Genomic DNA, 144,179 nt, shown 5'->3' with positions numbered 1-144,179 from the left:
TACCTGAGTAATATATACACACCCTGCTGTACTGTATACCCATATAATGTACAGTATATATATATATATATATATATATACACACCCCTGCTATATACCTGAGTAATATATGCACACCCTGCTGTATACCCATATAATGTACAGTATATATGAACACCCCTGCTATATACCTGAGTAATATATATACACCCTGTTGTATACCCCTATATTGTGTGTATGTATATATATATATATATATATATATATATATATATGTATGCCCCATGCTTTACTCCTGCGCAATATATACATACTCTGCTATATTATATATAAGCGATGAGTGTCGGCGACCCAGTAAGAGCCGCTTGCAGTCTCATGGGAAATAAAATGGCTATTGTTGGCAGCTGATGAAACTGCCAGAAATCCACACTGCCCATCACTAGTTGTCCAATATTTCACAGATCCCTGTCATGAGAACCACCTGCCCCAGGGAAGCTCCTGTGGACTTACCTTGTTTCCTCTCATCCCTCTTGTTCTGTCTTCCTCCACGTAGGATGCTGTGTGGATTCCAACATACGGCTAAACCTTCATCCACATCCCAGTAAACAGACTGTGTTGATGCTTAAGTCTTATTTATTAGGGTGATGATAACCAAAACTATAACGTTGAACAACAATGGTGGACAGTATTCATAGTAGATGATCGAATAGTGAATGATGTTGATGTACAAGGTGGATGTTCAGTGAATAATCATAGTGGATGACTGATCATAGTGGATGACTGGTGAAAAACTGTAAAGAATAACAGCATTTCAGTATAAGCACATACAGGGTGCAATCACATAAATAACTGGGACATTACAGCAGAAATTATACAGAGTGCATTACACAGTAATTCTGCAGCACTGCCCTATTCTATACAAAGATGCATCTATCTAAATGCAGAGTACACATTAACCTAACTGCAAGCTGCAAAGCACAATCTGCCTAACTATATTTGACTATAGGAGCTGCATAAGGCTTAAATACTAACACAAACATAAGATGCATTAAACCTTTATAAACGTACCGAGATCCGTTAGGACAGGGGTAAGAAAGTAAGCGAGACAGGAGCACGTGTGCCTCTCTTCAGACCAGAGGAAAATGGCTACTGAAGCTTGTCTTCCACAAAAAGAATGAAGGCGGAACTTACCCAGAAGACATTGCTGTTCTGAGTGAAAGGTTGGTAAACAACATGAAAAGTAGGCAACTGATGACCTCCAGTGGCCACAACTTGAATTACAAGATAATTAACTTTCTGCACAATAAGATGGGCAGAACACTCCCAGCTTGGCGTCAATAGATGCCACAATTAGGTTCTTTTGGGAAAAATAATAATACAAGCTCGGTAATGGGCCTGAGGAACAGTTTGTTCTCCCCAAGCTTGCACACTCTGACCTCTACTTTCCGTACTTTCCCATCTTTACTGGGAAGGGTCTTAATGACTAGGCCGAGTGGCCACTCGTTCCGATGTGACTGACTGTCTTTGATGAGTACAACATCGCCAGATTGAATGTTTGGGCGTTCTTTCTGCCACTTTGTCGTGGTTTGCAGAGTGGAGAGATACTGTTTCCTCCATCTATCCCAGAAGACGTTGGACACGCTTTGTACTTGCCTCCATTGTCGTCTGTAGAGGTCTTTGTCATTGAATTCTCCGAGTGGAGCTTTCGGGACACAGGTTTTCTGTGTGAGTAACATTGCAGGAGTAAGGATGGATGGATCTCCAGAATCTCTAGAAAGTGCTGTCTTGTAGGACTGGGTTACATGAAATAGACAAGCTATAGCTCGAACAAGTGACTTCCAGGTGGAGAACCTGCTGAACCGGTGAGATTCGAGGTGGCAGCTTGAAATCTCTGTATGTAGAGCAGACACTTGAGGTCGGATCTCTTCGTCTGCGTCTGGACCCACTAGTTCGAAAGTTTCAGGCCTGCTGATGTGGGACATCGAACGGTACAAAGAGGTAGGACCTGTGAACCATGAAGTGTCCTTCAGATGACTGGGTGCAACGGATCTAGTCGCGTGGTCCGCAGGATTGTGGTAAGTAGGTACGTAGTGCCACTGATTAGGGTCGGTGGATCTTCTTACCCGAAGTACCCGGTTGCTGACGTAGGCGTAGAAACGTCGTGTCTCATTATAGATGTACCCCAGTACCACCTTGCTATCGGTGTAGAACTCTGCATCCTTGAACTTCAGGCTCATGGCATCCGAGATCAGTTCGGCAGCACAGAGTTCCAGTCTGGGTATCGTGTGTTCACGAAGTGGCGCCAATTTCGTCCGGCTCATAGCGAACCCGATATGGCATTGTCCGCTTACGTCTGTGGATTTGAGGTACGCTACTGCTGCAATCGCTTTGACTGATGCATCACATAAAATACAAAGTGTTTGCGTTTTGACCTCTGTGGATGGCACAGGAGCATACGGTCGTTTCACACGAAGGTTGGTCAGGGCTTCAAGAGACTTCCTCCACTCTGCCCACAGGCCAGCCTTTTCTGCTGGAAGTGGATCGTCCCAATCAGTAGTGTCTTGGGTGAAGTCCCTGAGCATCAGCTTCCCTTGGATGGTTACTGGAGCTACGAACCCCAAGGGGTCGTATAAACTATTCACGAAGGAAAGAACTCCTCTGCGCGTGAAGGGTTTCTCATCCTTGCTGATCTGAAAGGTGAAGGTATCTGTCTTCAGGTCCCACAGCAATCCAAGGCTCCGCTGCATGGGAAGGGGGTCGATGCTGAGGTCTAAATCCTTTAGACCGCTGGAATAGTCTTCAGAGGGAAAGGCTTCCATCAACTCTCGGCTGCTGGAAGAAATCTTGTGTAACCTTAGGTTAGACTGAGCGAGCATGTCACGAGTCCTCTTTAGTAGACTGATTGCGGCCTCACTTTTCGGTGTGGACTTCAAACAGTCATCCACGTAAAAACCCTTTTCCACAAAGGACCTGACGTCCGAGCCATACTCTTCTTCACCCTTTTTGGCAGAATGTCGGAGGCCGTAGATTGCGACCGCTGGGGAAGGACTGTTCCCAAAGATGTGTACCCGCATCCGGTACTCTGCGATGTCTTTGTCCGGGTCGTTGTCACGGTACCAGAAGAACCTCAGGTAGTTTCTGTGTTCCTCTTTGACGAGAAAACAGTGGAACATCTGTTGTATGTCAGCCATAAATGCCACTGAATCTCTACGGAAACAGAGTAATACTTCCAGAAGTCTGTTGTTGAGGTCTGGGCCCGACAGTAAGACATCATTCAATGACACGTCTTCGCATTTGGCACTTGAGTCGAATACCACTCTAATTTGACCTGGCTTCTTAGGATGGTACACTCCGAAGATGGGCAGGTACCAACACTCCTCTCCGTGTCGAAGTGCAGGTGCAATCTCTGCGTGGTTGTTCTGGAATATCTTTCCCATGAAGGTAAAGAAATGTTCCTTCGTCTCAGGTGACTTCTGAAGCTTGTGTCTTAGGGAGATGAATCTGCTGTAGACCAATTCCTTGTTGTTGGGTAGACGTCTCCTCTGAGGTCGAAATGGTAGAGGTGCGACCCAACTATTCGACGTATCCTTGACTATTTGTTCGTCCATGATGTCCAGGAATATCTTGTCTTCTATAGACATCGCTACCTTGTTGTCTTCCTTCATCCTGTGGAAGACTGTACATCCTATGTGGTCTTGTTCACCTTCACAGGCGTGGTCTTCGTTGATAGGAACTGAGAAAGGGCAAGGTAGGGGAGTGCTGCTCGGTAGTTCCTTTACCAGCAGACTATTGTGACACGGCTGGAAGAGAGATGGACGTCCATTTTCTAGTGTGCTGGTAAGCATACTGTTGACTGAGACCGGCTTGTGTGCTCCTCCTAGACAGACATCTCCTACAATGACCCATCCAAGGTCTTGCCTCTGCGCGTATGGAGCATTCTGTGAGCTGTTGATATATTCTCTAGTCTTGTGGACTCGTAGTATATCTCTTCCCAGAAGTAAAGCTATTGGCGCTTCTGGTTCCAACTCAGGTATCAGGTGGGCTATACGCTTCAGGTGGGGGTGATACGTTGCCACCTCTGGTGAAGGTATCTCAGACCTGTTGTCAGGAATCTGGTTGCACTCCAGGATGGTCGGTAGTGACAGACAGGTCTGGCCATCCATGGACTCCACTTTTTTATCCGGTTGCTTTCCTCCCCGCCGTCTCGACGGTACCTGAACATGTCCTAAGGGAGTAGGTAGAACCGGGGCCTACAATATTGAAGTTGTCAAAGAAGATGGACCTGGCTAAAGACCTATTACTTTGGTCATCTAGGATTGCATATATCTTGAGCGCTTTGTCTCTGTGGCCTGTTGGATAGACACGGACAAGGCAGGATTTTGAGCAGGATCTTCCTCCCTTGAGTCCCTTACAGATCTCCGTACATTGAGTGGTGACCGCAGGGGTGTCTTCGTCGGTGTTCTTCTGTTTCTCATCGTGCTCCTCTGCTTGTGACAACACTCCTGGAGGTGGTCCAGGATGCAAGGCTGTATTGTGATCCGTGCTGCTGCATTCTGCACATTTCACGCTAGCTTCACAGTTCCTGGCGAAGTGAGAGGTTGTAGCACAGCATTTGAAGCAGATGTTGTTTTCCTTGAGGAAACCTTTGCGATCCTCTAAAGTCTTCTCCCTGAAGGCTCTGCACTTTAGTAGAGGATGTGGTTTCCTGTGTAGAGGGCACAGCTTACTGACATCCTGAGGTTTGCTCTCTTCTGTAGGGGGCTTAGTTATCTTGTGTGGAGGACCTGTGGAATCAATATCAGTTTTATGGACTGCCACGGGTGTCTTACTGGGTTTGACACCAGGGGTAGTGGAACTTGACAGAGTGAAATCAAAACTAGGGTCATTTCTGATCTTGGCTTGCTGGGTGACAAACTCAACAAATACAGTAAAAGGAGGGAATGGTACGTTATGAATTTGTTTATACCGTGAACCATGTATAATCCACTTTTCTTGAAGATTGTAAGGAAGTTTCTGTACTATTGGATTGACACCCCTAGCAGTGTCTAAGAATGCCAATCCAGCCAAGTGACCTTCCTTCTGGGCGACCTGTAACTCTATCAATAAATCACTCAATTCTCTAAGTCTTTGATAACCCTTGGGCCCTATCTTAGGGAAATCATCAATTCTTTTGAATAAAGCATTCTCTATTACTTCTACGGACCCATAGCATTCGTCAAGTCTTTCCCACACTTTACGTAAACCTATGTGTGGGTATTCTATGTTAATGTCTCTTAGTCTTTTAGGATGCTCGACCGATTCAGTTCCAAGCCACTTTACCAGGAGATCTAACTCCTCACTACTAGAAAGGTCCAGTCCCTAAATGGCGTTCTGGAACGAAGCTCGCCACGACCTGTAGTTTTCGGCTTTGTCAGTGAACTTTACAAGTCCTTTTGTTACCAGTTCTCGGCGGGCAAAGAACTTTGCCAAGTCTATGGTGGCTTGATCAGTGTTGGTACGAGCCGGTATGTTATAGCCATGTCTAGTGTGTGGTGCATCACCATACCTGAGACGCTCTTGGCTTCGGACAGTCTGCATAGTACCTTTCTGGTGAAGAAGATGTGTCTTTAAGGTGAGGTGGGAGCTGTACCTTCTTCTCAGTGGAATGGTAGCCGTGGTCGACTCCTCTGTGTTGGACGTCTTCTTGTTTGTAGTAGTGAAGTTCGGGGTTGGATCGATGATAATCGGCGTAGGCTGATCGTTGTAGTCTATCTAGGGTGTTGTCCATGCTGGAGTGTCGATGAACGTACTCTGCGACGCGCTGAGCTGGATCTTGCTGCTCTAGATCTGTTCCAAGAACGTTGCTGCGTCTCTCATAATCAGGATCCTTCATGGCTTCCAAGTACTCTGCCTTAGCTATTGCAGCTGCTGCCTCTTTGTCTACCATAAGTCTTTCTAGAGACACTTGCAGGTGCGCACCTTCTGCTTCTTGCTCTGTTTGTCTCAGCTTTAGATGCATTTCTTTCTCGGCGAAGGAAGACCTCACTTTGGCTGCTTCAGCTTCAGCACGAGCGACAGCAGCCAGCTCTGCTAATGATGACCTGCTAGAGCTTGCTCGTGACCTCGTCTTGAGTGAGGATGTGCTGTTTCGAGACATTGTGCGCTTAGCTGCGTACTGCTGAGTGTTTTGGCAGGAAACTGAGTCTGTGTGCGGTGAGCTTCCGCGTGGCGGGAATAATGTAGCTCTTCTTGGCAGACTGCAGTATAGTTCTGCGGCTGTATGGCGGCTGCTGTGATACCCGAATGCGGAGCAGTGTGGGTGTTAGCGGTTCCGTACAGTCTGATCAACTACAGCCTGCGACCGGCTATCAGTTTCACTGAAGGCAGCTAATCTGTTCTTACTTTACAATCACCGCCTGCGACTGGCGGTCTCGTTTTTCACTGTTCTGTCTTCTTCCACGTAGGATGCTGTGTGGATTCCAACATACGGCTAAACCTTCATCCACATCCCAGTAAACAGACTGTGTTGATGCTTAAGTCTTATTTATTAGGGTGATGATAACCAAAACTATAACGTTGAACAACAATGGTGGACAGTATTCATAGTAGATGATCGAATAGTGAATGATGTTGATGTACAAGGTGGATGTTCAGTGAATAATCATAGTGGATGACTGATCATAGTAGATGACTGATCATAGTGGATGACTGGTGAAAAACTGTAAAGAATAACAGCATTTCAGTATAAGCTGTGATGTAGCGATGTCCTTGCTGTGCAGTGAATAGGCAGTGACCCATATAAAGTTCAAACAAAGTTCTGTTTATTTCACAGCATACTCACAAACCGGAAAAGAAAACAAACAAGTCCTTCGGTATGCAGCCGGGAAAAATAACAACAGTCCACAGTCCGCTGCCGTGAGCGTATTACACCCCCATGTACGCTGGGGTGTCTGGCTTTTCAGGCTCTGCCTGGACCGTGTTTCTCCACACGGAAGGAGCTCTGCACAAGCCTCCTGCAAGGTCTGACTCCCAGACCAGACTGACACACCCAAACTCTCTTGCTGGGGTTTTTTTTTTCTATCCTCCAGATTCTATGGCCATGAGCCACTATAAGATCTGGGCTGGAGGAAACGGACCGGCCCCACTACCATCCTGCAGTCCGTTTCAAAATAAAAGCCCATACCGGGTTTTCCTGAATAAATTCTGGGACAAATAACTTGACCCAGTTCACACTTACTTTTATTCTTCCCTGTGTCTCACAGGCAACCTGCTGTGAGCACAGGGCACTCCAGCGGATCTAATATGCTTCTAAGCACATCCTGGGGGACACATAGCGACCCTCACATATGACACCGGTCACTGCCTCACATACCCCCCCTCTGTTCAGACTTGTGGGGTTGAACATTTGTCAGCATACATGGTGCCCGTGACAGGGCATCTGCATTTCCCTGTGATTTCCCAGCCCGATGTTCCACAGAGAAGCTGAAATTTTGTAGGGACAAGAACCATCTGGTGACTCGGGCATTCCTTTCCTTTGCATTTCTCATCCAGACAAGGGGTGAATGGTCTGTTACCAACCGAAATTGACGCCCGAGCAAATAGTAGCGTAGGGACTCCAAGGCCCATTTAATCGCCAAGCACTCCTTCTCCACTACGCTATAATTTTCTCTGCCGGGGTCAGTTTCCTGCTTAAATAGGTGACTGGATGCTCATCCCCGTTCACCTCTTGCGACAGCACCGCTCCTAAGCCTACCTCTGAGGCATCGGTTTGCACAATAAAGGTTTTCTTGAAGTCGGGGCTGATGAGGACCGGCTGTCCACACAACGCCGACTTCAGAGACTGGAACGTTTCTTCCGCTTGAGGATTCCACTTGACCATCACCGTTTTCTTCCCTTTTAACAGGTCCGTTAGGGAAGCCGATTTACCAGCAAAATTGGGTATAAACCGACGGTAATACCCAATGATGCCAAGGAATGCCCTCACTTGTTTGGAACTTAAGGGCTTGGGCCAGTTTTGAATGGCCTCAATTTTGTTCACTTGAGGTTTGATAAACCCCCGGCCGATCACATATCCCAAGTACCGGGCTTCCGTGAGACCTATCGCACATTTCTTTGGGTTTGCTGTTAACCCTGCGGCTCTAAGAGACTCTAGCACTGCTTGTACCTGGGACAGATGGGTATCCCAGTCGGTACTAAAGATGACTATGTCATCCAAATTGGCCGATGCGTAATCTCTATGTGGTGCTAACACAATGTCCATCAGCCTCTGGAATGTGGCTGGAGCCCCATGTAACCCAAAAGGTAAGACAATATATTGAAAGAGACCCTCTGGGGTTATAAAAGCAGTCTTTTCCTTCGCTGACTCTGTTAAGGGAACCTGCCAGTAACCTTTCGTGAGATCCAGCGTGGTGAAGTACTGGGCCTTCCCCAGTCTCTCAATTAGCTCGTCCACCCGTGGCATGGGATACAGGTCAAATTTTGACACTTCATTTAACTTCCTAAAGTCATTACAGAAGCGTAATGACCCATCAGGTTTTGGTATAAGTACAATGGGGCTAGCCCACTCACTTCGGGACTCCTCAATGACTCCCAACTGAAGCATTTGCTTTACCTCGGCAGCGATGGCTTGCCTTCGGGCTTCTGGCACTCGGTACGGTTTCATCCGCACCTTTACCCGGGGCTCAGTGACAATGTCATGCTGAATCACTGAGGTTCGCCCCGGCAGCTCTGAGAATACATCCATATTCTGCTGTACCAAAGCTCGAGCCTCCCGCCGCTGCTGTCTTGTGAGGGCATCATTGACTTTTACCTCACACCTGGCTGTGTCCTTGGCCAGGGCCAGAGGGACCTCCGATTGTATGACCGTAGTTGCATCTGTGACCAAACATTCTCGGTCCTTCCAGGCCTTTAGCAGGTTTACATGGTACAACTGCTCGGGTTTTCTTTTCCCGGGTTGGTACACTTTGTAATTCACTTCCCCCACCTTTCCCCGTATCTCATACGGCCCTTGCCACTTGGCCATGAGTTTACTCTCTGGGGTGGGCACTAGTACCAACACCCGGTCTCCTTCTTTAAAGGACCTGACCGTGGCCCTTTTATTATAGGTACGGCTCTGAGCGGCCTGGGCATCCAACAGATGCTCCTTTACGATGGGTTGCACGACTGCAATCCGATCCTGCATACTTGCCACATACTCGATAACACTCTTATGTGGAGTGGGCTCCTGTTCCCACGTCTCTTTGGCTACATCCAGCAGCCCCCTCGGGTGCCTGCCATACAATAGCTCAAATGGGGAGAACCCCGTGGACGCCTGCGGTACCTCGCGTATGGCGAACATTAAATATGGCAATAACATATCCCAATCCTTCCCATCCTTGGCGACCACCTTTTTGAGCATGGCCTTGAGGGTCTTATTAAACCTCTCGACCAACCCATCGGTTTGTGGATGGTACACTGACGTACGCAACTGTTTAATTTGGAGCAATTTACATAGCTCCCTAGTCACTTTAGACATAAAAGGGGTTCCCTGATCTGTAAGGATCTCCTTGGGGAGCCCAAGACGACAAAACATGGCAAACAGTTCACGGGCTATTAGTTTAGCCGAAGTGTGCCGGAGCGGTATCGCCTCTGGATACCGGGTGGCGTAATCTACGACTACTAATATGTGCTGATGGCCCCGGGCGGATTTTACTATTGGTCCCACCAGATCCATCGCTATCCGCTCAAAGGGTACTTCTATGATGGGCAGAGGTACTAACGGACTCTGGTAGTTTGTGGTGGGTGAGGTTAGTTGACACTCAGGACAAGTGTCACAGTACTTTGTAACCTCAGCGTAGACACCAGGCCAAAAGAACCTCTGTAATATGCGCTCTAACGTCTTTTTGGCCCCCAAGTGCCCCCCCAACATGTGAGTGTGAGCCATGTCGAGCACCGCCCGACGATAGGGTTGGGGCACTACCAGTTGTTCCACCACCTCATCCCGGATTTTGTCAACCCTGTACAGTAACTCCTGGATGACCGCCATCCGGGGAAACTCCTTTTCTGCACCAGGTTGTTGTGCCACCCCATTTACCTCGATTACTCTTTCCCTTGCCCGGGTCAGAGTGGGATCCTGGAGCTGGGCAGTCCCAAACTTACCAGGTGACACCTCCAGCTCATGAATTGGTGGATTCTCTTCCACTTCCCCTGCCAATACCTCTAGGGGAAACCTATCGGGATTACACACTGTCCCTATTGTGGCGACCCCTACGGCAGGTATCCCTGACTCGGGATCTTCGGGTTCTGCACCCGGAATGCTTTTTACCCTGAGAGGGTTAACTCTGGTCTCCCAGAGGGACCAGAACAACGGTAAGTCTCTACCCAACAGTCCCATACGGAAGAGTTTTTACCACTCCCACCACATGTTTTATCTCTCCACATGGGGTGGAGAACGTGACCTCCGCAGTCGGGTACTCTCGGAGGTCCCCATGTATGCACACTACCCCCACCTTTCGTCCAATAGGACTGTCCCCAGCAACCAAGGACCCGTGTACCAGGGTCACCAAGCTCCCCGAGTCCAAGAGAGCATCCGTTTGGTACCCGTTAACGAGCACTCTGCACAGCTGAGGTTCGGTACCGGCAGGGTCTGTAGTGGCAATGCAGACTGGCTGGGCATACATAGACACGCGGCGGGTATACCCGCAGTCCATGGGTTCTGTTGTTAGGGGACAATTAGCAACCACATGTCCAGGTTCTTGGCACCGCCAACACGTAACGACTGTGGCACGAGGTAACCTTGGAGCCAGTTTAGGGGACACAGGTCTGTGGTCACTCTCTTTCCGAGACAATCCCTCAGCACGGACTCGGTCCGGTCTTGTCCCAGTGGAGGGCCGTGGACTTTTCTCAGACTCCTGAGCTGGCGGAGCCTTACGTGACAGCCGAAGCGGAGCAGTGTCCCGTATAAAGTCCTGGGTGGCCTTATATCGCTCTACCAGGCCTACAACCTGGTCTAGGGTACCCGGGTCCCCTTAACCCACCCAACGCTGAATGGCCGCTGGCAGAGCCCTCACCAGTCGGTCGACCACCACCCTCTCCACTATCTGACTATCTGGATAAAGTCTCAGGTTGGAGCCACCGTTTCACAAGCTGCAATAAGTCAAAAATCTGAGACCGGGCAGGCTGGGCTTCCACAAAAGTCCAAGAAAACACCCGTTGAGCTCTCACAAAAGTATTAACCCCCAGTCGGGCAAGGATCTCACCTTTTAACTTGGAATAGTCCTGGGCATCCTCCCGACTGAGGTCAAAGTAGGCCTTTAGCGCATCACCCCTCAAGAACGGAGCCACAACTTCAGCCCACTGTGCTGCTGGCAGATTCTCCCGTTCTGCCATGCGCTCATAGACGGTGAGGAAAGCTTCCACGTCATCTTCCGGACTCAATTTCCTCAAAGCGGAGCGGACCTTGTCACGGGCATCGCTACGTTCCGGGGTCGGTGCTGGAGGTGCCTCTCGCAGGGCTGTAATTTGCTGCAGCAACAGATTATTAGTTTGTTGCTGTTGTTGCTGTGTGAGGACTAGCTGCCTCAGGATCTCCTCCATTTTGTCTGTAGGCCTGAATTGCAATGTAGCAGGCTTAATAACAGACATGCAAATGGCGTTGGGGTATGCCTTAATTCACACTGCCCGCATTCTCCACCAATTGTGATGTAGCGATGTCCTTGCTGTGCAGTGAATAGGCAGTGACCCATATAAAGTTCAAACAAAGTTCTGTTTATTTCACAGCATACTCACAAACCGGAAAAGAAAACAAACAAGTCCTTCGGTATGCAGCCGGGAAAAATAACAATAGTCCACAGTCCGCTGCCGTGAGCGTATTACACCCCCATGTACGCTGGGGTGTCTGGCTTTTCAGGCTCTGCCTGGCCCGTGTTTCTCCACACGGAAGGAGCTCTGCACAAGCCTCCTGCAAGGTCTGACTCCCAGACCAGACTGACACACCCAAACTCTCTTGCTGGGGTTTTTTTTTTCTATCCTCCAGATTCTATGGCCATGAGCCACTATAAGATCTGGGCTGGAGGAAACGGACCGGCCCCACTACCATCCTGCAGTCCGTTTCACAATAAAAGCCCATACCGGCTTTTCCTGAATAAATTCTGGGACAAATAACTTGACCCAGTTCACACTTACTTTTATTCTTCCCTGTGTCTCACAGGCAACCTGCTGTGAGCACAGGGCACTCCAGCGGATCTAATATGCTTCTAAGCACATCCTGGGGGACACATAGCGACCCTCGCATATGACACCGGTCACTGCCTCACAAAGCACATACAGGGTGCAATCACATAAATAACTGGGACATTACAGCAGAAATTATACAGAGTGCATTACACAGTAATTCTGCAGCACTGCCCTATTCTATACAAAGATGCATCTATCTAAATGCAGAGTAGGCATTAACCTAACTGCAAGCTGCAAAGCACAATCTGCCTAACTATATTTGACTATAGGAGCTGCATAAGGCTTAAATACTAACACAAACATAAGATGCATTTAACCTTTATAAACGTACCGAGATCCGTTAGGACAGGGGTAAGAAAGTAAGCGAGACAGGAGCACGTGTGCCTCTCTTCAGACCAGAGGAAAATGGCTACTGAAGCTTGTCTTCCACAAAAAGAATGAGGGCGGAACTTACCCAGAAGACATTGCTGTTCTGAGTGAAAGGGTGGTAAACAACATGAAAAGTAGGCAACTGATGAACTCCAGTGGCCACAACTTGAATTACAAGATAATTAACTTTCTGCACAATAAGATGGGCAGAACACCTCTGTTACCTGAGCTGCTGTCCTGGTCACTTTGTCTCTGTGTTCTGACTTCCTGTGATGTCACGTCTCCTTATCTCTGAGTTCCGGTCTCTGGAGTCTATTGTGACATCACAGTGACGTGACATCATACCGTGTTGTGTGTGGGGTTCCATATTCCAGCTCCTGTGCAGTATGTACACCACTGCTGTATACCTACAGTATGTAATATATACACACCCTGCTGTACAACCATATAATGTACAGTATATATATGTACAACCCTGCGATATGCCTGAGTAATATATACACACCCTCCTGTGGGATCGCTTTCTGGTTGGCTGGGTGGAGGAGGAAGGATGGAAGGACTATTTCCTGTGTCCTATGGAAACCCCTGCTATGTACCTGAGTAATATATACACACCCTGCTGTATACCCATGTAATGTACAATATATATATGTACACCCCTGCTATGTACCTCATTAATATATACCCACCCATATAATGTACAGTGTATATATATGTACACCTCTACAGTATTCCTGAGTAATATATACACACCCTGCTGTATACCACTATAATGTGCAGCATATATATACATAATCTACTATATAATTGTCTAAGGGGTACTTCCATCTTTCTGTCTGTCCCGGATATTCATTGGTCGCGGCCAGCCAGTGGGCGTAGACAAAAGGGCTGGAGAGGCCAGGAAGTATGCAGAGTGAGTCACTGCCCACTCCGTACAGGCCCGGACAGAAGCGCTGTAAAGGGGGCGGAGTCGCCATGAGGACGGCGGAGCCGGCCGGGTTCATGGGCACTGTTGGGCCTAACCCGGCAAAAAGCAGAGGACTAAATTAGCGGCCGTGGGTCGCAGCGAGCCAGTACAGGCCCAGCCAGAAGCGCTGCAAAGGGGGCGGAGTCATCGTGAGGAAGGCGGAGCTGGCCGGGACCATGGACGCTGTTGGGCCTACCGCCGCCAGAATCCGGGGGACTAAATTTGCAGCCGCGGTCAGTGATGACGGCCGCGGTTATTCATAACGGCTGCAACAGAAGGAAACAGTGCAGCACATGCGGCGGTGACAGCTGCGGACGGAGGGTGAGTATATACTACTTGGGATGTGCTATTTACTCTGTGGCTGTGCTATATACTACATTGCTGTGCAATATACTACGTGGCTGTGCAATATACTACGTGGGCTGTGCAATATACTACGTGGGCTGTGCAATATACTATGTGGCTGGGCAATATCCTACGTGGCTGGCAAATATCCTACGTGGCTGGCCAACATACTACGTGGCTGGGCAATATACTACGTGGACATGCATATTCTAGAATACCCGATGCGTTAGAATCGGGCCACAATCTAGTGTGTATATGTATATATATATATACAGTATATATATATATATATATATATATATATATATATACAGTATATATATATACAGTGGGGCAAAAAACTATTTAGTCAGTCAGCAATAGTGCAAGTTCCACCACTTAAAAAGATGAGAGGCGTCTGTAATTTACATCATAGGTAGACCTCAACTATGGGAGACAAACTGAGAAAAAATAAATCCAGAAAATCACATTGTCTGTTTTTTTAACATTTTATTTGCATATTATGGTGAAAAATAAGTATTTGGTCAGAAACAAAATTTCATCTCAATACTTTGTAATATATCCTTTGTTGGCAATGACAGAGGTCAAACGTTTTCTGTAAGTCTTCACAAGGTTGCCACACACTGTTGTTGGTATGTTGGCCCATTCCTCCATGCAGATCTCCTCTAGAGCAGTGATGTTTTTGGCTTTTCGCTTGGCAACATGGACTTTCAACTCCCTCCAAAGGTTTTCTATAGGGTTGAGATCTGGAGACTGGCTAGGCCACTCCAGGACCTTGAAATGCTTCTTACGAAGCCACTCCTTCGTTGCCCTGGCGGTGTGCTTTGGATCATTGTCATGTTGAAAGACACAGCCACGTTTCATCTTCAATGCCCTTGCTGATGGAAGGAGGTTTGCACTCAAAATCTCACGATACATGGCCCCATTCATTCTTTCATGTACCCGGATCAGTCGTCCTGGCCCCTTTGCAGAGAAACAGCCCCAAAGCATGATGTTTCCACCACCATGCTTTACAGTAGGTATGGTGTTTGATGGATGCAACTCAGTATTCTTTTTCCTCCAAACACGACAAGTTGTGTTTCTACCAAACAGTTCCAGTTTGGTTTCATCAGACCATAGGACATTCTCCCAAAACTCCTCTGGATCATCCAAATGCTCTCTAGCAAACTTCAGACGGGCCCGGACATGTACTGGCTTAAGCAGTGGGACACGTCTGGCACTGCAGGATCTGAGTCCATGGTGGCGTAGTGTGTTACTTATGGTAGGCCTTGTTACATTGGTCCCAGCTCTCTGCAGTTCATTCACTAGGTCCCTCCGCGTGGTTCTGGGATTTTTGCTCACCGTTCTTGTGATCATTCTGACCCCACGGGGTGGGATTTTGCGTGGAGCCCCAGATCGAGGGAGATTATCAGTGGTCTTGTATGTCTTCCATTTTCTAGTTATTGCTCCCACTGTTGATTTCTTCACTCCAAGCTGGTTGGCTATTGCAGATTCAGTCTTCCCAGCCTGCTGCAGGGCTACAATTTTGTTTCTGGTGTCCTTTGACAGCTCTTTGGTCTTCACCATAGTGGAGTTTGGAGTCAGACTGTTTGAGGGTGTGCACAGGTGTCTTTTTATACTGATAACAAGTTTAAACAGGTGCCATTACTACAGGTAATGAGTGGAGGAAAGAGGAGACTCTTAAAGAAGAAGTTACAGTTCTGTGAGAGCCAGAAATCTTGATTGTTTGTTTCTGACCAAATACTTATTTTCCACCATAATATGTAAATAAAATGTTAAAAAAACAGACAATGTGATTTTCTGGATTTTTTTTTCTCAGTTTGTCTCCCATAGTTGAGGTCTACCTATGATGTAAATTACAGACGCCTCTCATCTTTTTAAGTGGTGGAACTTGCACTATTGCTGACTGACTAAATACTTTTTTGCCCCACTGTGTATATATATATATATATATTATATATATGTACACGCCTGCTATATACCTGAGTAATATATACACACCCTGCTGTATAACCATATAATGTACAGTATATATATGTACAACCCTGCGATATGCCTGAGTAATATATACACCCTGCTGTGGGATCGCTTTCTGGTTGGCTGGGTGGGGGAGGAAGGATGGAAGGACTATTTCCTGTGTCCTATGGAAACTGGAAGCTACTTTAGTTAATTATGCAGGATCAGGCCTACGAATTACCCTATCATCCTGGAACTGTGTATACAGAGGGAGTCTAGATAGTGCTTGAACATCACTCACCCTCCGAGCTGACGTCAGTGCTACCAAGAAAGCTACTTTGAGAGAAAGCATTTTCACCGAGGCTGATGAAATGGGCTCAAACGGGGCTTCAGTCATGGCCGTGAGAACTAGGTTTAAATCCGACGGCATTATCCTATCCCTAACTTTTGGCCTGGACCTACCTGTCGCTTTAATAAATCTACTAACCCAGTAGTTACCAGCGATATCATAGTAAAAAAAGGGGCCCCAGGGCTGATACCTGAACCTTCAGGGTACTGGTGGAAAGGCCCATATCTAAACCCCTCTGAAGGAACTCTAGGATCTGGGCTATTGGGACCTCTTTTCTAGCTTCCGCTCCTGAGTTATGTAAAAAAAAAATCAAGGTCCTGGCATAGATCCTGGTTGTAATTTATTTTCTGCTTTTAAGAAGGGTATTTATCAGGCCTGGAGAAACCCCCCCCCCCCTTTTTTTTTTTTTTCTTTTTAAGTAACGCCTGTTCAAACTCCATGCTGTCAAATGAAGGCCAGCCACCTGAGGATGGTAGACTGGGCCCTGGGATAGGAGATCTGGAACCTCTGGCAGTACCCAAGGGTCGGACACAGACATGGTCCTGAGGCAAAACATCCACAAAAAGAAATGGTGCAAAAAGTCCGAAAAATAAATGCTAAAAAAATCAATTTAATAAATATAAATACATAAATAAGACAACAGCGGGTTACAATTGCCGACAGAATACATGGAGCGCACAGAGTTCAGCTAACATCCCTAAAGCAGTCGCCAAAATACAAAACACCAGGTAAAGGTAATAATCATGTCCACATCCCTGCATGTTCAGTATTAATAATGATGTCACGTATGTTGCACCAAGAACACAAGTAAACCATTGCGCATGAGCGGAACTCAGGTCGCGGCCATTTTGGAAAAGGGTAAATCAACCTTTAGCCCACAGATCGTCACCGCATCCACAGAACGGATACAGAGAGGGGGTATATTTTACAACAGAATGCATATTTACAGCAGGAAAGGACATAAAGGGCAGGTAATATACAGTATAAAAAAAGTAGCCATATCAAATTAAATCACCTTGAATTAACCCCACAATCAGACCATACCGATCACTATATAATGCATATATACCATTGTAAAAATACTCCTCCATAACAGTATGCATCAGAAAAGATATATCAATATGTGCATATCCGTATTTATGGATATAAATATGTACCACAACATATGGCTACCAAATAGACAAGCAAAATAAATACATGCATATGAAAGATAGAAAAATAAAAACGAGACATACAGAAATAACAAAACAGACATCCAAATGCATAATGCAAACATCAACTAAAGGACTATAGACAAATATCCCACAAAAATCCATATATAAATATAAACAAGAGTTATAACGAGAGATGTATGTTCTTGAGTCCCTCTGATGGCGAGATGGTGTAATTGCAGTCTGTATATGGCTGTCATGACCGAAAAACAGCGAAGTACTAAAAAAGAGTAATAAAGTAAAAGGTAAAAAACCACACCAAGAAATAAAATAAAATAAACAAATCCATGCAGCAGACGGCAAAATATGGATACCCAGCAGCAAAATACAGGAAGGGAGCAAAAGAAAGGCATTAATTTAAGCCATGAGGATGGACCGTATTCAACTGCCAAATCCATCTCGCCTCCAGTCTACCCAGTCTATTATGATTGGACGTTTTTATTATTTTTGCCTGGTGTGTTTTCCTTGTATTCATCATGGCATGAGAACCGTGCCCTCCTGGGCCAAAATTGAGCGATTACTATTACCCTTGCTTTGTCCTTCCTGATTTTCCTCACCACTAGAAGTAGTAGAGATAAGGGAGGGAAGGCATAGGCTAGACTGAAGTCCCATTTTATGAGGAAGGCATTCACTACTAGCGGGTTTTCTTTGGGATCCAGTAAACAGAACTATTTCACTTTCCTGTTCTTTTTGGTGGCGAAGAGGTCAACATCCACCTGACCCCACTTCTGCACAATTAGATTGAAAATGGCAGTTTTTAGAGATCATTCGCCTTGTCTCAGAAGGTTGCGGCTTAAAAAGTCTGCTGCGGTATTGTCTCTCCCTCTTATATGCAGAACTGTTAAAGATAGAAAATGTTGTTCTGCAAGTTGGAACATGCGTTCTGTTACTTCCATCAGATGTTTGGAACGCGTTCCGCCCTGGTGGTTGATATAAGCCACTGTGACCTAATTGTCAGAGAGAACTCGCACGTGAAGACCCTGCAGATATACAAGAAGTTTTTTGACTGCCCGCTCTACTGCTGTTAATTCCCTCAGGTTAGAAGACGCCTCTACCTCATCATGTTCCCATAAGTCCTGGACCACAACCTCACTCATATGAGCCCCCGAAACCTGTAGGGCTTGCATCCGTAGTGACTATTCGGGTGATATTATACTCCCAGGGAACCCCTCTAGAAAGGTTTTTCTGGTCAAACCACCACTCAAGGGATTTTACAGAGGTCCAGGATAAAGTCATCAGACCTTCTAAATGACCCCCGAGAATTCTGTCATTCAAGAAAACATCCCTTTGTAGTGATCTCTTATAAAACTGCGACAAATGGACCGCGAGGATGAAGGATGAGAGAGCCCAACAGGGACATAGCTTTTCTCAGGGACATGGTGGGGTTATTAGAGGCGTTCTGGATCTGATAATGCAGGCAAATTAACTTGTCGGGCGGTAAACTGCACTCCTGACTCTATGAGTCTAAAACTAGGCCCAAAACTGTTGTACTCTTAGGGGCTGTAGGTATGATTTCTTGATATTTAGTACCCACCCTAAATGTTCCAGGATGGACATTGAAGTTTGTAGCTGCCCCAAACAATGGTCCGCTGATTTTCCTACAATAAGAAAGTCGTCAAGGTAAGGGACAATAAGGATATTGGATTCACGAATGTGGGCCATGGCCTCGGCTACAACCTTAGTGAACACACGAGGGGCAACTGCAAGGCCAAAGGGAAGGGCCCTATATTGGAAGTGCCGAACTGGTCCTTCTAAGAGAACTGCCACGCTAAGGAAACCCTGATGGGTTACGTGAATGGGTACAGGATAATAATCATCTTTTAGATCTAACACTACCATGAAGCAGTTTTCAAACAATAACTTTATTGTTGAACTGATGGTTTCCATTTTAAATGGACGTATTACCAGATATTTATTGAGGGCTCTTTGATTAATTATGGTTCTGAAGGAACCGTCTGGTTTTCGGACCAAAAATAGGGAAGAGTAGAAACCACATCTCTCCGTTTCCGGTACCTCCACCAGAACCCTTTTAAGACATAGATTTATGATTCCAGGGCAGCTTGTTCTAAAGAAGAGGATCTGAGGGGAGTAACCTTGAACCTATTCTGAGGCACAGAGGAGAATTCTAACTGGAGTCCTGATAATATTAGGCTTAGAATTCAGTTGCTGTTAGAGATCAGGGACCAGGCCAGGTAAAAGGCCGCCAGCCTACCTCCCAGAGGTACCACTAGTCATTGGGAAGATTTCTTATGGTCTCTGGAGGGGCCTCCAAACAGAAATCCTGTACCTTTTCTCTTCCTATCAACCCATTTAGCATGCTCCCTGGAAGGCCTCCTACGACTGAACCTTCTCCTACTGAAAGGGCGTCGGTAGGAAGTGGTTGGTAGTCTAGGGAACTTCTTTTTGTCATCCCCTGCTTTCTCTAAAAGTTTGTCCAGGACTGGACCAAAAAGGTACTCTCCTTCACATGGGATGGAGCAGAGTCGGGATCTGGCCTGGATGTCACCAGGCCAACATTTCAGCCATAGTGCCCTTCGAGCCGCATTGGACAGTCCTGCTGATCTAGCCACCATCCTTACAGAGTCCACTGAGGCGTCGGCTGGGAAAGCTGCAGCCCACTGAATTATAGGCAAGGCCTTTAAGATGGACTCTCGTGGGGCCCTGTCCTTTAACTGAGATTCTAGTTGATCCAGCCAGACCATCATGGATCTGGCTGTACAGGTAAAGGCTACTGCTGGTCTCAGGGAGCCAGCTGACATCTCCCAGGTCCCTTTTAGGAAGGATTCTTCCTTTTTATCTAAAGGGTCTTTCAAGGAGCCCATGTCCTCAAAGGACAGGGAAGATTTTTTAGAGACCACAGCATCTAGTTTCGGGGCTTTATCCCATCTAGTTACCACAGGAACCTCAAAGGGATATCCATGTTTAAATGCTGGAGGAAGGGACCCCTTTTGTTCCAGCCTCTTCTGTTCCCTGCCTTCTAAGCTCTGAATTTTACTATTAAGTTGAAAAGACCTGCGTTTTCTAGGATCTAATTCGCCGAACATTACGTCTTGTACAGAAGGTTCTGACCTAGAATCTGCCACACCCTGACCACTTTAATCAATTTTTCCATGCGGTCCAAAGGAAAACAGAAATGGCTAGAGGAGTCCTCTGAAGATGATGAAGAAGACGACCCCTCAGAATCCTCATCCCTTCTAAGGTCTACCGAGGAATCCAAATCTGTAAATTTCATATTACCACCACTCCCTTTCTTCTTAGAACTCTCCAGAGATAGGAATTTTAGGGACTCATTCACCTCCTTCCTAATAATCTCCCTTAGGCTTGTGGTGAAGTCGAGTGTTTCCTCCGCTACCTGTAGAAGGAGGAAGTATAAGGCACTGCGTTCCAGCTAAAAACTAATCTTCCCCCTCCTTGCACCCTACCATCTGCCGTACACAAGGCTAACAATCTTTTTGGGTAGGCGTCTGGCAGGGGACAGCTGCAAAGGACACATTCCCTGTGCCTCGATTTTCCAGAACACTTCTTCCCCTAGCAGGATAAAGAAAAATAAGGGGAAGACTGCATCACCGAGTGTACTTTCACGAATTCCTCTTACCTGTGTTGCAGATTAGTAGGTACCGGATCACGAGGTGGATATTTCTCTGTGGATGCTGCTGAATCCTCCACCCTGGCAGAGCTTCTGCGGCTGGACAGAACACTCGCCTGACCACTACCCGTTTCCCTGGACTTCTGTCAGGATTTTATATGGGGTCTCACGCAAGCATGCTGCTCTGCAATCGGATGCTGCAGGTTCTCGTGCTACTCCAAGGAAGCTTCTGCCACGTCCATCCTGGTAATGGCTCAGAGGCACTGTCTGCAGACGTCCAGGACCTTGTGTGGCTCCTCCCCCCTCGATATCCAGGTCAGCAGGTCTCTGGCCAGGGGTATCGCCCTCCCCTCTGGACCCGACACGCCTCCCAACTCCACGCCCCCCCCGCCTTGGCCCAGGCACCCCCGGTCTCTGGCCACCATCCCCCGGCGAGTCGTGACCCCGCGGTACACTGGGCAAAATCCGTACGGCACCCAACTTCCAGGATGGCCTTCCAGGCCTCGCCCCCCAACACCTTACTATCGCGACCACCTATGAGGTCGCAGGAGCACACGAGGGGGCAGTCCAACCACGTCACCAGCCGAGCCTCCGCACTGCCCCCAGCCGCATCACCCAGCCCGCCCCCAATGTCAGAACTGGAAGTGCCACAGCACGCCAGGGAGCACAGGACAGGAACGGCTGAATGCATCGGGGATAGTACTTACCTTCCGGTGCTGGCCCTCCGGAGACAGAATCCTCCGGACACCGTTCCACATGCTCTACTCACAGATGTGCAATCCTACCCGGACCCCCCGTGGTGCTTCCAGGGACCCCGCACCAGCCGAGGTAGGGGACCACCGGCTACCTAAAAACCTAAAACCCACCAGTCGGGCTTGGGATCCTCCAAGTATCTTGTAGGAATCCAGTCCTCTTCAGGAACAGGAAATGTGTGGAAGAGGTGCTGCCCTTTTGTATCTGTAGGTTTCCTGTTCCTGAAGGGCAGATCTCCTCTCTCGGTGTTGCTGTCATGGGCGATCAAATAAATAAAATATATTTCCCACGAAAATGTTGTTGTAGCCTTAATCTCTATTCTTGAGGCACAGTGCATAGCTCAGAAGGGAAGAAGCGCCATATGGAGTTAAGATTTTGCCGGAATGGCTTAAGGGTGCCATGTCACACCCTGAGGTGCCAAAAGAGCACAAACTTCAGATCCATGACCTCATTTTACAAACTACACCTACCCCCAATGAAATAATCTGGGGGTGCAGTGATCATATTGACACCACATGTGTGAAGAAGAATTACATTTTTACCACTAAGATGTTTTAGCCCCAAGTTTTACATTTTTCTAAGGGCTAATAGGAACAAATGGACGTTAGTTTGCTGTAAAAATTTCTCCTGAGTGCGCCAATACCCTACATATAATCAAGAAATACTTTTCAGGCACAGTGCAAAACTCAGAAGGGAGAAAGCACCATATTATAGTGCATATTTTACTGTTATGGTTTGAGGGTGCCATGACCCACTGGGAAAGCCCCTGAGGTGCCACAACAGAAGAATCCCTCATAACTGAAGCCATTTTACAAACTACACCTCTCAATGAATTCATCTAGGGGTGCAGTGTCCCTCCTCAAGTGACCACATTTTGGAAGTTATACCCCTTTGGGAATTTATCTACAGGTGTCATGACGATCCATGACCTCATTTTACAAACTACACCTACCCCCCAATGAAATAATCTGGGGGTGCAGTGATCATATTGACACCACATGTGTGAAGAAGAATTACATTTTTACCACTAAGATGTTTTAGCCCCAAGTTTTACATTTTTCTAAGGGCTAATAGGAACAAATGGACCTTAGTTTGCTGTAAAAATTTCTCCTGAGTGCGCCAATACCCTACATATAATCAAGAAATACTTTTCAGGCACAGTGCAAAACTCAGAAGGGAAAAAGCACCATATTATAGTGCATATTTTACTGTTATGGTTTGAGGGTGCCATGACCCACTGGGAAAGCCCCTGAGGTGCTACAACAGAAGAATCCCTCATAACTGAAGCCATTTTACAAACTACACCTCTCAATGAATTCATCTAGGGGTGCAGTGTCCCTCCTCAAGTGACCACATTTTGGAAGTTATACCCCTTTGGGAATTTATCTACAGGTGTCATGACGATTTTGACTCCATGGGTGTTTTCTAAAATCAAGCAGAAGTGGATGTTGCTGAGTGAAAATTGCAAACTACCATTGTAGTCTCCAGTACATTGTGCCCAGCTCGATTCTGGAGACATAGTAACATAGTAACATAGTTAGCAAGGCCGAAAAAAGACATTTGTCCATCTAGTTCAGCCTATATTCCATCATAATAAATCCCCAGATCTACGTCCTTCTACAGAACCTAATAATTGTATGATACAATATTGTTCTGCTCCAGGAAGACATCCAGGCCTCTCTTGAACCCCTCGACTGAGTTCGCCATCACCACCTCCTCAGGCAAGCAATTCCAGATTCTCACTGCCCTAACAGTAAAGAATCCTCTTCTATGTTGGTGGAAAAACCTTCTCTCCTCCAGACGCAAAGAATGCCTCCTTGTGCCAGTCAACTTCCTTGGTATAAACAGATCCTCAGTGAGATATTTGTATTGTCCCCTTATATACTTATACATGGTTATTAGATCGCCCCTCAGTCGTCTTTTTTCTAGACTAAATAATCCTAATTTCGCTAATCTATCTGGGTATTGTAGTTCTCCCATCCCCTTTATTAATTTTGTTGCCCTCCTTTGTACTCTCTCTAGCTCCATTATATTCTTCCTGAGCACCGGTGCCCAAAACTGGACACAGTACTCCATGTAACAACGCCCAATAGAGTTGAAAAAGGTACATTTATTACTTATAAACAAAATAATAATAAGACGGACTGGGATCAAGTAGTGAAGGCTACCAATGTCCAGACAAACAGAAACACAAATGGGCAGATACATAAAGTGCTTAGTGCATATTATATCCAGGGGAGCCGAATAGTACAGGGCATAAACAGTATAACACCGCAACAGCAGTGGAAAAAATGCGCGCACAGTAAATAAAGCCCCCGTTCCCCCATCTTAACCTTGCTTACCCATACTGTAACTGAGTCTGGACACACGCCAACACTGACGCGCGTTTCGCTCAGCTTTTTCATTTCTTCACAGTACCCCATGTGCGGTCTAACTAGGGATTTGTACAGAGGCAGTATAATGCTCTCATCATGTGTATCCAGACCTCTTTTAATGCACCCCATGATCCTGTTTGCCTTGGCAGCTGCTGCCTGGCACTGGCTGCTCCAGGTAAGTTTATCATTAACTAGGATCCCCAAGTCCTTCTCCCTGTCAGATTTACCCAGTGGTTTCCCGTTCAGTGTGTAATGGTGATATTGATTCCTTCTTCCCATGTGTATAACTTTACATTTATCATTGTTAAACCTCATCTGCCACCTTTCAGCCCAAGTTTCCAACTTATCCAGATCCATCTGTAGCAGAATACTATCTTCTCTTCTATTAACTGCTTTACATAGTTTTGTATCATCTGCAAATATCGATATTTTACTGTGTAAACCTTCTACCAGATCATTAATGAATATGTTGAAGAGAACAGGTCCCAATATTGACCCCTGCGGTATCCCACTGGTCACAGCGACCCAGTTAGAGACTATACCATTTTTAACCACCCTTTCTATCACTAAGCCAGTTACTAACCCATTTACACACATTTTCCCCCAGACCAAGCATTCTCATTTTGCGTACCAACCTCTCGTGCGGCACGGTATCAAACGCTTTGGAAAAATCGAGATATACCACGTCCAATGACTCACCGTGGTCCAGCCTATAGCTTACCTCTTCATAAAAACTGATTAGATTGGTTTGACAGGAGCGATTTCTCATAAACCCATGCTGATATGGAGTTAAACAGTTATTCTCATTGGGATAATACAGAATAACATCCTTCAGAAACCCTTCAAATATTTTACCAACAATAGAGGTTAGACTTACTGGCCTATAATTTCCAGGTTCACTTTTAGAGCCCTTTTTGAATATTGGCACCACATTTGCTATGCGCCAGTCCTGCGGAACAGACCCCGTCGCTATAGAGTCCCTAAATATAAGAAATAATGGTTTATCTATTACATTACTTAGTTCTCTTAGTACTCGTGGGTGTATGCCATCCGGACCCGGAGATTTATCTATTTTAATCTTATTTAGCCGGTTTCGCACCTCTTCTTGGGTTAGATTGGTGACCCTTAATATAGGGTTTTCATTGTTTCTTGGGATTTCACCTAGCATTTCATTTTCCACCGTGAATACCGTGGAGAAGAAGGTGTTTAATATGTTAGCTTTTTCCTCGTCATCTTCAACCATTCTTTCCTCACAATTCCTCACATGCACCCGTAAATTAGGCAGACTCTCATAGCTGCAGAAATGCCAAACATGTGGATGCTATATGTGGTTTAGGCACACTGGGGCTCAGAAAGGAGGGGGCATTTGGATTTGGGAGTGCAGAATATGTTGAATTTTTTTTCGGGGGGCGAGGAACCATTTCGCTATTCCAGAGCCTTTGAGCTGCCAATAACGTGGAAGCCCCCAATATTTCCATTTTCAGATGACTGACCTGAGTAGGGGCATTTTTTTGTGGATTGATTTGAAGCTTTGGTTAGCATAACATTAGTGATCATATTTATCGGACTCTTAAACTGAGCACTTATGTCAGGGTTTCCATCTAAATCTCCAAGAGATGGGATGCAGATGAAACCCCAGAGGGATCCATTCACTATAATGAGGCAGCAGAGTTACTCTTGTCTTCGTCTGGTCTCTGTTCAGCAGTGTCCTTTTTTCAGAGATGCACAAAAGTGGCACACTGCACTTTTATGCATGTCTAAGACCGGTGTCACACTAGCGAGTTTTATGGACGTATGAGCGCTGAAAATACGTCCAGAAAATACGCATTGCACACGGCCCAATGATTCTCTATGGGGCTGCTCCTATCTGCCATAAATTACGCATCCGTATTATGCGGTATTCTACGGCTGTAGAAAATCGCAGCATGCTGCGTTTGTCTGCGTATTGCGCAAAAAATACGCCAATGCAAGTCTATGGGGGTGCGCAAAATACGGAATGCATACGGACCATGCATGTAACTTGCGAGAAATACGCTAGACTCTGGCAGGTGTCAGGAAATGTCCCAAGGCCTCAATCAGGAAGCTGAGACATGCTAATTAGCTGAAAGGGTATGTGCACACGTCAGGATTTCTTGCAGAAATTTTCCTGACAAAAACCGGACATTTCTGCCAGAAATCCGCAGGCGTTTTTTTCATGCGTTTTTGACGTGTTTTTTGTGCGTTTTTCCCCAAATGCATAGAATAGCGGGAAAAATGCAGAAAATCCGCAAAATTAATGAACATGCTGTTTTTTACCGCGATGCGTTTTTTTTGCGGAAAAAAAAGGCATCATGTGCACAAAACATGCAGAATGCATTCTAAATGATAGGATGCATAATGTATGCATTTTTAATGAGTTTTTATAGGGTTTTTACCGCAAAAAAACCTGAACGTGTGCACATAGCCAAAAAGCCAGACAGAGATCCCGGAAGTCTGCCGCACGCCTCCACGGAGTCTGAATCAGCATGGCTACCATCATAAATGTTGACATGCTCATCATTTTGGTCGAGGAAAGGCCCGAAATTTGGGACCAGAGAGATCCCAACAGGGCCCAAAAAGAGGCAGCATGGAGGAGTATATGTGGGTCCCTATTCCCAAATTATGATCAGCGGCCACGTGAGGCACAGAGGCAAATACGTAAGTACACTCATGTTTGTACATGGATCTTTATGTGAATCAGCAGTACCTAACTCCTTTTAAGTAATTTTAAAATTATTTTTAAGTATTGCATATATTAATTTCTATAACAACATTAATTCCATGGTGCTGTACATGAGAAACGGGTTACATACAGGGTTATTATAGATGTCCCTTACAGTGTACAACTGAAAAAATACATACTGGGATAGAGGGGAGAGGACTCTGTCCTTGTGGCCTTACATTCTATGATGTTCATTTTTGTTGTTAAAAAAATACAAAATTTATATTAAATGCAGCTTCCTAGGCTACACTACAATCTGTGTAGTCAATTACACCTTGTGTGACCACTGTGCATAATGGTGTAATACATTATTTTACTCTCTTTTGTTGCAGTGGATGTAATGAAAAGATGGCGGAGCATCCGCGATCAGTACAGGAGGGAGAGGCAGCAGCGGGACAGGAGTGGGTCAGGCGCACCATCTAAAAAGAAAAAGTATATCTATTTTGATAGATTGACCTTTTTGAATCCCAGTATGGATCTCAGACCGTAAGTACAAACATCACAACACATTATACACATATGTTTAGAATGGTCAGACTTTTTTTTTTTTCCAACATACTTTCATAACAGAACACAGTCCAACCTCACAGAGAGGGAGACAGGATCCGATTCTGAGGTGGTCATAGACCCAGTTGAGGAAGGAGAAGAGGTGGCTGGCCCATCTTCTGATCTGTCATGCTCCATCCCTCCAGGATCCTCATCATCTGGGCATCCAGCAGCAACTGGCCAAGATTAGGCCCCACCACCAAGAGCAGCAGCAGCACAAGCAAGCCAGGATGATCTTGGCAACAGCAGCAGCCCAACTGTTCCCCTGGAGACCTCACCACAGGCTGCTGTGACGTCACGGCGTGCTCGCCGAAGGAGAGAGCTCCTCCAAAGTAGGAGGAATGTGGATGCTGGGGTCCTAAACTATCTGGCAAGGGTTACTGTGGATGAGGGGGAGGAGGCCTATACGAGGAGCCTGGCCCGATACTTACGCCCCCTAGCCCGTGAGGTGAGGCTACGTGTGAGAGGGTGTTTTCAAAGTCTTATTGATGCATGCACCCCCCCCAAATGACCCATATGAGCTGATGGAGTTTATTGATAGCTGTCATCATGTAACGTCCTGCGGCTGCCAAGATCTCAACAGGTGCATGCTCAACAGGGAATTGAAGCACCTCCTCCACGTGAGCCTACACCTCAACCCCTACCCACACAAAACCCACCATGGCAACCTCAGTACCATATGCCAGACTACCATCAATCTTCCCAATATGGCCACTTGTCTAGACCCATTGCTGGAGGCTGGTCCCAACCTGGGTTTGCACGACATGGCCATATTGGGGGTGGATATGAGTCAAGGCCATATTTTTAACAACATGAGGGCTACAGTCAGATTCCTTATGTCCAATACACAACTGGGCCACATGATCAAAGGCTGAATATTCCTCCGACCCACACAGCATCCACGAAGGGTGAAGGACAATTGGCCCAACAAAGGCCACCTGAGCAGGACCCTGAGCTTCCCCTATCACCTCCACCTACTTACCAAAACCTGTAATGTTTTGGGGTTTGTGACACATAACCATGTGTTCTATATGTTTGTGCTGTCATAGGACTTTGTTATGCTGTTCATGTTGTTAAAAAATTATGCCAGCTTGAATTGGCTGAAAAAAACATATGGAAAAAATATGGATTTGAGTTAAACAAAAAAGGCTTTTTCGGTAATTAAAAAATATTGTAAAAAGCCAAATTACTTTTGTGGGCCAATCATTCTTACATCACACACATATGCTCTGTTCATAACCATATGTGAATTAAGTAAATACAACACACAGAGTTCAGAATATTTTTTTTTTCTGGTAAACTTATAATATAGTTAAAAAGGAAAAAATCACAAATGAGAAACAGCATAATCTTGCCAGGGAGTCGCACCCTGAGAAACAAAATAATTGGTGAAAGCATCCCTAACTTTTGTGCCAGAAAGGGGACGCCGCGGAGGAGGGCCATGTGGTGTAGGCCTAATCACATTGCTCAACATGTGTTCAGCAATATCAGCTGAGGAGCAATCATGTATGCAGGTAAAATTGTGCAAAATAACACAGGCTTTTATGACTTCATTCACTGTAGCCTCACTGAGCTGAATGGCAGACTGGAGGAGACGCCATTTGGCTGCCAGAATACCAAAGGCGCACTCCACCAGTCTCCGCGCCCTGGAAAGCCGCAAATTAAAGACCCTCCGCCGGTGGTCCAGGTTGCGCCGGGGATAAGGCCTCATGACGTGCCTCGTCAGTTGGAACGCCTCATCTCCAACAAGAACAAAAGGCACTGCTTCCGCATTGGAGCCTGGGAGTTGTTGTGGTGGTGGGAGGTCTAACTGGTTGTCATGCAGCCGCCGACCCATAATGGACGAATTGAAGACCCTAGAGTCTCCAGTTCGGCCATAGGCCCCAATGTCTACAATTATAAACTTGTAGTTACTGTCAACTACAGCTAACAGAACTACAGAGAAAAACTGCTTATAATTGTAGAATTGGGAGCCAGAGTTCGGCGGCTTACGTACCCTGATATGTTTCCCATCCACGGCTCCAATGCAGTTTGGGAAGTCACAAGTGTTCTAGAAACCAAGGGCTATTTTGAGCCAATCAGCCTGTTTTGGCTCAGGCATCACAAGTTCCTGGAGTTTAGCCCATATTTGACTACAGGTTGACCGCACAATGCCCGAAATTGTCGACCGCCCAATCAGAAACTCCAGGTGTAGTCCTGCATACAACAAGCCAGTGGACAGGAAGCTGAAAGTGAAAAAGAAAAATTATTAGGTAGGTAACAAGAGGTCACACAAAACATGAAGAAGCACAAGTAGATTGTATATTGTAAAAAACATGATTAACGCTGTAAACTGAAAAATTTACCTAGGGTACTTAACTATAACATTTAACACACTTTTTTGGATCTGCTTGTGCCCTAATGTACACATATACTTGAAAAAACCTGCTAGAACACAACACATAAAAAAAAAAGATCATCAACATACAGTATGTGAGGATGTTGAATACATACCATAAGGTAAGGAGAAGATGCTCCTCTGCGGATATGGCTTTGCGCATCCTTGTGTCCTGATAGGTGATACCTGGACGTAATATCTCCAACAATATATCAAAGGTTCTGATGGTCATGCGACAGTACAGATAGAACTTGTCAGGATGTGCTCTCAGAGCTGTATAGAGCCTCTCAAAATGTCCTTTAGTGAGGCATTGGGTCAAAAGAGGATGCACCCACAACCTTCGTCTCCTCCTTCGCGGATCAACAATCACGGGATATGGCTGCCCAAATCGACGCGACAAGACCCAGTGAAACAACACCCGCTGAGTTGGGGTGAAAGACAGTAGGTCAGACATGGTTTTATGGTAATACCAACACACCCAAGAGATGCACACCAACTAAATGGCCAGATGGGAGGGTCCCACCTGTTGTAGAGGGCTTAAATAGGGTTAGTGATGATGATTTAAATTAATTGCAGGCCAGAAAACCGTTAATTGTCCATTTTGTGATGTTGCGTGTAAAATACGCATTACGGATTGCATACGGATCACATACGCAACATTACATGCGCAAAATACGCGGCCACACCTTGGCAACGGATTACCTAGGGAACACTATTTCTGGGATATTTCTGCGTATTACGTGGACCGTATTTGCCTACACTGAGTGTGACGCCGGCCTAAAAAGACGGACACCGCCGGATCACAAGTTAGACGGCGTCCACAGTGCTTCCATCTGCCTCATTATAAGGCATCATCTGCAGGGGGTTCCACCTGAATCACTTATTTCAGACATTTACATGGAGACTCCCACGTAAGCGCTCAGCACAGGATAAATGTGAGCCGAGCAGTACTGCAATTTTTGAAAGACAAAATAAAATCAACAGCAGATGAAAAATTGTTTATGTTTGACCGCCGTCAAACACTAAAAGATGCTTTTTTGTTTTTGCATCGCCATATTTTAAGAGGGAGAATTTTTCCAGAATTCATCTGACAGTCATGCGAGAGCTTTATTATTTTTTTTACAGGACGAGTTGATGTTTTTATTGGTATCATTTTCGGGCAAATGACAATTTTTGATCGTTTCCTATTTTTGAAAGGCAGATGAACAAAAACCAGCAATTTAGGCATTAGTTAATCTAAACATCATCACGTCTGTATGCGCTTACATGTACAGACAGAAGAATGTATGCAACCTTCAATCCACAGAGGATCTGTGGTTGGTTTTCCCAAGATATTTGGAGCAACCAGCCCTTGATACTTTGATGCGGTCTTGAAGACAGAAGGTGGTCACACCAATTATTGATTTTAGATCTCGCTCTTGTTCATTGCACTTTGCATTTCTATTAATTAATACACATAAATGATCACTTCTGCCTTTGAAAGCATTCTTACATTGCAACAATTTTTTTTCCACAGCTGCCTAAAACTATTACACAGTACTGTGTGTGTACATATCCATAAACTAGTGTATATAAGCTGTATCTATATACCTTACACTTGCCTGTTTATCCAGTTACATTAGTATATTGCACATATACAATGTGAGATTTTATTTATTGTTACAGACCATATTGAAACCTCGGTTCTCAAACCATTGATATATTTATTGATTTTGCTTCAAAGTATTTCATTGCACATGGATTGTGAAATAAAAAAAATGCAAATCTACATCTTATGCAAATATATTCTGTGACAATGTAATGTCTAAGAATAAGAATGAACGGTGCAGGAAATGCATTTAGTAGACGAGCCTCTTGCTGTCACCACGAGGTTTTTTAATCTTGCTGTAATTTTTGAAAATTATATCACATAGCGTAGCCTGAAGAAAGAAAGAAATCATGTCAGCAAAAAAGAAACGTACCACACCAAGCAATCTGGCTAGGTAAAGTCGTCAGTTTTAGTTAGAGCTGAATTATCGCCACACTGGGTAAGGGCAGCATAGTGTGTATATATATATATATATATATATATACATATATATATACATACATACACACACACTATATATAAGTGCTCTGTACTAAGACAAAGCCCCACCCCTGCAATACTCACATAGAAGTTCCTTATCTCCAAAGCTGTGATTCGGAGCTCAGAGTATTGGGATTCATCCAGCTGCTGAACTAGCGCTCGATAATCACCCTAAAAAAAGAAAAAAACAGGATTTTTGGTTGCTTACCGTAAAATCTGTTTCTTGGAGCCTCCATTGGGGGACACAGGAATCATGGGTGTATGCTGCTGCCACTAGGAGGATGACACTATGCAAATAAAAAAAGTTAGCTCCTCCTCTGCAGTGTACACCCCAACGACTGGCATTATACTCTTCAGTTAGTGAGAAAGCAGGAGATAAATAACAAGGTTGAAAACCATAACCACAAACTTGAGAACTGTAAACGTGAGAACAGTCATAGAACATAAAACAGCAGAAACTGAGAAACATTGGGAGGGTGTTGTGTCCCCCAATGGAGGCTCGAAGAAACAGATTTTACGGTAAGCAACCAAAAATCCTGTTTTCTTTATCGCCTCTCATTGGGGGACACAGAAACCATGGGACGTCCCAAAGCAGTCCCTAGGGCGGGAAAAGCAGACTTCCATCAGGTCAGAGGACTCACCACTGCCGCCTGCAAGATCCTTCTGCCTAGGCTGGCGTCCGCCGAGGCGTAGGTATGGACCTTGTAAAATTTGGCGAATGTGTGGATGGAAGACCAAGTTGCCGCTTTGCAAAGCTGTAGAGCGGAAGCCCTGTGGTGCACCGCCCAGGAGGCGCCGACTGCCCGGGCAGAGTGAGCCTTGAGCCCAGGAGGGGGCACTCTGTTCTTGACCCGGTAAGCCTCCAGAATTGCCATTCTGATCCAGCGAGCAATAGTCGCCTTAGAAGCCGGTTGGCCTCTGCGTGAGCCATCAGGAATGACGAAAAGAGAATCCGTCTTCCGGAAAGTGGACGTTCTATCCAGGTAGATCCTCACTGCCCTGACGAGGTCCAGCTTGTTCAACGATCGCTCCAGAGGATGAGTCGGAGCTGGACAAAAGGAAGGTAGAACGATGTCCTTGCTGAGGTGGAAGGTGGAAACCACCTTAGGAAGAAAGGAAGGCGGAGGCCTGAGGACCACCTTGTCCTGGTGAATGACCAAGAACGGCAAGACAGGGCCGCCAACTCGGAAACGCGGTGGATAGAAGTGATGGCCACAAGAAAGGCCACCTTCCAAGATAGAACTGACAGGGGAATCTCCCTGAGAGGCTCAAAGGGGGAAACCCTCAGAACGTCCAGTACCAGGTTTAAATCCCATGAATCCACAGGGGCCCTGTACGGAGGGACAGCATGGGCTACTCCTTGAAGGAAGGTCTTAACCTGTGGTCAAGAAGCTAAAGTCTTCTGAAAAAGGATGGAAAGCGCAGAGACCTGGCCCTTCAGGGAACTAAGAGCCAGGCCCGAATCCAGTCCTGCCTGAAGGAAGGCCAAAATGGAATGCAGGGAAAAGGACATAAATGAAACGCGGTGGGACTCGCACCAACGGAAGTAAGCCTTCCAGGTACGATAGTAGATCCTGGAAGACGAAGGCTTCCGAGCCTGAATCATGGTGTGAATCACCCTGTCCGAAAGGCCGGATGTTCTTAGAACTGCGGTCTCAACTGCCATGCCGTTAAACTGAGCGACCGAGAATTCGGGTGGCAGATCGGGCCTGTCTGGAAGGCGCCAGGGAGAATCCGCGAGAAGATTGACGAGCTCCGCGAACCAAGCTCTCCTGGGCCAATCCGGGGCGATCAGAATGACCGGCACCCCATCCGCCTTGATCTTTTTCAACAGTTTGGGAAGTAATGGAAGGGGTGGGAACAGGTAGGGCAGCACGAACTGTGACCAAGGAATGGCCAGAGCGTCAACGCCCACTGCAAGAGGATTGCGAGACCTGGAGACGAACTGCGGAACCTTCCTGATCATTCGAGATGCCGTGAGATCCACGTCCGGAGTCCCCCATCGAAGACAAATCTGATGGAAGACCTCCGGATGCAAGGACCATTCCCCTGCCGCGAGGCCCTCGCGGCTGAGGAAGTCGGCGGCCCAATTGTCCATGCCGGGGATATGCACCGCGGATATCACCGGAACCGTTGCCTCTGCCCAGAGGAGGATCTTGGATACCTCGGCCAAGGAGCTCTGAGTCCCCCTTTGATGGTTGACATATGCCACCGCCATGGCATTGTCCGTCTGGATTCGGATTGGAAGGCCCCTGAGAATCCCTTCCCAGTGACGAAGGGAGAGAAAAATGGCCCGGATCTCATAGTAACATAGTAACATAGTTAGTAAGGCCGAAAAAAGACATTTGTCCATCCAGTTCAGCCTATATTCCATTATAATAAATACCCAGATCTACGTCCTTCTACAGAACCTAATAATTGTATGATACAATATTGTTCTGCTCCAGGAAGACATCCAGGCCTCTCTTGAACCCCTCGACTGAGTTCGCCATCACCACCTCCTCAGGCAAGCAATTCCAGATTCTCACTGCCCTAACAGTAAAGAATCCTCTTCTATGTTGGTGGAAAAACCTTCTCTCCTCCAGACGCAAAGAATGCCCCCTTGTGCCCGTCACCTTCCTTGGTATAAACAGATCCTCAGCGAGATATTTGTATTGTCCCCTTATATACTTATACATGGTTATTAGATCGCCCCTCAGTCGTCTTTTTTCTAGACTAAATAATCCTAATTTCGCTAATCTATCTGGGTATTGTAGTTCTCCCATCCCCTTTATTAATTTTGTTGCCCTCCTTTGTACTCTCTCTAGTTCCATTATATCCTTCCTGAGCACCGGTGCCCAAAACTGGACACAGTACTCCATGTGCGGTCTAACTAGGGATTTGTACAGAGGCAGTATAATGCTCTCATCATGTGTATCCAGACCTCTTTTAATGCACCCCATGATCCTGTTTGCCTTGGCAGCTGCTGCCTGGCACTGGCAATCTCGAGGACATTGATCAGCAAAGTTGACTCCTGCGCCGACCAGCGGCCCTGTACAGTCAGGTGGCGAAACACCGCACCCCAGCCGAGCAGGCTGGCACCTGTCATCACCACTTGCCAGTGAACTGGAAGGAAAGACCTGCCCTGGGAGATGAGAGGTGACGTGAGTCACCAGTTGAGAGACCGTTTGACTCGGGGAGCGAGTCGGATCGGGGAATCCAGGGAGAAGACAGACCTGTTCCACTGAGACAGGATGGCTTGCTGAAGAGGTCGCGAGTGAAATTGGGCGAAGGGAATAGCTTCCAATGTTGCTACCATCCTCCCCAAAACCTTCATGGCCGATCGGAAGGAAGGAGACCGAGGGCCCTGGAGCACGCGTATGTCCCGACGAAGGATGGATCTCTTGTCTTCGGGAAGAAAGACCTTGGTCTGACGAGTGTCGAAGAGCATGCCCAGAAAGATGATGCGCTGAGAAGGAATAAGGCAGGACTTCTTCCGGTTGACCAGCCACCCGAAACGGGCTAGGGTGTCGAGAACGATGGACAGATTTCGTGGGCCTGAGAAAAGGACGGAGCCTTGATGAGGATGTCCTTGTGGTATGGAAAAAGAACCAGGCCTCTGACCCTCAAGATGGCCATCAGCGCCGCCATGATCTTCGTGAAAACTCTTGGGGCGGTTGCAAGACCGAACGGCAGGGCGACAAACTGAAAATGTTCCTGAAGCACTGCAAAGTGCAGGTATCGGTGATGTCCTGGGAATATCGGGACATGGAGGTAGGCATCCTGAATATCTATGGAACACAGAAATTCCTGAGCCTCCATGGAAGCAATCACTGAACGAAGGGATTCCATCCTGAAGTGCTTCAGACGAACTCTCTTGTTCAGCAATTTGAGATCCAGAATGGGATGCACCCTGCCGTCTTTTTTCGGTACCACAAAAAGGTTTGAATAGAAACTTGTGAACTGTTCTTTTTCTGGGACAGGAACAATTACTAAATACAGTGCAAGTGGAAATAAAACATAACTTTTACTAGAACAATATAAAAGTACAAATCAAAAAAGTCACCCAAAAGTGATATAAAAACACATGGGGTAAGGTCTCAACAAAGAGACACAGCAAAAAAAAACCTAAAAGGATTCAAAAGACACCGCCTGCAGAGGCGCTTGCGGATGAAAAGCAGACCAATATATGATTCACGCAATAGCTACCAGAAACAAATACATATGAGTCGTGAAGCAATAATACATATAATTGGTTGCATGTAAATAGACAAATTTCCTCCAAGCTAATCATCAGGGGACCTGCTTGATTGTAGAGATAAGTGCTCAAAAGGGAGACATAAGTTGCTGCCACCCCCTATGCTATCCTGCATCCCCTGATGATTAGCTTGGAGGAAACGCGTCGGGACTGACCACAGGGAGAGTGCTGGGCATGTTTGTGCAGGGGTAGCTGTGGACTGCCCTTGTAAGGGCAGGAGTTTTGGGGATAGACTACTGTTAGCCCCATAGGGAATGACAGAGTATTGTCAGTTCCCTTCATCATATTCCGGACCATTGCCTGAACAAGAGGTGTTCCGGGTCTCCTGCCTATTTATCCTGGAGTTGGTGAGAATGTTCCATTTTCTTTACCCTGACTCTTACTAATGAGGCCGGCGTCACACACAGCGTACAACAATACGGTCCGTATATTACGGCCGTAATACGCTGAAAAGTCCCGAAAAAAGTGGTCCGTAGCTCCTCCGTAGGCAGGGTGTGTCAGCGTTTTTTGCGCATGGCATCCTCCGTATGTAATCCGTATGGCATCCGTACTGCGTGGTTTTCTCGCAGGCTAGCAAAACCAACATACCGCTATAGAAGTGATCCATGTGTCCCAAAAAGAAAAGAAAATATATATATACTGTCTATATATATATATATATATATATATATATATATATATATATATATATATATATATATATATATGTCAGTAGACACATATATTAGAGACAAAAGCCGGTAATTCAGTGCGGTGTACAGTAAAATCACACTGACAGCTTACAGTAGAATAGGTAGAATAAATGTGTACACATAGAATAGGTATATATATATATATATATGTCAGTGAGACACATATATGTATATATATTAATATTTATTCCAGCGCTATACAGCTTGAAAGCCGGAAATTCAATTACCGGCTTTTTCTTTCTCCTTCCTAAAACCCGACATGATTTGAGACATGGTTTACATACAGTAAACCATGTCTTCTCTCCATTTTTTTTGCAGATTCCACACTACTAATGTCAGTAGTGTGTATCTGCAAAATTTGGCCGTTCTAGCTCTTAAAATAAAGGGTTAAATGGCGGAAAAAATTGGCGTGGGCTCCCGCGCAATTTTCTCCGCCGAGTAGTAAAGCCAGTGACTGAGGGCAGATATTAATAGCCTGGAGAGGGTCCACAGTTATTGGCCCCCCCCTGGCTAAAAATATCTGCCCCAGCCACCCCAGAAAAGGCACATCTGGAAGATGCGCCTATTCTGGCACTTGGCCACTCTCTTCCCATTCCCGTGTAGCGGTGGGATATGGGGTAATGAAGGGTTAATGCCACCTTGCTATTGTAAGGTGACATTAAGCCTAATTAATAATGGAGAGGCGTCAATTATGACACCTATCCATTATTAATCCAATTGTAGTGAAGGGTTAAATAAAACACAAACACATTATTTAAAATTATTTTAATGAAATAAAAACAATGGTTGTTGCAGTATTTTATTCAACGCCCAATCCAGTCACTGAAGATCCTCGTTCTGTGAGTAAAAAAACATAATAAACCAACAATATACTTACCCTCCGCAGATCTGTAACGTCCAACGATGTAAATCCTTCTGAAGGGGTTAAAACATTTTGCAGCAAGGAGCTGTGCTAATGCAGGCTGCTCCTCGCTGCAAAACCCCAGGGAATGAGGCTAAAAATAGATCAATGATCTATATTTAGCTTCATTTGCGGTGAGGCGCCCTCTGCTGGCTGTTCATAGATCGTGGGAAATTACCTAGAAAGCCAGGGAGCTATCATTGATCTATTTTTAGCATCATTCCCTGGGGTTTTGCAGCGAGGAGCAGCCTGCATTAGCACAGCTCCTTGCTGCAAAATGTTTTAACCCCTTCAGAAGGATTTACATCGTTGGACGTTACAGATCTGCGGAGGGTAAGTATATTGTTGGTTTATTATGTTTTTTTACTCACAGAACGAGGGTCTTCAGTGACTGGATTGGGCGTTGAATAAAATACTGCAACAACCATTGTTTTTATTTCATTAAAATAATTTTAAATAATGTGTTTGTGTTTTATTTAACCCTTCACTACAATTGGATTAATAATGGATAGGTGTCATAATTGACACCTCTCCATTATTAATTAGGCTTAATGTCACCTTACAATAGCAAGGTGGCATTAACCCTTCATTACCCCATATCCCACCGCTACACGGGAATGGGAAGAGAGTGGCCAAGTGCCAGAATAGGCGCATCTTCCAGATGTGCCTTTTCTGGGGTGGCTGGGGGCAGATATTTTTAGCCAGGGGGGGGCCAATAACCGTGGACCCTCTCCAGGCTATTAATATCTGCCCTCAGTCACTGGCTTTACTACTCTGGCGGAGAAAATTGCGCGGGAGCCCACGCCAATTTTTTCCGCCATTTAACCCTTTATTTTAAGAGCTAGAACGGCCAAATTTTGCAGATACACACTACTGACATTAGTAGTGTGGAATCTGCAAAAAAAATGGAGAGAAGACATGGTTTACTGTATGTAAACCATGTCTCAAATCATGTCGGGTTTTAGGAAGGAGAAAGAAAAAGCCGGTAATTGAATTTCCGGCTTTCAAGCTGTATAGCGCTGGAATAAATATTAATATATATACATATATGTGTCTCACTGACATATATATATATATATATACCTATTCTATGTGTACACATTTATTCTACCTATTCTACTGTAAGCTGTCAGTGTGATTTTACTGTACACCGCACTGAATTACCGGCTTTTATCTCTAACAGCGCTGCGTATTTCTCGCAAGTCACACTGCTTGTCCGTGTGTAATCCGTATTTTTCACGCTTCCATAGACTTTCATTGGCGTATTTCTTGCGCAGTACGGTGACAAACGCAGCATGCTGCGATTTTGTACGGCCGTAGAAAGCCGTATAATACTGATCAGTAAAATACGGCAAATAGGAGCAGGGGCATAGAGAATAATTGTGCCGTATTTTTTGCAAGTTTTACGGACGTAGATTCTGCGCTCTTACGTCCGTAAAACTCGCAAGTGTGACGCCGGCCTGACACCGTGGTATAGGTGCCATGTTTTTTGCCATTGCGCGATATTTGTCTATTTACATGCAACCAATTATATGTATTATTGCTTCACGACTCATATGTATTTGTTTCTGGTAGCTATTGCGTGAATCATATATTGGTCTGCTTTTCATCCGCAAGCGCCTCTGCAGGCGGTGTCTTTTGAATCCTTTTAGGTTTTTTTTTGCTGTGTCTCTTTGTTGAGACCTTACCCCATGTGTTTTTATATCACTTTTGGGTGACTTTTTTGATTTGTACTTTTATATTGTTCTAGTAAAAGTTATGTTTTATTTCTACTTGCGCTGTATTTAGTATTCATTGTTCTAGTGGGTATATCTGTGTAGTTCATCTACATACAGATTTTTTGCTATTTTTTGTACAGGAACAATTACCCCAGCTTTGAGGAGAGAAGTGATGGCGGCGAAGAAACCCGGAACTAGAGCGGGATCTCTTGGAGGTCGGGATTCGAAAAAACGATCCCGGGGTCGTGAAACGAACTCTATCTTGTATCCCGAGGATACAACTTCCCTGACCCATGCGTCCTCTACTGAGGAGATCCAGACGTCCCTGAAGAAGAGGAGATGGCCGCCCAGCCTGGGAGGTTGGTGGACAGTCTGGACACTGGAGGATCCACCGAAGGCGAAGCGGTCCAATTAGCGGTAAGCTCCGGAGAAAAGGGATCTAAAACGCCAAGTCGCTTTCCTCTCTGAAAGCGTCTGGTCGGGTTCTCTCTTTCTCTGATCATAATCTCCTCGAATTCCGGGTGAGGAGCGAAAAACTTGGAAGGTGGTTTAGCCCGTCTAAACAAAACCGCCTGATCTGCGGGTTCCGTAGAGGACTCCTTGATGCCACAGGTTAGATTTATCGCTCCAATGAGATTCTGAACCATATCCCTCATGGTAGCGATTTGGTTCGAATCCAGCTCCGAAACATCCTCCGAAGGCGCATCAGAGAACGCCTCGCCTGACTCAGGGGAGGAGGATCGGGAGGACGCCGACCGCAGAGGACCGTGTGGCGAGATGGAGCGAGAAGAGGACTCAGACCGTCGTTCTTGTCTGGACCTTTTGCGGTTTATCAAGGAGGGCTCGGACGGAGGCTCCTGCGACCCACTGGCTACTGCGGGGGTCTGCAGAGGTAATCGATCCAGCACAGATACAAGGGTTTGAGACACCCGTGTTAGATCGGCCACCGATTGTGACAGAGAGGAAGCCCAGCCTGGGATGGGGGTATCACTCTTGGGCGGATCGGCCGGGGGATCCTGGGCGGTGGGAACAATTGGGTTGCTGCAGGCCTGACAGAGCGGAGAGGACTGACCTGAGGGAAGTTTGCTGTTACAGGACAAACATGCAAAGTACTTCACTAAGGCAGAAGAGGAAGAAGTAGGTGGACGAGAGCGGCCCCCTTTAGAGTTAGACATTTTGAAGAGGTCCCTGAAGAAAATGCCAGCGGGTTAGGGGACAGTGGGGCAGAGGGGGGTGTCAGTCTGCAGTGCAGAGCTACTCACGGCAGACGAGAAAAAAACGGATACCAGGTTCCTGGAAGAAGACGTCCCGCTTGCGGATTGTCCACGCCGTGGATCTCCGGAGAAGAAGTGGAGCTCCTGCCCTGTGGTGCAATCCGCGCAGATGTGTGCCCACCGAAATGAGCGCTCTGCTTTGGCGAAAGTGCGGTACGATGTGTGAGCTCCTGCCCTGTGCGGCGTGGAGGAAGGGGCGGAGCCAGCCGAGATGGTGCCGTGGGCGGAGAGTGAGGACACAATTTGTCGGGCGGGAAAAAGCCCGCCTGATGAAGGCGGAAGTGGGGGAGGGCAGTACCGGAAGTAAATTAGGACCCGGCGGCCGATGAAAGAGCCGCGGCACTGGAATAGTGCGCCGCAGAAGAAAAAGCGGCGCAGCAGCCAGCCAAGGCTGTCCCGCTGAGTGCGGCCGCAGTGAAAATGCCCCCCCCACAGCGCCAGAGCAGCGCGCCTCAGGGAGAAGCGGTGCGGCAGCCTGTCAGGGCTGTCTCGCTGGGAAGAAAGTGCCCCATGAAAACCGCGGCGCCAAACCATGGGCAGTGCGCCGCAGGGAGAGCGGCACGGGAGCCGCGGCAGCCTGTCAGTGCCCCCTGCCTAGGGCTGAATCACAGGCGCCGGACAGTGGAGAAGGTCCGGTAATACGGGGCGGCGCGGCAGCCTGAAAGGGCCCCAGGTCGGATAGAAGGCAGAAAGGACCCCAGGCAGAAGAAACACGTCTGCCTGCTGCGCAATATATCTGCAAACCCGGATCGAGTGATGTAGGCGCAAGCGACGACAAGGTAAACTGGGAGCCCCTAGTAAGACCCCCCCTTGAAATATCTGGGATGGGATGGGGAAATACCTCAAACATCCCACACCGATACTAACCTGAAAAGGGAATGAGACGTCCAGGAGCTGATGGACGTCCTCGTCTCCGCAACCGACAGGCTCTGGTGGGCGAGTGGGTGGGGGACGGAGCCAGTACCGGACTTTTAAGCACGCTTGTGTGCTAAGCTCTTGGTCCTGGAGAGGGATTTATGAGGATACGGGGTGGCAGTACACGCCGTACTCATAGTCCGTATTGTGGGACTACAGGTGTGACTGTTCACCCTGTATCCCTCCGGGAAACCTGAAAGAAAACGACGCACATTGAGGTAGATAAGGGTCTAAAGAAAGACCCATGTCCACCTCCTACTGACGCTAAGCTAAACTGAAGAGTATAATGCCAGTCGGTGGGGTGTACACTGCAGAGGAGGAGCTAACTTTTTTATTTGCATAGTGTCAGCCTCCTAGTGGCAGCAGCATACACCCATGGTTCCTGTGTCCCCCAATGAGAGGCGATAAATAAAGAATCTTCAGTCATTATTTGGACCAAGACAACTGTTCTGGTGATATAAAAATCATCTATCATTGTATTGTATTCTAATTTAGAATATAAAATAACTTAGAGGGATTCTCCATTATAACAGTATCAAGACCAATCATTCTAAAAAAAATGTAATACCTTTAATTAGCAAATCACATTTGCCTACGAAGGTATTCACTATAGAATTAAAATGGCTGCCATCTTTTTACATTGACAAAAATATGTCCTAGATTTGTAAATAGAGGTGCCTGTGAATATATGCAGTAGGAAAATTGCCAATGCTGTGACCAGGAGATAAGTTTATACCGCGTATTCTCAAGCTATCTCCAGGTCAGTCATTCAGCATTCAGAAAGTCAGGGTGGACAGCTTCTTATCATCTCAGCACCACTGGTATCCATACCTCCCAACTTTTGAGGAAGGGAAAGAGCGGCAAATTTTAGCCACACCTCTGACCACACCCATTTCACAACTAGTCATGCCCCAACCACACCCATTTAGCACTTCTGATCACAATGTTTCGTAAACAATAATTATAAACCAAAAAAATATGGCCACACAGTGCTCCATACTGTATAATGGCCACACATGATGCTCCATACTGTATAATGGCCACACATGATGCTCCATACTGTAGAATGGCCACACATGATGCTCCATACTGTAGAATGGCCCCAAATGATGCTGCGTATAGTGTACTGGCCCCACGTGATGCTCCATACTGTATAATAGCCACACATGACGCTCCATACTGTATAATGGCCACACATGATGCTCCATACTGTATAATGGCCCCAAATGATGCTGCGTACAGTGCACTGGCCCCACGTGATGCTCCATACAGTATAATGGGCCTACATGATGCTGCATACTGTATAATGGCCACACATGATGCTCCATACTGTATAATGGCCCCACATGATGCTTCATACTGTATAATGGCCCCAAATGATGCTGCGTATAGTGTACTGGCCCCACGTGATGCTCCATACTGTATAATAGCCACACATGACGCTCCATACTGTATAATGGCCACACATGATGCTCCATACTGTATAATGGCCACAAATGATGCTGCGTACAGTGCACTGGCCCCACATGATGCTCCATACAGTATAATGGGCCTACATGATGCTGCATACTGTATAATGGCCACACATGATGCTCCATACTGTATAATGGCCCCAAATGATGCTGAGTACAGTGTACTGGCCCCAAGTGATGCTCCATACTGTATAATGGCCACACATGATGCTCCATACTGTATAATGGCCTCAAATGATGCCGCGTACAGTGTACTGGCCCACGTGATGCTCCATACAGTATAATGGGCCCACATGATGCTCCATACTGTATAATGGCCACACATGATGCTCCATACGGTATAATGGCCCCAAATGATGCTGCGTACAGTGTACTGGCCCCACGTGATGCTCCATACAGTATAATGGGCCCACATGATGCTGCATACTGTATAATGGCCACACATGATGCTCCATACTGTATAATGGCTCCACATGATGCTCCATACTGTATATTGGCCACACAGTGCTCCATACTGTATAATGGCCACACAGTGCTCCATACTGTATAATGGCCCCAAATGATGCTGCGTACAGTGCACTGGCCCCACGTGATGCTCCATACAGTATAATGGGCCCACATGATGCTGCATACTGTATAATGGCCACACATGATGCTCCATACTGTATAATGGCTCCACATGATGCTCCATACTGTATATTGGCCACACAGTGCTCCATACTGTATAATGGCCACACAGTGCTCCATACTGTATAATGGCCCCAAATGATGCTGCGTACAGTGCACTGGCCCCACGTGATGCTCCATACAGTATAATGGGCCCACATGATGCTGCATACTGTATAATGGCCACACATGATGCTCCATACTGTATAATGGCTCCACATGATGCTCCATACTGTATATTGGCCACACAGTGCTCCATACTGTATAATGGCCACACAGTGCTCCATACTGTATAATTGCCACACATGATACTCCTTACTGTATAGTGGCTCCAGATGGTGCTCCATACTGTATAATGGCCACACAGTGCCCCATACTGTATAATGGCCACACATAATGCTCTATACTGTATTAATGGCCACATTATGCTCTATACTGTATTAATGGCCACATTATGCTCCATACTGTATAATGGCCCCACATAATGCTCTATACTGTATTAATGGCCACATTATGCTCCATACTGTATAATGGCCCCACATGATGCTGCGTACAGTATACTTGCCCCACATGATGGTCCATACAGTATAATGGCCCCACACGATGCTCCATACAGTATAATGGCCCCACACAATGCTGAGTACAGTATAATGGCCACACATGGTTACCTCACCTCCATCATTGCCTTCTCCATCACTACACACACACACCTTTCACAGTGCACCCTCGCAGCAGCCGCAGCTTCTACTCCCACGGCGCTGAATGGTGTCATCCAGCTGCGCCGCTGACTGCTCACGTCGCTGCAGCTGTGATACGCCACTGATAAAGACCTCTCCGTGTCTCCTGTGCCGGTCAATGTCAGAGCGAGGAGCAATATCTGCTCTCCGATCCGACACAGCTAGTGTCCGCTCCGTACACCTCGTACACAGGCGACTCCGTTCCATACACCTTGCACATGCGGCTCTGCTCCGTACACCTCGTACACATGCGACTCCGCTCCATACACCTCGTACACATACGACTCCGCTCCATACACCTTGCACATGCGGCTCCACTCCGTACACCTCGTACACACATGGCTCCTCCCCGTACACCTCGTACACACACGGCTCCTCCCCATACACCTCATACACACGGCTCCTCTCCATACATCTCGTACACACACGGCTCCACTCCATACACCTCGCACACACACACGGCTCCGCTCCATACACCTCGTACACACACAACTGCACTCCATACACCTTGCACATGCGGCTCCGCTCCGTACACCTCGTACACACACGGCTCCGCTCCGTACACCTCATACACACACGGCTTCACTCCGTACACCTCGTACACACACGACTGCGTTCCATACACCTTGCACATGCAGCTCCGCTCCGTACACCTCGTACACACACGGCTCTGCTCCGTACACCTCACACACGGCTCCACTCCGTACACCTCCTACACACACGGCTCCGCTCCGTACACCTCGTACACACACGGTTCCTCTCCATACATTTCGTACACACACGACATCACTCCATACACTTCATACACACACGGCACCGCTCCATACACATTGCACACGCTGCTCCGCTCCATACACCTCGTACACACGTGACTCTGCTCCGTACACCTCATACACACACAGCTCCTCTCCACACATCTCGGACACACACGGCTCCGCTCCGTACACCTCGTACACACACGGCTCCGCTCCGTACACCTCGTACACACACGGCTCCGCTCCATACACCTCGTACACACATGGCTCCGCTCCATATACATTGCACACGCTGCTCTGCTCCGTATACCTTGCACACACACGGCTGCGCTCCGTACACCTCATACACACACGGCTCCTCTCCATACATTTCGTACACACACGGCACCACTCCGTACACCTCATCCAAACACGGCTCCGCTCCATACACATTGCACACGCTGCTCCGCTCCATACACCTCGTACACACATAACTCCGCTCCGTACACCTCGTACACACACGGCTCCGCTCCTTACACCTCATACACACACGGCTCCGCTCCATACACCTCGTACACACACGGCTCCGCTCCATACACCTCGTACACACATGGCTCCGCTCCATATACATTGCACACGCTGCTCTGCTCCGTATACCTTGCACACACACGGCTGCGCTCCGTACACCTCATACACACACGGCTCCTCTCCATACATTTCGTACACACACGGCACCACTCCGTACACCTCATCCATACACGGCTCCGCTCCATACACATTGCACACGCTGCTCCGCTCCATACACCTCGTACACACATAACTCCGCTCCATACACCTCGTACACACACGGCTCCGCTCCTTACACCTCATACACACATGGCTCTGCTCCATACACATTGCACACGCTGCTCCACTCCGTATACCTTGCACACACATGGCTCCACTCCGTACACCTCATACACACACGGCTCCTCTTCATACATCTCTGTCTTACACACGTCTTACACACACGACTCCGTTCCGTACACCTTTCACACGCTGCTCTGTACAGACCTCGCACACACGTGGCTGTGCTCCGTACACCTCGTACACACGCTGCTCCGCTCTGTATACCTTGTACACACACGGCTCCACTCCGTACACCTCGTACACACACGACTCCGCTACGTACACCTCGTACACACACGACTCTGCTACGTACACCTCGTACACACACGATTCCGCTCCGTACACCTTTCACACGCTGCTCTGCTCCGTACAGACCTCACACACACGGCTAAGCTCCGTACACCTTTCACATGCTGCTCCGCTCCGTACACTTCGTACACACGCGGCTGTGCTCCATACACATCGTACACACGACTCTGCTCCTTACACCTTTCACACTCTGCTCCGATCTGCACACCTCTTACACACATGGCTCCGCTCCGTACACGTCTTACACACACGACTCCGCTCCATACACCTTTCACACGCTGCTCCGATCCATACACCTCGTACACACACGACTCTGCTACGTACACCTCGTACACACACGATTCTGCTCCGTACACCTTTCACACGCTGCTCTGCTCCGTACAGACCTCACACACACATGGCTAAGCTCCGTACACCTTTCACATGCTGCTCCGCTCCGTACACTTCGTACACACGCGGCTGTGCTTCATACACATCGTACACACGACTCTGCTCCTTACACCTTTCACACTCTGCTCCGATCTGCACACCTCTTACACACATGGCTCCGCTCCGTACACGTCTTACACACACGACTCCGCTCCATACACCTTTCACACGCTGCTCCGATCCATACACCTCGTACACACACGGCTCTGCTACATCCACACTGTAAACACCTCCTGACCTCACACATACGCTTACCCTCGTCCAGCGTCATGACAACTAGCAGAGTCCTGTACACGGAGGTCCTCCCAATCATGTGACCCGCTGACTCCTCCCATCCTGTGACCTCATCACAGGTCCTGTGCGCACAGAGCAGCCAATATGTGGTGTGCTGCTCTGCGGGTGCAGGGACTCAGGGAGCTGACCGGGTGATATACACACCTCCCAACTAGTGCAGGACAACTAATCTCCTGCCCCGGATCGCAGGGCTGACTGTTATAATCGGGACAGTCCCGCTGGATCCGGGACGGTTGGGAGGTATGCTGGTATCTTCAGTATTATATTAAAACGACAGGGTTGTCAGCACTGTGAGAGCATACCTGCTATCTTCAGTACTAGATCAGAATGACAGAGTAGACAGCAGTGTCAGCAATCTCATCTTTCCTGTGCACACCTAGTTTCTCTAGTATTAAATCAGACAGGGTGAGAGCAGCTTCTTCCTACCTCACTATCTCTGGTATCTCCAGGGATCAGATCAGATTTCAGGGTAGACAGCAGTCTGAGCAGCTTCTTCTTACCTTAGCATTCCTGCCTGTATCTCCACTATTAGATATTAGATCATATAGATAGTGTGAGCAGCTTGTTCTTACCTCAGGACCCCTGTTTTCTTCAATATTAGACCAGAATATCTATGGTGAGCACATCTTCCTACACAAAAGGGAGCAGAGCTTTCTACTGCACATGCTCACGGTCAGCTACCCTATAAACCAGTGGTCTCCAACCTTTCTTACCTCGAAAGCCACATTCATCTATGATGAAGGGTCATAAGCAACTTCCAGAAGCCCCTGAGTAATGACATACAGCTCCTGCTTCTACCACAGTAGTGACACCCAGAGCCCCAATTGTCAGTATAATGACAACTAATGCTTTCCCACAGAAATCACAAGGAATCTGAATATTTACATCCAGACTCTCATTCAGTATACTCGCATGAAGCACTTGCATCAAGCTTCACCTCTTATGACTGGCAGTGTCATCCTATTTCCAGCCTACCTATCTAAACCCCCAAGACCAGCATATGCACATCCAGATCTGCACTTCTGTGTGGGGCTACTCACAAAAGTCACCATCTGGAGACCTGCTTTTCATAACAGTTAGAACTGGTGCTAATATAACAAGCTGGCATACATCTGTGAGGCACACATCATGGGCCCGCAAGTCACAGGTGGTTGGGGACAGCTGTTATAAGCATTGTAGGACATTCCTGTCAGAGGTAACAAAACGGCGAACATTTTAATTGCTGATTGAAGGTATTAAGGAATTTATTTATAATGATATTTCCTTTAGTTACTTGTATCTATTCCCTTTAAAAGGAAGCCATCATCAGAAAACACATTTTTGTGTCAAATGTATTGTTTCATTATTTTTTACAATGTTTTTTTTTTTACTATTTCAGAATCAGTATTAAAAATAAAAAAAAATAGAAATCTTGCAATTTTCTTACTGGTCATTGTGGCTGTGTAATCTTTCACTTTTGTTGTTTCAGGAAAGAACGCATGTACAGTGGGGCAAAAAAGTATTTAGTCAGTCAGCAATAGTGCAAGTTCCACCACTTAAAAAGATGAGAGGCGTCTGTAATTTACATCATAGGTAGACCTCAACTTTGGGAGACAAACTGAGAACAAAAAATCCAGAAAATCACATTGTCTGTTTTTTTAACATTTTATTTGCATATTATGGTGGAAAATAAGTATTTGCTCAGAAACAAACAATCAAGATTTCTGGCTGTCACAGACCTGTAACTTCTTCTTTAAGAGTCTCCTCTTTCCTCCACTCATTACCTGTAGTAATGGCACCTGTTTAAACTTGTTATCAGTATAAAAAGACACCTGTGCACACCCTCAAACAGTCTGACTCCAAACTCCACTATAGTGAAGACCAAAGAGCTGTCAAAGGACACCAGAAACAAAATTGTAGCCCTGCACCAGGCTGGGAAGACTGAATCTGCAATAGCCAACCAGCTTGGAGTGAAGAAATCAACAGTGAGAGCAATAATTAGAAAATGGAAGACATACAAGACCACTGATAATCTCCCTCGATCTGGGGCTCCACGCAAAATCCCACCCCGTGGGGTCAGAATGATCACAAGAACGGTGAGCAAAAATCCCAGAACCACGCGGAGGGACCTAGTGAATGAACTGCAGAGAGCTGGGACCAATGTAACAAGGCCTACCATAAGTAACACACTACGCCACCATGGACTCAGATCCTGCAGTGCCAGACGTGTCCCACTGCTTAAGCCAGTACATGTCTGGGCCCGTCTGAAGTTTGCTAGAGAGCATTTGGATGATCCAGAGGAGTTTTGGGAGAATGTCCTATGGTCTGATGAAACCAAACTGGAACTGTTTGGTAGAAACACAACTTGTCGTGTTTGGAGGAAAAAGAATACTGAGTTGCATCCATCAAACACCATACCTACTGTAAAGCATGGTGGTGGAAACATCATGCTTTGGGGCTGTTTCTCTGCAAAGGGGCCAGGACGACTGATCCGTGTACATGAAAGAATGAATGGGGCCATGTATCGTGAGATTTTGAGTGCAAACCTCCTTCCATCAGCAAGGGCATTGAAGATGAAACGTGGCTGGGTCTTTCAACATGACAATGATCCAAAGCACACCGCCAGGGCAACGAAGGAGTGGCTTCGTAAGAAGCATTTCAAGGTCCTGGAGTGGCCTAGCCAGTCTCCAGATCTCAACCCTATAGAAAACCTTTGGAGGGAGTTGAAAGTCCGTGTTGCCAAGCGAAAAGCCAAAAACATCACTGCTCTAGAGGAGATCTGCATGGAGGAATGGGCCAACATACCAACAACAGTGTGTGGCAACCTTGTGAAGACTTACAGAAAACGTTTGACCTCTGTCATTGCCAACAAAGGATATATTACAAAGTATTGAGATGAAATTTTGTTTCTGACCAAATACTTATTTTCCACCATAATATGCAAATAAAATGTTAAAAAAACAGACAATGTGATTTTCTGGATTTTTTTTCTCAGTTTGTCTCCCATAGTTGAGGTCTACCTATGATGTAAATTACAGACGCCTCTCATCTTTTTAAGTGGTGGAACTTGCACTATTGCTGACTGACTAAATACTTTTTTGCCCCACTGTACATAGCTACAATGGTCAGACCGTTACCCTATATTTTGTATTCAAGCATAAAATGAGCCCGGGCAAAGGTTATTATGAAGGGAAAGGATTGGGGACAGGTGTGACATTGCCAATTGTGAATGCCGGATGCTTTATCTGCTGTATGATATTGCTTATCATTAATCCTGCCTCTAATAGCCTTGCAGAAAACGCTTCCTGAAAGTACAGTGGGTACGGAAAGTATTCAGACCCCTTTAAAAATTTCACTCTTTGTTTCATTGAAGCCATTTGCTAAATTCAAAAAAGTTTATTTTTTTCCTCATTAATGTACACTCTGCACCCCATCTTGACTGAAAAAAAATCAGAAATGTAGCAATTTTTGCATATTTATTGAAAAAGAAAAACTGAAATATCACATGGTCATAAGTATTCAGACCCTTTGCTCAGACACTAATATGTAAGTCACATGCTGTCCATTCCCTTGTGATCCTCCTTGAGATGGTTCTACTCGTTCATTGGAGTCCAGCTGTATTTAATTAAACTGATAGGACTTGATTTGGAAAGGGACATGTCTATATAAGACCTCACAGTACATGTTAGACCAAATGAGAATCATGAGGTCAAAGGAACTGGCCAAGGAGCTCAGAGACAGAATTGTGGCACGGCACAGATCTGGCCAAGGATATAAAACAATTTCTGCAGTACTCAAGGTTCCTAAGAGCACAGTGGCCTCCATAATCATTAAATGGAAGAATTTGGGACCACCAGAAGTCTGGCCAAACTGAGCGATCGTCGGAGAAGAGCCTTGGTGAAAGAGGTAAAGAAGAACCCCAAGATCGCTGTGGCTGAGCTCCAGAAATGCAGTAGGGGGATGGGAAAAAGTTCCACAAAGTCAACTATCACTGCAGCCCTCTACCAGTCGGGCCTTTATGGCAGAGTGGCCCGATGGAAGCCTCTCCTCAGTGCAAGACATATGAAAGCCCGCATAGAGTTTGCTAAAAAACACATGACAGACTCCCAGACAATGGGAAATAAGATTCTTTGGTCTGATGAGACTAAGATAGACCTTTTTGGTGATAATTCTAAGCGGTATGTGTGGAGAAAACCAGGCACTTCTCATCACCTGCCCAATACAATCCCAACAGTGATACTTTGTTGTGGCATCATCATGCTATGGGGGTGTTTTTCAGCTGCAGGGACAGGACGACTGGTTGCCATTGAAGGAAACATGATTGTGGCCAAGTACATAGATATCCTGGATGAAAACCTCTTCCAGAGTGCTCTGGACCTCAGACTTGGCAGAAGGTTCACCTTCCAAGAAGACAATGACCCTAAGCACACAGCTAAAATAACAAAGGAGTGGCTTCAGAACATCTCTGTGACCATTCTTGACTGACCCAGTCAGAGCCCTGACCTAAACCCAATTGAGCTTCTCTGGAGAGACCTGAAAATGGCTGTCCACCAACGTTCACCATCCAACCTGACGGAACAGGAGATAATCTGCAAGAAAGAATGGCAGAGGATCCCCAAATCCAGGTGTGAAAAACTTGCTGCGTCATTTCCAAAAAGACTGTACTAGCTCAAAAGGGTGCTTCTACTCAATACTTAGCAAAGGGTCTGAATACTTCTGACCATTCAGTTTTTCTTTTTTAATACTTTTGCTAAATTTCTACATTTCTGGATGGGGTGCAGAGTGTACATTAATGAGAAAAAAATGAACTTTTTTGAATTTACCAAATGGCTGCAATGAAACAAAGAGTGAAAAATTTAAAGGGGTCTGAATACTTTCCGTACCCACTGTATGAGAATAAAAATTATGTACTGACAAGTGCAAGAAAAAAAGTTCACCAATGACAATTGCAGGATTACTAATTTCGTTTTTTTCTATTGTGATGCAAAAAAAATATAACCAGTTATTTTAAAAATGCATGAAAAGCAAAACCAGAATAAAACAACAGGTAATTTTCTGATGACAGCTTCCCTTTAAGGACAAGCAATGCTTAGGCTTACCACATGAGGGCTTACCAACCTGACGGAACAGGAGATAATCTGCAAGAAAGAATGGCAGAGGATCTCCAAATCCAGGTGTGAAAAACTTGCTGCGTCATTTCCAAAAAGACTACTAGCTCAAAAGGGTGCTTCTACTCAATATTTAGCAAAGGGTCTGAATACTTCTGACCATTCAGTTTTTCTTTTTTAAAGGGAACCTGTCACCCCGAAAATCGCGGGTGAGGTAAGCCCACCGGCATCAGGGGCTTATCTACAGCATTCTGTAATGCTGTAGATAAGCCCCCGATGTTACCTGAAAGAGGAGAAAAAGACGTTAGATTATACTTACCCAGGGGCGGTCCCGCTGCTGGTCAGGTCGGATGGGCGTCTCTGGTCCGCTGCGGCGCCTCCCATCTTCTATCCATGACGTCCTCTTCTGATCTTCAGCCACGGCTCCGGCGCAGGCGTACTTTGTCTGCCCTGTTAAGGGCAGAGCAAAGTACTGCAGTGCGCAGGCGCCGGGCCTCTCTGACCTTTCCGGCGCCTGCGCACTGCAGTACTTTGTTGTGCCCTCAACAGGGCAGACAAAGTACGCCTGTGCCGAAGCTGTGGCTGAAGATCAGAAGAGGACGTCTTGTAATAAAGATGGGAGGCGCCACAGCGGACCAGAGACGCCCATCTGACCTGACCAGCAGCGGGACCGCCCCTGGGTGAGTATAATATAACGTCTTTTTCTCCTCTTTCAGGTAACATCGGGGGCTTATCTACAGCATTACAGAATGCTGTAGACAAGCCCCTGATGCCGGTGGGCTTACCTCACCCGCGATTTTCGGGGTGACAGGTTCCCTTTAATACTTTTGCTAAATTTCTACATTTCTGGATGGGGTGCAGAGTGTACATTAATGAGAAAAAAAATAACTTTTTTGAATTTACCAAATGGCTGCAATGAAACAAAGAGTGAAAAATTTAAAGGGGTCTGAATACTTTCCGTACCCACTGTATGAGAATAAAAAATTATGTACTGACAAGTGCAAGAAAAAAAGTTCACCTATGACAATTGCAGGATTACTAATTTCGTTTTTTTCTATTGTGATGCAAAAAAAAATATAACCAGTTATTTTAAAAATGCATGAAAAGCAAAACCAGATTAAAACAATAGGTAATTTTCTGATGACAGCTTCCCTTTAAGGACAAGCAATGCTTAGGCTTACCACATGAGGGCTTTTTGACGCTTTGGCCACTGCATCTCCTCGATCAGAAAGATATCTAAAGAAGGCAATAATAACATGATTTCAAGTTTGTCATGTTTCTTCCATTCGCCATAGGAGTAGAAACATGCAGAAAGACACACACTTACACACCTTGGCATACTACTAATAAGGGTATTAATAGTGTGCTGCTATGCTGGATGTACTTGTATACGCAAATTCATCAAGATCCTCTGTTGGCAGTTCCTTTTGCAATTGCCAACCAGTGATGTCATAGATGTTGTAGGATAGCGTTTACTGCATGTGTTGGGGGACACTCGCTTGGCAATGGGATTGAAGCTCACAGAAACATATTCTCACAAAAACAGTCTATTCCGGTTTATTTAAACATCATAAACCGCACCGTAGGCCATGTTGCACATCAAAGAGCTAACACATAGTCGATAGCACTTCATATTAGACGGCTTTAACTCGCAGTCACTAAACACGCCGGACCTCTTTGTCCAATAAGCACCAACAGACATCATTAAGTTGCAGTCTCTAAACATGCTGGACCTTACTCCATCCAGTTACCATGAGTGACCGCACAGTTCATTAACTGACCCTCGTCAGTGCACACAGTTCCCCTAACTCTTGGTTACCTTCCTGGAGCTTCTGCTCCACATGCTGACTCCTTGTCAGTTCTCACTCCCAGGAAAACTGCCTTACTGGGATCACTGTCCCAGACCATGCCTTGCTCACCAGGCCACCTGACAGTCCAGACCCGCAGAAGGAACACTAGCTTCCCCAACGCAGTGCCGTCACAGACTCTGCACATAGGGCCTCTCCATGTGCTATTCAGGAAGTCCACTCCTTGGACCTTCCAACACACAGGCCTTCAGATCCATGGCCTCACTATGTGCTTTTCCAGGAATCTGATCCTACTCCCAGGATCTTCCAACACAGGCCATCCAGGACCTTACACTCTGACCATTCAGGTCCATACACTCTGAACACAGAGCCCATGTGACCCAAACCCTGGTCACATTATGTAGCTGTAACCACCTCCATAGGTGGGAGGTGTGTGGTTAGTCAGACCCGCCCAGCTCTCCGACCTGAAACCCTCCCTTTAAACTAAACAAATACTTGTCGGACTACAGGTCCCAGAACAACAACATTACTAGCTTACAGCGCAGAGGACCTCCTCTGCGACACATACCGGCCATCACAATTACTCCCATGGCCTCAATACACCTCCGTGTGTATTCTGAGAACATACAGCGTCCCCTAGCTGTAACAGGGGTCACTGCATGACAATGTGCTTAATTGGAGACAATTCCTGAGCCCTGTCTATTCAGACCAGCGGAAGGGGAGAAACCGCTGGTGACCTGCCGGTCTGACTAGTCTCCAGTGCAGCTTTTAAAATAAGTTTTTCTTTGAAACTCCACAGCATTTCAGAGTCAAACATATCTGCCAGAGAAAATAAAGCCAAAGCAGAAAAGCACAATGCAAAACTGCTCAGGTTTCTAGCTCAAGAATAAAAATGGAAGATAAAAATAATTTAATGGCTAGAAAAAGTGTTACTCTTTATATTCGCACACATGACAGCTTATCCTGAAAAGTTACCTAAAAGTGCAGTTATACGTTAGTGCTTTCGCTTGCCATTTAGAAATGACACTTACTTTGATATCTGAGTATGAGATGCATCTATCTTGGTCCTCACACTTGTCATTAGTTCAAATACTTTTTCCTAAGAACATAAGAAGATGAATTTGGTAACATTCAATATAAATTACAGTGTTACATCATGTACGAGGATCACTCGGCTCACCTGAACTGCAACGCCAAAGTTATTCCCGTCCTCAATCTGTGGAATCTGAAGCTGCAGCCAAAGAGTAATCTGAGAAGGACATAACATACAGAGTATAGAAGTGCTTATCCGACGTCTTGCCATTTTTCATTTTTAGCTACCACATTTTCTCATCTTCCAGCCTATACCCTCAATGCTATTATGTTCCAGCTTGCCACTATCTCTTACCGTAACCAAATTTTCCTTTAATTGCTGAATTTCTATCTTGATCTTTCTTTGCAAACTTGTGATTTTGTCATTGCAGGAAACTGGACCACAGGGAGGGCCTGAAGAAAGAAGTATAATACATTAAATGGAAACGTTTAGGATGGCTCCGAATGACCAATAAACTGCTATATAAAATAGGCCATACATTTTTGGTATTTATTGTCAAATATTTATTGCATGTGATAGGTGGTAGAATGGTTCTCAACATAAAAATGCTTTAACCCCTTAACATCCAATGACGTGCAGTGTTCGTCATTGGATGCCTCCCCCTATTTGGTGTGGGCTCCGGCGATGAGCCCGCACCTTTTCTGGCACATGATAGTTGATTCGATCAGCTTTCATGTGCCCCTAACAGCCGCGGGTGGAATGGCGATTCACCCGCAGCTGTTAACATGTTAAATGCCGCTGTCAAGCTCTGACAGCGGCATTTAACATGCACGTCCAGGAAGCGTGTCCTGACCTTCTCCCATTGGCACCCATGTCACATGACCGCAGGTCACAGATGGGTTGGCATGACAACCCGGGGTCTGAAGGAGACCCCTGTGGTTGTCATAGCCGGATAACTATGAGTGCCCCCCAACGGTCGGCATTCATAGCAAGTGAGCATTTCTGCTACATCGAGCAGAGCTGAAGCCCTGCTCTTTGTAGCAAAAACTATCAGATGATCGCAGCTTCTAGTCTTCCATGGGGACTATTGAAGCAAGTAAACAGTACAAAAAAATTTTTTTAAAAATATAAAAAATATTTGGTATCGCCGTATTCAGAATCGTCTGATCTATCAATATATAAAAAGAATTAATCCGATTGGTAAAAGGCATGAGAAAAAAAATCAAAACCTCAGAATTATGTTTTTTTGGTTGCTGCAACCTTGCAATAAAATGCAATAACAGGCGATCAAAAGAATGTATCTGCACCAAAATGGTATCATTAAAAACGTCAGCTCGCCATGCAAAAAATAAGCCGTCACCCAACCCCAGATCCCGAAAAATGGGTCTTGGAAAATGGTGACATTTTTTTTCTTTACAAACTTTGGATTTTTTTTTCACCACTTAAATAAAAAAGAGGGATTTTTGGTTCTTACCGTAAAATCTCTTTCTTGGAGCCTTCATTGGGGGACACAGGTAACCATGGGTGTATGCTGCTGTCACTAGGAGGCTGACACTATGCAAATAAAGAAGTAGCTCCTCCCCGGCAGTATACACCCTCCGACAGGCACCAGGCAACTCAGTTGGTGCAAAAGCAGTAGTAGGAACAGGTAATATAAAAACTCAACCTATGTACCAACCCACAACAACGGCACGTTAGCCAACACGGTACAACTTCAAGGGAGGGTGCTGTGTCCCTCAATGAAGGCTCCAAGAAAGAGATTTACGGTAAGAACCAAAAATCCCTCTTTCTTTCTCGCTTCATTGGGGGACACAGGTAACCATGAGACGTCCAAAAGCAGTCCCTAGGGCGGGATATTCTGCAGAAAAAGAGGAGTTAGGTCGGCCGGTGAGAAACCGCCGCCTGCAGTATCCTCCTACCCAGGCTCGCGTCCGCGGAAGCCTGAGTATGCACCCCGTAGAATTTAACAAAGGTGTGCATGGATGACCACGTTGCGGCCTTGCAAACCTGCGAGGCCGAAGCTTGGTGACGAACTGCCCAGGAAGCTCCCACTGGGTAGAGTGAGCCCTCACCCCCGAAGGAGACTGCTTGTCCTGGGCACGGTATGCCTCCAGAACCGCCGAACGGATCCAACGAGCAATCGTGGTCTTGGAGGCGGGAAGTCCCTTTCGACGCCCATCTGAGACGACGAACAGAGGATCGGCCTGACGAAAAGAGGCAGTTCTGGCGAGGTAAATCCGGATAGCCCTAACCACATCCAACATGTGAAGCGATTTCTCCAAGGGATGAACCGGGGAAGGGCAAAAGGAAGGGAGGACAATGTCCTCGTTGATGTGAAAGGATGAGACTACCTTCGTTAAGAAGGAAGGAACCGGACGAAGAACCACCTTGTCCTGATGCAGGACTAGAAAGGGAGAACGACAGGATAATGCCGCCAGTTCTGACACCCTTCTGATGGAGGTGATGGCGACCAAAAAGGCTACCTTCCAGGATAGAAGCGAGAAGGAAACGTCCTGAAGCGGTTCAAAGGGCGCCCGCTGGAGGGCGTCTAAGACGAGATTGAGATCCCAAGGCTTGACAGGAGAAAGGTAAGGGGGAGCTATATGAGCAACCCCCTGGATGAAGGTCCTCACCTGAGGTAGGGAAGCTAGGTCTCTTTGAAAAAGAATGGATAGGGCGGAAATCTGACCCTTCAAGGTGCTAAGGGAAAGACCCGAATCTAGGCCCGTTTGAAGGAAGCTGAGAAGGGAAGGAAGGGAAAAGGTCATAGGAAACAGATTGTTGTCCTGGCACCACTGAAAAAAGGCCTTCCAACATCTATGGTAAATACGCGAGGAAGCCGGTTTCCTCGCCCTTATCATAGTCTGGATGACGCTATGCGAAAAACCCGCGTTTATCAGGACCGCGGCCTCAACAGCCATACCGTTAAATTCAGAGACCGATAATTCGGGTGGGAGAGGGGCCCCTGCGAAAGAAGGTCCGGAAGATCTGGAAGCCTCCACGGAACGTCCGATAGCATGTTCACCAGTTCCGCGTACCAGGCCCTGCGAGGCCAATCTGGCGCTACCAAGAGTAGGGGGACTCCTTCTGTCTTGATCTTTTTTGCTACCCTTGGGATCAAGGGGAGAGGCGGGAACAGATAGGGCATCCGGAACTGGGCCCATGAGATCACGAGAGCGTCGCATCCGACGGCCCTCGGATCCCGAGATCTGGGGACGTATTGGGGAACCTTGTGGTTTGCCCGGGAGGCCATCAAGTCTACGTCTGGAACGCCCCACTGCTGGCAAATCTGGCTGAAGATTGCGGGAAGAAGAGACCACTCGCCCGCAACGATGCCCTGGCGACTTAGAAAGTCAACCTCCCAATTGTCCACCCCTGGAAGGTGGACGGCCGACAGAGAGGGGACGTGATCCTCCGCCCATCTGAGAATTTTTGCCACTTCAGTCATGACTTGACTACTGCGAGTGGTGGTTTATGTATGCCACGGCCGTGGCATTGTCCGACTGAATGCGGACCGACTTTTCAGAGAGGAGGGGCTCCCAGCAGATGAGGGCTAGGAAGATGGCTCTGATTTCCAAGAGGTTGATAGGGAGGTGCGCCTCCTGAGCCGTCCAGCGGCCCTGGGCTGTGAGGTGGAGAAAGACCGCTCCCCAACCCTGGAGACTGGCGTCGGTGGTAATCACCTGCCAGTGGGGAGGGAGGAATGACCTCCCGCGCAGAATGGAGGTGGACAGCGTCCACCAAGAGAGGGACTGCCTCACCTTGTAAGAGAGGCGAAAGGGACGGTCCAGGGAAAACGGATTCCTGTCCCAGGCAGATAGAAGGGCCAGCTGGAGGGGACGAGAGTGGAACTGGGCATAGGGGACCGCCTCGATAGAAGCGACCATTTTCCCCAGAACCCTCATAGCGAGGCGGAGAGACGGAGGATTCGGGCCCTTTAGTGCTCTGACACCCCGACGAAGAGAAAGGAACTTCCCCTTGGGGAGGAAGACCTGAGCCTGAGAGGTGTCGAATTCCATGCCCAGGAACTCCAGACGCTGGGTTGGAATCAAGGAAGACTTCTGGTAGTTGATTAACCAGCTGAGGCAAACTAGCGAGTCCAGAGTAAGCTGGAGGCTCTGGCTGCAATCCCGATGAGACGAGCCCTTGATAAAGAGGTCGTCGAGGTATGGGATTACTAGGATCCTCTTTGAGCGCAGAATGGCCATGACAGCTGCCATGACCTTCGTGAAGACCCTGGGAGCAGATGCCAGCCCGAAAGGGAGGGCCGTGAACTGGTAATGATGCTCGTGGATCGCGAACCGGAGGAACCTCTGATGCTGTACGCAAATCGGAACGTGAAGGTACGCATCCCGAATGTCCACTGAGCACAGAAACTCTCCCGGCTCCATGGACGCGATGACTGAGCGCAGAGATTCCATTTTGAAGCACCGAATCCGAAGATGGCGGTTCAATCGCTTGAGATCCAAAATCGGACGTAGAGAGCCGTCCTTTTTTGGAACCACGAACAGGTTTGAGTAAAAACCCGAAAATCGTTCGCAAGAAGGCACAGGTAATACGACTCCTGAGGTGAGGAGTGACTCGACGGCCTGGAGAAGCCCTTGGAGATGAGAGGGCTGTATGGGAGGACGAGAGAGCATGAAACGGCTTCCTGGGGGCGAAGAAAATTCTATTTTGTAGCCTGACGTGACGATCTCCCTGACCCAGGCGTCGTCGACTACTGAAAGCCAAACTTCTGAGAACAGAAGAACGCGGCCTCCCACCCTGGAAGGAGTTCCAGGTGGGGGCAACCCGTCATTTATTAGAAAACCTGTGGCCCCGAGATCCCGATTGTTTTGCGGGGTGGCTCTTGGCTCTCCAACGCGGTGGAGGCCTGAAAGAAGGTTTTCTTCTGTCCCCTTGTGACGAGGAACGGTCCTGGGTGGGATTTCCTGAAGAGGCAAAGGACCGAAAGGGATGAAAGGACTGAGGGCCCCTCCTCTTGAAGGGATGTTTCGGCTTGGACTGGGGTAAAGAGGTACTTTTACCTCTTATCATTTGATCTAGTTGTGTGCCGAAGAGTCTGGAACCCTGGAAAGGTAGACCAGTGAGCGATTTCTTAGAAGCGGGGTCAACGTTCCACGCCTTTAGCCAAGGAATCCGGCGAATGGAGACAATATTGCCGTTAGCCCTGGTAGAGCAGGCCGCTGCATCGAGGGAGGCATTCATGAGGTATTTTCCTGCCAGCAAAATCTGATCCGCTAATTCGGACAGTTCCTCAGCAGGAGCAGAAGCTAAAATGCCCCTGCGCAGGGTCTTGGCCCAGGCTGATACAGCCTTGGCTACCCATGACGAGGCGAAACTAGGGCAAAGGGAGGCTCCGGAAGCCTCAAATGCCGATTTTGCTAGTGCCTCGATCTGTCTGTCCGTGGGGTCCTCAAGGGAAGCCACGTCCGGGATAGACAGAACTGTCTGCGAGGATAGCCTGGACACAGGTGGGTCGACCTTAGGAGACTCGGACCATTTGGAGACAAGGTCGGAGTGAAAAGGGTATAATACGTCAAGCCGTTTCCTGCCAGGGAAACGCTTGCCAGGGTTTTCCCAGTGTGTAGAGGTAGTGTTGTCAAACTCCTTGTGATTAGGAAAAAACCTAGAGGGACGTTTAATCCGTTTAAACGCAACGGAGACGTCCTGAGAGCTTGCTTCAACCTCCTTAAGTTCCAGCATCTGAATGATAGCTGAAATAAGGCAATCAACCATCTCCTGTGTTCCGGAAGTCTGATCTGCATCCGAGTCAGATTCCGACTGAGAGGATAGATCAGACCCGACGTCCGCCTGCGAGGAGGGGGAACGGGCAGATAGAGGAATCCCATCCAGGGAACTGGACGAGGATCTAGATAAGGTCCGTTTTCTGTCTCTTTTGTCTGGTCTGCCTCTGTGAGGGTCCTGGACAGGTGCGAGCGAATCGCCGTGTGAGGCGTTCATGGCACTGGTGGCATTAGAGAGAAGCGGGATACGTTCAAGTGCCTGGACCAGGGACTGAGACACCTTAGTCAGGTCGGACACTGATTGAGACATTGCAACAGCCCACTCCGGGGGAGGGGGGGTGCACTCATCCCGGGACCTAGGAGCTTCCTGAGGGACGGACATGATGGGAGGAACACAGGCCGGGCAGAAGGGTGAAGGCTGACCTGAGGCCCACTTTTTCTTACAGTGAGCGCAGGCGTAATGGATGGCCGAGGGGCTAAAGGCCGGGGTGGGGTCAGACATAGGTGGATATTACCTTGTCCACGGAGAAATACTGCCAGGTGGAGTACTAGTAGCGCTGAGCCTGCTGACGGACAGCAACAGCGAAAGCCGCAGGTGCCTGTGTTCCCAGAGAAAATCCTCTGTCCCACGCGGTGAGCAGACACTGACAGGGAGCAGGAAGCAGGAGAAAAAAGCGCGGGGACAGTGCGACGCCGTGGGCGTGCACAGACACCAGGGGGATAGAAAGGAATGCCCCTTAAGACGCTGAGAACGTCCCGGCCGCAATACCGCCGGCCGCCACAAGAGGGCGCTCAAGCGCCAAAAAGAAAGAAAAAGACCGGGAGACAGAGGAGAAATGGCGGGCGCGCGCCTGCAAGTTTGAATAAAGAGGGGGAAAAAGATGCTAGCGTTTCTGCTCCCCTTCCTGCGGCGATAGCGCGTCCCGACGCTGAGAATGTGGCCCTCTCCCTCCTTGGTCCCCTTATCAGAAAGGAGGACTGGTAAGAGGCGATCACTGCTGGGCACAAGGGGGGGGGGGGGGAAGAGGTGGTTTGTTGATTAAAAATCCCCTACCTGAAGATGAGGAAACATCAGGATCCCTGGTGGAGTAGAGGGTCCTGGAAGAAGTCCTCCTTCCCGCGCCACAAACTCCGGCGCAGAAGGCGTCGATCCCTAAACAGGGGGAGAGGGTCACTTCCCGCCATCTTCCTCTCAGCCCACTCCGAGGAGAGGGATGAGGAGGGGAAAACGGGCAGGACTGGCCACCGAAAAGAAGGTCACCCTGAACACCCGAATGGGTGACAGGGGACGAAGTCCTGCCCAGCGGGTCCGAGAGGGTGCGATGTGGGTGATACCACACTGCTCTCTCGGCCGCTCAAAGTGGGGAAAACAGGGTGAGAAAACTGCACCCTGTTACCCTGAAGAAAATATCTGAAAAAGAAAGGGGAAATGATTAATAACACACAACAAATCCCTGTAAAAGAAATGCGGATCTGGGGTTAGATCCAGGTCCGCCTCCTACAGACACTAAGCAAAAACTGAGTTGCCTGGTGTCTGTCAGAGGGTGTATACTGCCGAGGAGGAGCTACTTCTTTATTTGCATAGTGTCAGCCTCCTAGTAACAGCAGCATACACCCATGGTTACCTGTGTCCCCCAATGAAGCGAGAAAGAAAAGAACCTAGACATGTTTGGTGTCTATGAGCTTGTAATGACCTGGAGAATCATAATGGCAGGTCAGTTTTGGCATTTAGTAAATATAGTAACAAAAAATCCCCAAAACTATTGTGGAATTGCACTTATTTTGCAATTTCACCGCACTTGGAATTTTTTTCCTGTTTTCCAGTACATGATATGGTAAAATCAATGGTGCCAATCAAAAGTAATAGACAAATAAATAGACTTGAGGAGACTAGAATACTTACTTTGTAGTTCCATGTCAGAATATCTGTGTAATCATTATAATAAAATAAGATTTTTTTTTATTTAGCTGAAGTGTGAAAGAGCTCATGATTCCAAATATATTCAACCTCCATCCAGCCTGAATGACAGCTGCAGCTTGTACTGAGCACTGTGAGATGTCATCAGTGGCAGGGAGGAGGGACACTGAGGAGCTGTCAATCAGGCTCGATGAGATTGAGTTTAAACTTTCAATTTTATTCAATTCAAACATGTAATAACATATGCAGTCTGTGTTATGAAATATTGTGACAGATCCACTTTAACCATTGAATAATACAACCCCAATTTCAAAAAAGTTGGAACGCTGTGCAAAATCCACCCCCCCCAAAAAAAAAAAATTTAATGATTTGAAAATTTCTTATAACCATATTGTATTCATAACTGAATACAGATAAGAAGTTGAAAATTAGACATTTCATTTGAATTAAAAATTAACTAATTTTGAAATTGATGGCAGTAACACATCTACAGTCATGGCCAAAAGTATTAACACCCCTGCAATTCTGTCAGATAATACTCAGTTTCTTCCTGAAAATGATTGCAATCACGAATTCTTTGGCATTATCATCTTCATTTAATTTGTCTTAAATGAAAAAACACAAAAGAGAATGAAGCAAAAAGCAAAACATCGATCATTTCACACAAAACTCCAAAAATGGGCCAGACAAAAGTATTGGCACCCTCAGCCTAATACTTGGTTGCACAACCTTTAGCCAAAATAACTGCGACCAACCGCTTCCAGTAACCATCAATGAGTTTCTTACAATGCTCTGCTGGAATTTTAGACCACTCTTCTTTGGCAAACTGCTCCAGGTCCCTGATATTTGAAGGGTGCCTTCCCCAAACTGCCATTTTTAGATCTCTCCACAGGTGTTCTATGGGATTCAGGTCTGAACTTATTGCTGGCCACCTTAGAAGTCTCCAGTGCTTTCTCTCAAACCATTTTCTAGTGCTTTTTGAAGTGTGTTTTGGGTCATTGTCCCGCTGGAAGACCCATGACCTCTGAGGGAGACCCAGCTTTCTTACACTGGGCCCTACATTATGCTGCAAAATTTGTTGGTAGTCTTCAGACTTCATAATGCCATGCACATGGTCAAGCAGTCCAGTGACAGAGGCAGCAAAGCAACCCCAAAACATCAGGGAACCTCCACCATGTTTGACTGTAGGGACCGTGTTCTTTTCTTTGAATGCCTCTTTTTTTCTCGTGTAAACTCTATGTTGATGCCTTTGCCCAAAAAGCTCTACTTTTGTCTCACCTGACCAGAGAATATTCTTCCAAAACGTTTTAGGCTTTTTCAGGTAAGTTTTGGCCAACTCCAGCCTGGCTTTTTTATGTCTCGGGATAAGAAGTGGGGTCTTCCTGTGTCTCCTATCATACAGTCCCTTTTCATTCAGACGCCGACGGATAGTACGGGTTGACACTGTTGTACCCTCGGACTGCAGGGCAGCTTGAACTTGTTTGGATGTTAAGGTACCGTCACATTAAGCGACGCTGCAGCGATCTAGACAACGATCCCGATCGCTGCAGCGTCGCTGTGTGGTCGCTGGAGAGCTGTCACACAGACAGCTCTCCAGCAACCAACTATGCGAAGTCCCCTGGTAACCAGGGTAAACATCGGGTTACTAAGCACAGGGCCGCTCTTAGTAACCCGATGTTTACCCTGGTTACCAGCGTAAACGTAAAAAAAAACACACTACATACTTACATTTCGGTGTCTGTCCTCTCCGGCGCTCTGCTTCTCTGCACTAAGCGCCGGCCGGAAAGCAGAGTACAGCGGTGACGTCACCGCTGTGCTTTCTGGCCGCTGCGCTTACACAGTGCAGAGAAGCAGAGCGCCGGAGAGGACAAAGAAAAGAACACGGTCCCTACAGTCAAACATGGTGGAGGTTCCCTGATGTTTTGGGGTTGCTTTGCTGCCTCTGGCACTGGACTGCTTGACCATGTGCATGGCATTATGAAGTCTGAAGACTACCAACAAATTTTGCAGCATAATGTAGGGCCCAGTGTGAGAAAGCTGGGTCTCCCTCAGAGGTCATGGGTCTTCCAGCAGGACAATGACCCAAAACACACTTCAAAAAGCACTAGAAAATGGTTTGAGAGAAAGCACTGGAGACTTCTAAGGTGGCCAGCAATGAGTTCAGACCTGAATCCCATAAAACACCTGTGGAGAGATCTAAAAATGGCAGTTTAGAGAAGGCACCCTTCAAATATCAGGGACCTGGAGCAGTTTGCCAAAGAAGAATGGTCTAAAATTCCAGCAGAGCATTGGAATTTAAGTATGTAGTGTTTGTTTTTTTTAACATTTACACTGGTAACCAGGGTAAACATTGGGTTACTAAGCACGGCCCTGCGCTTAGTAACCCGATGTTTACCCTGGTTACCAGTGAAGACATCGCTGAATCTGCGTCACACACGGGAGTCCAGCAACGAAATAAAGTTCTGGACTTTCTGCGCCGACCAACGATGGCACAGCAGGATCCTGATCGCTGCTGCGTGTCAAACTGAACGATATCGCTAGCCAGGACGCTGCAACGTCACGGATCGCTAGCGATATCGTTCAGTGTGAAGGTACCTTAAGTCTAGGTTCTTTATCCAACATCCGCACAATCTTGTGTTGAAATCTCTTGTCAATTTTTCTTTTCTGTCCACACCTAGGGAGGTTAGCCACAGTGCCATGGGCTTTAAACTTCTTGATGACACTGCGCACGGTAGACACAGGAACATTCAGGTCTTTGGAGATGGACTTGTAGCTTTGAGATTGCTCATGCTTTCTCACAATTTGGTTTCTCAAGTCCTCAGACAGTTTTTTGGTCTTCTTTCTTTTCTCCATGCTCAATGTGGAACACACAAGGACACAGGACAGAGGTTGAGTCAACTCTGTCTCAACTCTGCCTCAAGTCAACTCTGAGTCAACTCTGAGTCAACTCTGTCTCATAGATAAATCTCCGGGTCTGGATGGCATACACCCACGAGTACTAAGAGAACTAAGTAATGTAATAGATAAACCATTATTTCTTATTTTTAGGGACTCTATAGCGACAGGGTCTGTTCCGCAGGATTGGCGCATAGCAAATGTGGTGCCAATATTCAAAAAGGGCTCTAAAAGTGAACCTGGAAATTATAGGCCAGTAAGTCTAACCTCTATTGTTGGTAAAATATTTGAAGGGTTTCTGAGGGATGTTATTCTGGATTATCTCAATGAGAATAACTGTTTAACTCCATATTAGCATGGGTTTATGAGAAATCGCTCCTGTCAAACCAATCTAATCAGTTTTTATGAAGAGGTAAGCTATAGGCTGGACCACGGTGAGTCATTGGACGTGGTATATCTCGATTTTTCCAAAGCGTTTGATACCGTGCCGCACAAGAGGTTGGTACACAAAATGAGAATGCTTGGTCTGGGGGAAATTGTGTGTAAATGGGTTAGTAACTGGCTTAGTGATAGAAAGCAGAGGGTGGTTATAAATGGTATAGTCTCTAACTGGGTCGCTGTGACCAGTGGGGTACCGCAGGGGTCAGTATTGGGACCTGTTCTCTTCAACATATTCATTAATGATCTGGTAGAAGGTTTACACAGTAAAATATCGATATTTGCAGATGATACAAAACTATGTAAAGCAGTTAATACAAGAGAAGATAGTATTCTGCTACAGATGGATCTGGATAAGTTGGAAACTTGGGCTGAAAGGTGGCAGATGAGGTTTAACAATGATAAATGTAAGGTTATACACATGGGAAGAAGGAATCAATGTCACCATTACACACTGAATGGGAAACCACTGGGTAAATCTGACAGGGAGAAGGACTTGGGGATCCTAGTTAATGATAAACTTACCTGGAGCAGCCAGTGCCAGGCAGCAGCTGCCAAGGCAAACAGGATCATGGGGTGCATTAAAAGAGGTCTGGATACACATGATGAGAGCATTATACTGCCTCTGTACAAATCCCTAGTTAGACCGCACATGGAGTACTGTGTCCAGTTTTGGGCACCGGTGCTCAGGAAGGATATAATGGAACTAGAGAGAGTACAAAGGAGGGCAACAAAATTAATAAAGGGGATGGGAGAACTACAATACCCAGATAGATTAGCGAAATTAGGATTATTTAGTCTAGAAAAAAGACGACTGAGGGGCGATCTAATAACCATGTATAAGTATATAAGGGGACAATACAAATATCTCGCTGAGGATCTGTTTATACCAAGGAAGGTGACGGGCACAAGGGGGCATTCTTTGCGTCTGGAGGAGAGAAGGTTTTTCCACCAACATAGAAGAGGATTCTTTACTGTTAGGGCAGTGAGAATCTGGAATTGCTTGCCTGAGGAGGTGGTGATGGCGAACTCAGTCGAGGGGTTCAAGAGAGGCCTGGATGTCTTCCTGGAGCAGAACAATATTGTATCATACAATTAGGTTCTGTAGAAGGACGTAGATCTGGGGATTTATTATGATGGAATATAGGCTGAACTGGATGGACAAATGTCTTTTTTCGGCCTTACTAACTATGTTACTATGTTACTATGTAACTTTAATCCATGTCATCTGGCTGCAAGTGTGATTTAGTTCTTGCCAACACCTGTTAGGTGCTACAGGCAAGTTACAGGTGCTGTTAATTACACAAATTAGAGAAGCATCACATGATTTTTCGAACAGTGCCAATACTTTTGTCCACCCCCTTTTTTATGTTTGGTGTGGAATTATATCCAATTTGGCTTTAGGACAATTCTTTTTGTGTTTTTTCATTTAAGACAAATTAAATGAAAATAATAATACCAAACAATTTTTGATTGCAATCATTTTCAGGAAGAAATTGAGTATTATCTGACAGAATTGCAGGGGTGTTAATACTTTTGGCCATGACTGTAAAAACAGGTTGGGATACACTATGTCTATCATTGTGTAGCGTCCCCTCTTTTTTTTTTACAACAGTATGTAAATGGGACGTGAGGAGACCAATTGCTAGAGGTTTGGGAAATAATGTTGTCCCATTCTTATCTGATGTAGGATTCTTGCTGCTCTACAGTCCTGGGTCTATTTTTGCTACAATTTCAGTTTCATAATGCACAAAATGTTTTCTATTGGTGAAAAGTCTGGACTGCAACTGGACAGTTCATCATCACTTGAACTCTTCTTCTGTGAAGCCATGCTCTTGTGATGGATGCACTATATTTATCATTGTCTTTTTGAAATATACAAGGACTTTCCTGAAATAGACAATGTCTGCATGGGAGCATATGTTGTCACAAAACCTCTATATAATGCTCAGCATGTGTAAGCTGCCCATTCCATAGGTGCTAGTGCAATCCCATACCATCAGAAGTGCCCGCTTTTGACCTGTGCACTGAACAAGCTGGATTGTCCATCTCTTGAGTCACAGGAGATGGTGTCTGTAAATTCCATGAAGGATTTCACATTTTGCTTCATCTGATCACAAATATTTTTAATTTAACTTCAGTTATTTTTAAATTAACTTTGGTCCAGAGAAGACAGCAATATTTCTGGATGTTGATATATGGCTTCTAGAGATGGGCGAACCTGAATAGTAAAGTTCGCTGTCCGTACCAAACACCTACTGTTCGGGCACGGACTTCACCTGGAAGTCCGTGTTACTGTTCGGGATCGGCTGTCCGAACACCGGGTGTTTGTCACGCTGTCATATGCATGGCAGCGCAACAAACACCTCTTCTGATTGGAAGTGAAATCATCCCCATCGGTCAGAGAGCCGCGGTTCCCACACTGTCAAAACACAGCTTGAGCACTCAGCTGTGATCAGAGGTATATAGTTTACCTCCGGTCACTGGTGTCAGCTGATGGGATTACTACTCTCATCATCCCACACCTGCTGCTGCTAATAACAGTGACAGCATGAGCAGCAGATATAAATATTCATCAGCCACTCCTGCGCTGTAAATAAATAATTTAAAAAAAATGGTGTGGGTTCTCCTGTATTTTTGCTAACCAGCCAGGCAAAACTCACAGCTGGGGCCTGCAAGCCTCAGCTGTCAGCTTCAGCAAGGCTAGTTAATCAAGAATAGAGGGGTCCCCACACCGTATTTTTTAATTATTTAAATAAATTTTTTAAAAATGGCATGGGGTCCCCCCCATTTTTGACAACCAACCTTCCTAAAGCAGACAGCTGGGGGCATGGATATTGGCCTCCCCCAGTCTAAAAATAGCAGCCCACAGCTGCCCAGAAAAGGCACATCTATTAGATGTGCCAATTCTGGCACTTCACCCGGCTCTTCCCACTTGCCCTGTAGCGATGGCAAGTGGGGTTAATATTTGTGGGGTTGATGTCACCTTTGTATTGTCAGTTGACATTAAGCCCACGGCTTAGTAATGGAAAGGCGTCTATAAGACACCTATCCATTACTAATCCTATAGTTGTATGGTAAATAAAGACACAGCAAGAATAAAGTCCTTTAATTGAAAGAAAGACTCAGAATCCTTTAGTACTCTTAATTAAACTATACTTACGACCTCGCCTAATTCCACCGAAGCCATTGATCTCATGCAATAAAACTAAAATAAAAAAACAACAATATACCATACCTGTCTGTCATTTTGTCCCATGTAGTAATCCATGTCTGGGGGATAAACAGTTTTCAACCTGGAGGGTGCCAAGATGCAACCGTTCAGGCTGATCATCAGAAGAGGTGTTTGCCGTGCTGTCTTGCACATTACAGCACAGCAAACACTGGATGTTCAGGCCCCCCATTCAATTGAATTGGGTTTGGGTTTGGGTTCGGGTCTGGGTAGTGTTGTGATACCCGAACCCGAACTTTTTGTAACTGTTCGGCCGAACCCGCCGGAGCTGAACATCCAGGTGTCCGCCCATCTCTAATGGCTTCTTCTTTCCATTGTAGACCTTTAGCTTGCATTTGTGGATTGCACAGCAAACTGTGCTTACAGACAGTGATTTCTGGAAGTATTTCTGAGTCCATGCAGTTATCTGAACACCCAAATAATACCCGTTTTTAATGCAATGCCACCTAATGGCTCGAAGATCAGGAGCATCTAATATTGCTTGGCACAGGATCTGGGTGAAGTGTCAGTGGATGCGCTGCTGATGAATATATTCAGATAGTTGATATGATTTTCAAAAGCTTTATTGGACAGGTTTCAGGTCAACACATTTCAAAGTCATACACAGGACCTCTTTATCAGGACAAAACCTATATTGCTTGTCAGACTTGTTCCTTGCCACATGGATTTCTTCAGAATACTGAAATCTTTCATATTATATTATGTACTGAATATGGTGGGATATTCAATGTCTCCACAGTTTTACATTGAGGAATATTTTTTAAACATTTTTGCGCAATTTTTACATGCACATTTTTACAGTTCATAAATTGGTGACCTTCTGACCATCTTTGCTCCTGAGAGACTCTGCCTCTCTAACATACTTTTTGTATATACAGTTATGTGACTTAGTTGAAAATTGACCCTCCTGTTGTTTTTCATTAGTACCACTTACTTTTTCAACCTTCTGATAATCTTGCCTCAACATTTTTGAAGTGTGTTACTCCCATCAGTTTCTAACTTAGTTAATTTGTTCTAAATGAAATGTAAAAATGCCTAATGTTCAATTTCTGACATGTGTTCTATTGTGAATAAAATCTGGCTCTAAGATATTCCAAAACATTGTATTCTTGTTTTCTTTACATTTTACACAGCATCACAAAATGTTTGCAACTGGGAGTTTAATGTTTTTTAAAATGTTAGCTCTTTTCAAGGCACTGTAACAGTATTTCTCTCTCCATTACATAATCAAAAGTTTTATCAATTGCATGACAGCAAGCTAAGATCTTGACTGTGAAGAATCAATACCAAAAGTGGATTGGTGAAAATAGAAAATATTTCATTTTGCCAATAACCTTTATTTATTAAAGTCAGAATATCCCTTCAAGTGAATTTCGTGGACATAGTAAAATTAAGTGTGTTAAACAAGTTGCCATATAATTATGGTAGTTTTCAGTACAGCACTGTAAGTATGAATATAATATTTAAATTTATTTACCTTTTTCCTCGTCATCATCTTTTTTTTTTTTTTCATCCTTTTCATCCTTTTCTTTCTTCTGTATAATACAAATTTCAAGTAAATACCGTACATGCAATTATAAAAACTCTCTATCTTATTTTAAAAAATATTCAGTATTTTTTGCCTATTTAAAAGTATAATTGTATTTTATTCACTTGTATCGTACCATTAGTTTCATCAGCGCTTTACAGACATCATCATCACAATCCCTATTTGCGCTCACAATCTAAATTCCTCATCACTATGTCTTTGTAGTGTGCAGGAAACCCACGGAAACATGGGGAGAGCATACAAACTCCACTGAGCCACCATGCTGCCCATATAGCAAGAATGTTAATTGTTTAGGTATGCAAATTGCCTCTTCTGAGAAAAAGAGGACTTAAAGGTACCTAGTTAGACCGCACATGGAGTCCAGTTTTGGGCACCAGTGCTCAGGAAGGATATAATAGAACTAGAGAGAGTACAAAGGAGGGCAACAAAATTAATAAAGGGGATGAGAGAACAACAATACCCAGATAGATTAGTGAAATTAGGATTATTTAGTCTAGAAAAAAGACGACTGAGGAGCGATCTAATAACCATGTATAAGTATATAAGGGGACAATACAAATATCTCGCTGAGGATCTGTTTATACCAAGGAAGGTGACGGGCACAAGGGGGTATTCTTTGCGTCTGGAGGAGAGAAGGTTTTTCCACCAACATAGAAGAGGATTCTTTACTGTTAGGGCAGTGAGAATCTGGAATTGCTTGCCTGAGGAGGTGGTGATTTCGAACTCAGTCGAGGGGTTCAAGAGAGGCCTGGATGTCTTCCTGGAGCAGAACAATATTGTATCATACAATTATTAGGTTCTGTAGAAGGACGTAGATCGGGGGATTTATTATGATGGAATATAGGCTGAACTGGATGGACAAATGTCTTTTTTCGGCCTTACTAACTATGTTACTGTGTTACTATGTCACACTCAGCGACGCTGCAGCGATATAGACAACGAGACGACCTAAACTAGATTGCTGGAGTGTCGCTGTTTAGGTCGCTCTAGAGACGTCAAACACAGCAACTCCAGAACGATGCAGGAGTGATCCAGTGACATAACGGCGACTCACTTCTCGTTCTCGCTGGTTGTTAGCTCCATGTCAAACAGCCGGAGTGTACCAATCCGACACACATCTAGGGGCCCTATGCTCGTTGCTGGCGTCGTTGCTTTTGATGTCAAACATGACGATACACGCCGACCTGGCGACGAAATAAAGTTCTGGACTTCTAGCTCCGACCAGCGATGGCACAGCGGGATCCAGATCGCTGCTGCGTGTCAAACACAACGAGATCGATATCCAGGACGCTGCAACGTCACGGATTGTTGTCGTTCTCTTTGCAAAGTTGCTGAGTGTGACGGTACCTTAACTCTATAGCGCCACCTGTTGGAAGTAGCGATCCTACAAGTCACAATCAACCCTTTAACGAGTTGTGCAATATAACTTAGGATAAAAGCCAAATCAGTATCTCAATTCGCAGACACGGTGTTTCGGGCTGTTGGCCCTCGTCCGTGCGACGCATGAGAAGTTACACATCAGCCTGATAAAGCTTCTTACAGGAACGGCAATGCACGTGGGACAGGGCCTCAAGACAGAGAGCGTTACTATTATTGCCAAGAAGTCTTTTTTAATCTCCAACTTTGCATAGAGGTCTAAAGGGTAAGGTTTCTCCTTGTGGAGAGTGACCGAGTAGCTTGTCAAGGTAAGGAGGCTTATTCGCCATGCAATGCTTCTCTGGGAAATTTAATATGCAAATTGCCTCTTCAAAGAAAAAGAGGACTTGAACTCTATAGCGCCACCTCTTGGAAGTAGCGATTCTACTAGTCACAATCAACCCTTTAACGAGTCTTTGCAAGACTCGATTAAGGGTTGATTGTGACTTGTAGGATCACTACTTCCAACAGGTGGTGCTATAGAGTTCAAGTCCTCTTTTTCTCTGAAGAGGCAATTTGCATATTAACTTTGCATAGAGTTTTTATCTTGTTGATGTTGGCTATCTTTCCCTGTGCCTTATGGTATTTGTTTTAGTGCTTCAGTGTCCTTCTTCCTAAGATCCAAGAGGTAACGTTTCTCCTTGTGGAAAGTGACATGTCAGGCATGCCGTGGTGAGGAGACTTTTAAGCTGCAATTTTCCTCTAGGAAATATGCAAATTGTCTCTTCAGAGAGGAAGAGGACTAGAACTCTAGGGCCACCTATAGGAAGTAGCAATCCTAAAAGTCAATATCGACTCTCCAACGAGCCGTGTGAGATCTGGTTTGGCTGGGTGAGAGGCATCTGATGGGGATCCAAGAGGTAACATTTTTCCGTGCGGAGAGTGAAATGTCATGCCGATGTCAGGAGACTTTTAAGACTTTAATATTATTCCCATATTATTTCCCAGAAGAGCATTGCTGCTTAAAATTTGTGCGCCATGATTATTGCCCCTATTATTTTTTTTTCTGAACTGGCAGATGCTTTAACTTAGTTTTCTCAGTTTTTTTACATCAACACTACAGTCATGGACAAAAATTTTGAGAATGAGACAAATATTAATTTTTCCAAAGTCTACTGCTTCATTTTTTCCAATGGAAATTTGCATACACTCCTGAATGTCAGAGTGATCAGCTTAACAGCAATTACTGTACTTGCAAAGTCAATATTTGCCCAGAAAATTAACTTTAACCCCCAAAACACATTTCAACATCATTGCAGTCCTGCCTTAAAAGGAGCAGCTAACATCGTTTTAGTGATTGATCCATTAACACAGGTGTGGGTGTTGATGAGGACAGGGCTGGCGATCAATCAGTCATGATTAAGTAAGAATGACATCACTGAACCCTTTAAAAGGAGGCTGGTGCTTGGTATCATTGTTTCTCTTCAGTTAACCATGGTTATCTCTAAAGAAACACGTGCAGCCATCATTGCACTGCACAAAAATGGCCTAACAGGGAAGAGTATCGCAGCTACAAAGATTGCACCTCAGTCAACAATCTATCGCATCATCAAGAACTTCAAGGAGAGAGCTTCCATTGTTGTCAAAAAGGCTCCAGCGCGACCAAGAAAGACCAGCAAGCGCCAGGACCGTATCTTAATCGGCTCACTCACAGTCTTGCCTAAAAACACAGCCATGAATAAAGAATGGTACCAAAATGTCCTCCAAGAGCAACTTCTCCCAACCGTCCAAGAGCAGTTTGGCGCCCAACAATGCCTTTTCCAGCATGATGGAGCACCTTGCCATAAAGCAAAGGTGATAACTAAATGGCTCATGGAACAAAACATAGAGATTTTGGGTCCATGGCCTGGAAACTCCCCAGATCTTAATCCCATTGAGAACTTGTGGTCAATCATCAAGAGACGGCTGGACAAACAAAAACCAACATATTCTGGAAAATGCAAGCATTGATTATGCAAGAATGGACTGCTATCAATCAGGATTTGGTCCAGAAGTTGATTGAGAGCATGCCAGGGAGAATTGCAGAGGTCTTGAAGAAGGAGGGTCAACACTGCAAATATTGACTTGCTGCATTAACTCATTCTAACTGTCAATATAACCTATTGGTACTCATAATATGATTGCAATTCTATTTCTGTATGTGATATAAACATCACACAGACACTAATAAAAACCAGGGGGCAGCAGATCATGTGAAAATATAATTTTGGTGTCATTCTCAAAAAATTTTGGCCATGACTGTAGTGTTGAGCATTCCGATATTGCAAATATCGGGTATCGGCCGATATTCGCGGTATCAGAATTCCGATACTGAGTTCCGATACTTTTGCAATATCGAATACAGGAATCTGAAGTTCCCATAATGCTACGAGCCAGTTAGATTTAATTCAGCCAATGAGGAATCCTAAGAAGTGTGGGCACAGCCTGTTATGCATGTTAGGCATGTAACTACTGGCATGGCTGTGATTGGCTGCTGAAATTATGTCATGATGCACTATAAAAGCCGCCGCCGCCATTTTGGGTTCACTCTGCTGTGAATTCAGTTAGGGACAGGACGCTGCTGTTCTGACTGAGGGACAGTTTGAGATAGCGATTTGCTTCATTGTGCTTTACCCAGGCTACTGTTGCAACCGCTGTGTGAGAACCTTTTTTTTGCCTTGCAGCGCTGTTCACGGCTGTCTGCAAGGTCTCTGTGTGTGTGAGTGCAGCTCATGCTGCAGTGTGTTCTGCAGCCTCATCTGGTTGTAGTTCTTTCAGCGTGCGTCACTGCCTCATACTGTTCTATTGTCCTTTTTTGCATTTGTGCTGCTACACATTTTTGTTGATTTCTCCTATTATTGTGTTTCCATCCATATCCAGCTAGATAGCGTGCAAACACTATATAGGAGTAGATAGAGGAGCTTTTCTGCAGCCTTGCAGCGCCGTTCATGGCTGTCTGCAAGGTCTGTGTGTGTGAGTGCAGCTCTCGCTGCAGTGTGACCAAGACTTGCAGTGCCTGGTCCTTTTTTGACACAGTTGCAGATGACATTTGCTTTGTCAAATGCAAGCAGTGTCATCAGAAAGTCAAAAGAAAGAAAAGTGTCAGCAACCTCAATACCACAAATATGTGGAAACATGTGCGGACCAAGCACGTGGTGGAGTTACAAAAACACACTGAAGACCTAGGCCATCCTACAGCGCCACCTACCACCTCTTCAGCTCGTGTTGTAGCCTCTTCCTCCAGCTCACACACAGCTGGTTCAGCTTCCTCACAGGATTGCCATGGAAGAACCTCTGGCACTGTTGTACAGAGACCCACTGTAATTCCACACACAGCACCACGTTCCCTGTCATTCTCACTCTCCCAGCCCAGTCTACAGCCATCGGTAGCACAGGCATGGGAGAAAAGGCGGCCATTCTCGGCAAACCTCCCCCAAGCACAGACTCTGAATGCTTGCATTGCAAAACTACTGTCCCTTGAAATGCTATCATTCAGGCTGGTGGAGACTGACACCTTCCATAACTTCATGGCATTGGCAGTCCCACAATACAACGTGCCCAGTCGCTTTTATTTCAGCAGGCAAGCTGTCCCTGCCCTGCAAAAGCATGTGGAGGGAAACATTAAACATGCGCTACTAAACGCCGTCAGTAGCAAGGTCCACCTGACCACCGATGCGTGGACCAGTCACCATGGACAGGGCCGATACCTTTCCCTCACTGCCCATTGGGTAAACGTTGTGGAGCCGGATACAGATCTTGAGAGTGGCGCTGTACGTGTTCTGCCAACTCCAAGGATTGCAGGAATCCAGTCTGTACACATTGACTCCTCCTCATACTCCAGTTCCTCTGAATTAGCGCTGCAGGAGCCGTCACGGTCTACCTCCACATGGACCCGTTACGACCCATATGAGCACAGCCGTGGCCAAACGTCAACAGGCCGAATTAAATTTAATTTCTTTGGGGAATCGAAGCCACACAGCGCAGGAGCTCTGGAATGCCATCAAGCAGGAGAGCGACGTGTGGTTTGTGCCAGCGAATCTCCAGCCAGGCATGGTAGTGTGTGACAATGGCCGAAATCTGGTGGTAGCTCTGGGCCTAGGCAACCTCACTCACATTCCATGTCTGGCACATGTGCTCAACTTGGTTGTGCAGAGTTTTTTGAGGGACTATCCGGATCTTGATGCACTGCTGCACAAGGTCTGCCTAGAGTGCGCTCACTTGCAGCGTTCCAGCATGGCAAGATTGCGCATTGCAGCGCCGATTCCGCCTTCTGGAACATCGCATCATATGTGACCTACCCACCAGGTGGAATTCAACGTTACATATGTTGGAGCGGTTGTGTGAGCAGAAGGCAGCAGCAATGGAGTACCAGCTGCATCAGGCGAAACAAGTCGCACTGCACGCTGTTCACACTTCACCACCACTGAGTTGGCCTCTATGAAGGTTATCTGCCACGTTTTGCGTGCTTTTGAGGATTCCACGCGGATGGCGAGTGCAGATGATGCACTAATCAGCATGACTATCACCTTATCTGCCTGCTTGAAAAAACACTGCAAGCGCTAAGGGAGGAGGTTGTGGAAGAGGTGGAGGATGAGGAGTCACAAATGCCATCTGCTTCTGGACAGTCTGCGCAACGTGGTTCCTCACAAAGGCCTAGGCAGGAGACACTTTGTGAGGAGGATGAGGAGGAGTCAATGGAGGAGGAAGATATCTGTCCAGAGGAGGGAGTTACACAATGCTCTAGTAGCCAGTATGTAGCACGAGGGTGGGGTGATGCAGAGCAGGCAGAGATCACGCCTCAAGCAGGGGACAGCGTTTCTTGACCAGCTGGCAGTCTGCAGCACATGGTTGATTTCATGCTGCAGTGCCTGTTTGTACCACCTGAACTGTAATCCCTGGGCTCCAACACCGCCAGTTGCTGCTCAGAAGTACTGTCTGCACAGTCAACACTTGCTCCTGTGTTATTGGGGTTCAGTAACGCCAGCTGCTCCCCTGCTGTGTGTGCGGCAATTTCTCCTGCTCTGTCCACTCTCACACTGCAACAGATATTAAACTGCCTCCAATTAGGCCTCAACCTACACTCTGTTTCTAGCATTGACCCTGGGCTCCAACACTGCCAGTTGCTGCTCAGAAGTGCCGTCTGCACAGTCAACACTTGCTGCCATGTTATTGGGGTTCGGTAACTTCAGCTGCTCGCCTGCTGTGTATCCGGCAATTTCTCCTGCTCCGTCCACTCTCACACTGCAACAGATATTAAACTGCCTACAATTAGGCCTCAGCCTACACTCTGTTTCTCCTGTAATCCCTGGGTGTTATGGCTGGCAATCAGGCAACACAGCGTGCAGTAATCAGCGCACATACAGAGATCTGGCAATAACCAAAAACAATAGGATGAGCTCTGAGACGTGGAATCTCTGTAGACTGCAGTACCTGATCTATCCTCACACAACTATAAGCAGCAGTGGATTGCGCCTAACAACTACCTATGCAACTCGGCACTGCCTGAGGAGCTGACTAGCCTGAAGATAGAAATACAAGCCTGACTTACCTCAGAGAAATACCCCAAAGGAATAGGCAGCCCCCCACATATAATGACTGTTAGCAAGATGAAAAGACAAACGTAGGAATGAAATAGATTCAGCAAAGTGAGGCCCGATATTCTAGACAGAGCGAGGATAGCAAAGAGAACTATGCAGTCTACAAAAAACCCTAAAACGAAAACCACGCAAAGGGGCAAAAAGACCCACCGTGCCGAACTAACAGCACGGCGGTGCACCCCTCTGCTTCTCAGAGCTTCCAGCAAAAGACAATAGCAAGCTGGACAGAAAAAAACAGAAAACAAACTAGAAGCACTTATCTAGCAGAGCAGCAGGCCCAAGGAAAGATGCAGTAGCTCAGATCCAACACTGGAACATTGACAAGGAGCAAGGAAGACAGACTCAGGTGGAGCTAAATAGCAAGGCAGCCAACGAGCTCACCAAAACACCTGAGGGAGGAAGCCCAGAGACTGCAATACCACTTGTGACCACAGAAGTGAACTCAGCCACAGAATTCACAACAGTACCCCCCCCTTGAGGAGGGGTCACCGAACCCTCACCAGAACCCCCAGGCCGACCAGGATGAGCCACATGAAAGGCACGAACAAGATCTGGGGCATGGACATCAGAGGCAAAAACCCAGGAATTATCTTCCTGAGCATAACCCTTCCATTTGACCAGATACTGGAGTTTCCGTCTAGAGACACGAGAATCCAAAATCTTCTCCACAATATACTCCAATTCCCCCTCCACCAAAACAGGGGCAGGAGGCTCCACAGATGGAACCATAGGTGCCACGTATCTCCTCAACAACGACCTATGGAATACATTATGTATGGAAAAGGAGTCTGGGAGGGTCAGATGAAAAGACACCGGATTGAGAATCTCAGAAATCCTATACGGACCAATAAAACGAGGTTTAAATTTAGGAGAGGAAACCTTCATAGGAATATGACGAGAAGATAACCAAACCAAATCCCCAACACGAAGTCGGGGTCCCACACGGCGTCTGCGATTAGCGAAAAGCTGAGCCTTCTCCTGGGACAAGGTCAAATTGTCCACTACCTGAGTCCAGATCTGCTGCAACCTGTCCACCACAGAATCCACACCAGGACAGTCCGAAGACTCAACCTGTCCTGAAGAGAAACGAGGATGGAACTCAGAATTGCAGAAAAATGGAGAGACCAAGGTAGCCGAGCTGGCCCGATTATTAAGGGCGAACTCAGCCAACGGCAAAAATGACACCCAATCATCCTGGTCAGCGGAAACAAAACATCTCAGATATGTTTCCAAGGTCTGATTGGTTCGTTCGGTCTGGCCATTAGTCTGAGGATGGAAGGCCGAGGAGAAAGATAGGTCAATGCCCATCCTACCACAAAAGGCTCGCCAGAACCTCGAGACAAACTGGGAACCTCTGTCAGAAACAATATTCTCAGGAATGCCATGTAAACGAACCACATGCTGGAAGAACAAAGGCACCAAATCAGAGGAGGAAGGCAATTTAACCAAGGGCACCAGATGGACCATTTTAGAAAAGCGATCACAGACCACCCAAATGACCGACATATTTTGAGAAACGGGAAGGTCAGAAATGAAATCCATCGAAATATGTGTCCAAGGCCTCTTCGGGACCGGCAAGGGCAAAAGCAACCCACTGGCACGTGAACAGCAGGGCTTAGCCCTAGCACAAATTCCACAGGACTGCACAAAAGCACGCACATCCCGTGACAGAGATGGCCACCAGAAGGATCTAGCAACCAACTCCCTGGTACCAAAGATTCCTGGATGACCGGCCAGCACCGAACAATGAAGTTCAGAGATAACTTTACTAGTCCACCTATCAGGGACGAACAGTTTCTCGGCCGGACAACGATCAGGTTTATTAGCCTGAAATTTCTGCAACACTCTCCGCAAATCAGGGGAGATGGCAGACACAATGACTCCTTCCTTGAGGATACTCGCCGGCTCAGATAACCCCGGAGAGTCGGGCACAAAACTCCTAGACAGAGCATCCGCCTTCACATTTTTAGAGCCCGGAAGGTATGAAATCACAAAATCAAAACGAGCAAAAAATAACGACCAACGGGCCTGTCTAGGATTCAAGCGCTTGGCAGACTCGAGATAAGTCAAGTTCTTATGATCAGTCAATACCACCACGCGATGCTTAGCACCCTCAAGCCAATGACGCCACTCCTCGAATGCCCACTTCATGGCCAGCAACTCTCGGTTGCCCACATCATAATTACGCTCAGCAGCAGAAAATTTCCTGGAAAAGAAAGCACATGGTTTGAACACTGAGCAACCAGAACCTCTCTGTGACAAAACCGCCCCTGCACCAATCTCAGAAGCATCAACCTCGACCTGGAACGGAAGAGAAACATCAGGTTGACACAACACAGGGGCACAGCAAAAACGACGCTTCAACTCCTGAAAAGCTTCCACGGCAGCAGAAGACCAATTAACCAAATCAGCACCCTTCTTGGTCAAATCGGTCAATGGTCTGGCAATGCTAGAAAAATTACAGATGAAGCGACGATAAAAATTAGCAAAGCCCAGGAATTTCTGCAGACTTTTTAGAGATGTCGGCTGAGTCCAATCCTGGATGGCCTGAACCTTAACCGGATCCATCTCGATAGTAGAAGGGGAAAAGATGAACCCCAAAAATGAAACTTTCTGCACACCGAAGAGACACTTTGATCCCTTCACGAACAAGGAATTAGCACGCAGTACCTGGAAAACCATTCTGACTTGCTTCACATGAGACTCCCAATCATCTGAGAAGATCAAAATGTCATCCAAGTAAACAATCAAGAATTTATCCAGATACTCACGGAAAATGTCATGCATAAAAGACTGAAAAACAGATGGAGCATTGGCAAGTCCGAACGGCATCACCAGATACTCAAAATGACCCTCGGGCGTATTAAATGCCGTTTTCCATTCATCTCCCTGCCTGATTCTCACCAGATTATACGCACCACGAAGATCAATCTTAGTAAACCAACTAGCCCCCTTAATCCGAGCAAACAAGTCAGAAATCAATGGCAAGGGATACTGAAACTTAACAGTGATCTTATTAAGAAGGCGGTAATCAATACACGGTCTTAGCGAACCATCCTTCTTGGCTACAAAAAAGAACCCTGCTCCCAATGGTGACGACGATGGGCGAATATGTCCCTTCTCCAGGGACTCCTTCACATAACTGCGCATAGCGGTGTGTTCAGGTACGGACAAATTAAATAAACGACCCTTAGGGAATTTACTACCAGGAATCAAATCGATAGCACAATCACAATTCCTATGCGGAGGAAGGGCATCAGACTTGGACTCTTCAAATACATCCTGAAAGTCCGACAAGAACTCTGGGATGTCAGAAGGAATGGATGACGAAATAGACAAAAATGGAACATCACCATGTACTCCCTGACAACCCCAGCTGGTTACCGACATAGAGTTCCAATCCAATACTGGATTATGGGTTTGTAGCCATGGCAACCCCAACACGACCACATCATGCAAATTATGCAGTACCAGAAAGCGAATAACTTCCTGATGTGCAGGAGCCATGCACATGGTCAGCTGGGCCCAGTACTGAGGCTTATTCTTGGCCAAAGGTGTAACATCAATTCCTCTCAACGGAATAGGACACCGCAAAGGCTCCAAGAAAAATCCACAACGTTTAGCATAATCCAAATCCATCAGATTCAGGGCAGCGCCTGAATCCACAAACGCCATGACAGAATACGATGACAAAGAGCACATTAAGGTAATGGACAAAAGGAATTTGGACTGTACAGTACCAATAACGGCAGAGCTATCGAACCGCCTAGTGCGTTTAGGACAATTAGAAATAGCATGAGTAGAATCACCACAATAGAAACACAGTCTGTTCAGACGTCTGTGTTCTTGCCGTTCTACTTTAGTCATAGTCCTGTCGCACTGCATAGGCTCAGGTTTACTCTCAGGCAGTACCGCCAGATGGTGCACAGATTTACGCTCGCGCAAGCGACGACCGATCTGAATGGCCAAGGACATAGACTCATTCAAACCAGCAGGCATAGGAAATCCCACCATTACATCCTTAAGAGCTTCAGAGAGACCCTTTCTGAACAAAGCCGCTAGTGCAGATTCATTCCACAGAGTGAGTACTGACCATTTCCTAAATTTCTGACAATATACTTCTACATCATCCTGACCCTGGCATAAAGCCAGCAGATTTTTCTCAACCTGATCCACTGAATTAGGCTCATCGTAAAGCAATCCGAGCGCCAGGAAAAATGCATCAACATTACTCAATGCAGAATCTCCTGGTGCAAGAGAAAACGCCCAGTCCTGTGGGTCGCCGCGCAAAAAAGAAATAATAATCAAAACCTGTTGAATAGGATTACCAGAAGAATGAGGTTTCAAAGCCAAAAATAGCTTACAATTATTTCTGAAGCTCAGGAACTTAGTTCTGTCACCAAAAAACAAATCAGGAATCGGAATTCTTGGTTCTAGCATCGATTTCTGATCAATAGTATCTTGAATCTTTTGTACATTTACAACGAGATTATCCATTGAGGAGCACAGAGCCTGAATATCCATGTCCACAGCTGTGTCCTGAAGCACTCTAATGTCTAGGGGAAAAAAAAGACTGAAGACAGAGCTAAGAAAAAAAAATGATGTCAGGATTTCTTTTTTCCCTCTATTGGGAATCATTGGTGTGGCTCCTTGTACTGTTATGGCTGGCAATCAGGCAACACAGCGTGCAGTAATCAGCGCACATACAGAGATCTGGCAATAACCAAAAACAATAGGACGAGCTCTGAGACGTGGAATCTCTGTAGACTGCAGTACCTGATCTATCCTCACACAACTATAAGCAGCAGTGGATTGCGCCTAACAACTACCTATGCAACTCGGCACTGCCTGAGGAGCTGACTAGCCTGAAGATAGAAATACAAGCCTGACTTACCTCAGAGAAATACCCCAAAGGAATAGGCAGCCCCCCACATATAATGACTGTTAGCAAGATGAAAAGACAAACGTAGGAATGAAATAGATTCAGCAAAGTGAGGCCCGATATTCTAGACAGAGCGAGGATAGCAAAGAGAACTATGCAGTCTACAAAAAACCCTAAAACGAAAACCACGCAAAGGGGCAAAAAGACCCACCGTGCCGAACTAACAGCACGGCGGTGCACCCCTCTGCTTCTCAGAGCTTCCAGCAAAAGACAATAGCAAGCTGGACAGAAAAAAACAGAAAACAAACTAGAAGCACTTATCTAGCAGAGCAGCAGGCCCAAGGAAAGATGCAGTAGCTCAGATCCAACACTGGAACATTGACAAGGAGCAAGGAAGACAGACTCAGGTGGAGCTAAATAGCAAGGCAGCCAACGAGCTCACCAAAACACCTGAGGGAGGAAGCCCAGAGACTGCAATACCACTTGTGACCACAGAAGTGAACTCAGCCACAGAATTCACAACACCTGGGCTCCCACACCGCCAGTTGCTGCTCGGAAGTGCAATCTGCACAGTCAACACATGCTCCAGTGTTTTGGGGTTCAGTAACGTCAGCTGATCCCCAGCTGTGTGTGCAGCAATTTCTCCTGCTCCCTCCACATTCACACTACTACAGATTTTAAACTTGCTCCAATTAGGTCTCAGCCTACACTCTGTTTCTCCTGTAATCCTTGGGAGAAGTGTCTCTGGCACGGGTACTCCCTCCTGCCCAGACTGGTTCCAGCACACCAGCTGTTTCCGGGCAGTGTCAAGGTCACTTTGCCTCCAATCATGGTGGATTTGATTTAAATCTAACTGATTTAAATCACGATTTAAATCACTAGTCAGTAAGGCTTGATTTAAATCAGTGATTTAAATCAAAGTTTCTACCTAACTGAATTTGACTCCGCAGAGGTCCCAGCCTCTTCTTCACGGCAAAAATGTTACAACATGAACAGAGTTGAGAAAAAGACCTTAATCCTATTGTTCTATAAACCTATGAATACAGAATCAACCCCTTCAGTGCCAAGTCCAAGAAGTTAGACAATATGTTTCTGATTGTTTGGAGTGGAATAGATCTGCACAACACAAGAAGAATGTGAATCTAAGTGTGAGGAGGAGGAAGGGCAAGCAGACAAGAAAATGAAAGTGAAACTTTGAGCACAATACTGCAGCATAGCCACAGACAGACAAGTCTGGATCTGTTTGTGTGTACGATCTGAGGTTTATTACATTCTTTCCTTATAATGGCAGCAGGCCATAAAAGAGACCCAGTTTGGGAATATTTTCATGAAGCTCCTTCGCCTATCGGTAAGGCAGGCATGCGTGCAAAATGCAAACGATGCAACAAAGAGATGCAAGGCCTGGTGGCGCGAATGAGGCAACATCATGAGAAGTGCGGTGAGGAAGATGACTCATTCCCAAACTGGATCTCTTTTACGGCCTGCTGCCATTATAAGGAAAGAATGTAATAAACCTCAGATCGTACACACAAACAGATCCAGACTTGTCTGTCTGTGGCTATGCTGCAGTATTTTGCTCAAAGTTTCACTTTCATTTTCTTGTCTGCTTGCCCTTCCTCCTCCTCACACTTAGATTCACATTCTTCTTGTGTTGTGCAGATCTATTCCACTCCAAACAATCAGAAACATATTGTTGAACTTCTTGGACTTGGCACTGAAGGGGTTGATTCTGTATTCATAGGTTTGTAGAACAATAGGATTAAGGTCTTTTTCTCAACTCTGTTCATGTTGTAACATTTTTGCCATGAAGAAGAGGCTGGGACCTCTGCGGAGTCAAATTCACTTTTGAGAACTGCGTAAGTAAAGCGAGCTTCTGTGATAATATAGGAGAGAAACTGCCCACTAATCCTACAGAAACCTCTGGAAGAGAATGGCATTGTGAATGTTACACATATACAGCCTTTATTCTACTGAGTTAAACAACTCAGCTTTACCTCATGATGGAAGAACCTTTGGATGGTAAAATATTTTCCTTAAAAAGCAGTTTATTCAACAAAATCCGATTTAAATAAAAAAAATATGATTTAAATAAAAAAAATCCAATTTTTTTGATTTTTTTAAAAAAAACATTGATTTTTATCCACCCTGCCTCCAATACGGTGTCCTGTCAAGTTGCCGTCGGGTTAGCCAACTCTATGGTGCCTGCAGTTTAGGTGCTTCCTATGTGGTCTTCGGGAACTGGTAATCAAGGCTGGTTCTGTAGTGCCAATAGGACAACCTCCCCCTGTAGGACTGTGGGTTTTCGGTAACTCTGGCCAGCTCACTGCCTTGCAATTTTTTTTCATGTGGACCTTCTGCTGCCTGTCTGAGTTCCTGCACCATTAGCTGGATCTTTGGAAGTCAATCTTGAATAGGTCCCCCTGGGTTCCAGTACCGTCAGCTGGTTCCAGGCAAAGCCTTTGGCTTAGGTGCCTCCTTCTCGGTATCCGAGTTCCACCAATGTCTGGTGGTCCTTGGTAGTGCTTTCTGGCACGGGTACCTCCTGCTTAGTAACCGGGTTCCAGTACCATCAGCTGGTCCTCAGTAGTTCCATTGGCTCTTGCACCTTTGGCCACTCATCCGGGTTCCAGTACCATCAGCTGGTTCTCGGCAGTTCCTCAGCCTTCTTGTAACTTCTGCTACATTTCCAAGTTCAAGCTTTTTGAAATGGTTTTTGGTAATCACTCTGGATCTCCCTGACGATGACCCTAAAGACGACGACCCTGAAGACCACCCTGAAGAAGACGACGACCCCGGAGACGACGACCGCGGAGACGACGACCCTGGAGAAGACGACCCTGGATACGATGACCCTGAAGATCACCCCGCCTTGCGCAGGCGTGTACTACGGAGGACAGAGAATGAACTTCAATCCAATAATTCGGCCAGCATGCAGTCAGCGGGTAAGGAAAGGGTGAATCAAACACCCGAAAACTCCGCCCATATGACTCAAAACTGGTCCCGCCAAATTCAGGTGACAGGTTCCCTTTAAATGACCACCTATCTGCAGCCATTTAATGCAGCAGATTTAGTAAATTAAAGGCTAAGGCTTTATTCATTCATCATTGTCTTCTTTGTGTCTACAAAAAATGGATGATGTTTCATCCAAGTTATGGTCTATATTTTATCTGTCTGCATTTTTACCATCTGTGTGTAATTTGTTTTTCTTGTACAGATCAAAAGGAGGTTTCCAGAACTTCTAGAAGTAAGTAAACAGTAAAAGCAGACAGCACACGGATACCAACCATATGTTGTCCATTTTTTTTTACTGGCTCATTCACTCTGATGGGAAACTTCCATTTGTGAAACAGATTGTAGTAAGACATGTGTCATGTGAAAAATAACGCTAATATTCTGCAGGTTATTAGTATTCAGAAGCCTTGTAGTTGCCACACTAAAATCCCAGAAAACCAAGATGAAATTTACTTTATTCATCCCGGAAGCCTCAGGCTTTCAGTCACAAGAGTGGGCTGGCGTGGCTTCAGTTACCACTCAGTACATAGTGAACAGTGGCTGAAACCATGCTCGGCACTGATTGACAACCGCCTCTGTACTAATACACTGCTGAGAAACCTGTCAGTCAGTGCCAGGGCATGGTTACAGCCACCGCTCATTATGTACTAAGTGGTGACTGAAAGCTCAAGGCTGCCAGGAGAAATAAAGTTAATTTCCTCTCGGTAGTGGGGCTTTCAGTGCGACAAGACCTCTGAACGCTATTAACCTACAGATTAACCCCACATCAGCAGGTTGATAGCGTTTTTCCATGTGACAGGATCCTTTTATTTTACCTGTGACCAAATGAATAATACGCTTACCTCTTTCTCCTTTTGTTTTTCTTTCTCAGGGTCTGGGATTGGTATATCTAGCTCAGCTTTTAATGTTTTCAAATCAGAAACATTCAGTTCTGGAGACTGACAATATAAAAAATACACATTAAGGCCAAAAGACCGAACTATGGGGCATATTTATGAAGGAAAGTGCACATTCAAGATTATACATGTTTAAAAACTACATATTTGCACCACAAAGAATAGTATTTTTCCTGATGGGAACAAATTCTACCACTTTCAAACAGGAGAGGTTTGCTATAGTTAGCAGAATGTTGCCATTAACACCAGACAAGCATCCAAAGAAAAGTTATTTAAGTTATACTGAACAAAAATCACAATTAAAAAGTAAAGAAATCCGGCACTCTCAATTCATATGAAAAAAAAAGTTTGACAGAGTTTTATTGATCCACTGTGACAAATAATATGTTGACGTTTCGGCCAATACCTAGGCCATCATCAGAACTCTAGTAAATAAACATAAAAAAATGCATATCAGTGTAGAACACACAACATGAACATGAAGAAACCATAACAGTGGAAAAACATTGACTTTAGAAAAAAAGGGGAGGGGGGTTCTATAATGTAAGGCTAACAAATGCAAAGGATCTGTGGGATAAATGCACTTAAGACTATTGAGGCGGATCCTGGGACAATAATAGTATATGGAAATCACAGACCTAAATATGGCCATAGCCATAGGGTGATATAGGGCCATACAAACAGAGAGCCATACAGAAAGGGGATATCCCCTTTCTGTATGGCTCTCTGTTTGTATGGCCCTATAGTATTTGTCACAGTGGATCAATAAAACTCTGTCAAACTTTTTTTTGCATATGAATTGAGAGTGCCGGATTTCTTTACTTTATATTGGGATTGGTACCCTATTCGTGCACCTCACTATATAAGGAGTGCCGTGCTATTACCTTACCAAAAATCACAATTATGTCTGATTATTTTTTAATCTTTGGCGAAACATTTATGACTTTAAAATAACAGAGTTATGTACCGTATTTTTCGGACCATAAGACGCACTTTTTTCCCCAAATATTTTTCTGGAAAATTGGGGTGCGTCTTATGGTCAGAATATACTTACAAATCCTGTGGCGGCGGTCCCCCTAGCGGCGGTCCTGATGCAGCCTCCCTTTCCAGGCTGGTGCGAAGTTGGCAGTGCTCTGTGGTGCAGCACTGATGGCGCTCTGTGGTGTGGTGGCGGCGGGGCTCTGTGCTGCATGGGGGGCTCCGCCGGCATTTCATCAAAGCCCGGAGGTCTCCGCAGCTGCGATGCGGTGGCCTCGGGAAAATGGACGCCAGGGGCGGCGCATGCTCAGATTCAGATCACGGCATCTCAGGAGACGAGATCTCGTTGTCGAGATCTGAATCTAAGCATGCGCCGCCCCCGGCGGCCATATTCCCGGAGGCCATCGAATTGCAGCAACAGAGCCGCAGGGGCCTCCGGGCTTTGACTAAATGCCAGCGGAGCCCCCCATGCAGCACAAGAGCCCTGCCACCGCCACACCACAGAGCGCTGCCTCCCCACAGAGTGCTGCCGCCCCACAGAGCACAGCCACCCCACAGAGCACAGCAGCCCCATAGAGCACCACCACCGGACAGAGCACCGCCGCAACACAGAGCACCACCACCACACAGAGCACCGACAACGCACCAGCCTGGGATGGGATTTCCCAGAGGCCACAGCACCAGCCTGGACCACCGAACGACCCGTGACCACTCCTGAACCACCGAACGACCCGTGCCGATCCTTTCCCTGGTAAGCTGAATTCGGACTGTAAGATGGACCCCCATTTGACACTTTTTCCCCCCTATTTTCCTTCAGAAAATTTGGGGTGCGTCTTATGGTCCGATGCATCTTATAATCCGAAGTGCAACAGGCTGATCGCCTCAATTCCACACTGCATTGATGCAGTACTTAATGCAAAAGGAGCCCCGACCATGTATTGAGGGCATTTACTGTACATAAATTTCAGTAGGCAAACATTTCGGATTTTAAAATAATTTTTCAAGCTGGTGTTATGAAGTATTCTAATTTACTGAGATAATGACTTTTGGGTTTTCATTGGCTGTAAGCCATAATCATCAACATTAACAGAAATAAACACTTGAAATAGATCACTCTGTTTGTATTAACTCTATATAATATATGAGTGTCACTTTTTGTATTGAAGAACTGAAATAAGTTAACTTTTTGATTATATTCTAATTTTGTGAGAAGCACCTGTACATGAAATTGGGAGAGAAGGATCTGGCACATTACCAACGGATGATCTTTTTGTTCTCTGGCAAATATGCCACTGCTTGCCAAAGGGGTCTGGTTGTGGCTTTATCATAAACGAGCACTCCTGTGTGTTTGGTGGGAATTAAAACAATTTCTGGCCATTTCCCTCTGCAGGTTCTAATCACTAAAAGCTACAGCAATTTCTCTTTATGTAATTTTTCTCTAAAATTATATATTGCAAAGTTTTTCATCATCATTTGTACAGGTGATTTATTAAGTAATTACTCATACTTTACCTACTACTCTACATAAACAAGGAGTATCACTATTTATTTTGTAGGTGAAAAAAAGATATTGGAGGACGTTTATACCAAATTACAGTAATTGCCGTAAATGGATTTATTACATTATAACTTACACTGAGAAGTTTGTCTAACTCATCAATTTTCTTAGGAAATGCCACTGAGATTAGCCCGTCAGCCTAAAATATTGATAAAGAATGGAGAGTAAAAAGAACAAAGGTTATTGGGAAATCTAAAATACTAACAAAACATATAATATAGAGCCAGGGAAATTAATCAAATGTGTAACATGTAATCCCTTTAACCCCTTCCTGACATGCGTCGTAATACTGCTCTGCGGGAACTGAGTTCCCGCACACTGCAGTACTAGTACGGCGGCACAATCACGCGGTCTTACGGTGAACACCGAGGCGATCGCGTGCGGGTGTCAGCTGTATGTGACAGCTGACACCCCACAGCAATGCCCACGATCGGCGCTAGCACCGATCGTGGGCATTTAACCCCTCTGATGCCGATGTCAGTAGTGACAGCGACATAGAGGGGCATCGAGCAGGGACGGGGGCTCCCTGCACTCTCCCACCGGAACAATGCAATGCGATCGCGTTGTTCCGGTCTTCTAGAAGGAGTCCCCGAATCCAAAATGGCCGCGGAGCTCCTTCCGGGTCCTGAAGTGAGGTGGCTTCCTGCACTGCCTGTCAGATCGCTGATCTGACACAGTGCTATGCAAAGTGTCAGATCAGCGATCGGATGTAATAAAATGATGTCCCACCCTGGGACAATGTTATAAAGAAAAAAAAAATAGAATGTATAAAAAAAAAATCCCCAAATAAAGAAAAAAATAAATATTTTCCAATAAATCCATTTATTTATGTAAATTTTAAAAAAACCCAATAAAAGTACACATATTTGGTATCGCAACGTCCTTAACAACCTGCTCTATAAAACTATCCCACTAGTTAACCCCTTCAGTGAACACCGAAAAAAAAAAAAAAAGAGGCAAAAAAAATGCTTTATCATCATACTGCCAAACAAAAAATAAAATGTGATCAAAAAGACAGATATACAGTCATGGCCAAAAGTATTGACACCCCTGCAATTCTGTCAGATAATACTCATTTTCTTCCTGAAAATGATTGCAAACACAAATTAATTGGTATTTTTTTCTTCATTTAATTTGTCTTAAATAAAAAAACACAAAAGAGAATGAAGCAAAAAGCAAAACATTGATCATTTCACACAAAACTCCAAAAATGGGCCAGACAAAAGTATTGGCACCCTCAGCCTAATACTTGGTTGCACAACCTTTAGCCAAAATAACGGCGACTAACCGCTTCCGGTAACCATCAATGAGTTTCTTACAAAGCTCTGCTGGAATTTTAGACCATTCTTTGGAAAACTGCTCCAGGTCCCTGATATTTGAAGGCTGCCTTCTCCAAACTGCCATTTTTAGATCTCTTCACAGGTGTTCTATGGGATTCAGGTCTGGACTCATTGCTGGCCACCTTAGAAGTCTCCAGTGCTTTCTCTCAAACCATTTTCTAGTTCTTTTTGAAGTGTGTTTTGGGTCATTGTCCTGCTGGAAGACCCATGACCTCTGAGGGAGACCCAGCTTTCTCACACTGGGCCCTACATTATGCTGCAAAATTTGTTGGTAGTCTTCAGACTTCATAATGCCATGCACACGGTCAAGCAGTCCAGTGCCAGAGGCAGCAAAGCAACCCCCAAACATCAGGGAACCTCCGCCATGTTTGACTGTAGGGACCGTGTTCTTTTCTTTGAATGCCTCTTTTTTTTCCTCCTGTAAACTCTATGTTGATGCCTTTGCCCAAAAAGCTCTACTTTTGTCTCATCTGACCAGAGAACATTCTTCCAAAACGTTTTAGGCTTTTTCAGGTAAGTTTTGGAAAACTCCAGCCTGGTTTTTTTATGTCTCGGGGTAAGAAGTGGGGTCTTCCTGGGTCTCCTACCATACAGTCCCTTTTCATTCAGACACCGACGGATAGTACGGGTTGACACTGTTGTACCCTCGGACTGCAGGGCAGCTTGAACTTGTTTGGATGTTAGTCGAGGTTCTTTATCCAACATCCGCACAATCTTGCGTTGAAATCTCTTGTCAATTTTTCTTTTCTGTCCACATCTAGGGAGGTTAGCCACAGTGCCATGGGCTTTAAACTTCTTAATGACACTGTGCACGGTAGACACAGGAACATTCAGGTCTTTGGAGATGGACTTGTAGCCTTGAGATTGCTCATGCTTCCTCACAATTTGGTTTCTCAAGTCCTCAGAAAGTTCTTTGGTCGTCTTTCTTTTCTCCATGCTCAATGTGGTACACACAAGGACACAGGACAGCGGTTGAGTCAACTTTAATCCATGTCAACTGGCTGCATTGTGTGATTTAGTTATTGCCAACACCTGTCAGGTGCCACAGGTAAGTTACAGGTGCTGTTAATTACACAAATTAGAGAAGCATCACATGATCTTTCGAACAGAACAGTGCCAATACTTTTGTCCACCCCCTTTTTTATGTTCTGGTGTGGAATTATATCCAATTTGGCTTTAGGACAATTCTTTTTGTGTTTTTCCATTTAAGACAAATTAAATGAAGATAATAATACCAAATAATTTGTGTTTGCAATCATTTTCAGGAAGAAAATGAGTATTATCTGACAGAATTGCAGGGGTGTCCATACTTTTGGCCATGACTGTAAATAAACATGGTACCGCTGAAAACGTCATCTTGTCCCGCAAAAAAAAGCCACCATACAGCATCATCAGCAGAAAAATAAAAGTTATAGCTCTCAGAATGAAGCGATGCAAAAACAATTAAAAAAAAAAAAATAGATTTTACTGTGTAAAAGCGCCAAAACATAAAAAAATTATATAAATGAGGTATCGCTGTGATCGTACTAACCCGAAAAATAAAGCTGCTTTATCAATTTTACCACTCGCGGAACGGTATAAACGCCCCTCCAAAAGAAATTCAGGAATTGCTTGTTTTTGTTCATTCTGCCTCCCAAAAATCGGAATAAAAAGCGATCAAAAAATGTCATGTGCCCGAAAATGGTAAATAATAATAATCTTTATTTTTATATAGCGCTAATATATTCCGCAGCGCTTTACAGTTTGCACACATTATCATCACTGTCCCCGATGGGGCTCACAATCTAAATTCCCTATCAGTATGTCTTTGGAATGTGGGAGGAAACCGGAGTGCCCGGAGGAAACCCACGCAAACACGGAGAGAACATACAAACTCTTTGCAGATGTTGTCCTGGGTGGGATTAGAACCCAGGACCCCAGCGCTGCAAGGCTGCAGTGCTAACTACTGCGCCACCGTGCTGCCCACACCAATAAAAACGCCAACTCGTCCCGCAAAAAACAAGACCTCACATGACTCTGTGGGCCACAATATCGATAAATTATAGCTCTCAAAATGTGGTGATGCAAAAACTATTTTTTGCAATAAAAAGCATCTCTCAGCGTGTGACAGCTGCCAAACAAAAACCCGCTATAAAAATCCGCTATAAATAGTAAATCAAACCCCCCTTTATCACCCCCTTAGTTAGGGAAAAATAATAAAATTAAAAAAATGTATTTATTTCCATTTTCCCATTAGGGCTAGGGTTGGGGCTAACGTTAGGGTTAGGATTGGTGCTAAGTTAGGGTTGGGGCTAAAGTTAGGGATGGGGCTGGGGCTAAAGTTAGGGTTGGGGCTAAAGTTAGGGTTTGGGTTATGTTTACGGTTGGGGTTAGAGTTGGAATTAGGGTTAGGGGTGTGTCAGGGTTATGGTTAGGGTTGAGATTAGGGCTGGTGTTAGGGTTGTGTTGGGGTTAGGGGTGTGGTCAGGGTTATGGTTAGAGTTGGGATTAGGGTTAGGGGTGTGTTCGGGTTAGGGTGTGGTTAGGGTTATGGTTGGGATTAGGTTTAGGGGTGCGTTGGGGTTAGGGTTGGAGTTAGAATTGGGGGGTTTCCACTGTTTAGGCACATCAGGGGCTCTCTAAATGCAACATGGCGTCCGATCTCAATTCCAGCCAATTCTGCGTTGAAAAAGTAAAATGGTGCACCTTCCCTTCCGAGCTCTGCCGTGTACCCAAACAGTGGTTCCCTCCACATATGGGGTATCAGCGTACTCAGGACAAATTGGACAACAACTTTTGCAGTCCAATTTCTCCTGTTACCCCTGTGAAAATAAAAATTTGGAGGCTAAAATATCATTTTCGTGGAAAAAAATATATTTTTTATTTTCACGGCTCCGCATTATAAACTTTAGCGAAACACTTGGGGGTTCAAAGTTCTCACAACACATATAGATAAGTTCCTTGGGGGGGTCTAGTTTCCAATATGGGGTCACTTGTGGGGGTTTCTACTGTTTAGGTACATCAGGGGCTCTGCAAACGCAACGTGACGCCCGCAGACCATTCCATCAAAGTGTGCATTCCGAAACACCACTCCTTCCCTTCCGAGCTCTGCCATGAACCCAAACGGTGGTTCCCCCCACATATGGGGTATCAGCATACTCAGGACAAATTGGACAACTTTGGCAGTCCAATTTCTCCTGTCACGATTCACACCGTGACCGTCACCCCCACGTCACGGATCAGGGTGACTTTAGGCCAACAGACGGCTATCACATGTGCAGGGGGGCTTATCTTAGTTATCCCTCCACTCCACAATATACCCCGCTTACAGTTCCACTTAGAACTTGAAGCTCTCTGGCGCCCCCCTTTCTCTCAGGTCAGATTAGGTACTGCACCTAGGGTAATTAGTCGCCAGAAAGGCTGCCTGCTATGTACTGGCTATTGGGCATGCTGCAGCGACGCGATGAACTACTCCCACTCAGGCAGGAACAATAATTATCAACGCCGCAGTCGCTACAACGACACCCAAAGGCCTGCACATGGTAAGCTGCCACCAGCTTCGATTAAACGGGTACGAAGCTAACCCAAAACAGCAGCGTAATTCCCTTCAGAAGACTTAGGGTACGTTTTAGAGCAGGAAGAACGAAAACTAGTAATGTATATATTTTACTCCGAAAGAAGGCAGTGTTTATAAAAAGTTATATAAAGATGTTACAATATGAGACAATTGAAAATATCTACAAGGTAATTATAAAAATAACAGGGGTTAAATGAGAAATAACACTTACATGTGTTCAGATCATGTGAGGCAACCAGGCTAGTGGAGTTTCCATCTGTCCCAGTGCATCAGGACTCTGGATAGGAACAGCTCTTCAAGTCAGACTCACATGGGCTCCAGCAGACAGACTCACTGCTGGGGTCTGGCAAAACACTTATAGCCTGCAGCCCGTGACATCACAGAAAGGGCTGGCTATCCCAGACCCTCCTACCTCTTCAGTCTAAGTAAATTTAACCTAAATTTGTCTAATGCCTGTAACTCCGCTACAGAACATGTCATAGTCATAACAAACCCAGCATTCATCTCGTATTAACATTGGCATTCTAATGAGATCAAATATGTCCTATTTGTGATGCATAATTACAGAGAAATCCCTACTTTTTTACCTGATGGAGTTAGAAGCTCATGTTTACAGCGGGTGACAGATCCGCCGATGGACGTTAAGAATATATATTCAATATTCTCGTAGCCCAAGTCGTTGGCCCAATATCTTATCATATTAAAACAAAGACTCTCATGGATTCTGGAAGCTTCTCTACCAGTTTCAGCTAGTGCAGTTGGGAGGGGTACGAGTAACTTGGTTCGAGCCTGGAATTTATGGCCCGGGCAATAAAACCCCCTTCTACCATACATTCCGAAGCACACAGGGAAACAAAGAGAGCCAGAGAGAGAAGGGGGGGTTTTAGCCCCCAGCATGGGCTGAAGGACAAAGCTACAACATCATATTATATTTCATACAAAATCATGACAATTACCCTTGTGAAAATAAAAATTTAGGGGCTAAAATATCATTTTCGTGGAAAAATATATATTTTTTATTTTCATGGCTCTGCATTGTAAACTTTAGCGAAACACTTGGGGGTTCAAAGGTGTCACAACACATATAGATAAGTTCCTTGGGGGAGTCTAGTTTCCAATATGTGGGGGTTTCTACTGTTTAAGTACATCAGGGGCTCTGCAAACGCAACGTGACGCCCGCAGACCATTCCATCAAAGTCTGCATTCCAAAACACCACTCCTTCCCTTCTGAGCTCTGCCATGAGCCCAAACGGTGGTTTCCCCCACATATGGGGTATCAGCGTACTCAGGACAAATCGGACAACAACTTTTGGTGTCCAATTTTTCCTGTTACCCTTAGGAAAATTAAAAAATTGAGGGCTAAAAGATAATTTTGTGGAAAAAAAAGATTTTTTAATTTTCACGGCTCTTTCTAAACTTTGGTGAAACAATTGGGGGTGAAGGACAAAGCTACAACATCATATTATATTTCATACAATATCATGACAATTACCCTTGTGAAAATAAAAATTTGGGGGCTAAAATATCATTTTCGTGGAAAAATAGATATTTTTAATTTTCACGGCTCTACATTCTAAACTTTAGTGAAACAATTGGGGGTTCAAAGTGCTCACTACACATCTAGATTTGTTCCTTAGGGGGTCTACTTTCCAAAATGGTGTCACTTGTGGGGGGTTTCCATATTGTGCCTCCTGATGAACCGTATGACGGGGAAACGCGTCGAGGCTGGAAGCTAAATTTGGGATAACACCCAGCTATGTTCTTTTCAATTTCCTATCAATGTCCATTAATTGTATATTTATGTGTCCCTATGTGAACTATGGTGGACAGTTGATTTTTGGCTGAACCAGGCTGTTTGATTAGCTATTGATTGGCTATATGAGCCCTCTCACTAGGTGTACAAGTCCTGTTGAGCTGTGAAGAGACCATGTATGGGCATCACAGGATATGTTTATTTTTGAGAGACTAGTGCTCTGTGGATGAGGGTGTTTAATTTCTACAATGACCTACTTCTTTTAATTAATAAGCACTATCCCTTCATTTCTTTATATTGCTTATTGTTTTCCCACCAATAGCAAAATAAGATTTATCAGGGCTAGTCGAGGACAGCCGCTGCGGAGTGGGGGGCGCCAAACAACCGTATTTAATAGGGTGCCAACCTCCACTGCCAGGAAGGGACAGCAGATAAGTATAGGGAATTGCTAGGTTATTGTTAAGACCTCTATTATATTTGTTATTTGGTATTGTCGGCACTGGGAAAGGTATTTTTAAACCAAAAATTAAAGTTTTTGACTTTTAAAGAAATCTAAAATACATCAGAAATTTACACACCCCATAACAATAACATTGATAACTTACCTCCTTGGAGAGTTGGCTTTGGAATCCATTTACCTGTAACAAGAAGTATTAATACATGGCTTAGCATCATCTCAAAAATTGTGATATGTAAACCTCTATGTGATACTTTCTGTTGGCAGCCTACATGGTGTAATGCCATTCTGTGTGTGAGCAAACATGCTATAATCACCATATAGAGCTCTATATATTGAAGTAGCACTTCCAAACAGTTGCCTAAATAGCAATGCTTTAAACATGTTCGCATGTAGCAGTTTTTGCAGTGTTTTTTTTATGTAAATAAGAATCTGTGTTTTACAGTACCAGCAAAAGATATGAGACTCTTGAAACCTCATGCACACGTTTGTGTTTTTTTCCTGAATGAATTTGAGAACTGCAGTTTTTTAAATCTACAACATATGATTTGTTTAAGCGTTCTTGCAGCCTTTTTCACCCATAGGAATCAATGGGAAAGTGCAAAAAAGCAGCAAAAAAACCCGCAGCATTTTTTAAATGGTTTTATTCACTAAAAACACCAAAAAACAAACCTTATTAAAAATCACAACATAATATTGAACCAGCTAAAAAAATAATTAAGATGTCAGTAAATTTCATCTACATGTAGCTTGACATTTCTGTGCAGATATTGACCAGTGGATTTTAAAATCTGCACCATGTCAATTATTTGTACAGAAATCAGAGTCTAACAAGTGTGGATTTTACTGCAGGTACACTCCAGAAAAATCTTCACCAAATATGCAACATACATACGGTACTTACTGTTACTATGGGAACATTTTAAAAAAAATTGTAAAAGAGAAATATGTGACAAAAGTAGAAACCACATTAGTGCTATGAGTAAGGGACATCATTTACTTTAGACCAATGCTTTGTACAAAAAAAAAAAAAAAAGAGCATGAACCGCACATCCCAAAATCATACGTTGATCTAAAAAATTTATATACTGAACATGAGGTTTTCAGTTTAACATTCTGATCAGACTGTATGAAGCCCACTGCCACTTCACGGCAAACCTCGTAGTGGGTCCTACCGCCCTAATGGAGCAGAGCCGTGCGGCGACCACCGCCACAGCGGCCATGCACCAGCAGGGCGGACGGCCTGTTGCCCCACAGCACCCATGCTTCAAGACTGAGTCCCCATGACTCCAGACCGCGCTGCTCCACCAGCACAAAGCCACAGCAACAATGGCCGCCACACAGCACCAGGATGTGCGGTTTATGCTCTTTTTTTTTTTCTTTTTGTACAAAGCATGTTCTTGTCTTTTTCTTGGACCAGCACTCCTCCCATTTGGCACAGGTGATTTTAATTAGCAGGAGACTGCATAGTAAGGGGTCTAGCCCATTTTGGCTCTCACTGAAGAGCTGGAGGAAGGTGATTTTCAATGCTCCTTTCATTTTGGTGCTGGTGCTGTGTGGCGGCCATTGTTGCTGTGGCTTTGTGCTGGTGGGGCGGCGCGGTCTGGAGTCATGGGGGCTCAGTCTCGCAGCATGGGTGCTGTGGGGCAACAGGTCGTCCGCCCTGCTGGTGCATGGCCGCTGTGGCGGTGGTTGCCGCACGGCTCCGCTCCGTTAGGGCGGTAGGACCCACTACGAGGTTTGCCGTGAAGTGGCAGTGTGCTTCATACAGTCTGATCAGAATGTTAAACTGAAAACATGTTCAGTATATAAATTTTTGCCTAGCGGCTTTAGATCAACGTATGATTTTGGGATGTGCGGTTCATGCTCTTTTTTTTTCTTTTTGTACAAAGCATTTACTTTAGACCAATGTCAACTGAACCTGCTGATATTGATGGGTTCAGGTGACTGTGTATACGGACCACGGACAACTGATTGTTGGGGAAGATTTCGGACTACCGATGACTTGGTTCTCCCACAGACGGTGGCGGATCAGAGAGAAGAGCAAGAACACAAGTCCTTTGCATTGCAATAAAAGTGTCTGTGACAGAAGCTCCTTACTGTTTAGTAGGTAGAAGTGGGCCTTCTTACCTACTGAGTCCCTGTGCTACCACACAGGTTGCACTAATGGTATGTTGGCCCCTGCCCGGAGATATGTCTGGTGACATCTCCATCATAGAGAACATTGGAATACTCAGATGAATGAGTGCTCCTGTGTATGGTAAAGCCAACCAAGATGGCTGCTGGCCAACTGATCCATAGTTCAGCCAGGAGTCATCTATTGTGTATGGCGGGCCTTTACATGTGAAAGCTATATGATCATAGATACGAGTGGAACAAGCTGCATTGAGAGTTGGTGAGTTCTCCTTCAATGGAAGTCTTCAAACAGAGGCTGGAGAGACATCTGTCTGAGATGGTTTAATGAATCCTGCGCTGCATTGAGCAGGGGGTTGGACACGATGACCATGGAGATCCCTTCCAACCCTAACATTCTATGAACAAACAATTCCCAACTTCCTGTTCAGTGCAAACCAGACAATGTTGTGTACATGGTCCTGTAGTACCACAATCCCCATCATGTCTTGTACAGTTTTCATTCATTTCAATCATCAAACTATAGAGCAGGTTATGAGTCTACAGAAGGCCCCAGTAAAGCTGCCTATGATATTACTAGTGCCCACAAGGCCGCAACTCAGACGAGGCTGAAGTTGGTTTCTTAATCGTTCAGTTTCTTATTCGGAGCTGAAGTTGGTTTCTTATTGGTTGACTTCTTATTCGGCAATTGTTTCTTTTCTGTTTTTTATAGGTTTAACAGCAAAAAATAATCATCACAATAATAAAAGACAATGCAGCGAGGAGCCCTGATGTGAATACACTTAAAACGGCTACAAAAACAATAAAACTGGCACAAAAATGGGCATCAAAGTGGGCACCAAAGAGCACTGAAGAAAGGGTTAAATGCCTTTGGGCCACTGATCTCACATTGCAGACATATAGAACAGGGAGCCCCACATCAAAACCAGTTATCTCCAGCCTGGCCCAAATGGGTTCTGGGCATCAGAACTGGCATCAAAGTGGGCAGACAGTCAATTTTGGCCATTTGAATAAGTAACTGATGTTTTTAAGGGGTTAAATGCCTTTGGGCCACTGATACGACACTTAAAATACACAGAAAGTGATGCCCTGCATGAAACCCAGGTCCCTTCAGCCTGACCCAAATGGGTTCTGGGCACCAGAACTGGCATCAAAGTGGGCAAACAGCCCATTTTCACATATTTGAATAAGTAACTGATGTTTTTAAGGGGTTAAATGCCTTTGGGCCACTGACACGACACGTAAAATTGACAGACAGTGATGCTCTGCATCAAACCCAGGTCCCTTCGGCCTGGCCCAAATGGGTTCTGAGCACAAGAACTGGCATCAAAGTGGGCAAACAGCCCATTTTCACAGATTTGAATAAGTAACTGATGTTTTAAGGGGCTAAATGCCTTTGGGCCACTGATACCATAGCGCATACATATAGAACAGGGAGCCCAACATCAAAAACAGGTCTCTTCAGCCTGGCCCAAATGGGTTCTGGGCATCAGAACTGGCATCAAAGTGGGAAAACTGCCCATTTTCACGGATTTGAATAAGTAACTGATGTTTTTAAGGGGTTAAATGCCTTTGGGTCACTGATACGACACTTAAAATACACAGAAAATGATGCCCTGCATCAAACCAAGGTTCCTCCAGCCTGGCCCAAATGGGTTCTGGGCACCAGAACTGGCATTCACGTGGGCAAACAGCCCATTTTCACAGATTTGAATAAGTAACTGATGTTTTTAAGGGGTTAAATGCCTTTGGGCCACTGATACCACAGTGCATACATATAGAACATGGAGCCTCACATCAAAAACAAGGTCCCTCCAGCCTGGCCCAAATGGTTTCTGGGCACCAGATCTGGCATCAAAGTGGGCAAACGGCCCTTTTTCACAGATTTGAATAAGTAACTGATGTTTTTAAGGGGTTAAATGCCTTTGAGCCACTGATACCACAGTGCATATGTCAGGAAATAGGAAGAAGTCCTGATTACTTCAATTACACATACAGCGCTCTGAGCTGCAATTTCCTCTGCCTGCCCACACAAGGCTGGAATTCTAAGCCACTCTTTCTCCCTCCCCCCTCTATACAGCCGTAATGTAAGACGAGCCTGCCAGCTTCATTGAAGAATTTATATGGCCCTGTGCTGCTGTCACGATAATGCCAAAAATTGTCATATTGTGAGTGTAGTTTAAGAAGGACATGGCTAACCACACACACACACACACACTCACAATGCAGCTGCGACCCCTTTCTCTCCCCCCCCCCCCCTCAGCTTCACTCCTACCCGAAACAAAGCCTATGACAGAGACTGGGCAACCTGATACTAATGGTGGGCAGGGTGTGGCTTTAAGCTGCAGGTGACCAATCCTGCAAAGCCACCCGTTGTCCCTCCCCTCTCACTCAGGAATGCCTTTGTCTGACACCTTGGAATAATGTAAAGAACTATCCAATCAGTGCATATCATTAACCAGCCCTTTAGTGATGTCTCAAGCTCAGAAGTATAAGTCACTATAGTCTTAGACCAGCCTTCAGTCTTGGCCGGGAAGCGATCTAACACAGCTTGGCAAAGCTGTTCCATGCATCTGGATGTATTTATCCTCCTAAGCCACAGGCCAGCCAAGATGAAAAAGTTGTCTGCAGGAAGCGTTTTTTCCCCATAGACTAACATTACCAACATATTGCCACACGTCGCAACCGTCGTGCGACGGTTGCGCCGTGTTGTGGTGGACCGCCGGCACAAAAAAAAACGTTCAATGTAACTTTTTTTGTGCGTTGTGTCCGCCATACGCGGAGGAAGCTCCGCCCCCTCCTCCCCGCAACTCACAATGGGGCAGCGGATGCGTGGAAAAAATGCATCCGCTGCCCCGTTGTGCGGCGCTTCCACAGCATGCGTCGGTACCTGGGCCCGATGCTCTGCGACGGGCCGAGCCCGACGCTAATGTGAAAGTAGCCTAAGCCACAGGCCAGCCAAGATGATACCATGATATAACCTGTAAGTTCTCTTTTCAATGTTAATCGTTTTTTATTTTGTAATCTATAATGTACCGTATTTTCCGGCGTATAAGACGACTTTTTAACCCCTGCAAAGCATCTCAAAAGTCGGGGGTCGTCTTATATGCCGGGTACAGCATGTGCAGGGAGCAGTCCTGTATGGTTCCCAGGATCTAAAGGAGAGGAGACTCTCCTTCAGGCCCTGGGATCCATATTCATGTAAAAAACAAGAATAAAAATACAAAATATGGGATACACTTACCCATCGACGGCACGCGGCTCTCATCGGTGCAAGGGCCGGCCTCCAATCCTAAGGATGCATTGATCGAAGGACCTTCGGTGACGTCACGGTCACCCGACCGCGACATCAAAGGTCCTTCGTTCAATGCATCCTTAGGAATGGAGGCTGCCGCTTGCTCCACTGAGAGCCGCGGGCCGTCGGAGGGTAAGTATATCCCATATTTTTTATTTTTATTCTTTTTTTACATGAATATGGATCCCAGGGCCTGAAGGAGAGTCTCCTCTCCTCCAGACTCTGGGAACCTTCCGCACCGTACATGCCGTATAAGATGACTGGTCGTATAAGATGTCCCCCGTCTTATACGGCGAATATATCCCAAACTCCATATTTTATATGGAAACGTTGGGGGTCGTCTTATGTGCCCATTCGTCTTATACACAAGAAAATACGGTATATATGAATTGTCTCCTTTCTAATATTTTTTATACTTTGTAAACACTGCCTAATTTTTCATGGAGTAAAATATTTAATTGCTAGCTTGTCTCTTCTGCTCTATAACGAATTGTGTCCTCTGAAGTGAATTGCGCTACCGATTTGGGTTGGCTCCGGACCCGTTAATTGGAGTTGGTGGCAGCATACTTTGTTCTGTGCGATTGGGAATCTTTGCAGCGATGGCAGCGTTGATAATTATTGTTCCCGCCTGTGTGGGAGTAGTTATATCGCCCTCACTGCAGTGTGTCCAATAGCCAGTACATAGCAGGCAGCCTTTCTGGCGACTAAGTACCCTAGGTGCAGTACCCTGTTTGACCTGAGGGTAAGGGGGCGCCAGAGAATGTTATTCCAAGGTCTCAGACAAAGGCATTCCTAAGTGAGAGGGGAGGGACAATGGGTGGCTTTGCCGGATTGGTCACCTGCAGTTTAAAGCCACACCCTGCCCACCATTAGTATCAGGTTGCCCAGTCTATATCATAGGCTTTGTTTCGGGTAGGAGTGAAGCTGAGGGGGGGGTGGGGGGGAAGAGAAAGGGGTCGCAGCTGCATTGTGAGTGTGTGTGTGTAGTTAGCCATGTCCTTCTGAAACTACACTCACAATAAGACATTTTTTGGCATTATCGTGACAGCAGCACAGGGCCATATAAATTCTTCAATGACGCTGGCAGGCTCGTTGTACATTACGGCTGTATAGCGGGGGGAGGGAGAAAGAGTGGCTTAGAATTCCAGCCTTGTGCGGGCAGGCAGAGGAAATTGAAGCTGTATGTGTAATTGAAGTAATCAGGACTTCTTCCTATTTCCTGACATATGCACTGTGGTATCAGTGGCTCAAAGGCATTCAACCCCTTAAAAACATCAGTTACTTATTAATATCTGTAAAAAAGGGACGTTTGCCCACTTTGATGCCAGATCTGGTGCCCAGAACCCATTTGGGCCAGGCTGGAGGGACTTGTTTTTGATGTGAGGCTCCATGTTCGATATGTATGCACTGTGGTATCAGTGGCCCAAAGGCATTTAACCCCTTAAAAACATCAGTTACTTATTCAAATCAGTGAAAATGGGCTGTTTCCCCACTTTGATGCCAGTTCTGATGCCCAGAACCCATTTGGGCCAGGCTGAAGAGGCCTGTTTTTGATGTGGGGCACCCTGTTCTATATGTATGCATTGTGGTATCAGTGGACCAAAGGCATTTAACCCCCTTAAAAACATCAGTTACTTATTCAAATCTGTGAAAATGGGCTGTTTGCCCACTTTGATGCCAGTTCTGGTGCCTAGAACCCATTTGGGCCAGGCCGAAGGGATCTGGGTTTGATGCAGAGCATCACTTTTTGTGTATTTTAAGTGTCGTATCAGTGGCCTAAAGGCATTTAACCCTCATCCACAAAGCACTCCATGGCTCAGCACCACCCTACATCTCCTCCCTGGTATCAGTCTACCACCCTACCCGTGCCCTCCGCTCCGCTAATGACCTCAGGTTAGCATCCTCAATAATCAGAACCTCCCACTCCCGTCTCCAAGACTTTACACGTGCTGCGCCGATTCTTTGGAATGCACTACCTAGGTTAATACGATTAATCCCCAATCCCCACAGTTTTAAGCGTACCCTAAAAACTCATTTGTTCAGACTGGCCTACCGCCTCAATGCATTAACCTAACGATCCCTGTGTGGCCTATTTATAAAAAAAAAACAATCAGGTTCCTCACATCATGTTCTCATTCACTTTATGCAGTTAATAGCCCTCTGTGTCTGTACTGTTACATACTTAGGCAGTTAACTGGTTCATGCAGCTTTACATGAACACCTGAGCCTTACACTATGGCTGGTCCGAATAACTAAAGCAATTGTTACCATCCGCCTCTCGTGTCTCCCCTTTTCCTCATAGTTTGTAAGCTTGCGAGCAGGGCCCTCATTCCTCTTGGTATCTATTTTGAACTGTGATTTCTGTTATGCTGTAATGTCTATTGTCTGTACAAGTCCCCTCTATAATTTGTAAAGCGCTGCGGAATATGTTGGCGCTATATAAATAAAAATTATTATTATTAACCCCTTAAAAACATCACGTATTTAAATCTGTGTAAATGGGCTGTTTGCCCACTTTGATGCCAGTTCTGGTGCCCAGAACCCATTTGGGCCAGGCTGGAGGGACCTGGGTTTGATGCAGGGCATCACTGTCTGTGTATTTTAAGTGTCGTATCAGTGGCCCAAAGGCATTTAACCCCTTAAAAACATCAGTTACTTATTCAAATGGCCAAAATTGACTGTCTGCCCACTTTGATGCCAGTTCTGATGCCCAGAATCCATTTGGGCCAGGCTGGAGATAACTGGTTTTGATGTGGGGCTCCCTGTTCTATATGTCTGCAGTGTGAGATCAGTGGCCCAAAGGCATTTAACCCTTTCTTCAGCGCTCTTTGGTGCCCACTTTGATGCCCATTTTTGTGCCAGTTTTATTGTTTTTGTAGCCGTTTTTAAGTGTATTCACATCAGGGCTCCTCGCTGCATTGTCTTTTATTATTGTGATGATTATTTTTTGCTGTTAAACCTATAAAAAACAGAAAAGAAACAATTGCCGAATAAGAAACCGACAAATAAGAAACCAACTTCAGCCTCGTGCAACTCAGTAGGTTAGGAAACACGTAGTGCTTCATCTTGGCCTTGTTAACTTAACGCAGTGCATAATTCCATTTATATACCTCAGTAGACCTTAAGTTGCGCATATGAAAGCAAAAAACTGGCCTCGTACCAAAAATCTGCTGTGATATTCAATCTTCAGTCGGCAGGTCACTTAATCTACAAGTTTCTTGCCCCTAGACTCTTCTGTAGCGTAATTTCAGATCAGATTTCTTCCCTATTTCCAGACTGTAGGGCTTTGTGTTATGAAGCGGCCCTGTCCGTGTAACCCTAGTTCTCTGTCAATGCTATACCAATGTTACTAGCTCTGCCCCTACATGTATCAGATCTCCTAATGTTTCCTAAAAGTAATATATATTTATCCACTGTGTTCAAGGATGTGTCAACAACTTGTTATTGAGAGCAGGAAATGTAGACAGACAGACACATTCATGACAGGGCAGATTTAGGGCCTCATTGTTACTAGCTCTTAAGCCACGCAGACATACTCTGGGGTACCTCACCTTTTCGATGGCTGCTGGAGACACAGTTACATTTGCCATTCCTGACTATTTATTACAGAATAGTCCCAGTATCTGTATGGCTGCTTCTGCTTAGGATGTGGAGTCTTGAAGAGAAAGTGAAAGGAAAGGAAAAAGGGACTTTTCTGAAGGAGGAGCTAGTGAAAGAGGTTGTGTTCATTATAATAGAGATGAAGGAGTTAAAGTATATTAGCATGTGTATGCAGAAAGGTTGTGTGTACACAATTATTAGTAAGGAAAGACAGACACTTCTGCATATCATACATACCAAAGTGAGTTCAAGACTCAACTGAGTTGCTAAATGTTCTCCTTGTCCTATGGTTTTCTTTAGGGTATGTGCACACGTAGAATGGTCCACTGCGGATTTTTCCGCAGCGGATTTGATAAATCCGCAGGGCAAAACCGCTGCGGTTTTTCCTGCGGATTTATCGCGTTTTCTACTGTGGATTCCGCAGTTTTCTATTGGAGCAGATGTAAAAACACTGCGGATTCCGCACAGCTCTATTTAAATGGCATTCTCTCTGGTTCTCGGAATCATGGGGATCCCAGCGGTTGGACCTCCAGCAATTGTAAAGTTCTCAGGATAAAGGATTACTTGGGATAATCTATTTACCGTCAATGGGTTTTCCAATATTTGTTTTTATTTGCCCATAGGAATGCTGAAAATAATAAAACAATATTGACGCTGCCAAAGTCCAATGTCGCCTCACCCACAATGTATATAAATGACAGGAGAAATGGTACTGTGCAGTGTGAATATACAGGACAGGAAGAGTGGTCTTGTGCAGTGTATATACAGAACAGCAGAAGTAGTACTGTGCAGTGTATATATACAAACAGGAAAAGAAATACTGTGCAGTGTATATATACAAGACAAGAGGAGTGGTACTGTGCAGTGTATATATAAAGGACAGGAGCAGTGGTACTGTGCAGTGTATATATACAGGACAGGAGGAGCGGTACTGTGCAGTGTATATATACAGGATAGGAGGAGAGGTACTGTGCAGTGTATATATACAAGACAAGAGGAGTGGTACTGTGCAGTGTATATATAAAAGACAGGAGCAGTGGTACTGTGCAGTGTATATATACAGGACAGGAGGAGCGGTACTGTGCAGTGTATATATACAGGATAGGAGGAGCGGTACTGTGCAGTGTATATATACAGGATAGGAGGAGAGGTACTGTGCAGTGTATATATACAGGACAGGAGGAGTGGTACTGTGCAGTGTATATATAAAGGACAGGAGGAGTGGTACTGTGCAGTGTATATACACAGGACAGGAGGAGTGGTACTGTGCAGTGTATATATACAGGACAGGAGGAGTGGTACTGTGCAGTGTATATATACAGGACAGGAGAAGTGGTACTGTGCAGTGTATATATACAGGACAGGAGAAGTGGTACTATGCAGTGTATATACTGTATACAGGACAGGAGAAGGGGTACTGTGCAGTGTATATATACAGGACAGGAGGAGTGGTACTGTGCAGTGTATATATACAGAACAGGAGGAGTGGTACTGTGCAGTGTATATATACAGGACAGGAGAAGTGGTACTGTGCAGTGTATATATACAGGACAGGAGAAGTGGTACTGTGCAGTGTATATATACAGGACAGGAGAAGGAGTACTGTGCAGTGTATATATACAGGACAAGAGGAGTGGTACTGTGCAGTGTATATATAAAAGACAGGAGCAGTGGAACTGTGCAGTGTATATATACAGGACAGGAGGAGTGGTACTGTGCAGTGTATACATACAGGACAGGAGCAGTGGTACTGTGCAGTGTATATACAGGACAGGAGCAGTGGTACTGTGCAGTGTATATATAAAGGACAGGAGCAGTGGTACTGTGCTGTGTATATATATACAGGATGGGGAAAAGTGGTACTGTGCAGTGTATATATACAGGACAGGAAAAGTGGTACTGTGCAGTGTGTATATACAGGACAGGAGGAGTGGTACTGTGCTGTGTGTATATATACAGGACAGGAGAAGTGGTACTTTGCAGTGTATATAAACAGGACGGGAAAAGTGGTACTCTGCAGTGTGTATATACAGGACAGGAGGAGTGGTACTGTGCTGTGTATATATACAGGACAGGAGGAGTGGTACTGTGCAGTGCATATATACAGGACAGGAGGAGTGGTACTGTGCAGTGCATATATACAGGACAGGAGGAGTGGTACTGTGCAGTGTGTATATACAGGACAGGAGGAGTGGTACTGTGCTGTGTATATATACAGGACAGGAGGAGTGGTACTGTGCAGTGTATATATACAGGACGGGAAAAGTGATACTGTGCAGTGTATATATATAGGACAGGAGAAGTGGTACTGTGCAGTATATATATACAGGACAGGAGAAGTGGTACTGTGCAGTGTATATATACAGGACAGGAGGAGTGGTACTGTGCAGTATATATATAAAGTGTAAAGGAGAAAAAGGCCGGCGCACAGCCATAGGAATAGTATATAAACAGGGGGTGCAAGTAGTAGAATGAGTAAACAGAAAAAGGAAAGAAAAAGGGCACTACTACAATATGCACACCACCCAATGAACATGTAAACAAAAAAACACACTTTATTGGCACATATAAAAACAATTAAAAACACTATGCCACTACGTACAACCTAGGGCACATATCAATATGCAGTCAGCCTGAGATAGGACAATGAAATATACAATATATAGTCCAAACCCTTCCTAGCGGCTCATGGGGTATCTAGCAACAAATAACAAAACGTGAAGTAAACAGTTCAAAGAACCCTAGACTGGTGAAAAACCACCGAGCTATCCCCATAATGGTGGCCAGAGGATGCAGAAATAGCCCCAAGCCCCAGCATAAATCCGACAATGGTAACAATATGATATGTAATACAAACCAGCACAGGGAGAGCAGACTGCGGTGCCCAGGAGGACTAGTGGACCATAGCCCCACGCGTATCGCCTCCGAAGTGAGGCTTTGTCAGTGTATATATACAGGATGGGAAAAATGGTACTGTGCAGAGTGTATATACAGGACAGGAAGAGTGGTCTTGTGCAGTATATATACAGGACAGTAGAAGTAGTACTGTGCAGTGTATATATAAAAACAGGAGAAGTGGTACTGTGCAGTGTATATATAGAGGACAGGAGGAGTGGTACTGTGCAGTGTATATATACAGGACAGGATAAATGGTACTGTGCAGTGTGTATATAAAGGACAGGAGCAGTGGTACTGTGCAGTGTATATATACAGGACGGGAAAAGTGAAACTGTGCAATGTATATATATACAGGACGGGAAAAGTTATACTGTGCAGTGTATATATACAGGACAGGAGAAGTGGTACTGTGCAGTAGTATATATATACAGGACAGGAAAAGTGGTACTGTGCAGTGTATAGATACAGGACAGGAGAAGTGGTACTATGCAGTGTATATATACAGGACAGGAGAAGGGGTGCTGTGCAGTGTATATATAAAGGACAGGAGCAGTGGTACTGTGCAGTGTATATATACAGGACAGGAGGAGTGGTGCTGTGCAGTGTATATATAAAGGACAGGAGCAGTGGTACTGTGCTGTGTATATACAGGACAGGAGAAGTGGTACTGTGCAGTGTATATATATATATATATATATATATATATATATATATATATACAGTGGGGCAAAAAAGTATTTAGTCAGTCAGCAATAGTGCAAGTTCCACCACTTAAAAAGATGAGAGGCGTCTGTAATTTACATCATAGGTAGACCTCAACTATGGGAGACAAACTGAGAAAAAAAAATCCAGAAAATCACATTGTCTGTTTTTTTAACATTTTATTTGCATATTATGGTGGAAAATAAGTATTTGGTCAGAAACAAAATTTCATCTCAATACTTTGTAATATATCCTTTGTTGGCAATGACAGAGGTCAAACGTTTTCTGTAAGTCTTCACAAGGTTGTCACACACTGTTGTTGGTATGTTGGCCCATTCCTCCATGCAGATCTCCTCTAGAGCAGTGATGTTTTTGGCTTTTCGCTTGGCAACATGGACTTTCAACTCCCTCCAAAGGTTTTCTATAGGGTTGAGATCTGGAGACTGGCTAGGCCACTCTAGGACCTTGAAATGCTTCTTATGAAGCCACTCCTTCGTTGCCCTGGCGGTGTGCTTTGGATCATTGTCATGTTGAAAGACCCAGCCACATTTCATCTTCAATGCCCTTGCTGATGGAAGGACGTTTGCACTCAAAATCTCACGATACATGGCCCCATTCATTCTTTCATGTACCCGGATCAGTCGTCCTGGCCCCTTTGCAGAGAAACAGCCCCAAAGCATGATGTATCCACCACCATGCTTTACAGTAGGTATGGTGTTTGATGGATGCAACTCAGTATTCTTTTTCCTCCAAACACGACAAGTTGTGTTTCTACCAAACAGTTCCAGTTTGGTTTCATCAGACCATAGGACATTCTCCCAAAACTCCTCTGGATCATCCAAATGCTCTCTAGCAAACTTCAGACGGGCCCGGACATGTACTGGCTTAAGCAGTGGGACACGTCTGGCACTGCAGGATCTGAGTCCATGGTGGCGTAGTGTGTTACTTATGGTAGGCCTTGTTACATTGGTCCCAGCTCTCTGCAGTTCATTCACTAGGTCCCCCCGCGTGGTTCTGGGATTTTTGCTCACCGTTCTTGTGATCATTCTGACCCCACGGGGTGGGATTTTGCGTGGAGCCCCAGATCGAGGGAGATTATCAGTCGTCTTGTATGTCTTCCATTTTCTAATTATTGCTCCCACTGTTGATTTCTTCACTCCAAGCTGGTTGGCTATTGCAGATTCAGTCTTCCCAGCCTGGTGCAGGGCTACAATTTTGTTTCTGGTGTCCTTTGACAGCTCTTTGGTCTTCACCATAGTGGAGTTTGGAGTCAGACTGTTTGAGGGTGTGCACAGGTGTCTTTTTATACTGATAACAAGTTTAAACAGGTGCCATTACTACAGGTAATGAGTGGAGGAAAGAGGAGACTCTTAAAGAAGAAGTTACAGGTCTGTGAGAGCCAGAAATCTTGATTGTTTGTTTCTGACCAAATACTTATTTTCCACCATAATATGCAAATAAATTGTTAAAAAAACAGACAATGTGATTTTCTGGATTTTTATTTCTCAGTTTGTCTCCCATAGTTGAGGTCTACCTATGATGTAAATTACAGACGCCTCTCATCTTTTTAAGTGGTGGAACTTGCACTATTGCTGACTGACTAAATACTTTTTTGCCCCACTGTATATATATATATATAAAGGATGGGGAAAAGTGGTATTGTGCAGTGTATATATACAGGGTAGGAGGAGTGGTACTGTACAGTGTATATATACAGGATGGGAAAAGTGGTACTGTGCAGTGTATATATACACGACAGGAAAAGTGGTACTTTGCAGTGTATATACAGGATGGGAAAAGTGGTACTGTGCAGTGTATATATACAAGACAGGAGAAGGGGTACAGTGCAGTGTATACAGGATGGGAAAAGTGGTACTGTGCAGTGTATATACTGTAAACAGGATGGGAAAAGTGGTACTGTGCAGTGTATATATACAGGGCAGGAGGAGTGGTACTGTGCATTGTACATATACAGGACAGGAGAAGTGGTACTGTGCAGTGTATATATATATATACAGGATGGGAAAAGTGGTACTATGCAGTGTATATATACAGGACGGGAAAAGTGGTACTGTGCAGTGTATATATACAGGACGGGAAAAGTGGTACTGTGCAGTGTATATATACAGGACAGGAGAAGTGGTACTGTGCAGTGTAAATATACAGGACGGGAGAAGTGGTACTGTGCAGTGTACATATACAGGGCAAGAGGAGTGGTACTGTGCAGTGTATATATACAGGACGGGAAAAGTGGTACTGTGCAGTGTATATATACAGGAGGAGTGGTACTGTGCAGTGTATATATACAGGACAGGAGAAGTGGTACTGTGCACTGTATATATATATATATATATATACACAGGATGGGGAAAAGTGATACTGTGCAGTGTATATATACAGGACGGGAAAAGTGGTACTGTGCAGTGTATATATACAGGACAGGAGAAGTGGTAGTGTGCAGTATATATATACAGGACAGGAGAAGTGGTACTGTGCAGTGTATATATAAAGGACATGAGAAGTGGTACTTTGCAGTGTATATATACAGGACAGGAGGAGTGGTACTGTGCAGTGTATATATACAGGACAGGATGAGTGGTACTGTGCAGTGTATATACTGTATACAGGATGGGAAAAGTGGTACTGTGCAGTGTATATATACAGGACAGGAGGAGTAGTACTGTGCAGTGTATATATACAGGACAGGAGGAGTGGTACTGTGCAGTGTATATACAGGACAGGAGAAGTGGTACTATGCAGTGTATATATACAGGACAGGAGAAGTGGTACTGTGCAGTGTATATATAAAGGACAGGAGCAGTGGTGCTGTGCTGTGTATATACAGGACAGGAGAAGTGGTACTGTGCAGTGTATATATAAAGGACAGGAGCAGTGATACTGTGCAGTGTATAAATATACAGGGCAGGAGAAGTGGTACTGTGCAGTGTATATATACAGGACAGGAGAAGTGGTACTGTCCAGTGTATATATATGAAGGACATGAGCAGTGGTACTGTGCTGTGTATATATACAGGACAGGAGGAGTGGTACTGTGCAGTCTATATATACAGGACAGGAGAAGTGGTACTGTGCAGTATATATACTAGGTAGGAGGAGTGGTACTGTGCAGTATATATACAGAACAGGAGAAGTGGTACTGTGCAGTGTATATATACATGACAGGAGAAGTGGTACTGTGCAGTGTATATATACAGGACAGGAGAAGTGGTACTGTGCAGTATATATATACAGGACAGGAGGAGTGGTACTGTGCAGTGTATATACTGTATACAGGATGGGAAAAGTGGTACTGTGCAGTGTATATATACAGCACAGGAGGAGTGATACTGTGCAGTGTATATATACAGAACAGGAGAAGTGGTACTGTGCAGTGTATATATATACAGTGGGGCAAAAAAGTATTTAGTCAGTCAGCAATAGTGCAAGTTCCACCACTTAAAAAGATGAGAGGTGTCTGTAATTTACATCATAGGTAGACCTCAACTATGGGAGACAAACTGAGAAAAAAAAATCCAGAAAATCACATTGTCTGTTTTTTTATAATTTTTTTTGCATATTATGGTGGAAAATAAGTATTTGGTCAGAAACAAACAATCAAGATTTCTGGCTCTCACAGACCTGTAACTTCTTCTTTAAGAGTCTCCTCTTTCCTCCACTCATTACCTGTAGTAATGGCACCTGTTTAAACTTGTTATCAGTATAAAAAGACACCTGTCCACACCCTCAAACAGTCTGACTCCAAACTCCACTATGGTGAAGACCAAAGAGCTGTCAAAGGACACCAGAAACAAAATTGTAGCCCTGCACCAGGCTGGGAAGACTGAATCTGCAATAGCCAACCAGCTTGGAGTGAAGAAATCAACAGTGGGAGCAATAATTAGAAAATGGAAGACATACAAGACCACTGATAATCTCCCTCGATCTGGAGCTCCACGCAAAATCCCACCCCGTGGGGTCAGAATGATCACAAGAACGGTGAGCAAAAATCCCAGAACCACGCGGGGGGACCTAGTGAATGAACTGCAGAGAGCTGGGACCAATGTAACAAGGCCTACCATAAGTAACACACTACGCCACCATGGACTCAGATCCTGCAGTGCCAGACGTGTCCCACTGCTTAAGCCAGTACATGTCCGGGCCCGTCTGAAGTTTGCTAGAGAGCATTTGGATGATCCAGAGGAGTTTTGGGAGAATGTCCTATGGTCTGATGAATCCAAACTGGAACTGTTTGGTAGAAACACAACTTGTCGTGTTTGGAGGAAAAAGAATACTGAGTTGCATCCATCAAACACCATACCTACTGTAAAGCATGGTGGTGGAAACATCATGCTTTGGGGCTGTTTCTCTACAAAGGGGCCAGGACGACTGATCCGGGTACATGAAAGAATGAATGGGACCATGTATCGTGAGATTTTGAGTGCAAACCTCCTTCCATCAGCAAGGGCATTGAAGATGAAATGTGGCTGGGTCTTTCAACATGACAATGATCCAAAGCACACCGCCAGGGCAACGAAGGAGTGGCTTCGTAAGAAGCATTTCAAGGTCCTGGAGTGGCCTAGCCAGTCTCCAGATCTCAACCCTATAGAAAACCTTTAGAGGGAGTTGAAAGTCCGTGTTGCCAAGCGAAAAGCCAAAAACATCACTGCTCTAGAGGAGATCTGCATGGAGGAATGGGCCAACATACCAACAACAGTGTGTGGCAACCTTGTGAAGACTTACAGAAAACGTTTGACCTCTGTCATTGCCAACAAAGGATATATTACAAAGTATTGAGATGAAATTTTGTTTCTGACCAAATACTTATTTTCCACCATAATATGCAAATAAAATGTTAAAAAAACAGACAATGTGATTTTCTGGATTTTTTTTTTCTCAGTTTGTCTCCCATAGTTGAGGTCTACCTATGATGTAAATTACAGACACCTCTCATCTTTTTAAGTGGTGGAACTTGCACTATTGCTGACTGACTAAATACTTTTTTGCCCCACTGTATATATATATAAAGGATGGGGAAAAGTGGTATTGTGCAGTGTATATATACAGGGTAGGAGGAGTGGTACTGTACAGTGTATATATACAGGACAGGAGGAGTGGTACTGTGCTGTGTGTGTATATATACAGGACAGGAGAAGTGGTACTTTGCAGTGTATATATACAGGACAGGAGAAGTGGTACTGTGCAGTGTATATACAGGATGGGAAAAGTGGTACTGTGCAGTGTATATATACAGGACAGGAGAAGTGGTACTGTGCAGTGTATATACAGGATGGGAAAAGTGGTACTGTGCAGTGTATATATACAGGACAGGAGAAGGGGTACTGTGCAGTGTATATACAGGATGGGAAAAGTGGTACTGTGCAGTGTATACAGGATGGGAAAAGTGGTACTGTGCAGTGTATACGGTATATAGAGGACAGGAGAAGTGGTACTGTGCAGTATATAAATAGAGGACAGGAGAAGTGGTACTGTGCAGTGTATATACTGTAAACAGGATGGGAAAAGTGGTACTGTGCAGTGTATATATACAGGGCAGGAGTGGTACTGTGCATTGTACATATACAGGACAGGAGAAGTGGTACTGTGCAGTGTATATATATACAGGATGGGAAAAGTGGTACTGTGCAGTGTATATATACAGGACGGGAAAAGTGGTACTGTGCAGTGTATATATACAGGACGGGAAAAGTGGTACTGTGCAGTGTATATATACAGGACAGGAGAAGTGGTACTGTGCAGTGTATATATATACAGGATGGGAAAAGTGGTACTGTGCAGTGTATATATACAGGACGGGAAAAGTGGTACTGTGCAGTGTATATATACAGGACGGGAAAAGTGGTACTGTGCAGTGTATATATACAGGACAGGAGAAGTGGTACTGTGCAGTGTATATATACAGGACGGGAGAAGTGGTACTGTGCAGTGTACATATACAGGGCAAGAGGAGTGGTACTGTGCAGTGTATATATACAGGACGGGAAAAGTGGTACTGTGCAGTGTATATATGCAGGAGGAGTGGTACTGTGCAGTGTATATATACAGGACAGGAGAAGTGGTACTGTGCAGTGTATAGATACAGTTCCAAAGAGAAAAAAAAAAAAAAAAACTCCAAGTAAATGTGGCGCTAAGCACCTACGGATTTTTTGAATTCATCCACTTCAAGTGAAAAATGTTAAAAAATTCATTTATTTTCTCAAAATAAAATATATTTGTAAATTTTTTTAAAAAACAGTACAACGCGTTTCGGCTGCTATTTTTACAGTGCAGCCTTCATCAGGTAGTAAAAAAACAAAAAGAACAAACAATACAATAAGCACTATAAAAATTTATATAGTTTATAAGTTTTTATAGTGCTTATTGTATTGTTTGTTCTTTTTGTTTTTTTACTACCTGATGAAGGCTGCACTGTAAAAATAGCAGCCGAAACGCGTTGTACTGTTTTTTAAAAAAATTTACAAATATATTTTATTTTGAGAAAATAAATGAATTTTTTAACATTTTTCACTTGAAGTGGATGAATTCAAAAAATCCGTAGGTGCTTAGCGCCACATTTACTTGGAGTTTTTTTTTTTTTCTCTTTGAAATTGCCACCTATGTGGATCTGAAGCAGGATCAACACATAGTTCTCCAAAGTGAGCTGCACACCTTATTGGATTATACAACATACGAAGAAGAGTTGCCTAAAGAATTGATTCCTTGAGAATCTCAACGTGCATTTCTTACCGATAGAAGGTGAGCATAACTACAAATAAAAGAAATGTTTTTAACTTGTTGGTAAAAACGTATTACGCTCAGAGGAAGCGCCGCACTTGTCTCTTTTTTTTTTTTTTCCCCTCTTTCCCTAAACCAGGGTATTTCTAAAGAGTGTATAGATACAGGACAGGAGAAGTGGTACTGTGCAGTGTATATATACAGGACAGGAGGAGTGGTACTGTGCAGTGTATATACTGTATACAGGATGGGAAAAGTGGTACTGTGCAGTGTATATATACAGAACAGGAGAAGTGGTACTGTGCAGTGTATATACTGTATACAGGATGGGAAAAGTGGTGCTGTGCAGTGTATATATACAGGACAGGAGGAGTGGTACTGTGCAGTGTATATATACAGAACAGGAGAAGTGGTACTGTGCAGAGTATACAGTATATACAGGACAGGAGAAGTGGTACTGTGCAGTGTATATACAGGACAGGAGAAGTGGTACTATGCAGTGTATATATACAGGACAGGAGAAGTGGTACTGTGCAGTGTATATATAAAGGACAGGAGAAGTGGTACTGTGCAGTGTATATATAAAGGACAGGAGCAGTGATACTGTGCAGTGTATAAATATACAGGGCATGAGAAGTGGTACTGTGCAGTGTATATATAAAGGACAGGAGAAGTGGTACTGTCCAGTGTATATATATGAAGGACATGAGCAATGGTACTGTGCTGTGTATATATACAGTACAGGAGGAGTGACACTGTGCAGTGTATATATACAGGACAGGAGAAGTGGTACTGTGCAGTATATATACTGGGTAGGAGGAGTGGTACTGTGCAGTACATATACAGAACAGGAGAAGTGGTACTGTGCAGTGTATATATACATGACAGGAGAAGTGTTACTGTGCAGTGTATATATACAGGACAGGAGAAGTGGTACTGTGCAGTATATATATACAGGACAGGAGGAGTGGTACTGTGCAGTGTATATACTGTATACAGGACGGGAAAAGTGGTACTGTGCAGTGTATATATACAGGACAGGAGGAGTGGCACTGTGCAGTGTATATATACAGAACAGGAGAAGTGGTACTGTGCAGAGTATACAGTATATACAGGACAGGAGAAGTGGTACTGTGCAGTGTATATACAGGACAGGAGAAGTGGTACTATGCAGTGTATATATACAGGACAGGAGAAGTGGTACTGTGTAGTTTATATATAAAGGACAGGAGCAGTGATACTGTGCAGTGTATAAATATACAGGGCAGGAGAAGTGGTACTGTGCAGTGTATATATATGAAGGACATGAGCAGTGGTACTGTGCTGTGTATATATACAGGACAGGAGGAGTGGTACTGTGCAGTGTATATATACAGGACAGGAGAAGTGGTACTGTGCAGTATATATACTGGGTAGGAGGAGTGGTACTGTGCAGTGTATATATACAGAACAGGAGAAGTGGTACTGTGCAGTGTATATATACATGACAGGAGAAGTGGTACTGTGCAGACAGGGGTGGATTAAGGGTAGCCAGGGCCCCGGGCTGTTCAGACACTGTGGGCCCCCCGGTCATGTGACGGGGGTCATGTGACGGGGGTCATGATATGCCCAGACCAGATTATTCCAGAAAAATGGCCGGGCCCTACTCTACTGTAACCTATTAAATATTTGTTAAAATCTGCAATACAATTTAGGTATATTTTGACCAATAATATCACATACAAGGAACAAATACCACCGCACCATGACCAGACCACAAATTACAACCACAGTGATCGAATAATATCACATACAAGGAACAAATACCACCGCACCAGGTCAAGACCACATATTACCACCACTTGGTGACCAAATAGCACATACAAGGGACAAATATCCCAACACCATTTCCAGACCACATATTACCACCACATAGTGACTGAATACTGATCAGTAATAAAAAAACAAAACAAAAGACACAATACTATCACCATAAGTGCCAGTATTCACAGGAGATCTGTACTTAGTATGTAGTGTCTGTGTAGAGGTAATACATTGATCACTGGTGACATTGTACACAGGACCTCTGTATATAGTATACAGTGTATAGTGTCAGTGTATAGGTAACACTGACTCACCAGTGACATCTCTAGGTGAAATCCTTCATCCTTCATCCAGCACAGACCGCCATCATTTCTTCCAGCCAGGACTCGTTTCTGCAGGAAATAACACAGTTATCTCGAGCTCCGCTTGCAGAACACATTACTTAATTTTTCACAACTTCTACATTACACCACTGTTGTGAATTCTGTTGTCGGGCTCCCTCCTGTGGTCATGAATGGTACTTCGGCTGGTTCTGTCCATGGACTTCCTCTGGTGGGTGTTTCTGAGTTTCCTTCCACAGGTGACGAGGTTAATTCGTTAGCTGGCTGCTCTATTTAACTCCACTTAGATCTTTGCTCCATGCCACCTGTCAATGTTCCAGTATTGGTCTAGTTCACTCCTGGATCGTTCTTGTGACCTGTCTTCCCAGCAGAAGCTAAGTTCCAGCTTGTATTTCTTTGGTTTGCTATTTTTCTGTCCAGCTTGCTATTTTTATTGTTGTCTTGCTTGCTGGAAGCTCTGGGACGCAGAGGGAGCGCCTCCGCACCGTGAGTCGGTGCGGAGGGTCTTTTTGCGCCCTCTGCGTGGTCTTTTTGTAGGTTTTTGTGCTGACCGCAAAGTAACCTTTCCTATCCTCGGTCTGTTCAGTAAGTCGGGCCTCACTTTGCTAAATCTATTTCATCTCTGTGTTTGTATTTTCATCTTTACTCACAGGCAAGGTAGACTTTATTTTTCTATCTTCAGGGCTAGCTAGTTCCTTAGGCTGTGCCGAGTTGCATAGGGAGCGTTAGGCGCAATCCACGGCTATTTCTAGTGTGTTTGATAGGATTAGGGATTAGGGATTGCGGTCAGCAGAGTTCCCACGTCCCAGAGCTCGTCCTTTATTATCAGTAACTATCAGGTCATTCCATGTGCTCTTAACCACCAGGTCCATTATTGTCCTGACCACCAGGTCATAACACACCACATGAAGAAAAAAAGACGATATATTGTCACTCTGCACAGTAACAGGACCGCCCCCCATTTAAAACAGTATACTCAAAAAATAAAATAAATACATCACTGCAGTAATAATATCCCTTAATTAGCCCCTATGGTAATAATATTCCCCACCCTGGCCCCGTGTGTCTCATTCCTGGCTCCAGCCATATGTTCTCGCATCCTGTCCTCATGAGTATCCATTCTGCCCCATATGATCTCCCCATCCTGCACCATCAGTCTCCATCGTATCCATCCTGCCGCATGATCCAGCACGATCTGTCTACAATCCTGCCCCATGTCTTTCATTCTGCCCCTTGTATCCAATCATTCCCCGTGTCTATATGCTGCCCATGCCTCCAGTCCTGCCCCCAGTGTGTCCAGCAATCTGCCCCAGTGTGTCCAGCATATTACCCCCAGTGTGTCCAGCATATTACCCCCAGTGTGTCCAGCAATCTGCCCCAGTATGTCCAGCATATTGCCCCAGTATCCAGCAATCTGCCCCAGTGTGTCCAGCATTGCCCCCAGACAGTGTGTCCAGCAATCTGCCCCAGTGTATCCAGCAATCTGCCCCAGTGTCTGACTCCAGCATATTGGCCCCATTGTGTCCAGCAATCTACCCCAGTGTGTCCAGCATTGCCCCCAGACAGTGTGTCCAGCAATCTGCCCCAGTGTGTCCAGCATTCTGCCCCAGTGTGTCCAGCATTCTGCCCCAGTGTGTCCAGCATATTACCCCCAGTGTGTCCAGCAATCCGCCCCGGTATGTCCAGCATATTGCCCCAGTGTCCAGCATTGCCCCAAGTGTGTCCAGCAATCTGCCCCAGTGGGTCCAGCATATTACCACCAGTGTGTCCAGCAATCTGCCCCAGTAAGTCCAGCATTGCCCCCAGTGTGTCCAGCAATCTGCCCCAGTATGTCCAATTGTCCAGCATTGCCCACAAAGTGTCCAGCATTGCCCCAGTGTCTCCAGCATTGCCCCAGTGTCTCCAGCATTGCCCCAGTGTCTTCAGCAATCATCTGCCCCAGTGTTGTGAATTCCGCTCTTGGGCTCCCTCCGGTGGTTGTAAGTGGCACTTTTGTTAGTTCTGCTCTTGGGCTCCCTCTTGTGGTTTCAAGTGGTATGGCTGCTCCTTGGATTTAGCTGTCAGCAGCTGCTTCTACTGAATGTCTTTTCTGCTCGGCTATTTATGCCTGGCTCTTTCATTCAGCCAGTGCCACTTGTAAATGGTTCCTGGTTGGATTCACATCTCTTTGGATTTCCCTGTTATCCTGACCAGTTCAGCAAAGCTAAGTTCTTGCTTGCTCTTTTCTGTCCACAGATTGTGGACTTATCCGTTCTGTGCTTTCTATGTTTGTCCAGCTTATCAGTATGAATTATCTTTGTGTTGCTGGAAGCTCTGGGAAGCAGATTTACCCTCCACACCTTTAGTCAGGTGTGGAGATTTTTGTAATCTCTGCGTGGATTTTTGTAGTGTTTTATACTGACCGCACAGTATTCCATCCTGTCCTATCTATCTAGCTAGACTGGCCTCCTGTGCTCATCCTGGTTTCATTCTGTGTATGTCTTTTCCCTCTCCACTCACAGTCATTATTTGTGGGGGGGCTAATCTATCCTTTGGGGATTTTCTCTGAGGCAAGATAGTTTTCCTGCTTCTATCTTTAGGGGTAGTTAGCTCTTAGGCTGTGACGAGATGCCTAGGGAGAGTTAGGAGCATCCCACGGCTACTTCTAGTGTTGTGTTGAGCTTAGGGACTGCGGTCAGTACAGATACCACTTCCTTCAGAGCTCGTTCCATGTTGCTCCTAAACCACCAGATCATAACAGTACAAGTGGCCATAAATGAATTAAATGCATCTCAAAAAGAAGGAAAAAATTCTGAGCCAATTTTTTATCTGTGCTCTCTTTTTGTCTTTTTTTTTTCCTCTTGACCTTTGGGTGGTGCAGGATTTGTGCTCTGGCATGGATGTTCAGGGTTTGTTTTCTCATGTGGATCAACTTGCTGCAAGAGTACAGAGTATCCAAGATTATGTTGTCCAGACTCCGGCTTTGGAGCCTAAAATTCCTACTCCTGATTTGTTTTTTGGAGACAGATCCAAGTTTTTGAACTTTAAAAATAACTGCAAATTGTTTTTTGCTTTGAAACCCCGTTCTTCTGGCGATCCCATTCAGCAAATAAATATCATCATATCCTTGCTGCGTGGTGACCCTCAGGACTGGGCATTCTCCCTTGAATCATGGGATCCGGCATTGCTGAATGTAGACGCATTTTGTCAAGCGTTCGGATTATTGTATGATGAACCTAACTCTGTGGATCATGCAGAAAAGACCCTGTTGGCCTTGTGTCAAGGTCAGGAAGCGACAGAATTATACTGCCAGAAATTTAGGAAATGGTCTGTGCTTACTAAATGGAATGAGGATGCTCTGGCTGCTATTTTCAGAAAGGGTCTTTCTGAAGCCCTTAAAGATGTTATGGTGGGCTTCCCTACGCCTACTGGTTTGAGCGAGTCTATGTCTCTAGCCATTCAGATTGATCGGCGTTTGCGCGAGCGCAAAGCTGTGCACCATATGGCAGTGTCCTCTGAGCAGAGTCCTGAATCTATGCAATGTGATAGGATTTTGACTAAAACAGGACGGCAGGAATTCAGACGTCAGAATAGGCTGTGTTTTTACTGTGGTGATTCTGCTCATGTTATTTCTGATTGCCCTAAACGTACTAGGAGGGTCGCTAGGTCTGTTACCATTAGTACTGTACAGCCTAAATTTCTTTTATCTGTGACCCTGATTTGCTCATTGTCGTCCTTTTCTGTCATGGCATTTGTGGATTCAGGCGCTGCCCTGAACCTAATGGACTTAGAATTCGCCAAGCGCTGTGGTTTTTCCTTGCAGCCTTTACAGAGCCCTATTCCTTTGAGGGGCATTGATGCTACTCCATTGGCCATGGATAAACCTCAGTACTGGACGCAGATGACCATGTACATGGCTCCTGCACATCAGGAAAATTGCCGTTTTCTGGTGTTGCATAACCTGCATGATGTTGTTGTACTGGGTTTTCCATGGTTACAGGAACATAATCCGGTGCTGGATTGGAAAACTATGTCTGTGACTAGTTGGGGTTGTCAAGGGGTACATAGTGACGTTCCTTTGATGTCAATTTCCTCTTCCCCCTCTTCTGAGGTTCCTGAGTTTTTGTCGGATTTCCAGGATGTATTTGATGAGCCCAAGTCCAGTTCCCTTCCTCCACATAGGGACTGTGATTGTGCTATTAACTTGATTCCAGGTTGTAAGTTCCCTAAAGGCCGACTTTTCAATCTGTCTGTGCCAGAGCATGCCGCCATGCGGAGCTATGTTAAGGAATCTTTGGAGAAAGGGCATATTCGGCCGTCTTCATCACCATTGGGAGCGGGTTTCTTTTTTGTTGCTAAGAAGGATGGCTCCTTGAGACCCTGTATAGATTATCGTCTTCTTAATAAGATCACGGTCAAATTCCAATACCCCTTGCCTTTGCTTACTGATTTGTTTGCTCAGATTAAGGGGGCTAGTTGGTTTACTAAGATTGGCCTCTGAGGGGCATATAATCTTGTTCGTTTTAAACAGGGTGACGAATGGAAAACTGCATTTAATACGCCCGAAGGCCATTTTTAATACCTTGTGATGCCATTTGGGCTCTCTAATGCTCCATCTGTGTTCCAGTCCTTCATGCATGATATTTTCCGCAATTATCTTGATAAATTCATGGTTGTATATTTGGATGATATTTTGATTTTTTCCGATGATTGGGAGTCTCATGTGAAGCAGGTGAGGATGGTGTTCCAGATCCTTCGTGATAATGCTTTGATTGTGAAGGGGTCTAAGTGCCTATTCGGAGTTCAGAAGGTCTCTTTTTTGGGTTATATTTTTTCTCCCTCGTCTATAGAAATGGATCCTGTTAAGGTCCAAGCTATTCATGACTGGATTCAAGCCACATCTATGAAGGGCCTTCAAAAATTTTTGGGCTTTGCTAATTTCTATCGCCGTTTCATTGCCAACTTTTCCAGTGTGGTTAAGCCACTTACTGATTTGACGAAGAAAGGCGCTGATGTGACGAATTGGTCCTCTGCGGCTGTTGAGGCCTTTCAGGATCTTAAACGCCAATTTACTTCTGCCCCTGTGTTGCGTCAGCCGGATGTTTCTCTTTCTTTTCAGGTGGAGGTCGACGCTTCTGAGATTGGGGCAGGGGCCGTTTTGTCTCAGAGGGAATCTGATGGTTCTTTGATGAAACCGTGTGCTTTTTCTTCCAGAAAGTTTTCGCCTGCGGAACGCAATTATGATGTCGGCAATCGGGAGTTGTTGGCTATGAAGTGGGCGTTTGAGGAGTGGCGACATTGGCTTGAGGGAGCTAAGCACCGCGTTGTGGTCCTGACTGATCATAAGAATATAATTTACCTCGAGTTGGCCAAGCGGCTGAATCCTAGACAGGCTCGATGGTCCCTGTTTTTCTTCCGTTTTGATTTTCTGGTCTCGTATCTTCCGGGATCTAAGAATGTTAAGGCTGATGCCCTCTCTAGGAGTTTTTCGCCTGATTCTCCTGGAGTCCTTGAGCCGGTTGGCATTCTTAAGGAAGTGGTGATTCTTTCTGCCATCTCCCCTGATTTGCGGCGGGTGCTTCAGGAATTTCAGGCTGATAGGCCTGACCGCTGTCCTGTGGGGAAGCTGTTTGTTCCTGATGGATGGACAAGTAAGGTGATTTCTGAGGTTCATTGTTCAGTGTTGGCTGGTCATCCTGGGATTTTTGGTACCAGAGATTTCGTTGCTAGGTCCTTTTGGTGGCCTTCCTTGTCACGCTATGTCTGTGCTTTTGTGCAGGCCTGTGGGACTTGCACCCGAGCCAAGCCTTGCTGTTCCCGTGCTAGTGGGTTGCTTTTGCCTTTGCCGGTCCCTTTCGGATCTTCCTGTTTCCCAGAAGATGTCTGTTATCTGGGTTGTTTGTGACCGGTTCTCTAAAATGGTCCAACTGGTACCTTTGCCTAAGTTGCCTTCCTCCTCAGATCTGGTTCCATTGTTTTTTCAGCATGTGGTTCGTTTGCATGGCATTCCGGAGAATATTGTGTCTGACAGAGGTTCTCAGTTTGTCTCTAGGTTTTGGCGGGCCTTTTGTGCTAGGATGGGCATTGATTTGTTCATCCTCAGACTAATGGCCAAACTGAGCGAACTAATCAGACCTTGGAGACCTATTTGAGATGCTTTGTGTCTGCTGATCAGGATGATTGGGTGTCTTTCTTGCCGTTGGCCGAGTTTGCCCTTAATAATCGGGCTAGTTCGGCTACTTTGGTTTCACCTTTTTTTGTAATTTTGGTTTTCATCCTCGTTTTTCTTCTGGGCAGGTTGAGCCTTCTGATTGTCCTGGTGTTGATTCTGTGGTGGACAGGCTGCAGCAGATTTGGACTCATGTGGTGGACAATTTGACGTTGTCTCAGGAAAGGGCTCAACGTTTTGCCAAACACCGTCGGTTTGGTTGGATTTGGTTTGGTTGTCTTCTCGTCATGTTCCTATGAAGGTTTTTTCCCCTAAGTTTAAGCCTCGGTTTATTGGTCCTTATAAAATTTTTGAAATTATTAATCCGGTGTCTTTTCGTTTGGCTCTTCCAGCCTCTTTTGCCATTCATAATGTTTTCCATAGATCTTTGTTGCGGAGATATGGGGTGCCCGTTGTTCCCTCGGTTGACCCTCCTGCCCCGGTGTTGGCTGAGGGAGAGTTGGAATATGAGGTTGAGAAGATTTTGGATTCTCGTTTTTCGAGGCGGAGGCTTCAGTATCTTGTCAAGTGGAAGGGTTATGGCCAGGAGGATAATTCTTGGGTTGTTGCCTCCGATGTCCATGCCACCGATTTGGTTCGTGCTTTTCACTTGGCTCGTCCTGATCGGCCTGGGGGCTCTGGTGAGGGTTCGGTGACCCCTCCTCAAGGGGGGGGGGTACTGTTGTGAATTCCGCTCTTGGGCTCCCTCCGGTGGTTGTAAGTGGCACTTTTGTGAGTTCTGCTCTTGGGCTCCCTCTTGTGGTTTCAAGTGGTATGGCTGCTCCTTGGATTTAGCTGTCAGCAGCTGCTTCTACTGATAATAATAATAATAATAATTTTTATTTATATAGTGCCAACATATTCCGCAGCGCTTTACAAATTATAGAGGGGCTGATTGTCTGATTGTCTTTTCTGATTGTCTTTTCTGCTCGGCTATTTGTGCCTGGCTCTTTCCTTCAGCCAGTGCCACTTGTAAATGGTTCCTGGTTGGATTCACATCTCTTTGGATTTCCCTGTTATCCTGACCAGTTCAGCAAAGCTAAGTTCTTGCTTGCTCTTTTCTGTCCACAGATTGTGGACTTATCCGTTCTGTGCTTTCTATGTTTGTCCAGCTTATTAGTATAAATTATCTCTGTGTTGCTGGAAGCTCTGGGAAGCAGATTTACCCTCCACACCTTTAGTCAGGTGTGGAGATTTTTGTAATCTCTGCGTGGATTTTTGTAGTGTTTTATACTGACCGCACAGTATTCCATCCTGTCCTATCTATCTAGCTAGACTGGCCTCCTGTGCTCATCCTGGTTTCATTTTGTGTATGTCTTTTCCCTCTCCACTCACAGTCATTATTTGTGGGGGGCTAATCTATCCTTTGGGGATTTTCTCTGAGGCAAGATAGTTTTCCTGCTTCTATCTTTAAGGGTAGTTAGCTCTTAGGCTGTGACGAGATGCCTAGGGAGAGTTAGGAGCATCCCACGGCTACTTCTAGTGTTGTGTTGAGCTTAGGGACTGCGGTCAGTACAGATACCACTTCCTTCAGAGCTCGTTCCATGTTGCTCCTAAACCACCAGATCATAACACCCCAGTGTGTCCTTCAGCATTGCCCCCAGTGTGTCCAGCAATCTGCCCCAGTGTCTCCAGCATTGCCCCAGTGTCTCCAGCATTGCCCCAGTGTCTCCAGCATTGCCCCAGTGTCTCCAGCATTCTGCCCCAGTGTGTCCTCCAGCATTGCCCCAGTGTCTCCAGCATTGCCCCAGTGTCTCCAGCATTCTGCCCCAGTGTGTCCTCCAGCATTGCCCCAGTGTCTCCAGCATTGCCCCAGTGTCTCCAGCAATCATCTGCCCCAGTGTGTCCTCCAGCATTGCCCCCAGTGTTTTCAGCAATCTGCCCCAATGTCTCCAGCATTGCCCCCAGTGTCTCCAGCATTGCCCCCAGTGTCTCCAGCAATCTGTCCCAGTGTGTCCACCGTTAGCTTATCAAAAAACAAAACAAAAAAAACCAAACAGAGTCTCTTCACCTGACCAACGCTCCAGGCGGCGAGCTCCCTCCAGCAGCGCACACTCGCCGGCGACTGACACTGACGTCAGACGCCGGCGACGTGTGCACTGCGGCCGACTTCAGCTGCTAGCCTCCAATTGGCTGGTGGCTGTTGTTAACTATTGACGTGCGGGCGCGCGCCCACACGTCAATAGGAAACCGCCGCAGCGCCGGAAGGGGCCCGATGAGCAGATGAGAAGGGGCCCGATGCGGGCCCCCTCTCAATGCCCACCGGGTCTGGGGGCACATAAATGCCGGCGGGCAATCTGTGCGGTAGCCCAGGGCCTCCCCACACCACTGGGCTCTGGGCTACCACCCATATTGACCCTCTGATAATCCGCCCCTGTGTGCAGAGTATATACAGGATGGGGAAAGTGGTACTGTGCAGTGTATATATACAGTACATGAAGGGAAAAGTGGTACTGTGCAGTGTATATATACACACAGAACAGGAGAAGTGGTACTGTGCAGTGTATATATGCAGAACAGGAGAAGTGGTACTGTGCAGTGAATATATACAGGACAGGAGAAGTGGTACTGTGCAGTGTATATATACAGGACAGTAGAAGTGGTACTGTGCCGTGTATATATACAGGACAGGTGAAGTAGTACTGTGCAGTGTACATATACAGGACAGGAGAAGCGGTACTGTGCAGTATATATTGTTGTGAATTCTGCTCTTGGGTTCCCTCCAGTGGTTGTTGGTGGTAATGCAGTTGTCTCTGACTCGCAGTCCTGGCCAGGTGTATCGGATAATTACAATTCTGACTGGGATATTTAGGTGTGCAGGATCCTTTAGCCCTTGCCAGTTGTCAATGTTTCTTTGGAAGTGTTGGATCTCTGCTTGGCCTCTCCTGCTTATCTGCCAGTTCAGCAAAGATAAGTGTCTGTTTCTTTTCCTGTGGCACACATGCAGTGTGCTTATTTTCAGTACTGTTCGTTTGTTTTTCTTTTGTCCAGATTAGACTGTGTCTGTGTTTTCTCGGTCTGGTTGCTTTCACTGGAGATGCAGATATACGCTCCTACATCTTTATTTAGATGTAGGAAGTTTTTTGTATATTCTGCTGTGGATTTTTTGAAGGGTTTTAATACTGACCGCACAGAACTCTGTCCTATTCTGTCCTATCTAGCTAGAGTGGCCTCCTGTGCTAAATCCTGTTTTTTCTGTCTGTGTATGTTTTTTCCTCTCCGACTCACCGCCAATATTTGTGGGGGGCTGTCTATCCTTTGGGATTTTCTCTGAGGCAAGATAGTATTCCGATTTCCATCTTTAGGGGTATTTAGTCCTCCGGCTGTGGCGGGGTGTCTGGGTGTGTTGGGTGCACTCCACGGCTACTTCTAGTTGCGGTGTTGGGTTCGGGGTTGCGGTCAGTGTAGTGGCCACTTTCTCCAGTGGAAGTTCTCATGCAGCTCCAAGGTCACCGGATCATAACAGTACAACTGGCCCACAATGAGTTAAATGCATCTCAGAAGAAGGGAAGGAAGCTCTTGAGCCATTTTTTTTTTCTCCAGTCTGTTTTGTGTTCTCTTCCCTCTTAATATCTCGGTGACTGAGGAGCCTGGTGCAATCATGAATGTTCGGGAATTGGCTTCTCGTGTAGACCAGCTTGCTGCTAGGGTTCAAGGTATTTCTGATTATATTGTTCAGACTCCTGCTTTAGAACCGAAGATTCCTACTCCTGATTTGTTTTCTGGTGACAGGTCTAAATTTTTGAGTTTTAAAAACAACTGTAAACTGTTTTTTGACCTGAGACCTCGATCCTCTGGTGATTCCATTCAGCAGGTAAAAATCGTAATCTCCCTGCTGCGTGGCGACCCGCAGGATTAGGCGTTTTCCCTGGAATCTGGGAATCCGGCTTTGCTTAATATTGACTCCTTTTTTCAGGCTTTAGGACTATTATATGATGAACCTAATTCTGTGGATCAAGCTGAGAAGACCTTGTTGGCCCTGTCTCAGGGTCAAGAGGCGGCAGAATTGTATTGTCAGAAATTCAGAAAATGGTCTGTATTGACTAAATGGAATAATGATGCTTTGGCGGCAATTTTCAGAAGGGGGCTTTCTGAATCCGTTAAAGATGTTATGGGAATCTGAGTGATTTTATGTCTCTGGCCATTCAGATTGACCGACGCCTGCGGGAGCGCAGAACTGTGCGCGCTGTGGCGTTATCCTCAGAGCAAATTTCTGAGCCTATGCAATGTCATAGAATTCTGTCTAGAACGGAACGACAAGGTTTCAGACGTCAAAATAGGTTGTGTTATTATTGTGGCGACGCTTCTCATGTCATTTCTGTCTGCCCTAAGCGGACAAAGAGGATTGCCAGTTCAATTACCATCAGTACTGTACAACCTAAATTTCTGTGTCCTTGATCTGCTCATTGTCATCATTTTCTGTCATGGCGTTTGTGGATTCAGGCGCCGCCTTGAATTTAATGGATTTTGAGTTTGCCAAGCGTTGTGGTTTTCCCTTGCAGCCTTTGCAGAACCCTATTCCTTTGAGGGGCATTGATGCTACACCCTTGGCTAGAAATAAGCCCCAGTTTTGGACACAGGTAACCATGCGCATGGCGCTAGCCCATCAGGAAGATTGTTGATTTCTGGTGTTGCATAACTTGCATGATGTTATCGTGCTGGGTTTTCCATGGTTGCAGGTACATAATCCTGTGTTGGACTGGAAGTCCATGTCTGTGACTAGTTGGGGTTGTCAGGGGGTTCATAATGATGTTCCTTTGATGTCAATCTCCTCTTCTTCACCTTCTGAGATTCCAGAGTTTTTGTCTGATTTTCAGGATGTATTCGATGAGCCCAAGTCCAGTTTTCTTCCACCGCACAGGGACTGTGATTGTGCTATTGACTTGATTCCAGGCTGTAAGTTTCCTAAGGGTCGACTTTTTAATCTATCTGTGCCTGAACATACCGCCATGCGGAGCTATATTAAGGTGTCTTTGGAGAAAGGGCATATTCGGCCATCTTCTTCACCGTTGGGAGCGGGGCTCTTTTTTGTTGCTAAAAAAGATGGTTCCTTGAGACCCTATATAGATTATCGCCTCTTGAATAAAATCACGGTCAAGTTTCAATACCCGTTACCTTTGCTTTCCGATTTGTTTGCTAGGATTAAGGGAGCTAGTTGGTTTACCAACATTGACCTTCGAGGGGCATATAATCAGTGGTTGTTGGTGGGAATGCAGTTGTCTCTGACTCGCAGTCCTGGCCAGGTGTATCGGATAATTACAATTCTGACTGGGATATTTAGGTGTGCAGGATCCTTTAGCCCTTGCCAGTTGTCAATGTTTCTTTGGAAGTGTTGGATCTCTGCCTGGCCTCTCCTGCCTATCTGCCAGTTCAGCAAAGATAAGTGTCTGTTTCTTTTCCTGTGGCACACATGCAGTGTGCTTATTTTCAGTACTGGTCGTTTGTTTTTCTTTTGTCCAGATTAGACTGTGTCTGTGTTTTCTCGGTCTGGTTGCTTTCACTGGAGTTGCAGATATACGCTCCTACATCTTTAGTTAGATGTAGGAAGTTTTTTGTATATTCTGCTGTAAATTTTTTGAAGGGTTTTAATACTGACCGCACAGAACTCTGTCCTATTCTGTCCTATCTAGCTAGAGTGGCCTCCTGCGCTAAATCCTGTTTTTTCTGCCTGTGTATGTTTTTTCCTCTCCGACTCACTGCCAATATTTGTGTGGGGCTGTCTATCCTTTGGGGATTTTCTCTGAGGCAAGATAGTATTCCGATTTCCATCTTTAGGGGTATTTAGTCCTCCGGCTGTGGCGGGGTGTCTGGGTGTGTTGGGTGCACTCCACGGCTACTTCTAGTTGCACTGCCAATATTTGTGTGGGGCTGTCTATCCTTTGGGGATTTTCTCTGAGGCAAGATAGTATTCCGATTTCCATCTTTAGGGGTATTTAGTCCTCCGGCTGTGGCGGGGTGTCTGGGTGTGTTGGGTGCACTCCACGGCTACTTCTAGTTGCGGTGTTGGGTTCGGGGTTGCGGTCAGTGTAGTGGCCACTTTCTCCAGTGGAAGTTCTCATGCAGCTCCCCGGTCACCGGATCATAATATATATATATATATATATATATATATATATATACACAGGACGGGGAAAAGTGGTACTGTGCAGTGTATACAAGACGGGAAAAGTAGTACTGTGCGGTGTATATATACAGGACAGGAGGAGTGGTACTGTGCAGTGTATATGTTACTGTAAAAGTCAGAAGGACGGTAAAACCTAGGATTTACCGGTCTGTTATGAAGGCAATCCAGTAACACAGTGTGCCAGCAATCAGAGCACATACAGTGATCTGACAATAACCCAAAAACAATAGAACGAGCTCTGAGACGTGGAATCTCTGTAGACCGCAATACCTGAACCTATCCTAAACACAACTAAAGGCAGCTGTGGATTGCGCCTGACACTACCTATGCAACTCGGCACAGCCTGAGGAGCTGACTAGCCTGAAGATAGAAAAACAAGCCTGACTTGCCTCAGAGAAATACCCCAAAGGAAAAGGCAGCCCCCCACATATAATGACTGTTAGCAAGATGAAAAGACAAAACGTAGGGATGAAATAGATTCAGCAAAGTGAGGCCCGATATTCTAGATAGAGCGAGGATAGCAAAGAAAACCTTGCAGTCTACAAAAAACCCTAAAGCAAAAAACCACGCAAAGGGGGCAAAAAGACCCACCGTGCCGAACTAACGGCACGGCGGTACACCCTTTGCGTCTCAGAGCTTCCAGCAAAAACGAATAGACAAGCTGGACAGAAAAAACAGCAACAAAAACAAAGAAGCACTTATCTAAGCAGAGCAGCAGGCCACAGGAAAGATCCAGAAGCTCAGATCCAACACTGGAACATTGACAAGGAGCAAGGAAGACAGAATCAGGTGGAGTTAAATAACAAGGCAGCCAACGAGCTCACCAGAACACCTGAGGGAGGAAGCCCAGAAGCTGCAGTACCACTTGTGACCACAGGAGTGAATTCAGCCACAGAATTCACAACAGTACCCCCCCCTTGAGGAGGGGTCACCGAACCCTCACCAGAGCCCCCAGGCCGACCAGGATGAGCCACATGAAAGGTACGAACAAGATCTGGAGCATGGACATCAGAGGCAAAAACCCAGGAAATATCTTCCTGAGCATAACCCTTCCATTTAACCAGATACTGGAGTTTCCGTCTAGAGACACGAGAATCCAAAATTTTCTCCACAATATACTCCAATTCCCACTCCACCAAAACAGGGGCAGGAGGCTCAACAGATGGAACCATAGGTGCCACGTATCTCCGCAACAACGACCTATGGAATACATTATGTATGGAAAAGGAGTCCGGGAGGGTCAGACGAAAACCAGGGATTCAAGCTTCAGGAGGCTAATTTGCATATTCCAGGTGCCTTCTGGGAGAAGCGAAGTCTCCCTAAGCTAGAAGATCGTTGGGTACAGCCGGGACCAGCTGCTTCGAAAGCATCACCAAACCAGGGATTCAAGCTTCAGGAGGCTAATTTGCATATTCCAGGTGCCTTCTGGGAGAAGCGAAGTCTCCCTAAGCTAGAAGATCGTTGGGTACAGCCGGGACCAGCTGCTTCGAAAGCATCACCAAACCAGGGATTCAAGCTTCAGGAGGCTAATTTGCATATTCCAGGTGCCTTCTGGGAGAAGCGAAGTCTCCCTAAGCTAGAAGATCGTTGGGTACAGCCGGGACCAGCTGCTTCGAAAGCATCACCAAACCGCGCGCCGTAATTTTGCCTGTAGGACATTATTGCAAGAGAGCTTGGCTGAGTAGATTACACAAGAAGGAAAACACACAGCAAGTCAGCAGGATCTAGGAGCAACATGGCAGATGTGACAACCTACATGGTGAGCTGCAGCATGTGCTACATGTTCACAGATCGACCAGAAGAAGAATCCAATTTCACCTGTCAGAAGTGTAGACTAGTGGCCCTTTTAGAAGAAAAGGTGCGGGGTCTGGAAGAAAGAATAGCAACTTTGAAACTCATCAAAGAGAATGAAGACTTTCTAGACAGAACAGAAGCATCTCTACTGGTCACAGAAGGTGCAAAAAGTGTCAGAGAACCTCCAAAAGCAGATGAGTGGAAGCATGTGACCAAAAGAAGCAAGAAGACCATGGAGAAATCACCAACCACACAACTGAAGAACCGATATCAAATCTTTGTAGAGGATGAAGATGGCACACCTAAGAATGAAGCAATACCAGCAAGCAAAAAAGAAAAGGGCACACAGCAACAAGTGACAGCAAAAAGTACAGCCAAGAAGCAACGAAGAGTGGTGGTGGTGGTGGGAGACTCACTACTGAGAGGCACAGAAGCAGCCATCTGCAGACCGGACATAACTGCAAGAGAAGTATGCTGCCTTCCAGGTGCGATGATCAAGGATGTGACCGATAGGATACCAAAGCTCTTCAGCTCCAAGGACGTCCACCCATTTCTTCTGATACATGTTGGCACCAATGACACGGCAAGGAAGGACCTACCGACAATCTGCAAGGACTTTGAAGAGTTGGGGAAGAAAGTAAAGGAACTGGATGCACAGGTAGTTTTTTCTTCTATCCTTCCAGTAGATGGGCATGGCACCAGGAGATGGAACAGGATCCTTGATGCAAACAACTGGCTAAGACGATGGTGCAGACAACAAGGATTTGGATTCCTGGACCACGGTGTGAATTACTGGTATGATGGACTCCTCGCCAGAGACGGACTACACCTCAACAAACCTGGGAAACACACATTCGCCAGAAGACTCGCTACACTCATCAGGAGGGCGTTAAACTAGAAGAAGAGGGGACGGGAAGAAAAACATTAGACTCGAACAAAGACGACCCAGGAAAACATACTCAGAAGGGAGGTAAGAACATTTCTAAAACAATCCACAGTGAGGAGATTGGAACAAAACAAAATCCTCTAAACTGCATGCTCGCAAACGCCAGAAGCCTTACAAACAAGATGGAAGAACTAGAAGCAGAAATATCTACAGGTAACTTTGACATAGTGGGAATAACCGAGACATGGTTAGATGAAAGCTATGACTGGGCAGTTAACTTACAGGGTTACAGTCTGTTTAGAAAGGATCGTAAAAATCGGAGAGGAGGAGGGGTTTGTCTCTATGTAAAGTCTTGTCTAAAGTCCACTTTAAGGGAGGATATTAGCGAAGGGAATGAGGATGTCGAGTCCATATGGGTTGAAATTCATGGAGGGAAAAATGGTAACAAAATTCTCATTGGGGTCTGTTACAAACCCCCAAATATAACAGAAAGCATGGAAAGTCTACTTCTAAAGCAGATAGATGAAGCTGCAACCCATAATGAGGTCCTGGTTATGGGGGACTTTAACTACCCGGATATTAACTGGGAAACAGAAACCTGTGAAACCCATAAAGGCAACAGGTTTCTGCTAATAACCAAGAAAAATTATCTTTCACAATTGGTGCAGAATCCAACCAGAGGAGCAGCACTTTTAGACCTAATACTATCTAATAGACCTGACAGAATAACAAATCTGCAGGTGGTTGGGCATTTAGGAAATAGCGACCACAATATTGTGCAGTTTCACCTGTCTTTCACTAGGGGGACTTGTCAGGGAGTCACAAAAACATTGAACTTTAGGAAGGCAAAGTTTGAACAGCTTAGAGATGCCCTTAATCTGGTAGACTGGGACAATATCCTCAGAAATGAGAATACAGATAATAAATGGGAAATGTTTAAGAACATCCTAAATAGGCAGTGTAAGCGGTTTATACCTTGTGGGAATAAAAGGACTAGAAATAGGAAAAACCCAATGTGGCTAAACAAAGAAGTAAGACAGGCAATTAACAGTAAAAAGAAAGCATTTGCACTACTAAAGCAGGATGGCACCATTGAAGCTCTAAAAAACTATAGGGAGAAAAATACTTTATCTAAAAAACTAATTAAAGCTGCCAAAAAGGAAACAGAGAAGCACATTGCTAAGGAGAGTAAAACTAATCCCAAACTGTTCTTCAACTATATCAATAGTAAAAGAATAAAAACTGAAAATGTAGGCCCCTTAAAAAATAGTGAGGAAAGAATGGTTGTAGATGACGAGGAAAAAGCTAACATATTAAACACCTTCTTCTCCACGGTATTCACGGTGGAAAATGAAATGCTAGGTGAAATCCCAAGAAACAATGAAAACCCTATATTAAGAGTCACCAATCTAACCCAAGAAGAGGTGCGAAACCGGCTAAATAAGATTAAAATAGATAAATCTCCGGGTCCGGATGGCATACACCCACGAGTACTAAGAGAACTAAGTAATGTAATAGATAAACCATTATTTCTTATTTTTAGGGACTCTATAGCGACAGGGTCTGTTCCGCAGGACTGGCGCATAGCAAATGTGGTGCCAATATTCAAAAAGGGCTCTAAAAGTGAACCTGGAAATTATAGGCCAGTAAGTCTAACCTCTATTGTTGGTAAAATATTTGAAGGGTTTCTGAGGGATGTTATTCTGGATTATCTCAATGAGAATAACTGTTTAACTCCATATCAGCATGGGTTTATGAGAAATCGCTCCTGTCAAACCAATCTAATCAGTTTTTATGAAGAGGTAAGCTATAGGCTGGACCACGGTGAGTCATTGGACGTGGTATATCTCGATTTTTCCAAAGCGTTTGATACCGTGCCGCACAAGAGGTTGGTACACAAAATGAGAATGCTTGGTCTGGGGGAAATTGTGTGTAAATGGGTTAGTAACTGGCTTAGTGATAGAAAGCAGAGGGTGGTTATAAATGGTATAGTCTCTAACTGGGTCGCTGTGACCAGTGGGGTACCGCAGGGGTCAGTATTGGGACCTGTTCTCTTCAACATATTCATTAATGATCTGGTAGAAGGTTTACACAGTAAAATATCGATATTTGCAGATGATGCAAAACTATGTAAAGCAGTTAATACAAGAGAAGATAGTATTCTGCTACAGATGGATCTGGATAAGTTGGAAACTTGGGCTGAAAGGTGGCAGATGAGGTTTAACAATGATAAATGTAAGGTTATACACATGGGAAGAGGGAATCAATATCACCATTACACACTGAACGGGAAACCACTGGGTAAATCTGACAGGGAGAAGGACTTGGGGATCCTAGTTAATGATAAACTTACCTGGAGCAGCCAGTGCCAGGCAGCAGCTGCCAAGGCAAACAGGATCATGGGGTGCATTAAAAGAGGTCTGGATACACATGATGAGAGCATTATACTGCCTCTGTACAAATCCCTAGTTAGACCGCACATGGAGTACTGTGTCCAGTTTTGGGCACCGGTGCTCAGGAAGGATATAATGGAACTAGAGAGAGTACAAAGGAGGGCAACAAAATTAATAAAGGGGATGGGAGAACTACAATACCCAGATAGATTAGCGAAATTAGGATTATTTAGTCTAGAAAAAAGACGACTGAGGGGCGATCTAATAACCATGTATAAGTATATAAGGGGACAATACAAATATCTCGCTGAGGATCTGTTTATACCAAGGAAGGTGACGGGCACAAGGGGGCATTCTTTGCGTCTGGAGGAGAGAAGGTTTTTCCACCAACATAGAAGAGGATTCTTTACTGTTAGGGCAGTGAGAATCTGGAATTGCTTGCCTGAGGAGGTGGTGATGGCGAACTCAGTCGAGGGGTTCAAGAGAGGCCTGGATGTCTTCCTGGAGCAGAACAATATTGTATCATACAATTATTAGGTTCTGTAGAAGGACGTAGATCTGGGGATTTATTATGATGGAATATAGGCTGAACTGGATGGACAAATGTCTTTTTTCGGCCTTACTAACTATGTTACTATGTTACTATGTTACTATGACACAGGATTGAGAATCTCAGAAATCCTATACAGACCAATAAAACGAGGTTTAAATTTAGGAGAGGAAACCTTCATAGGAATATGACGAGAAGATAACCAAACCAGATCCCCAACACGAAGTCGGGGACCCACACGGCGTCTGCGATTAGCGAAAAGTTGAGCCTTCTCCTGGGACAAGGTCAAATTGTCCACTACCTGAGTCCAGATCTGCTGCAACCTGTCCACCACAGAATCCACACCAGGACAGTCCGAAGACTCAACCTGTCCTGAAGAGAAACGAGGATGGAACCCAGAATTGCAGAAAAATGGAGAGACCAAGGTAGCCGAGCTGGCCCGATTATTAAGGGCGAACTCAGCCAACGGCAAAAAGGACACCCAATCATCCTGGTCTGCAGAAACAAAACATCTCAGATATGTTTCCAAGGTCTGATTGGTTCGTTCGGTCTGGCCATTAGTCTGAGGATGGAAAGCCAAGGAAAAAGATAGATCAATGCCCATCCTACCACAAAAGGCTCGCCAGAACCTTGAAACAAACTGGGAACCTCTGTCAGAAACAATATTCTCAGGAATGCCATGCAAACGAACCACATGCTGGAAGAACAAAGGCACCAAATCAGAGGAGGAAGGCAATTTAACCCCTTCCCGACCTTTGACGCCACGTAGGCGTCATGAAAGTCGGTGCCATTCCGACCCATGACGCCTATGCGGCGTCATGGAAAGATCGCATCCCTGCAGATCGGGTGAAAGGGTTAACTCCCATTTCACCCGATCTGCAGGGACAGGGGGAGTGGTAGTTTAGCCCAGGGGGGGTGGCTTCACCCCCTCGTGGCTACGATCACTCTGATTGGCTGTTGAAAGTGAAACTGCCAATCAGAGCGATTTGTAATATTTCACCCATTATAACGGGTGAAATATTACAATCCAGCCATGGCCGATGCTGAAATATCATCGGCCATGGCTGGAAATACTAGTGTGCCCCCACCCCACCCCTCCGATCGCCCCCCCAGCCCTCCGATCTGGCCGGTACACTGCTCCGGCTCCCCTCCGTCCAGTGCTCCGCTCCCCCCCGTGCTCTTGTCCGCTCCCCCCGTGCTCCAATCACCCCCCCGTGCTCCAATCACCCCCCCTGCACTCCGATCCACCCCCCCGGTGCTCCGTTCCACCCCCCCGTGCTCCATTCCAGCCCCCCGTGCTCCGTTCCACCCCTCCCGCACTCCGATTCCCCCCCGTGCTCCGATCCCCCCCCCCCCCGTGGTCCCCCCCCACCCCATCATACTTACCGATCCAGCCGGGGTCCCGTCCGTCTTCTCCCTGGGCGCCGCCATCTTCCAAAATGGCGGGCGCATGCGCAGTGCGCCCGCCGAATCTGCCGGCCGGCAGATTCGTTCCAAAGTGCATTTTGATCACTGAGATATAATCTATCTCAGTGATCAAAATAAAAAAAATAATAAATGACCCCCCCCCTTTGTCACCCCCATAGGTAGGGACAATAAAAAAATAAAGAAATTTTTTTTTTCCACTAATGTTAGAATAGGGTTAGGGTTAGGGGTAGGGTTAGGGGTAGGGTTAGGGGTAGGGTTAGGGTTAGGGGTAGGGTTAGGGCTAGGGTTAGGGTTAGGGCTAGGGGTAGGGTTAGGGTTAGGGCTAGGGGTAGGGGTAGGGGTAGGGTTAGGGTTAGGGTTAGGGCTAGGGGTAGGGGTAGGGTTAGGGTATGTGCACACGTATTCTGGTCCTCTGCGGATTTTTCCGCTGCGGATTTGATAAATCCGCAGTGCTAAACCGCTGCGGATTTATGGCGGATTTACCGCGGTTTTTCTGCGCATTTCACTGCGGTTTTACAACTGCGATTTTCTATTTGAGCAGTTGTAAAACCGCTGCGGAATCCGCACAAAGAAGTGACATGCTGCGGAATGTAAACCGCTGCGTTTCCGTGCAGTTTTTCCGCAGCATGGGCACAGCGATTTTTGTTTCCCGTAGGTTTACATTGAACTGTAAACTCATGGGAAACTGCTGCGGATCCGCAGCGTTTTCCGCAGCGTGTGCACATACCTTTAGAATTAGGCTATGTGCACACGGTGCGGATTTGGCTGCGGATTCGCAGCAGTGTTCCATCAGGTTTACAGTACCATGTAAACATATGGAAACCAAATCCGCTGTGCCCATGGTGCAGAAAATACCACGCGGAAACGCTGCGTTGTATTTTCCGCAGCATGTCAATTCTTTGTGCGGATTCCGCAGCGTTTTACACCTGTTCCTCAATAGGAATCCGCAGGTGAAATCCGCACAAAAAACACTGGAAATCCGCGGAAAATCCGCAGGTAAAACGCAGTGCCTTTTACCCGCGGATTTTTCAAAAATGGTACGAAAATATCTCACACGAATCCGCAACGTGGGCACATAGCCTTAGGGTTAGGGTTGGAATTAGGGTTGTGGTTATGGTTAGGGGTGTGTTGGGGTTAGGGTTGTGGTTAGGGGTGTGTTGCGGTTAGGGTTGTGTTTAGGGTTATGGCTACAGTTGGGATTAGGGTTAGGGGTGTGTTGGGGTTAGTGTTGGAGGTAGAATTGAGGGGTTACCACTGTTTAGGCACATCAGGGGTCTCCAAACGCAACATGGCGCCACCATTGATTCCAGCCAATCTCGTATTCAAAAAGTCAAATGGTGCTCCCTCACTTCCGAGCCCTGATGTGTGCCCAAACAGTGGTTTACCCCCACATATGGGGTACCAGCATACTCAGGACAAACTGCGCAACAATTACTGGGGTCCAATTTCTCCTGTTACCCTTGTGAATCAAAAAAAATGCTTGCTAAAACATAATTTTTGAGGAAAGAAAAATGATTTTTTATTTTCACGGCTCTGCGTTGTAAACGTCTGTGAAGCACTTGGGGGTTCAAAGTGCTCACCACATATCTAGATAAGTTCCTTGGGGGGTCTAATTTCTAAAATGGGGTCACTTGTGGGGGTTTCTACTGTTTAGGCACACCAGGGGCTCTGCAAACGCAACGTGACACCCGCAGACCATTCCATCAAAGTCTGCATTTCAAAAGTCACTACTTCCCTTCTGAGCCCCGACGTGTGCCCAAACAGTGGTTTACCCCCACTCATGGGGTATCAGCGTACTCAGGAGAAACTGGACAACAACTTTTGGGGTCCAATTTCTCCTGTAACCCTTGGGAAAATAAAAAATTCTGGGCTAAATAATTATTTTTGAGGAAAGAAAACGTATTTATTATTTTCACGGCTCTGCATTATAAACTTCTATGAAGCACTTGGGGGATCAAAGTGCTCACCACACATCTAGATAAGTTCCTTTCGGGGTCTAGTTTCCAAAATGGGGTCACTTGTGGGGGGTTTCTACTGTTTAGGCACATCAGGGGCTCTGCAAACGCAACGTGACGCCCGCAGAGCATTCCATCAAAGTCTGCATTTCAAAACGTCACTACTTCAATTCCAAGCCCCGGCATGTGCCCAAACAGTAGTTTACCCCCACATATGGGGTATCACCATACTCAGGAGAAACTGGACAACAAATATTGGGGTCAAATTTCTCCTGTTACCCTTGGGAAAATTAAAAAATTCTGGGCTAAATAATTATTTTTGAGGAAAGAAAACGTATTTATTATTTTCACGGCTCTGCATTATAAACTTCTATGAAGCACTTGGGGGTTCAAAGTGCTCACCACACATCTAGATAAGTTCCTTTGGGGGTCTAGTTTCCAAAATGGGGTCACTTGTGGGGGGTTTCTACTGTTAAGCCACATCAGGGGCTCTGCAAGCGCAACGTGACGCCCACAGAGCATTCCATCAAAGTCTGCATTTCAAAACGTCACTACTTCACTTCCGAGCCCCGGCATGTGCCCAAACAGTGATTTACCCCCACATATGGGGTATCAGCGTACTCAGGAGAAACTGGACAACAACTTTTGGGGTCAAATATCTCCTGTTACCCTTGGGAAAATAAAAAATTGCAGGCTAAAAGATCATTTTTGAGAAAATAATTTTTTTTTTTTTTCATGGCTCTGCGTTATAAACTTCTGTGAAGCACTTGGGGGTTCAAAGTCCTCACCACACATCTAGATTAGTTCCTTTGGGGGTCTAGTTTCCAAAATGGTGTCATTTCTGGGGGATCTCCAATGTTTAGGCACACAGGGGCTCTCCAAACGTGACATGGTGTCCGCTAATGATTGGAGCTAATTTTCCATTTAAAAAGCCAAATGGCGTGCCATCCCTTCCGAGCCCTGCCGTGCGCCCAAACAGTGGTTTACCCCCACATATTGGGTATCTGCGTACTCAGGACAAACAGGACAACAATATTTGGGGTCCAATTTCTCCTATTATTCTTGGCAAAATAGGAAATTCCAGGCTAAAAAATCATTTTTGAGGAAAGAAAAATTATTTTTTATTTTCATGGCTCTGCGTTATAAACTTCTGTGAAGCACCTGGGGGTTTAAAGTGCTCAATATGCATCTAGATAAGTTCCTTGGGGGGTCTAGTTTCCAAAATGGGGTCACTTGTGGGGGAGCTCCAATGTTTAGGCACACAGGGGCTCTCCAAACGCGACATGGTGTCTGCTAACAATTAGAGCTAATTTTCCATTCAAAAAGTCAAATGGCGCGCCTTCCCTTCCGAGCCCTGCCGAGTGCCCAAACAGTGGTTTACCCCCACATATGAGGTATCGACGTACTCGGGAGAAATTGCCCAACAAATTTTATGATCCATTTTACCCTACTGCCCATGTGAAAATGAAAAAATTGAGGCGAAAAGAATTTTTTTGTGAAAAAAAAGTACTTTTTCATTTTTACAGATCAATTTGTGAAGCACCTGAGGGTTTAAAGTGCTCACTAGGCATCTAAATAAGTTCCTTGGGGGGTCTAGTTTCCAAAATGGGGTCACTTGTGGGGGAGCGCCAATGTTTAGGCACACAGGAGCTCTCCAAACGCGACATGGTGTCCGCTAACGATGGAAATAATTTTTCATTCCAAAAGTCAAATGGCGCTCCTTCCCTTCCGAGCCTTACCATGTGCCCAAACAGTGGTTTACCCCCACATGTGAGGTATTGGTGTACTCAGGAGAAATTGCCCAACACATTTTAGGATCCATTTTATCCTGTTGCCCATGTGAAAATGAAAAAATTGAGGCTAAAAGAATTTTTTTGTGATAAAAAAGTACTTTTTCATTTTTACGGATTAATTTGTGAAGCACCTGGGGGTTCAAAGTGCTCACTATGCATCTAGATAAGTTCCTTGGGGCGTCTAGTTTCCAAAATGGGGTCACTTGTGGGGGAGCTCCAATTTTTAGGCACACGGGGGCTCTCCAAACGTGACATGGTGTCCGCTAAAGAGTGGAGCCAATTTTTGATTCAAAAAGTCAAATGGCGCTCCTTCCCTTCCAAGCCCTGCCGTGCGCCCAAACAGTGGTTTACCCCCACATATGAGGTATCAGCGTACTCAGGACAAATTGGACAACAACTTTCGTGGTTCAGTTTCTCCTTTTACCATTGGGAAAATAAAAAAATTGTTGCTAAAAGATAATTTTTGTGACTAAAAAGTTAAATGTTCATTTTTTCCTTCCATGTTGCTTCTGCTGCTGTGAAGCACCTGAAGGGTTAATAAACTTCTTGAATGTGGTTTTGAGTACCTTGAGGGGTGCAGTTTTTAGAATGGTGTCACTTTTGGGTATTTTCAGCCATATAGACCCCTCAAACTGACTTCAAATGTGAGGTGGTCCCTAAAAAAAATGGTTTTGTAAATTTCGTTGTAAAAATGACAAATCGCTGGTCAAATTTTAACCCTTATAACTTCCTAACAAAAAAAAATTTTGTTTCCAAAATTGTGCTGATGTAAAGTAAACATGTGGGAAATGTTATTTATTAACTATTTTGTGTCACATATCTCTCTGGTTTAACAGAATAAAAATTCAAAATGTGAAAATTGCGAAATTTTCAAAATTGTCGCCAAATTTCCGTTTTTATCACAAATAAACGCAGAATTTATTGACCTAAATTTACCACTAACATGAAGCCCAATATGTCACGAAAAAACAATCTCAGAACCGCTAGGATCCGTTGAAGCGTTCCTGAGTTATTACCTCATAAAGGGACACTGGTCAGAATTGCAAAAAACGGCAAGGTCTTTAAGGTCAAAATAGGCTGGGTCATGAAGGGGTTAACCAAGGGCTCCAGATGGACCATTTTAGAAAAGCGATCACAGACCACCCAAATGACTGACATCTTCTGAGAAACGGGAAGGTCAGAAATGAAATCCATCGAAATATGTGTCCAAGGCCTCTTTGGGACCGGCAAGGGCAAAAGCAACCCACTGGCACGTGAACAGCAGGGCTTAGCCCTAGCACAAATCCCACAGGACTGCACAAAAGTACGTACATCCCGTGACAGAGATGGCCACCAGAAGGATCTAGCCACTAACTCTCTGGTACCAAAGATTCCAGGATGACCAGCCAGGACCGAACAATGAAGTTCAGAGATAACTTTACTAGTCCACCTATCAGGGACGAACAGTTTCTCCGCCGGACAACGATCAGGTTTATTCGCCTGAAATTTTTGCAACACTCGCCGCAAATCAGGGGAGATGGCAGACACAATGACTCCTTCCTTGAGGATACTCGCCGGCTCAGATAAACCCGGAGAGTCGGGCACAAAACTCCTAGACAGAGCATCCGCCTTCACATTTTTAGAGCCCGGAAGGTACGAAATCACAAAATCGAAGCGAGCAAAAAATAACGACCAACGGGCCTGTCTAGGATTTAAGCGCTTGGCAGACTCGAGATAAGTAAGCTTCTTATGATCAGTCAATACCACCACGCGATGCTTAGCTCCTTCAAGCCAATGACGCCACTCCTCAAATGCCCACTTCATGGCCAGCAACTCTCGGTTGCCCACATCATAATTACGCTCAGCAGCAGAAAACTTCCTGGAAAAGAAAGCACATGGTTTCAACACTGAGCAACCAGAAGCTCTCTGTGACAAAACCGCCCCTGCTCCAATCTCAGAAGCATCAACCTCGACCTGGAACGGAAGAGAAACATCTGGTTGACACAACACAGGGCAGAACAAAAACGACGCTTCAACTCCTGAAAAGCTTCCACGGCAGCAGAAGACCAATTAACCAAATCAGCACCCTTCTTAGTCAAATCGGTCAATGGTTTGGCAATGCTAGAAAAATTACAGATGAAGCGACGATAAAAATTAGCAAAGCCCAGGAACTTTTGCAGACTTTTCAGAGATGTCGGCTGAGTCCAATCCTGGATGGCTTGGACCTTAACCGGATCCATCTCGATAGTAGAAGGGGAAAAGATGAACCCCACAAATGAAACTTTCTGCACACCGAAGAGACACTTTGATCCCTTCACGAACAAAGAATTAGCACGCAGGACCTGGAAAACCATTCTGACCTGCTTCACATGAGACTCCCAATCATCTGAGAAGATCAAAATGTCATCCAAGTAAACAATCAGGAATTTATCCAGATACTCACGGAAGATGTCATGCATAAAAGACTGAAAAACAGATGGAGCATTGGCAAGTCCGAACGGCATCACTAGATACTCAAAATGACCCTCGGGCGTATTAAATGCCGTTTTCCATTCATCTCCTTGCCTGATTCTCACCAGATTATACGCACCACGAAGATCTATCTTAGTGAAGCAACTAGCCCCCTTAATCCGAGCAAACAAGTCAGATAACAATGGCAAGGGATACTGAAACTTAACAGTGATCTTATTAAGAAGGCGGTAATCAATACACGGTCTCAGCGAACCATCCTTCTTGGCTACAAAAAAGAACCCTGCTCCCAGTGGTGATGACGATGGGCGAATATGTCCCTTCTCCAGGGATTCCTTCACATAACTGCGCATAGCAGTGTGTTCAGGCACGGATAAATTAAATAAACGACCTTTAGGGAATTTACTACCAGGAATCAAATTGATAGCACAATCACAATCCCTATGCGGAGGTAGGGCATCGGACTTGGGCTCTTCAAATACATCCTGATAATCAGACAAGAACTCTGGGACCTCAGAAGGAGTGGATGACGAAATAGACAAAAATGGAACATCACCATGTACCCCCTGACAACCCCAGCTGGATACCGACATAGAGTTCCAATCCAATACTGGATTATGGGTTTGTAGCCATGGCAACCCCAACACGACCACATCATGCAGATTATGTAGCACCAGAAAGCGAATAACTTCCTGATGTGCAGGAGTCATGCACATGGTCAGCTGGGTCCAGTACTGAGGCTTATTCTTGGCCAAAGGTGTAGCATCAATTCCTCTCAACGGAATAGGACACCGCAAAGGCTCCAAGAAAAACCCACAACGTTTAGCATAATCCAAATCCATCAGATTCAGGGCAGCGCCTGAATCCACAAACGCCATGACAGAATACGATGACAAAGAGCATATCA

At 45.5% G+C, this 144,179-nt stretch overlaps 1 protein-coding gene across 1 annotated transcript; it reads right to left on the bottom strand.

Annotated features, from left to right (window-relative positions):
• Nucleotides 1-31,428: 31,428 nt before the first annotated feature.
• PSME1 (proteasome activator subunit 1) lies at nucleotides 31,429-105,339 on the bottom strand. The gene is made up of 11 exons (XM_069761860.1): nucleotides 105,190-105,339; nucleotides 96,359-96,391; nucleotides 89,181-89,243; nucleotides 86,515-86,610; nucleotides 70,715-70,772; nucleotides 55,362-55,459; nucleotides 55,155-55,223; nucleotides 55,006-55,073; nucleotides 53,348-53,402; nucleotides 31,898-31,984; nucleotides 31,429-31,664 (listed from the first exon to the last, which is right to left on the bottom strand). Exons 1-11 carry the CDS (start codon nucleotides 105,226-105,228, stop codon nucleotides 31,584-31,586), a joined length of 747 nt encoding a protein of 248 aa, XP_069617961.1. The 5' UTR covers nucleotides 105,229-105,339; the 3' UTR covers nucleotides 31,429-31,583.
• Between the last annotated feature and the right edge of the window lie 38,840 nt (nucleotides 105,340-144,179).

Source organism: Ranitomeya imitator, chromosome 1 (genome assembly GCF_032444005.1).
Source record: "Ranitomeya imitator isolate aRanImi1 chromosome 1, aRanImi1.pri, whole genome shotgun sequence".
Lineage (NCBI taxonomy): Eukaryota > Metazoa > Chordata > Amphibia > Anura > Dendrobatidae > Ranitomeya > Ranitomeya imitator.
The sequence above is the reverse complement of the archived record's forward strand: the minus strand, read 5'-3'. Positions and strand labels throughout refer to the sequence as shown.

Bases quoted from the DNA above. Each gene is read 5' to 3' on its own strand.
- PSME1 (XM_069761860.1), bottom strand. From the start codon at position 105,228: ATGGCAAATGTAACTGTGTCTCCAGCAGCCATCGAAAAG. The intron at 96,392-105,189 runs GTGAGGTACCCC...TTCTTGTTACAG, and splicing joins CTCCAGCAGCCATCGAAAAG to GTAAATGGATTCCAAAGCCA. The intron at 70,773-86,514 runs GTAAGCGTATTA...TGTATTATACAG, and splicing joins AAAAACAAAAGGAGAAAGAG to AAGAAAGAAAAGGATGAAAA.